Here is a 114304-nt window from a genome sequence, read left to right as displayed (position 1 = left end):
TTGAAGGTCGCTCTCTACCAAAGCAGACCTGTGATCACTTTAAGAACGTGACCTGTGGTCTGTATGTCGTCTGTCTTTGTCCTGGTCCTCGGGTTTGGGGCCATGTTTGAATTTTCGTTTGTATTTTATTGATTTATTTGTAATTAAATTATAAGTTATTCAAATTTGACAGCCAAGTTTAACCGATTCATAATTTTCTTCCATGTTTGTTCCTGTTCATGTTTTTGGAAAGCACTTGGTAACAATGGCTTTGAAAATGTTTTCTGAATAAACTTTTTTATTATTATTTACTTTTTATAGTGTTTTTTGTTTAACCGTTAGATTTGTTTTCCCAGTCGGTGTTTTCCTGGATGTTCCCGTCTCACCTTGTTGTTCATCTCTTTGTCCTCGTCTCTGTTATTATCTTCTTGTCTCTGAATTCATTTTGTTTTGATTTTACTTTTGTTTCCTGTCACTATTCATTAAAATCATAAAGAATGAAATCTACAATAAACTGTTCACTGTGTGATAAAAACAACATGATTTTTAAAAAGGCTTTGAATTTAAAATCTTACAAGTTGTTTACAGTAGATGATTAAGAACTTCAATCTCTGTACGTGCTTTTAATGCTCGCTGCCATCTGCTGCCATCAGTGAGCTAAAGACAAACAAGTGTTGCTGCAGAAAAACTATTGTTATTACTTATTTTGGCCAAACAGCAACTTTTTCTCTCTTGTAGTGGCTTTTGTGGTGGCGCAGTGTTTATTTCATGCAGTGGGGTAAACCCAAATCATGAGATGGTAGCTAAGTAAAATGGTTATGAGTAAAAGAACGCATGTATTGCTAATTAATATCAAACGTAATATAATGAGTTACAGATTTCATTATTTTGTGTGAATTTCAGCGCCCCCTGCAGCCCAGGTAAAACACTGGTAAGCCTTCAAAGTTTGTACCCGGGTTAGAGAGATCCCACACAGTTCTTTTTCCTGAACAACCAGGACAAAGTGACAGCCAAGCTTTAAATAAGTGACAAAACACTTCAGTTAAACGCACAGGAGCTTAAAGTGACTTCATTAGATAAAAAAGTGGAATGAATGAATCAGATTCAGATTAAAAACGAATATGATGCGTTTCAGAGTTACTGTTTAAGTTCATGTAAATGTGTATGGGTGCAATAAGTAAAACAGAAACTCATTACAGCAAGTGACAAGTGTCTGGAGAAGCCTCCATCACAGCCAGTGTTACTGTGTCATACAGTAACAAACTGCTTTCTTTCCACATCTGTCTGCACAGTAACGGGACTTCCTCTGCGGTTAATTTATGCTTTCTATTTCGTTTCGCATTATTTTATTTTTAGAGCACGTTACCTGACTGGTTTTGTCCCTGCACTGTTCTGTGTAGCATCTTCAAATGTCCACTAGATGTCACAAAGACACAGTGAACGTGGAACATGCGTGAACCTGTCGTGTGGATTGTGACATGCTCTGAATCCACAGACACGCACAACAACAGGGAAATTACACAAAATGCACTCAAATGATTGAAGAGTTCGTTTTAACCTATGACATAACAGGACTTAACCATCAAAGACGGCAGCAGTGATTGTAAGGAGCGGTTCTGAATCAGGCCTGCATCAGCTGCGTGAGTCGCTGTGTAAACCACACACAGCAGTGCTCAGTCTGTGACTGTGCTGCAACAAACAAAAGTAAAAGTGTTCTTATGCTGTGGCGTTTGGATGGTTGTACGTGCTGAGAAGCAAAACAAATCCTGTTTGTCGTGTTTTTCCTGGAACACACCAGCAGCTGTCAGTAGTTACAGCTGGAGGAAGGCGGGGCGTTTCCCTCACATACAAAACACAAAGTTCCAGGAACAGCAGTGAGGCGTGTGTGGGAGCTCTGCTTCTTCCAGGCTTACCGGACTTTGTGGCTGCTGTGGTTTATAAAGGAGGATGAAGATGTTGCTGTTTCTCCTCCTGAGCGGTAAGAAACTCTCTGAGCTCCGTTTACCTGTTTAACCTGCACTCAGTCACAGCACAGCGCCACAAATTCACTCATTCCCGGAAAACAGCGAGTGTGTGAACGATGTCTGAGAGGCTGAGGACCAACAGACTGCAGGCTTTCAGGTGAAAGTTTCTAGCAAGAGACACTAACTAACCACAGTAGCTATGTGCTACAGTAGCTCAGTGTGCGTGGGCGACGCTGATATGAGACATGAGTGCAGGGCTGATAAGCGTTAAGTCGCATGTGATTATTAACAATGTTTGGAGAAACCGACATGAGGTCAGTGTGTTGCTGTCGGTCATCAGAAAGCAAACACCTCTTTTCTTCCCTGCTCTGCTGTGTGGTTTTCCTGCGATCTAAAACTATTTTACAAATGCGGACAAACCTGAAAAAATACTAATTACACAATATATTAAAAACCTAAATGCATGTGAGGACGCTGTGAGGAACCGTGGAGTCATTTTTGACTAGCACATGTCCTTCAACGCACATATTAAACAAATATGTAAGACTGCTTTCTTCCATTTGCGCAACATCTCTAAAATTAGAAATATCCTGTCTCAGAGTGACGCTGAAAAACTAGTTCATGCGTTTATTACTTCCAGGCTGGACGACTGTAATTCATTATTATCAGGATGTCCAAAAAACTCCCTGAAAAGCCTTCAGCTGATCCAAAATGCTGCAGCAAGAGTGCTGACAGGGACTAGAAAGAGAGAGCATATTTCTCCTGTTTTGGCTTCCCTTCATTGGCTTCCTGTTAAATCCAGAATTGAATTCAAAATCCTGCTCCTCACATACAAGGTCTTAAATAATCAGGCCCCATCTTATCTTAATGACCTTGTAGTACCATATCACCCTATTAGAGCGCTCCGCTCTCGCTCTGCAGGCCTACTTGTTGTTCCTAGAGTATTTAAAAGTAGAATGGGAGGCAGAGCCTTCAGTTTTCAGGCCCCTCTTCTGTGGAACCAGCTTCCAGTTTGGAACATCTGGTTTCTGACTATAATGTCACTTTTCATTTATCTTAAACTCTGGGTCAAACCCACAACATGTATTTGACTTGAGTTTCTTTGTGTGTCCTCAGTTTCCCAGCATGCTCTGGCTGTGGTGGTGGAGGTGAATGAGGGGGAAAGGTCTGTCCTGCTGCCCTGTCTGTTCTCAGGTATTACACCTGAGGACACCACAGTGATGTGGACTTGCAGTGACCTCGATCCCAAATCTGTTCACCTACAAGGAGAAAAAGGAGGAGACGATGTTAGAGGACAAAACCAGCGTTACAGCAGACGCACATCAATGAATCGTTACGCTTTCATCATTAAAGACTTCAGCCTCACTCTGAGGAAACCCACAAAGACTGACAGCGGCAACTACACCTGCTCCATCAGTGCTGGAGGAGAAGAACGGAGACTCAGAGACATCCAGCTGCAGGTCAAAGGTCAGCAACAAGCCCAACACCTGCTGTAATTACAGGTCAATACTCAGTCAGAGGTCAGAGGTCAAACTGATGCAAATTAATTCCCAAAGTCTTGTAAAAATACAGATGAAACCCGCAGCATTATTTAGCACAGATGTAACCTCAGAGGAAACACGAACAACAAAGCAGGAGATGACTGCAGAGAACTGCTGCAGCCTCTGGAAAATGTGACAGACTCATGTCAGCTCGTGTGCAGAGGGCTGTGTTTACCACATACATTTCTGTAAATATGTAAATAAATGACATTCTATGCATCACCCAGCACAAAACACTCAGAGGAATTTTGCTGCTTCTACGCTTTATGTTGTGGTTTCTTGTCCTCTCAGACCAGCAGGTGGAGGTGACGGTGAGGGAAGGGTCACAGTCTGTCATCCTGCCCTGCAACACAACATCTGACCTGCCTGAGGACAGCACAGTGGAGTGGACTCGCTCTGACCTCGGACTCATCACAGTCCATGAGTATTCTAACAGAAATGATGAGCTCATGACTCAGGATGAAGTTTACAGGGACCGAACGAAGATGAATGAAGACCTGCTGAGAACTGGAGACCTCAGTCTGACCCTGAAACACCCCACAGTGAAAGACACGGGACGATACATCTGCACCATCTACAGGGACAAAGACATCCTGACACAGAAAGTAGTGCTGCAGGTCAAAGGTCAGTGCTGTAAGTTGAGGTCAGAGGTCAGTTTTCTAGATACAGGTCACAGGTCAGAAATCTTTTTTATGCTTCTCCACAGAACCATTTCCATCCTGGTCCAAAGTTTTAGTGGGTCTCCTGGTTCTCCTGGTTGTTCTTGGGGTTTCTGGAGGTCTTTTTTTTTCATTTGCGGCAGTATTTCATGTCAGGTGAGTTTCTTCTACTACACTACCCATAATGCCGAGCGTTAGCAGGTGTCTGCTCATTTTTCAAACCTCTTTTCCCCACTCTGCGACACACCTGCCGGGGATCAAACACTGGTTTGTGGCTCTATAAAAAGGAACTCCGTAAACCTTTGACATCTGACAAAAAGTCAGAGCACTCTTGAGACAACCATTCATTTAGTGTTAATGGTGATAACTTCATCAATTTCTTCACAAATACAATTTTAACCATTAGAGAAAGAATTACCCACAAGATCAAGGTGGCACGGAGGGAGGTTAGCCAAGTATCGGAGCTGCAGAAAGGTGCTACAAGAAGGTGCCTAAGAAGTCCAGCAAGCTGTCGATGTCTGAGGCCTTGCAAACTGCCAACCAAATACGCACAGACTTGACCAACTGCCAAAAAATGTAGTCAGATGATAACAAATAGAGAAGGTCCTACCAGTGGCTGGACAAAGCTGGACAGAGGCACTAATCATGGCAGCACAGGAACAAGCTCTGAGCACAAGATCCATAGAGGCTGGGGTCTATCACACCAGGCAAGACCCCAGGTGCAGGCTGTGTAAAGATGCCCCAGAGACAATCCAGCACATAACAGCAGGGTGCAAGATGCTAGCAGGCAAGGCATACATGGAACGCCATAACCAAGTGGCCGGCATAGTGTACAGGAACATCTGTGCCGAGTATAACCTGGAAGTCCCGAGGTCAAAATGGGAGATGCCCCCAAGGGTGGTGGAGAATGACCGAGCTAAGATCCTGTGGGACTTCCAGATACAGACGGACAAAATGGTGGTGGCTAACCAACCGGACATAGTGGTGGTAGACAAACAGAAGAAGACGGCCGTAGTGATCGATGTAGCGGTTCCGAATGACAGCAATATCAGGAAGAAGGAACACGAGAAGCTGGAGAAATACCAAGGGCTCAGAGAAGAGCTCGAGAGGATGTGGAGGGTGAAGGTAACGGTGGTCCCCGTGGTAATCGGAGCACTAGGTGCGGTGACTCCCAAGCTAGGCGAGTGGCTCCAGCAGATCCCGGGAACAACATCGGAGATCTCTGTCCAGAAGAGCGCAGTCCTGGGAACAGCTAAGATACTGCGCAGGACCCTCAAGCTCCCAGGCCTCTGGTAGAGGACCCGAGCTTGAAGGATAAACCGCCCGCAGGGGCGTGCTGGGTGTTTATATATATATATATATATATATATACACACACACACACACACACACACACACACACACACACACACACACACACACACACACATACACAGAGCGCAGGAAGCCCTGCAGTTACAGAGAAACTGTCTGAGTCGCATTGTTGCTGCAGTTTACCTGCAACTGCTGTGAAGAAAAACAGGCTTTAGATTTTGTTGATCCAGTTAAAACAAAGAAAGTATGGATATGTCGATCTTGTTTCATAGGACACCTCTGTGATAATAAGTGCAGTATCATTGTCTTTCAATAACTGCAAATAAAGCTTTTATTCTAAAATAACCAGCTCTGCTGCTGATTGGACATCAAAGGCAACTTCAGGGGAATCAGTCAAACATGTTTTAATTGCAAATATTTAACTTATTCAGTGCAATGCTTATTGTGCTCAGTGCTCTGTTGTTGTTTCAGTCCCCCAGGTGGAGGTGGTGGATTCAGGTGTACAGTCTGTCCAGCTGCCCTGCAAAGCCACAGTTAATCTGCCTGAAGACGCTAAAGTGGAGTGGACGGACAGTTCACACAGGAAGGTTCACATATGGCAGGACAGACCTGGCAACCTTGAAGAACAGTTTGTGTTTTACAAAGATCGAACACAGATGACTAACAACCCGCTGACAACTGGAGACCTCAGTCTGACCCTGACATACCCCACTGACTGGGATGGAAAGACCTACACCTGCACCGTCTACAACGGACAGGGAAACACCCTGATGAAGAAACAGGTGGAGCTTAAAGTTAGAGGTTAGATAATACTTTGTTTTTCACATGTGATGTACATAATATGGACGTTTCACCTTTTTAACACTTAATTTATCGCCATACTTTGTCCTTCTAACTGCTAGATTTCCTCAGTGAGCTAGGAAAGGTAGAGCTTACTGATCAGCAACAGTTTGGAAATCGATCAGCATGAAGCTGAAGGAGAATCTGTCAGAGCACAATCTTAAAGTGAACTCTGAAGTTGATCTGCAGTCATCCCAGCGAGGTTGTACAACAATAATCGAGACAAGGACGCACAACACAAAGAAAGTCTACTTGGAAATCTTTCTTTAGTGAAAAAAGCAAGAGCAAACCAGATTTACACAAACTAAAAGCATCAAAAGTCAACAAAAGGTTCTTGATTGAAAAATTAGAAAATGTGGAAAAGGGACTTACAATATCATTTCCATTACCTTAGTTTCAACTCTGTTTGTGCTTTGTCTTTATTCAGTTGGAGAAGATTCTCAGCAATCCTGCTTTTAATGGTGTAAGCATCAGTTCCACATCTTTAACTTAGAAACATTTTGGGGCTTCAAAAAAAGAGATGTACAACTGATTGTCATCTGCATTGTGTAACAAATAATGTCAAAGTGCCTGAACTCTGGTGAAGAGGGAATGGATATAACAGAAATAGTAAGGGTAAACTGCTTGTCTTGCCTATGGTGTGTCACAAGGTTCAGTAGAGGACCTGTGAATCCACGTAATCATCAGCTGTGAACAACAGAACAAAAAACTGAGACATGGACAGGCAGTAAAGTCCAAGCTTTATTAATCTCATATGAGAGGGAAGAATTACAGTGTCAACTCAAATAGAAATTTTCCCTCACAGCTTATGTTGTTTGTTGTCCTCTCAGTCTGTCAGGTGGAGGTGGAGGAGGGGGCGGAGTCTGTCCAGCTGCCCTTTCAAACTACAAAAGACCTGCCTGCAGATGCTAAAGTGGTGTGGTGGGACATTCATGACAGGAAGGTCCACGTGTTATCAGACCAGGCTGGAGAACAGGACCAGGTTTACAGGGACCGAACAGAGATGAATAACAACCCGCTGAAAGCTGGAGACCTCAGTCTGACCCTGAAACACCCCACAGAGAGAGACAGTGGGACATACAGATGTAAAGTCTACGGGAGAACCAGCAGATACAAAAAAGTGCAGCTCAGAGTCAAAGGTTTGTTTGTTTGTTTGTTTGTTTGTTTGTTTGTTTGTTTGTTTGTTTGTTTGTTTGTTTGTTTGTTTGTTTGTTAGTTAGTTAGTTAGTTAGTTAGTTCGTTCCTGTCTGACTGTCTTGTGTCTCCTCTGCAGGGAGAGTTCAGGTCCAGGATCAAACAGGGGACATCAGGAACAGAAGCAGCTCCATTGATCCGACTCCTCTGATGGCTGATCAATCAGTTTGATCTGTGTGTTCTTTGATTATTGATCAGTGATGTCAGAGTGGAGTCAGTGTGATGTTGTTGTTGTGTGTTTGAGACTTTTAGTGTCCATGAAGGTCTCTGCTGCCGTAGATCCTCTGAACTGTGACAGAGGTCTCACTCTGGAGGAAACTCTCAGCACTTTCCAGCAGCTCCTCCATCATGGAGGACGTTCCCTCACTGTAACAGGTGGAGGAGAGAGGAGAGGGAGCACAGGTGGATCCTCTGAGGGAGAGGAGCGTTTTCAGGCTATGTCCACATGTGCATGGGTATTTTTTGGACTTTCATCCACATGATTAGCGATCCACATGGATCCCTGACAACCAAGGGTTTTTATTTATTTATTTTTTTTACAACTGCTAAGTGAAGATTCTCAGATTCAGAAGATTTTCTGTATTTACATGAGGACAAAGAAACAGATTTTGTCTCGCACCTTCAGAGGTGTGTGTGTCTTTATCTATTTGTTAGATGTCAGTCTGCATCCTGTTATTGTTTGTGGGCTTTTGATTGGCCAACACTTCCTCACAGTTATGGTTATGTTGCCGCCTGGTGCTTCTGCATGCTCTTGGCAGCAGTTGAGTTTATTTATTATTGAGATTTTAAAAAAAATACTTTGAAAATGTGTTTGAAAAGATATCTTGTATCATGTAATATATTAATTTTACTACATGAAAGAAAAACACAAGCGTGCCTTCACTTCAGTTATAAACCCAATCATAGTGTTAAAGTATTAAAGTTGTTTGTCTCAAACTGACCTGTGACCAGCTCCACTCAGTATGAGCTGTTCACTGTTTCTCTTTGCTTATTGGTTGGATCTGCACACAGAGGTCAAGACTGATATTTTTACATTTTGTATTTTTATAATGATAAACTGTGAAATAAAAACTTTGTAAGGTTTCATTTGATCAGTGTTGTTCTTCTTCTGTGGTGTTTCTGATGCTCCTGATGTGTTTGGGGCTGAATGTGGGCTTCAGGAAAGTTCGATTTAAGACTTTTTTTAAACCTCATAACATCACAGAGAATTAAAATTTGGGCATTTTAAAAAAGTTAGATGGAAACTTTGGTATCTATGTCATTGTGTTGATTCTGTCCTGAGGGCATTAAACACCTCTTTGCCTGCAGAAACAAACTGTCTCACACATATGAAGTTGTTTGCACACAGACAAAAACATCTTCCTCCTCTACACCGATTTAACAGGAGAAATTGGATCAGATTAAAACGGTATGTGCTGCCTATAAAAATAAATAACTCTCATTATATTCAGCAGTTACTCTTTTTACTTATAATAAAGAGAAACTAACTGCTTCTGCTTAATAATCCAGAGTTATATTTGCCTTTAATCAAGGGTGAAATGTACCGTGGTACTCCTTTTCCCACTCCACAGGTTATCAGGTATGTTGGAGTTGTCCACCTCAGTATCAGGCTCAGAGCTGCTGAATCCTGTCATAAAGGCCACCTGGTGAATAATTCCTCATATCCTGTATCTGATTGGTCTGTGGGAATGTGTCAATTTTAAAGTTTAAAGATCAGCAAATATCTGAGCTCTCAGTTTTCTCCCTCTCTTTTCACACACGCAGTGTTTCAGATATTTATAAATACAATCTTCTGAATATTAACTTCTGCTAATTAGGCTAAAAGTAAAGTGTGATGAAACTAAGTCTCTTTCATTTTAGTAAAAGAACATCAACAAACTTATCTGATAAGAGGAGGAGTGCAGTTTCCTCATACTTTCCATCCTGTTCATCCACTTTTCTGTTAGCCACGCCCCCACAGGTAAACCAGCAAATCACTGCCTCCGTTCTCACAAACGTCTGATCTGTGGCCGGCCGGACTTCATTCCACAGATGTGCTTTAACAAAGTGTGAAGCTGAACTCTGAGCTGTGACAGTGTGAGCAGTGTGAGAGTGTCAGTAGATGATCAGCAGAGGAAAGTGAAGCTGCTGTGAGCTGATGTCCTGAAGGGCTTTTAAAGAGTCTCTGAGTTTGACAGGAACATGAAGATGTTTGTGGTGTTTGTGATCCTCCTGCACGGTAAGTACACCTTCCTCTCTCTGCTCTCATCATCAGCTTTTCTTTCATCTCTCTCTCTTTAATGTGTTGAAGTGCAGCAGGAGGAGATTTCCATCAAACACTGGATTCTGATTCAGATCAAACAATATGACTGCTGGAAGTTTCAATAACTACGTACTTTATCAAAATCTTTCATAGTTTACCATGTTTCTGTTTTTCTCTTTGTTCATTAAGTTTAGCTCTTTCACATGTTTGGTTACAGTGTTGTACTGTGCAGTTCAAGAGGATGTATTCTCTTTAATAGAACTTTTTCAGCTGTTTTACTTTAATTCCTCTTTAACTTTTCACACATTAGCTTTAATTAGCTTCGTGAGTCATTTCAAATGAAATATACATATGGAAAATAAAATGTGCCCATTAGAAACAATTAGGCACTGATAAGATTCATCTGGTTCAGAGACATCGTTTCTGTGGACACCGGCAGCTGGAGACCTGATGGTTCAACAGTCGATCCTGTTATAGTTTCTTAAAATGTGAAATGTAAATTGTCAGTGGACATCCGTGTGTACTCCATGTGATGAAGAGAAGAGATTTATGTCAGGTCTGAGTGGACCTGAGAGGCAGGATTAGAGGTTTAGTGAAGTCCTATCCGGTTTAACTGAGTGATATGAAGTGATCCACTTCTTACCAGGATCAGGTAAAAAAACAAACAAAAAAACAGTGAATGTCCATCAACCTGCAAACAGTGAGAGCCTCTATGGTTTTTATATAGATTCCACACTGAAAAAATAAAGATAAGAATATTTTTATACAAAATGTAGATTCTTAATAACATCTCCAGAAGTTGATTCTGTTCATCTGGACGTAGCCTTTTGTGGGAGAAACGTTTCATTACTCATCCAAGTGACTTCTTCAGTCTCAGCTGACTGCAGGTTTCCCCAAATCTTATAAAGAGTATGTTTGCATAATGACTGAAACCAGCCTGCTGAAGGAACAATGGGCTGGGAGGTCAGTTCCTTAATCTTAATTATGCAAATTATCATGACCATTAATCAACAACCACTGATCAATGGCCATGAGTACCTTTCACAGAGAGTTGGGGAATGGCTGCAATCACAGCATTGTAAGATGGTGACAGATGTACCCTTAGGCTCCCTCCTCAATTCAGAGATGGTCTTTCCCTTTTCACGTAAATGGCCTCAGTACTGGAGTACTTACAAGGTTTATTTACAGGAAAAAAGCAAGACTGGACTGGAACACCAAGAGAAAAGAAATAAATCTTGAAATCATGAAGCGTACCTTAACACAAGCAGATGTTTGATAATCAGAGAGTTCATTGTGTTTACCAGTTTCCAAAGGACATTCGTGGTCCTCATTTAAGTTAAAGCAGATATTTGTGTTAGAAAAGTCCCTAAAAGACACAAGTCTCAAGCATAGTTTTTTGGCAGTTTTTTCTGGTGTCACATCTTTTTTGGGTTAAATTTAGCTATGACATCAACAACCAAACTGTTGATGATAATCACTTTCTGGTAAGTTTTATGTTCCGAAATCCTCCATTATGTCTAAGATTTGGAAATACAGCAAAATCAAAATCAGGGCTAAAATGAAGAAATCCATCCTAAAATCATCCAGAATGTCTCATCACTCACAGAACTTTAATACTGTACTTATTTGTGACCTGAGGTAAAGGGTGTTTTGACTGGCCCTTACTGAGGTTAGCAGTGTGTTTTACCCAAAATTGGTGAGTCAGGTGCACTGATGATTACTGATGAATAAATTAAATCTTTTAGTTATGTGAGAAATCTGATAGTTTTACTTCAAAGTCTAAATAGATTCTACAAAAGTAATTAAAATTAAGAGTAATGTTGTGACATGTGCAGCTGGAATAGAGGAAAACCTGTTTTATAGCTTTTGAGCTGCTGGCAGGATGAAAGTCTAACTCTGGAATGAAGCACACCTAGGCTACAGGTAAAACAACATTGTTCTCCTCCCCTCACATCACTTACATGCAACAAAACCAGGAAACAAGATGTTTTTCTTCTTCAGTGCAGAGAGACGCACAGACGATCAGACTGAGCTCAGACCAAACTAGCAGCTTCCTCTGAGTGAGTCCAGCTACAGGAGAGAAAAGTGGAAAACTCCAACACTGCTGCTTCAAGCTGCTGACGCTCCACACACTGAATGTGAGTTTGAGCAAAAACACGACTCAAAGCAAGTTTCAGTGAAGGTGGTAGAGGAGGGAGGGGAGCCAGGACTGACTGTACTTCCTGTCTGCTGTTTTCAGCTTCACTCACAGACTCAATGGCTTCCAGATCAGAGGAGGATCTCTGCTGTCCGGTCTGTCAGGAGGTCTTCAGAGATCCTGTTCTTCTGTCATGTAGCCACAGCTTCTGTAAAGACTGTCTGAAGATATGGTGGAGAGAGAGACCAACACACGAGTGTCCAGTTTGTAAGAGAAGATCTTCAAAGAATGATCCACCTTTAAATCTGGCTTTAAAGAACCTGTGTGAGTCGTTCTTACAGGAGAGAGATCAGAGAGCTTCAGAGGCTCTCTGCAGTCTGCACTCTGAGAAACTCAAACTCTTCTGTCTGGACCATCAGCAGCCAGTGTGTCACATCTGCAGAGACTCAGAAAAACACACCAATCACAGATTCAGACCCATCGATGAAGCTGCACAACAACACAAGAAGGAACTTCAGGAAACTCTGGAGCCCTTAAAGAAGAAGTTAAAGGTTTGTGAAGAAGTTCAAGTGAAGTTTGATCAAACAGCAGAACACATTAAGGTCCAGGCCCGACACACAGAGAGGCAGATTAAGGAGCAGTTTAAGAAGCTTCAGCAGTTTCTAGCAGAGGAAGAGGAGGCCAGGCTGGCTGCACTGAGGGAGGAAGAGGAGCAGAAGAGTGGGATGATGGAGGAGAAGATGGAGGCTCTGAGCAGAGAGATAGCAGCTCTTTCAGACACAGTCAGAGCCACAGAGGAGGAGCTGAGAGCTGAAGACGTCTCATTCCTGCACAACTACAAGGCTGCAGTGGAAAGAGTCCAGCGCTGCCCCCTGCTGGATGATCCACAGCTGCCCTCAGGAGCTCTGATAGACCAGGCCAAACACCTGGGCAACCTGACCTTCAACATCTGGAACAACATGAAGGACATGGTCTCCTACACTCCTCTCATTCTGGACCCAAACACTGCTCATCCAAAACTCATCCTGTCTGAAGATCTGACCAGTGTGAGACGAGGAGGAGAGAGGCAGCAGCTTCCTGATAATCCAGAGAGGTTTGATTATTCCTGCTCTGTCCTGGGCTCTGAGGGCTTTAACTCAGGGACTCACAGCTGGGATGTTGAAGTTGGAGACAGTACAGTGTGGGCACTGGGTGTGTTAGCAGAGTCTGTGCAGAGGAAGGGAAGCATGCGGTCTGGATTATGGAGAATATTGTTATATAAAGATAAATACTCAGCACACTCACCATCAGCTCCTGTCACTGCTCTCTCAGTCCAGAAGAAGCTCCAGAGGATCAGAGTGAATCTGGACTGGAACAGAGGAAAGCTGTCGTTCTCTGATCCTGATACTAACACACACATACACACCTTCACACACACTTTCACTCACAGGATGTTTCCATTCATTAACACTGTTGATAAAGTGAAGGTGTGTCCGTTGAAGGTGTCAGTGTCAGTGCAGCAGATGAGTTGAGGATGATGATGTTTCTAATGTTGTTTCCTGTCAGTGAGTTGAAGCTGTTAAACTGCAGCTGTCCTCCTGCTGCCTCGTTGTTCCAAAGCTCTTTGTTTCTCTTTTAGTTTCACTGTTTCTTTCTGTTTCTGCTGTCCACCTTTTCACATGGAAAATCATTTCACTGTTTCTCACTGAATGACTCCCCAAACTAGATTTGAAATTCTATCAAGTTTCTAATCATTACAAGTGATTCATGTTTCTATTTGATGTGTAAATGGAGATGATTTAGTTTGCTGGGATATGGACTGACATGTGTTGAATGGGAGGAGCAGTTTGTTGTTGTCTTCTTGTCTGTTTATGACAACAATAAATATGTTGTTGAAACAATGATTCATGTTTAACTCCATATATGAAATGTTTCTGATCTTTGAATTCTGTTTGATTAAAGACTTTCTTCATGACACAAATGAGATTTCAGTGTATTAATAGAACTAAATAAGCTCAGAGTTGAAAGGCTGGAGTATTATGTACGTGCTTCACTGTCAGGATCTTCAGGGGGATTCAAAGGGAAACATCAAACTGCTGTAATGAGATAAACTAGTTGGGCTGAACACACTTATCTGTAGTTTGTCTCCATCCAGGATCATCAGAATATAATGAACATGTGTGAAGAGCCACAAAATGCTGCTGCCCTCTCAGCATGATGAGCTCCAGCCTTTGTTAGCAGGACAACAGGAAACATGAGACAACTTTCAGAGACAGTAACCAACTGTGGCCACAAGATGGCAGCAGCTGATCTGAGATCCTTTATTGGACAGAAGGACTCTGCTCTGTGACGTCATCAGAGAGACGGCCTTCACTCTGATAGATCTGACGTCATGTCTGCACTGCGATGATGAAAGCTGATAAACACATTGTTATTGATCCATGAAATCACCTCTGTCCTCTCAAGTGTAGCTGTTTACAGAGCTGAAGAAGTCCTTCATCATCAAAACAGACAAACATGTATTTCCTGTATTAAGTGACGTCATCCTCACTCTGACCTCTTACATACATTCTGTTCAGTTTTCCTGCTGTAAGAAATAAACTGTGTGAAAATAGAAATGCAGGGAAACATCCATTAATCACAGCTGAGCCGTTTGTTTCTGACTCACATTCAATGAGGCTTCAGGTGTAAATACCTCAGAAGTGTTTGTGAGTTCAGTAGAAGCAGACCCAGTCGACCATCATGGCCTCCACAGCACTACACAATGCAACAGAAAGGCCTTCATCATCTGCTGAACCACCTCTGAACCACGACGCTCTCCCTGCATCTAAAAGCTGTTAGTCAGGATGAGATGCTGCTGTGATCGCTCACAATTTACCTGTGAGACCTTTGTAAATATTGTCTTTGTTTCTGGAGGAAACACCTTTAGTCTGTTTGTATTTGGAGTGCAGATCTGGGCGTCCATCACTTTAACCTGCACACGTTTAGTTATTGAGTGTAGTTGATGTTTGGCAGCATTTTATAAGTGACAGTTCATGAACGGTGAAGGAACAGAGGACGCCTGACCATCCTACCTGTGTCAGTAAGAAGACTTTCATCACAACTTCACAACTTAACACAACTGAAACCTGAATTCAGTGTTGCATAGTTTACTAACAGTGTGTGCTGACACTGAAGTTAGCAGTTTGTTTCCTAAGAGCTGCTGGGACAAACCACAGTGAGCGGCTACAGAGTTTAGTTAAGGTGGTTCTAACATGTGACCTGTTGAATTATTTACAGGGATTTATTTTTCATTTAAAGCATCATTTGGGAAATTTTTATGAAGTTTACTTCTTTTATGTTCTTTGTGTAACGTTTAATGTAATTTCCAACAAGCAGACCTGTGATCACTTTGACTCAGTATGATGGATTGTTTGGATTTGTCTTTGTTTCTCTGGCTTTTCTTGTGTGTCTTTGTATGTTGGATAGAGTCATGTGACCTGCCCATGGACGACACATGGAAATGAGCAGTTTAGCTCAAATCTGGCAGGTTTCCATCTTCTACTGTTTCATATTGATTTTATTGAAATGAGCCATCCTGTAAATAAGTGAAAATAAAAACAACTGGCTAACTTTTAGTCTGATCCAGTTTTTTTCTTCTTGAGTGAGTGTTTACATCTCAAAACGCTCGCTCACAGCTTTTCATCATCCTGTTTCAATGAATAAAACAGGGGTGAGGTCACTTCCTTTGGGTGGAGTCAGCTGCTGGTCACCTTGAAACAAACACACAGCTGTTCCACTTGTCAGCTAATCAGCTTGTAGCATATGCACAGTTTACAGAACCCCTTTTCTGTCAATTTAATTAATTAACCTGCTAAGCAGATAGCATATGATATGAATACCACTGTACTTTCAAAATATAGAAAGTGATTTGTAGAGGGACAAGCAAAATTTACTCTTTTAAACTCTGCCAAATTAAAAAAAAAAAGACTAGTTTGTTTGTTTTTTAAAGTACAAGCTTACTGGTCAGAGCTAAAGTCCTACACAAAACTTTTTGCTTTGTCTTAATTTGAGGCTAAAAGCTGATTATCTGAGCACCAAAGATTTGTTTCTAAACCTCAAAGTAGATGTAACATGTCATCAAGGTTAAAGAGTTTTAGGGGGAAGAAAACTATTAGAACCACAACGCAGAGCGACTTTCCTTTTATTGAGTGGTTTTCTTTTTTAAACACTTGTATTAAGAGAAAATGCAGCTTCTGTTGCGACGTGTGAACATCTTTCTGTGTGCAGTTTAACCTCTCCACTACTGCAGACCTGTGCAGTCTTTTTTTGTTTCTCTCATTTTACGGATACAGTTTGTTTTTTTTAAATAGAGCTAATCTCAACATCGCCATCACACATTCAGACTGTTTGACTTTCATTTAGAACTCATCACTTCCTGTTTTTCTAGGATTCTTTGTCCTGGGCTCAGAAAGAACAGCCTTCATTATTTTGACCATTTAGCGAGACCAACAGCAGCATCACAAGTCCTTCATTCCTTTTTTAATGTCTTTATTTGAAGTTTACTGATGTGTTTATTCTTTCTGGCTGTGTTTTTTTCCTTTGTTTAAGAAAAATAGAATTGAATTAATAATCTTCATAACTTCTTTTCAGATGTAGTCTGAAACACTTTCAGTTTGTTGAAAATTGATGGATCCTTAATGAATGGGCCTCAGAGCCGCCCTCAGTGTCTAATGTGGACACAAAGTTTCAGGTTAAATGCACAAATGAGGTAAGTCCTGTATTCATCCTCGTCCTCTGCTTCTGTTATTATTCATCCAGTCTGGCTGCAGACCTTAGGTTTAGTAGTGCAAAGGATAAACATCCTAAAGGTCAAAGTTCGGTTCATTTTATTGATAAAGAGATAAGAGTGTGTTTTACAGGAGAATGTGACATGTCATAAAAGTTGGTGGCAGCAGCTGAACTCACAGTGTTAGTCCTGTAAAACACTCATATACAGTATTATTATTATGAGTATTTATTGTATGGACTCTAACTGTAAACTCAGTGAAGGGAAAATATTTTAGCTCAAACACCAAAATTCATTCAAATTAGATTTTTCCTCCACACGATTCAGATTTTATTGCTGGCTTCTTCATAAAGTTGGATCTGACTTCAGTGTAAATGACCTTTGTCTGATGTCTCTTATTTAATGAGCTTGTTTCTCCTGCTTTTCCTCACTTTCCTCACAGTCTGCCCCGATCTGATCGAGGTTAAAGTTTCTGTTGGAATGATCTGAGCAACAGACGTCCTCCCTCACTGAAGTGTGAAACTTTGTGTGGTTCACAGTGTCAGTGTGAGCAGTGTGAGAGTGTCAGTAGATGATCAGCAGAGGAAAGTGAAGCTGCTGTGAGCTGATGTCCTGAAGGGCTTTTAAAGAGTCTCTGAGTTTGACAGGAACATGAAGATGTTTGTGGTGTTTGTGATCCTCCTGCACGGTAAGTACACCTTCCTCTCTCTGCTCTCATCATCAGCTTTTCTTTCATCTCTCTCTCTTTAATGTGTTGAAGTGCAGCAGGAGGAGATTTCCATCAAACACTGGATTCTGATTCAGATCAAACTAACGATCCAAAGCAGCAACTTTCAAATCTCTGGATTCTTCTTGGTGGCTTTCAGATGAGCTCATGTTACAACTGGTTTTCCAGTCAAAGCACACAGATCAGAATACACAGCACTTGGACTCTCGCACACTCTTGTTGGTAGCTGTTTCATTCAGCCTGATCTGTATATATAAACTTTGTCAAACACCTGTGATATAGTTATTTCTAATCATCCCTGTAAAAAGAACTGTTGGCCCACTCTGCTGTACAACATTGCTTCAGTTCATTGAGGTTTTTGGACATTTGTTTATGCAAAGCTCTCTCTTAGTTCCACCACAGCATTTCAGTTGGGTTATGATCTGGACTTTGACTGACCCATTGCAAAATCTTGATTCTTTTCTCCTTCAGAGATTCAGACATGTAGATTTGCTGGTGCGCTTCCTCCAAAGGACATTGTTCCAGAAGTCATGTGACCTGTACTGCCACGTTTAGAAAAGAAGCTTTGTCCTCGTAGACTTCTGCAAACTGTGTTTATTTGTAATGCAATTTAAGTGGCAGTTGTTTGGTTTGCTTGTGTTTGTATTTGTGCCAGGACCACCTGTACATTTCACTAATAATGTTTTGTGCATGAATTGCACATCAGCTTTAAGGGTTTCTGTGCAGCAGCTGTTACAGCTGAACTGTTTGATCATTACTTTTGACCTTTTCAGCTGTTTTATTACACATTTCTGATTCAACAGGATATTTATTTTTTTATTTTTTCTCCTTGCACAGTGGTCATCTGAGTGGCATCTCAGACTTCAGAGCTCAGAGTGAACGTTGAACGTCGCTTCACTCAGACATTTACATCAAAAACTGTTAAACAAACCAGGAGAGAGAGAAACCGAATCTTTTCACACTAAATTTTTATTCTCTGCTTAACATTTTGTTGATCAGGAGAAGCAGGATTAGGATCTTGGGCAGAGTTTAACCCTCCGTTGTGCGTTATGTGAAGGAGCTCCACTTGTTTCTGTGGTAAATTAAGCTGCAGACCTTCAGATTTTCCAACATTGGCTTCGTAGGTTAGTTTTCATGAACCCTGTTCATTTTTGTGGTTGGTCATATGCTGCCATCATTACACCAACACTGCATCAAAAGTCTGGTCCCTTTCAAAGGTCCCTCAGGTCCCGCTTACATGGATAGACTGAGTGTAGAAGTTGCAGATAAGGTAACCTGCATTCCAGCACGTGGATGCTGACACAAACTCAAAGCATGCTGTTAATTTGTCTTTCTGCTTGTGTGTCCTTACAGTTTCCCAGCATGCCCTGGCTGTGGTGGTGGAGGTGTATGAGGAGGCAAAGTCTGTTCTGCTGCCCTGTCAGTACTCTGGTATTATTCCTGAGAAAAATCCCACAGTGATGTGGACTCGCAGTGATCTCAGTCCCACGTTTGTCCACCTGCGACGAGAAGAAGGTGATGATCTCAAAAAGCAGAACCTCCGCTACAGCGGGCGCACATCAATGAGGCCTGATGCTCTGGAGACTTCAGACTTCAGCCTCACTCTGAGAAAACCAGACCTGATTGACAGCGGCGTCTACACCTGCTCCATCAGTGATGGGAAAGAAGAAACGGGACAGAGAGATGTGCAGCTAAAGGTCAAAGGTCAGCAACTGATTATTTAAAAAACAACTGCTTACCACATTTATGAGAAAATACAGGGATTTAATACAGTTATTATTAAAAAAAGAATTTCACACTGTACTGAATGAATTAGCTTTTCTGGTTTACGTTATTTTCACTCATTAAAAGGTATAAAATATCAACTGCACAAAAATATACTGCTTTAATGCATCATGTTACTTTCTCATATTATTTGTGGTTTGGCCACTGAATTGATTTAGATTTTGCTTTGCTTTGTTTTGGTGGGGTTGTTGTTTTTTGCTTTTTATTTCTTTTCCAAACACCTGATAATAACCTACACTCTTAGAGAGCTAAAAGCATTTACATTGCACATCATGCATCCATCCTTGGAAAGCACAGCTGGTTGGTTATTATCATGTTGTGGTCTGTTTATACTGTAGGTGAACTGCTTTCCATCAAACACCAGGATTTGGTACTGGAAGACCTCCAACTGAATAAAATACATATGCTTTCATTAATTTTGAATACTTATCAGCAGATTTAACCACAAAAACAGGGGGCAAAATATTTTGTGTATGAATTGCCATTTCTTCTTTTCACCTCGAGATGGTCCAGGACACCCAGGCTCAGGCGACCGAGGACCCTCAGGATTGGGTTTAGACAGATCGGTACCCTCATTTGGTCATGCTGTCTCCTCTGACAAGCAGGGCTTGCAAGCAGAGACTTGGGCAGGGCAAGACCAAAAAAAGTTTTTGTGTTGACCAGGGCAAAAGCTGACACCAGGGACCCAGCGTCAGCAGACAAAATCTGTTACTAGCTTGGACCTAGATGCACCTGATTCTCAGGTTACACAAGTTTCTCAGGGATCTCTGATTGCTCCTGCTGGGGCTACACAGGGCTCATATCCTGTTTCTGTTCCTCACCCTGAGCACCTGCTGATGTTAGCACAGGCAGGGCCCACCTGTAGCCTTGGGCTGTCTATGAAAGAAGCTGGTGAATTGGTGCAAGGGTGCGGAAGGAGACAGAGGGCAGCCTGGCTATTGGTCTGGTGATAGGGTGGCTGGCCACAGGTTAAGCCAGCCCACCCTCTTTACCAGAGACTAAAGTGGAGATGGGGCACAGTTGTAAGGATGTGGAGCCAGCGATGACAGGTGAGGTGTGTCTAGATGGTGGGTGGAAGCTGGGATTACAGTCTCTGGAGCTGGGTTTCCATAATAATCCCCTCATGGCAGAAAGTTTCACATATAAAACAATGATGTGCACTTAAAACTTCAGTCCTGAAGTTTTTCAGAAATCTTGAAAAATATTTTTGTGGCCCCCATAAATATTCACCCCTATGGAAAAATTCTGGAGGTTCCCCTGTCCTTAGCGCGTGCCTCTAAGATCTGTTACAAACAAACTGCATATTACAATCGGCTCTCAAACCTGGTCAGCAATTCATTTTGATTTGATCAAAAATAATTTCAAACAACTTCAATACCAATTAAATTAAATGGTACTAGTCTTACAGAGTAAGCTGGTGAGTAACATATTTCCAAGAAGTACAGTAACCTAAGCAGAAAGTTAGCGGCCATCCAGGTCTTTATGTCTTTTAGACATTCCTGCAGTTTTTCTAATTGGTGTGTGTTATCTGGCTTCATAGAGCTGGGTGTCATCTGCATAGCCGTGAAAATGTATGCTATGTCTTCTGATGAAACTGTCTAAGGGAAGCATGTGTTAATAGAACTGGTCCTGGGACTGAACCCTGTGAAACTTTGCATGAACAAATGAGTGACTATTAGATAGATATGATTCAAATATGATTAATAAATGGTAGGACATCCTTGAGCACTCTTGCAGAAATTGTGTCTAAAGACACGTTGATGGTTTTGAGGAAGTAATTAAAGATATATTGGAGGAAAAGAGTCTAAATAAATATCTCCCCCTGACTATAGTTCTTCTGATCTGGAGGAGATTAGTGCCTTGTTCAGCTCCTTCTTCCAAACCATCTTGAAGTGTCGCAGAGCAGAATGGAGGTGGAAAAAGGACACTTGTCTGTTTCAAAACCTCCCCTGATATGTGTAATGCAGTTTCGATTGATGAGGTTGCCACCACAAAGGCTCCCAGTTGATCTTGTGTTTTTCATCCATCTGCCTCAGCCAGTTGTTCAACTGTTTTGAACCAGTTTAAGCAAGTGACTCTGGGATTCATACAGGATGTGGTTCATCACATTAAGCCCTCAGGTTTCCCTCAAGATGCTGCTGCTCCTTGATTTTAATAAACAGGTTTTTCCTAGTATAGGTCAGTTACTGTTGGCCATCATGAATACCAGTTTGTCTTTTGGTGTGGTTCCTGCAAACTTTAAACATTCATCAGTGCAACCTTTATTTAAGAAACCTGATATTGATCAAATTATGTTAGCTAATTTTATGCCTATCACTAAGCTGCCTGTCCTTTGAAAATTTTTAGAAACAATTGTTTGTACTCGTTTGAAGTCTTATTTGGAAAAGCATGATAGCCTGGACGTTTTGCAATTCAGATAGTTTTGTTTTCTTGTCCTCTCAGACCAGCAGGTGGAGATAAAAGTGGAGGAAGGCTCAGAGTCTGTCATCCTGCCCTGCCAAACAAGACCTGGCGTACCTGGTGACACCTCAGTGGAGTGGACTCGCTCTGATCGAGAACTCATGACGGTCCATGTGTATCCAAACAGAAGTGAGAACCTTAAGAAACAGGACGACCTTTACTGTGGTTGCACAAAGATGAGTGAAGACCTGCTGAGAACTGGAGACCTCAGTCTGACCCTGAAATACCCCACAGAGAGAGACAGTGGAGGATACATCTGCACCATCTACAGGGACAAAGACATCCTGAGACAGAAAGTAGTGCTGCAGGTCAAAGGTCAGTGATGCATAAATAAGTCAAAGGCCTTAGGTGTAGATGCAGGTCAGAGATCAAAGGTTATGTTGTTATTTTTTTTCCTTATGTTTCTCAACAGAACCATTTCCATCTTGGGCCATAGCTTCCATGGTTCTCTTGGTTCTCCTGGTTCTTCTTGTTTCTGGAGGTCTTTTATTTAATTTCCGATACTATTTTAAGTCAGGTGAGTGTCTCCTACTACACTACCCATAATGCCGTTGCTTAGCAGGTGTCCTCTGGTGGCTCCTTGACTGTGGCTCACACAAACTTGTTCCAGAAGCTGAAAGAGTTGAGAGTTATATGAGACACATGAGATCTTCATGGTTTATGTGCTGATGTGTGTGAGACATGGCCGACTGTGGAGGCTCAGTCTGTCTGTTCTTCTTCATCCAACATGTCTGCAGCACTTTACAGGACGCTGCAGACTAGTTACCAAAGAACGAGTCAGGAACACATCAGGAACAAACTGAGACACAATCTGACTGAGTCTAGAAGACAAGGAGGGACAGGGAGGTCATGTGACCATCACAGCTGCTGCTGATGTCATCATGTTGTCCTTTGTTGTCCTTTCAGTCCCCCGGGTGGTGGAAGTGGTTTCAGGGCAGGAGTCTGTCCAGTTGCCCTGCAAAGCCAAAGTTCACCTGCTTGAAGACACTAAAGTGGAGTGGATAGACAGTGATAATGACAAGGTCCACGTGTATCAGAACGGCACTGACCACCACAATGAGCAGGACCAGGTTTACAGAGACCGAACGAAGATGAAAGAAGGTCTGCTGAAAACTGGAGACCTCAGTCTGACTCTGAAATACCCCACGGAGAGAGACACAAAGACATACACCTGCACTGTCTACAGCACTAAGGGAAATGTTCTGATGAAAAAACAAGTGGTGCTTCAGGTCAAAGGTCAGTACAGCCTCAATAATAGAAATGTGGTTAGTTCATTTATGGACCCTTCAAGTAGAATGTACATGAACTGCTGAGGTTTTTAGGGCAAAAGTATTCATATACTGTGCTTTGCATACAGTATATCTAGAGGTACCCCTAGTTTCTTTATATTTTGCTGCCAATGAGCCAAAGTTTCTTCTAATTTTATAATTTCATAAAATGGTCTTGAGCAATAGTTCTCCGGGTTTTCTGAAGTTCTTTCAATGTTTTACTTTGGGCACTGGCTGCTTTTTCACCCATTTTCATTCACACAAATACAAATTGAATATTTAAATAGAACTTTGCATTTAAAAGATCAATTTTAGTACTTAGACTGGTCTTTGTACATTATAAACTACAAAACAGAATTAAACACAGTATTTGAGTTTCTGCCAAGGGTGCAATTGCAGTACTACAATTGCTTACAAGAATAGGCACATTCATGTTCTCTACTTGCGCTTTTTTGTGTTTTAAATGATGAACACAAATGCATCAGGGACTTCAGTTCAAACCTGGTCCACAGATAGCTGTCTGTTCACTGTTTTTGTCAGTCATCATTCTTTTAGTTTAATTCAATTCAGTTTTTTTATACAGCATCAAATCACAACAACACTGACCTCAAGGTGATTTACATATAAAGGTAAAGACTAACGATTAAATACCGATTGGTAGATAGACACATAGTGAGTGAAAAAAGGTCAGTGAAGAAGAAAAACTCAATGCATCATGGGAATCTCCGGCAGCCTACGTCTATTGCTGCATAACTAAGGGAGGATTCAGGGTCACCTGGTCCAGCCCTAACTATATGCTTTAGCAAAAAGGAAAGTTTGAAGCCTAATCTTAAAAGTAGAGATAGTGTCTGTCTCCCGAATCCAAACTGGAAGCTGGTTCCACAGAAGAGGGGCCTGAAAACTGAATGCACCTCCCATTCTACTTTTAAATACTCTAGGAACAACAAGTAGGCCTGCAGAGCGAGAGCGAAGTGCTCTAATAGGGTGATATGGTACTACAAGGTCATTAAGATAAGATGGGGCCTGATTATTTAAGACCTTGTATGTGAGGACTACTTCTCAGGCTTTTCAGAGAGTTTTTAGGACAACCTCTGTCTGCATAACAATGAAAATGTGCCCTGTAGTGACACTGTCTAAGGGAAGCATCTACATTGTGTTGGTCCTAGAACGGAACCCTGTGGAACTCCATAATTAACCTAAGTGTGTGAAGAGGACTCTTGTATCTAACAATCAGCTGCAGTTGAAGCAGCAGCATTGTGAGAAACAACGTTTCTGAGGAACTCTTCAGAAATGAAAGCACAATATGGACCCACTTCAACACCTCTCTTTATGTTTGATTGGAGTGTTTGATGTTATATTTGTTCATTAATTTTGCTGGAGACCTCCCTGCTGGGATGTCCAAATACATTAATTTATCTAAAGAAAATGTGATCACTACCTTTGCTGTCTGTACAGCTCATGATGTGCTTTGTTGTTGCTCTTAGTGCCAGAGGTGGAGGTGGATTCAGGTGAGGACTCTGTCCAGCTGCCCTGCCAAACCACAGTTCACTCACTGAAAGAAGCCAGAGTGGAGTGGACGGACAAAGAGAACAGGAATGTCAACGTGTATCACAACACCTCTGACCTGCTTGCATTACAGCATCGTTTTTTTCAGAAACCGAACAAAGATTAATGATGGCCTATTGAAAACTGGAGACCTCAGTCTAACCCTGAAATACCCCACAGACTGGGACAGAGGAATCTACACCTGTACTGTCTACAACAGGTATAGAAAGATCCGGATGAAGAAACAAGTGGAGCTGAAAGTCAGAGGTCAGTGCTGATTGACTGGTTTGAAAAACTCTCCATCTGATCATCAGCAGTTTTGAGTGGGATTAATTTGCATTCATTGAACATCGTTTTCGAGTCAACTGCATCAAACTTTGATTCCAGCCAAAATCAGTGATGCTGAAAGGGAATACATGAGGCTGTACAGCTTCTTTAGAAATGAGAGATGAGCTGAGTCGATCCCAAGGATTCAGTAATGTTGCAGCAGAAACAAAAACATTTTGATTTGATGAAGGTTTCTGTGGCTTCATGTTGCAGATGTGTGTGAAAATCTGATCTGTAAAATACAATTAAGATTCATTGGCAGAGAGGATTGTTCTGGACAGAAACAAGATCATGACAGAGGGCATGTTTGATTTAAACTCCTCTTCAATGATACATTTTAAATCCCCCCAAAAAACAGCAGACAGCAGCTCTACAATGACAGGAGACATTACAGACACTGATCACCTCAAACGTCTTTAAAACCTGCTTTGACTTTCTACATTTCTGTCCTGTTACCTTCTGCTCTGATCTTCTTCTGTCCTCCAGCTTTCTCTGCAACTCTGAAACCTGCTGCTGTCTGTCATGTTGTGTTTGTTGTCCTCTCAGTCTGTCAGGTGGAGGTGGAGGTGGAGGAGGGGGTGGAGTCTGTCCAGCTGCCCTTTATAAATACAGAAAACCTGCCTGAAGATGCTAAAGTAGAGTGGAGACACTATGAACCATTTAGGATCGTTTATGTGTATCAAAACGGCTCTGACCAGCCTGACAAACAGGACCAAGTTTATGTGGATGAATGAAGACCTGCTGAGAACTGGAGACCTCAGTCTGACCCTGAAACACCCCACAGATGGAGACAGTGGAGAGTACAGATGTGAAGTGGACAGCACACAGATCTACAGATACAAAACTGTGCTGCTCAAAGTCAAAGGTTTGTGTGTGTGTGTGTGTGTGTGTGTGTGTGTGTGTGTGTGTGTGTGTGTGTGTGTGTGTGTGTGTGTGTGTGTCTCTGACTGTCTTGTGTCTCCTCTGCAGGGAGAGTTCAGGTCCAGGATCAAACAGGGGACATCAGGAACAGAAGCAGCTCCATTGATCCGACTCCTCTGATGGCTGATCAATCAGTTTGATCTGTGTGTTCTTTGATTATTGATCAGTGATGTCAGAGTGGAGTCAGTGTGATGTTGTTGTTGTGTGTTTGAGACTTTTAGTGTCCATGAAGGTCTCTGCTGCCGTAGATCCTCTGAACTGTGACAGAGGTCTCACTCTGGAGGAAACTCTCAGCACTTTCCAGCAGCTTCTCCATCATGGAGGACGTTCCCTCACTGTAACAGGTGGAGGAGAGAGGAGAGGAAGCACAGGTGGATCCTCTGAGGAAGAGGAGCGTTCCTACAAACCACATGATCACATTCAATTCAATTCAATTTTATTTATATAGCGCCAAATCCCAACAAAAGTCGCCTCAGTGCGCTTTATATTGTACAGTATAACCTGTAATAGATACAGAGAAAAACCCAACAATCATATGACCCCCTATGAGCAAGCACTTTAGTGACAGTGGGAAGGAAAAACTCCCTTTTAACAGGAAGAAACCTCCGGCAGAACCAGGCTCAGGGAGGGGCGGGGCCATCTCCTGCGGCCTGTTGGGGTGAGGGAAGGAAAACAGGATAAAGACATGCTGTGGAAGACAGACAGAGGTTAATAACAGATATGATTCAGTGCGGAGAGGTCTATTAACACATAGTGAGTGAGAAAGGTGACTGGAAAGGAAACACTCAATGCATCATGGGAATCCCGGCAGCCTACGTCTATTGCAGCATAACTAAGGGAGGATTCAGGGTCGCCTGGTCCAGCCCTAACTATATGCTTTAGCAAAAAGGAAAGTTTGAAGCCTAATCTTAAAAGTAGAGATAGTGTCTGTCTCCCGAATCCAAACTGGAAGCTGGTTCCACAGAAGAGGGGCCTGGAAACTGAAGGCTCTGCCTCCCATTCTACTTTTAAATACTCTAGGAACAACAAGTAGGCCTGCAGAGCGAGAGCGAAGTGCTCTAATAGGGTGATATGGTACTACAAGGTCATTAAGATAAGATGGGGCCTGATTATTTAAGACCTTGTATGTGAGGAGCAGGACAATAATGAATTACAGTAGTCCAGCCTGGAAGTAATAAATGCATGAACTAGTTTTTCAGCGTCACTCTGAGACAGGATATTTCTAATTTTAGAGATGTTGCACAAATGGAAGAAAGCAGTCTTACATATTTGTTTAATATGTGCGTTGAAGGACATGTCCTGGTCAAAAATGACTCCAAGGTTCCTCACAGCGTTACTGGAGGCCAAGGTAATGCCATCCAGAGTAAGAATCTGCTTTGATACCATATTTCTAAGATTTTCAGGGCCGAGTACAATAACCTCAGTTTGATCTGAATTAAGAAGCAGAAAGTTGGTGGCCATCCAGGTCTTTATGTCTTTAAGACATTCCTGCAGTTTAACTAATTGGTGTGTGTTATCTGGCTTCATGGACAGATAGAGCTGGGTGTCATCTGCATAGCAGTGAAAATTTATGCTACGTCTTCTAATGATGCTGCCTAAGGGAAGCATGTATAATGTAAACAGAATTGGTCCTAGCACTGAACCCTGTGGAACTCCATAATTAACCTCAGTGTGTGAAGAGGACTCTCCATTTACATGCACAAATTGGAGTCTATTAGATAGATATGATACAAACCACTGCAGTGCAGTACCTGTAATACCTACAGCATGTTCTAATCGCTCTAATAGGATATTATGGTCGACAGTATCGAACGCTGCACTGAGGTCTAGCAGGACAAGCACAGAGATGAGTCCACTGTCAAAGGCCATAAGAAGATCATTTGTAACCTTCACTAAAGCTGTTTCTGTGCTGTGATGAACTCTGAAACCTGACTGAAACTCTTCAAATAAGCCATTCCTCTGCAGATGATCTGTTAGCTGTTTGACAACTACTCTTTCAAGGATTTTTGATATGAAAGGAAGGTTGGAGATTGGCCTATAATTAGCTAAGACTGCTGGGTCTAGAGATGCTTTTTGAGTAAAAGTTTAACTACAGCCAGCTTGAAGGCCTGTGGTACATAGCCGATTATTAGAGATAGGTTGATCATATTTAAGATTGAAGCATTAATTAATGGCAGGACTTCTTTCACCCCTGACCAGAGGGGTTTACTATGAAGTCACATTGATGGATTTTTGTGTCAGGAAGTTGTCTATTTTTCTTTATTTCAAACATGTAAATAATCAGTAAGTCATCATGACGGTATCAAAGGAACATGTTCCAGTTTGAAGGTCGGTCTCTACCAAAGCAGACCTGTGATCATTTTAAGATTGTGACCTGTGGTCTGTATGTCATCTGTCCTTGTCCTGGTCCTCTAATTTACTACATGAACTGAACTACTGAACTGCACTGAAACAGGAAGATCACCCTGTTGGCTGTAATGTTAGGGTTTATAGAGCACATCACATCACATTCTGTACTGAGACTAAACATCTTTTAAACACTTATTTATTAAATCCACACTATGCTTTACAGAGAGCGATAAATCTAAGTTTTTTAGAGCAAGGCTCCATGATGTAAATCAGCCTTAATACATGTAGTGTAGTGTTTCATGCCCACTTTGTGTTGTTTTGAGTTCGTCTATGGACATTTCACAAATCGCTACAGGCAGGACTATGTGAATAAGCACTCAACATGTTTGACATATATTTTTATAAGGATGCTTACAAACATGCACTATTCTTCTTAAATAAATCCCAATAAATGTATCTTGCTAACGTTTAATGTTCTTCTTCTGTGGTGTTTGTGGTCTAAATGACATACATCACCCCTGAACCAGGATTTGAGGCTTATTGAGAAAACTTCAACTTCTCTATTTTATTAAGGTCGTACACATCTTGTTGGAGTATATCGCCATGGTTACTGAAGCTGCAGCGATAATATGATCTAGAGAGGTTAACGTTTGAGATTAGACATCAATGGGTTCAAAACCACAAACTGGACTAATCAGATGTCTGGGAAAGAGTCTCACTCTTCCTGGGGGAGGGTCTGCAGGTTTAAGAGCATCTAAATTCTTTATCTGATGAGGATAAGGAAGAAATACACATTCTCAGAGAGAATTTATTTTTGATTTTTTTTCCCCCGATGGCTACAATTTTAAAGCATTTTTGTTGTTCATGAACATCAGGAAGAATTGCAGAATGTGAAACTGAAATTACTGCGTCCAGATGATCAGAAATCATTTGTGGGATTTCTTTACCTGGGTTATTGAGCATGCATCGAGTTTTCCTGTAATCCAATGTTTTTCATACAGTTTGGTGCATCTGAATCATTTGATGGTAATGAGGTAAATAATGAGCCGACATTTTCCTCATGACACCAGCGATAAGCTCTGAACCCTCATTTTACCTGAACACGCCAACTGCTGATTCAGGAAAAATGTCCACGTTACCTGGTGAAAGTCACACTTTGTAACGTGCGGTGGAGACGACGCCAGCTGCAGATGTGTGCAGGTGGATAGCGAATGAGCAACAACTTCTAACTTTCCACAAGTACTCATTTATTTCAAATATCAAAAATAAAAGCGCCAGCTCTACCACACACGAGAGCACACTAGTCCGCGTACACAACGAAGAAGAATAAAAAAGAGGGTAACCTACCAGTCATGACACAAGAGACGCCACCATGCGGCGATACACTGCATTACAACACGCCACTGCTGAGTAAGTGTATTTGTAATGTTTTATCGTAAGTTTAATCAATAAACAAGTTCAGGGCGCTGAGAGTTTAGTTTGGAGATAAGAGGTATAATACATAATATTATACTTCTGGCATAATACATATGCCAGTGAAAGTAATAACCAGTTAACCTGGAAGACAGGACACTGTTGTTAGAATAGAATAGAATAGAATTCAACTTTATTGTCATTGCACATGCACAGGTACAGGGCAACGAAATGCAGTTTGCATCCATCCAGAAGTGCTTTAGTGATATAGGTATATTACAATATATATTAGCAATAGTATAGATATGTAAGTATATTACAGAAATGGGTCTATTATGGTATGTTATAATGTACACGGTATGAAGTATGTTGAGAATATTCTATAACTAAGTATGTACAGGCTGTAGTGAGTACAAGCTATGTACAGGATATGAACAGGATATAAATATGAAAAACTATACAGAATATGAAATGAAATAAATAACTTTACAGAATCTGGGATATACAGCTATACAGAAATGGGAACTATGCAAGTTGTAAACAGTTGTAGGATTAAAGATTATCGAATGTACAGAATGATTATTTACACAGAGCTATACAGTAGTGCAGTTAAGATAAGTGAGGGTGTAGATAGTTTCTACAGAGGCTATATAAAGAGCTAGTGGTTGTGAGTGGTGGTTCAGTCCATGTTATTATTGTGTGTTTGAGGGTACAGTTGTCCATTGTGGGTGTGTGTATGTCCAGTCCATGAGTTTAACGTGGGTCAGATGTCAGGAGGCAGAGTTCAGGGGTCTGACAGCTGTGGGGAAGAAGCTGTTCCGGTACCTGGTGGTCTTAGTCCGGAGGCTCCTGTGGCGCCTCCCAGAGGGCAGGAGGGTGAAGAGTTGTTCACGTGAAACCGCAAGTAAACAGTATAGCTGGTGTTACTCCCTCCACTGTCTTTTATCGACGGCTCCAAATGAGATATAAATCCCCAAATATTAAGAGCAACAATGAGAAGTATTTGGATTTAACTGGTTGCTGTTTCTTGCAGGAGATTGAAGATGCTGCTGTTGCTCCTGCTCCTCACGAGCGGTAAGAAACTCTTATATACTTTATGTAAACAATGTTTATCTTGCACTCAGACCGAAGTTTTATCGCACAGGTATATACACGCAGTGTGTGAAATTACCGATGTAATGATGGCTTTATTTGTAAGAGAGCGAGGGGTGGTGTGAGAAAGTCTGGACCGACTTTGTGTTGAAAGTTTGAGCCTGGGAGAGGCTAACTAGCCGTGCTAAGCTAGCTCGGTGACACAGGTCATGGCTGCAGATCTGAGATAAAAGGCTTTATTGACAGGTCCGATAATCCTTTATATCACAACATCATTCTCAGACAGGTGACAGGAACATGCAGTGAAGTGGCCATCTATATCTGCTATTGTTACCGAAGTGTGACTGACTGGAATGTTACCATCGAAAGCTTTTCTTTTTTTTTGTTCAGAACTGTGAGGATTGTTTATTTCCTGTTTAATCTCGCAAACTACCACTGATGCGGTAACCGGAACTGATTCCCTCTGAAAAGTTTGATTTCACCGCAGCGTTTCACTAACTTCCCAGAAAATAAAACTAAGTTGTTTAAGTAAAAATCTTTTTCAAAGAAGCACCGTCAACATGCATAGTTTAGCTGGGCAGGAAGTCAGAAACAGTAACAGTCTAAAACAAAGCGACAACAAAAACCCAGTGCAGACTAAACTTCACTTAAAAGTATGTTGGAGAGTCGTGGACACACTTGCAGATTTGTGTCTGGGCTCTGTCAAAAAGTCAGATAATATAATATAGAATACAAATTAATAATTACTGAATTGATTACTGGTGAAAAGAGCAGAAAAGAGAGTTTGATTAACAATTTCATGGGGTTGTTTATGGTCTGCCTCCTGAAGTCAAACATAAACAGACAGTGACAGAAGATACTTGACCACATGAGTTATTTCGGTGTTACATACCAGTGATTTACAGTAAATACTACTTTGACACTGTTCCAAATGACACAGAACAAAAGTAATGCTCATAATAAAGGCTGCTATATAAGAACAGACATAAATAACGAAATCGGGATAAACTTTAAAATCTCTTTAAAGGCATCTTGATGCATTCTTAATCATCCAGGAAAGTAAATCTCCAAAAGTTGATTCTGTTCATCTGGACGTAGCGTTTTGTGGGAGAAACGTTTCGTCACTCATCCAAGTGACTTCTTCAGTCTCAGCCAGAGATGGGCAGTAACGCGTTACTGTAATCCGATTACTTTTTTCAAGTAACGAGTAAAGAAAGGGATTACTATTGCAAAAACGGTAATTAGATTACCTTTACTTTCCCGTAGGAACACTGCGTTACTAAAACCGTGATTTTTTTGCGAGAATGTCTCATGACAGTGACGTAAGCGAGTGCGACGGTCATGACAACAGCTGTGTGCAGATCAACAATGGATCACATATCGAGTACGGGAGAGAGTATGAGCGTGCAGCGTTTAAAGTGTGGAAGTACTGACCTTACTTTGAGTTTGATTCCATAAAAAGTGACAAAAACATTAGTGTCCGTTGTGCGTGGGAAGAAAACATCTTTTTACAGCGAAAAACCCCCTAAACTTCCAAGCAAGCTCCGAGTAGCTACGACGTAATGGGAAATTCACAGAGAAACTGCCGTATCCTTCCACTGACCGCTGCGGCACACCTGCACCAGGGTAAACCTCCGCCTACCCAACTCCTGCTTTACAGGTGAAAATAGAGCAACAGGACCGCTGAGTCTTTGATTTTATTTATTTTCTGCTGTGTTTTACTTGCATCTATTTGAAAGAGTCAGTGTAAACACACACAAAAAAAATATTTTATGTGCTGGAATGTGCAGAAAATAGGTTTAAATATTAAACAAATTTCTTCCAGTCAGAGAATGTTGCATATAATTAAATTTTTGCTTGATGCATAAAGTTAAAAGATTAAAATTAATAAAACTATAAAAGTTTTAAAAAGAGACTTTTCCATTTGATTACATTTTGTATGATGGATTATGCAGAAAAAGTAGAATTGGGCTGAAAGATCTATCGCTTTATCACCTCTTCAGGTTGTAAATCGTGTTTTTAAAAAGTAACTAAGTAACTAAGTAATTAATTACTTTTGAAAATAAGTAATCAGTAAAGTAACGGGATTACTTTTGGGGGGAAGTAATCAGTAATTAGTTACTGATTACTTTTTTCAAGTAACTTGACCAACACTGGTCTCAGCTGACTGCAGGTTTCCTCAACCTTATTTCCCCAACCAGTACATTTGCATAATGACTGAAACCAGCCCACTGAGGAACAATGGGCTGGGAGGTCAGTTCGTTAATCTTAATTATGCAAAATCTCATGACCAACAACCACTGACCAAAACCCACTGATCAAAGGCCATGAGTAGCATTCAGAGTTGGGGAATGGCTGCAATCACAGCATTGTAAGATGGCGAAAGATGTACCCTTAGGCCCCCTCCTTGATTCAGAGATGGTCTTTCCCTTTTCACGTAATTGGCCTCCTTGACTCTGCGCTCAAACCAGCGTTCCTCCCTGTCCAGGATGTGTACATTCTCATCATTGAAAGAGTGTCCACTGGCCTGTAGGTGTAAATAGACTGCAGAGTCCTGGGCTAAACAAACAAACAAACAAACAAATAAGAAAAAACCCATTAATATTTCCAAAAATGTAGTGTTTGTTTTTTAAAATTTCAAATATTGTAGAACAAGACAAAACTGCAAACGTGAACACATTTTTATTTTCTTCTCACTCTTAACTGAAGCTGCGAGTCCTAGTTCTGCCCTGGTCCTCCTCCATTAGGACATGCCTAGAAAAACCTCCGTTTGGAGGCATCCTTGTAAGATGCATGAACCAGCTCAGCTGCCATCTTTTGATACGGTAGTACTCTAAGCCTAAATCATAATATAAAATGAGTAACAGTAGGGTGGACATTAGGTAAGGCTGCACTTTTTGCAGCGATCTTGTTTAGAAAACTATTTCTGTATCAGTAATATGTTTTCTTTTTGTCTGTTAATAATCATGTGAAACTGCACATGATTATTTGCAGCTAACAGGTTGTTAATGCTATCCACCAAGTCTAAAAACAGCATGTTAATACTTGGAGATCCTGAAGACATGCTCATCCAACTGAGCTAAACCTGCGCCCGAACTTGTTACCTGATAACTGATTACCACCTATTTAAACGTTAACTGTAACGGAATAGAGTTTCTCATATTGTGTATTTTAAATGTGCCAAGCCAGTACATGTATTCCATTACTCCCCAACACTGACTACATCTCTGCCTGTTGGAATATTTTTAGTTGATCATTTAAAGCTATTTCTGCTCCTAGTGGTCCGTTTTTGCAGCTGGGACCTAACCCAAATTCTTCCTTAGGAGTGTTTTGGGAGAATGTGTTCATCCATTCAGGACAGAAAAGGACACTTGGATAATCTGTGCTGAGGAGCATTAAACTGTTCTTGATACATCGAGAGGTCCTTCAGACACAGCAGCCTTTTCACTCTATTTAAATATGTAAAGATTAACATTCTTTGTAAAATGTTCCCTAAAGATAATGTTACTTGTCATCTATTATTTCAACACTAAACCAAACCCAAACATTCCTTTGATTTCTGTTTTTGTGTCTTCACAGTTTCCCAGCATGCTCTGGCTGTGGTGGTGGAGGTATATGAGGGGGAGAATTCTGTCCTCTTGCCCTATGTTTACAAAGGTTCTATACCCGAGAACAATCCCACAGTGATGTGGACTTGCAGTGACCTCAATCCCAAATCTGTCCACCTACAAGGAAAAGGAGGAGACGATCTTAAAGGGCAAAACCAGCGCTACACTGGGCGCACATCAATGAGTCGTTATGCACTAAACACAAAAGACTTCAGTCTCACTCTGAGGAAACCCAAACTGACTGACAGCGGTATTTACACCTGTTCCATCAGTGCTGGAGGAGAAGAACATAGACTGAGTGACATCCAGCTGCACGTCAAAGGTCAAACCTGCTGTAATGAAAGAGTAAAAGTCAGTACAGTAGATAAAGCTCAAATAGTCCCAAAAGCAAGGCAAGGCAAGGCAAGTTTATTTGTATAGCACAATTCAACAACAAGGTGATTCAAAGTGCTTTAAGCAAGAAGAAAAGCCAAGTTTTTTCTGAATAGTTCTGAAAGTCTTGATTAACCTAACAGAAAGATTTACAATGGACCTAACCTTAAGATGAAACAACAAAACATGAGCAAGAAAGTGAACTCAAATAAGATCTTATTGATACAGCCTCTGTGGTATATGGCATTACATTCTTTTAGGTCTGCAGAGTTGTCTTCTCTTCTCAGGGAGACAAATCTCAGTAGACTTTTTACATATTGTCCATGAGGAAAAATTCAAGATTTCTTTTAAAACACTGAAACATTCATTATGATCCCTCAATTGTCTGTAGCTGTAGCACCAGTTCATAAATTCCAGTTTAGTTATCACTCAAAGCAAAGAGTAGGGATCCACATTTGTAAAATCAGAGGTCAGAAATGCAGAAACTTGTCATTTGCCATGAGTGTGACTGCTATTGGTCCTATGTTTGATATTGTGGTTTCTTGTCCTTTCAGATCACCCCATGGAGGTGAAGGTGGAGGAAGGCTCAGCGTCTGTCATCCTGCCCTGCAAAACTGAACCTGACCTGCCTGAGGACACCAGAGTGGAGTGGACTCGCTCTGACCCAGAACTCGTGATAGTTCAGGAGTATTCAAACAAAGGTGGCAAACCTATGAAACAGGACAAGTTTTACAGAGACCGAACGGAAATGAATGAAGACCTGCTGAAAACTGGAGACTTCAGTCTGACCCTGAAACAGCCCACAGAGAGAGACAGTGGGAGATACATCTGCACCATCTACAGGGACAAAGACATCCTGAGACAGAAAGTAGAGCTGCACTATGTCAGAGGTCAGAGCTGGTGGACAGTGGCTCAGATTAACTTCAGAATTCAAAGGTCATAATTTATTTATGCATTTATTTTTTGTTTCTCCACAGAAAAACTTCCACTTTGGGCCACAGCTGTCGTAGTTCTTCCTGTTCTGGTGGTTTTTGGGGGTCTCAGTCTCATATATAGTTTTCAACACTATTTCATGTCAGGTGAGTCTCTCGTGCCAGACACACTAATGGTTAACAAGTGTCCCCTGGTGGCTCCTTAACGGTCACTCAAAAGTCCAGAGGCTGAAACAATTCCTGTCCTTCAGCTTTCTTTAAAACTCTGAAAACTTGCTGCTGCTGTTTGTACAGTTCTTGTTGTTTGTTGTCCTGTCAGACTGTCAGGTGGAGGTGAAGTCAGGGGTGGAGTCTGTAAAGCTGCCTTTCAAAACCAACACAAAAAAACTACCTGAAGATGCTAAAGTGGAATGGAAGGACAGATACAACAACAAAGTCCATGTGCACCAGAATGGTTGTGATAGGACTGAAGACCAAAGCCCAGCATACAGGGAGCGAACAGAGATGAAGCGCAACCCGCTAAGAACTGGAGACCTCAGTCTCATCCTGAAATACCCCACAAACAAGGACAGAGGCACCTACACCTGCACCGTCTACAACAAGGAGGAAGAAAAAATTCTGAATGACACACAAGTGGAGCTTAAAGTCAGAGGTCAGTGTGTACTTAGTTTTCACTTGTATTTCATATAATATTAACTTGTGACCATTCACTGATGGGAAAATGGGGAATGGGAAAAATGTTGTGCTTCTGCAGGAATCTTTATATTGAGACCAAGTCGTGCCATCAAACTGCCTTTGTTCACTTTGACTCTCAGTTAAATGAGGCACTTTGTGTCTGTGCCAGATCTTTTTCGCTGAATGAATATACTGAGGCTATACACGTTAATTAATTACCTAGATTAGATTACTTTGTCTTCATTTGGCTGCTCATTTTAAAGGTTGCCACAGCAGGTTATCTTCCTACATCTCCCCCTCTTCCAGCATCCACCCCTAACAGTCTTGCTGTTCTCCTTCTGTCACAAATCACCTTTGATATTGATCTCCACCCAATCCACCCCGCCTGCATTCTCCTTTATCACCTCCCTTTGCACTGTCCATTCCTTTCAAGGGCTGACTCCAGGTAGTTAAACTCATCTACTTGCACTACTTCTGCTACTTCCATGTTCACCTTTCCACCTGTCTGCCTCTCATGCATGCACTTGTATTCTGCTATGCTTCTACTGACAGTGCACATCACCCTTGTTTGTGAAAATCATCTCTCTCTAAAGTTAGAGGATACTTGTTAAACAACAGGAAGTGTTAGAAAGACTGGTGTGAGCCTGCTTGTTGCTGCAGATCTTCTGAAACCTGGGGGTGGAGTTTTAAGACTGTCACTCTGATTTTCAATGTCCAACTTTGTTCTATATTTTTTTTATTGATTGAAGCCACAGCAGAAAAGACATAAGTAGGATGTGATAAAAGAAGTATCACCAGCCTCACTTGCCCAGGAGTGTGTAATCTTTCTCCACTCCAATCCAAAATGTAGAAAGCTTCTGCTGTAATCTACCTGCAACTGGTGAGGAAGAAAAACCTGCTGCTGCCTGTACAGCTCATGTTGTGCTTTGTTGTCCTCTCAGTCCCCCAGGTGGAGGTGGATTCAGGGGTGGAGTCTGTCCAGCTGATCTGCAAAATCAGAGTTCGTCTGATAAAAAAAGACCCTAAAGTGGAGTGGACGGAGAACAACAAGAAGGTCCATGTGTATCAGAACGGCTCTGAACAGCCTGAAGAACAGCACCAGGATTACAGAGACCGGACAGAGATGAATAAAGACCTGCTGAAAACTGGAGACCTCAGTCTGACCCTGAAATACCCCACAGAGTGGGACACAAACACCTACACCTGCACCGTCTACAGCTGGGGGGAAAACATCTTAATGAAGAAACAAGTGGAGCTTAAAGTCAGAGGTCAGAGCGTACATAGTTTTGCCTTGGATTTGAAATCATACTCATTTTTGACCTTTGTAAACAATCTTTTTTAATTTTTTAACTAGAAATGCAGCAATGAGAGTTATTGCAATACAACAACTAAAAATAATGGGTCAGTTACTGATGATACTAAAAACATTTTATCCGACCGTTTTGGAAAGCCATATAAAGCCATATAAAGCCATATAAAGCCATATAAAGCCATATTAAAGCCATATAAAGCGATGGCTGTTGAATAACCTTTTGCTTCGGTGCACCCAGATTTTTCAACCACATCAATTAACACCGCATTTTCACATTTGCACTTTTTCAGGGGGAAATTGCCATCCATACAGACAATATTGATTTGTAAATGATTAACTAACAATCTTGTCAACACAAAGTTCTTTATTTGAAGCACATTTCTACAAGAAAGATAAGTTACTGAAAAAGTGGTTGTGCTTAAAGTGCTTTGGCAATATTGTAGACAATGATAAACTTAATCATCGTCTGAGGCAGTGGGAAGAGGGGACACTTGGGCAGTGCCTTTATCACAGCATTCTGGATACACTGTGTATTGTATTAGCAGCAGTCACACATGCAGTATTGCCGGCCATGGTCTTTCCACACTCACCATAGTAAATGCAGTGCATCATGTTGCCAGCTTTATAACAGATAACCGCCTTAAAAATATTCTGCAGAAGAACAAAGACTGAAGAAAAACATGAATCAACATATGAACATTACCTGATGCTGCTGAAGTGAAGCAGAGTAATGTTACAGAGGTTTGAGCTAAGAGTTTTGCAATTTGGCATAATTTTGAAAAGTTTTAATTTCGTTATTATTAAACATTTTTGGGGAAAAGAAGAAAAACAGTGCTGTATCCAATGGTAGACTGGTGCGTAATAAGAAGAAAAATTGTGCAGAAAACAGAGATTTGAGATGGGGAACTGTTCTTGAAGTACATTTTGGTCGGAGAGGGACAAAACCTGCAGCTCAGAATCAGTGAGATGTCGACTTTTAGCCCCGATGGCACAAACATGCCAGAAAGCTCTGTGTTTGTCTTTGTGTAGAATCTGTTTACCTGCTCTCATTTACTGTTTTAGCTATTTTGGTGGTTGTTGAAATAGTTTTGTGAGCTCCCAGAGCTTCTGGCAAAATTAATTTACATTGAAAAATGAATTCAGGATTTAATGAATTAATATTGCTTTATTCAAGCTAAAATAATTTTAAATCAATTATTGAAACCCAGCCTACTACTCACCTCTGTCTATCCGCCTGCACTTTCAAACATACACACATGTAGGCTGACAGGACTGTCTGGACCACGACCAATCAGAGAGGTCCCACCCCTGACTACCTTTGATTGGTTTAGACCACGATAGGGGCATAATGTGTGTTTGTTGTTGACCACATTTAGATTTTCAGAGTTGCTGAGACTCTAAAAAAAACTTTTTTTCTTTTCCTTTTTTTTTTTTACTCGAAAGGCTGGTCGACCTACGATTTTCTTTTAGTTGCACCACTGAGAAATAAGTCGCATATGCGAACAAATTGATCACACTCTAGAGCCCTGAAAGGGAATGGGTTTTTTGTGTGTAGCTCAGTCTATTTCAGATTTCCATTACACCAGCTTAGTCTTCATGCTTCAGGTGAGTTTGGGAGAGGTCAGTTCTTGGCAGTCTGAGGCCTGCTTTAGTCCCTGATCTGAAGACTGCATCCCTAATTCTTAGATGTTTTTAAAACCTGATATATTGTGATTCATATATTCAAATGTTTTAAGTTGGAGTTGATTATATTCAGCAATCGTCTGAGTGATGCAGCTATTTTGTCCAGATCACTTATTTTAATTGTGTGCTTTAAGTGTGGATGCGTGTCACCTTGTTTATAGTCCAGTTCATGTTGCTCACTGGTATTTTTCCACATCTTCCAGTGTTACATTTAGCTTAGTTTTAGTTTGCAGTGCTTTGAATTTTACCCAATTTCTTGAGGCTTTCTGTCACGGCGGGGTGCACCGGTGTGAAGAATGAGGTAGACCCAAGAGCAGACACGGTGGAGACAGAACTAGGTTTCCAAAATAAGGCAAGCCTTTATTGTCTAATAGAATAGAATAGAATAGCCTTTATTGTCATTGTACAGAGTACAACAAAATTGGAGTGCCACTCCCTTGGTGCAAGATTCAATAATAAATATAAATGTAAAATATAAAAAGTACAAAAAAACAATCGTAAGTACTCAAACAATAGTAAGTACGATATATACAGGATAGCAGCATTAATATAATGACAGTATGAATAGCAGCATAATATAATGACAGTGACGGTATGGTGTAGCTAAGCAGGTTCAATTGTTTTTGTGCTTATTTACTACGGTGATAGCTCTGGGAAAGAAGCTATCCCTGAATCTGTTTGTCCTGGTTTTATGTGACCTGTACCGTCGGCCTGACGGTAATAGTTCAAACAGTTGGTTGCTGGGGTGAGAGTGGTCCTTGATGATATTGCCAGCTCTGCTGAGGTACCGAGAGTTTGCAGTGACCTCCAGGCTGGGCAGAGAGCAGCCAGTGATCTTCTGGGCTGTGTTGATGACCCTCTGCAGTACTTTCCTGTCCGCAGCTGAGCACCCTGCATACCATGTTGTAGGGCTGCTCGATTATGGCAAAAATGATAATCACGATTATTTTCACTGAAATTGAGATCACGATTATTTGACGATATTTATTTAACCCTTTAAGATCTACCATAGAACCAAGTCCACCAGAGCTTATATTTTTTTTTTTTACATGCTGTAGTGCCATTTGTGGGAGCATTTCAAGTTGCTATACATCAATACAACTGTTATAGCCCATATTTTAAAAATATGTATGTATTAAGTCCATAGTAACTACATTAATTGCAAAAAAGTGCAATAAACTACAAAAAAATTGAAAATCGTTTTTGTTTTGTTTTTTTACATATATTTCTACTTGGAGAAATTTAAGAGGTTTATCCCTCAAAACTTTAAATACAAAAAAGTTGCAAAAAATAGTTTACAACAACAGGAAATTTATTTTGAGTGTCTTCATAGTTTTATTTTTGGAGATACAGCAATTTTTATATACTGCAGGAAAAACAAAAAACAATCCTATGATGCAAATTTGCAAAGAATGTGCATGTGCATCAAAATAAACTATTTCCAGCAGTGCAATTCGAGTTCTAAGGCCTACAAGTAAAAAACTAAATTTTCCGCGAAAATGACGTCACTTGCGATAGTTCGTGTTGACGTCTTTTTCAATGTGGGAAGTGTTAAGAACAGCTGATCGGATCGGCAAAGCCTGTTTCTGGAATATTATGTTTTTGTTCCTGCAAGAGCTTTTTATGCAATTTTTGCAAAGCTATATGTGGAAGGAAACCGTGACCGAGGACAAGCTGATGGCATAAGATGTAAGTACAACTCCTCTGGTTTCATATGGAAAAAAATTTATTGTGCTAGCTTAGCGGTTCAGGTTCTACAGGGATTTAAAAATAGTTATACAAAACGAGCATGCTGCGATGACCGGCTTTAAAGGTTTAACAATAACAATGTACCGAATAATGACTTTAAAAAATAATATAAAATAGTGTGCAAATACTGATAACAGTGTTGCTCTGTGGTGCAGCTACGACACGGTAGCAAAGTTTACACACTGTGTCTACTTGATCCACGTCTGACTCCGCGAACCCATAATGTTTCCACACCACTGAAGTTTTTTTTTTTTTTTTTTTACCTCTCTTTTCAACCAACGGCAGTCCACTCCTCTCCAAATAACTTCTGCTTAGCTTTCCGAGCTTCCCTCGGGTCCTCTTAATTGTTGTGACGCGTGTTCGAAATGCAGAGCAGTGCGCTTGATTTGCCACACGGAGCAGCGCGAGAGTAAAGCATGAGGGAGGGGCTAATAATCGGCTCAATCATTTTTAATGATCGTTGAAAGCCCAGATCGTAATCGTGATTAAAATTCGATTAATTGAGCAGCCCTACCATGTTGTTATGCCGTACGTTAGGATGCTCTCTATGGTGGCTCTGTAAAATGTCACCAGCAGCCTCACCTGCAGGTTGTTCCTCCTGAGCACTCTCAGAAAGTGGAGACGCTGCTGGGCCTTTTTTACCACCGCCGTGGTATTTGCAGTCCAGGAGAGGTCATCAGAGATGTGCACGCCCAGAAACCTCATGGAGTGTACCCTCTCCACACAGCTCCCGTGAATGTAAAGTGGGGCCGGGTCTGCTCTGCCCTTCCTGAAGTCGAAGATAAGTTCTTTAGTTTTCGTGGTGTTCAGTTGGAGGTTGTTAACTGAACACCACTCAGTCAGGCTGTTGACCTCATCTCTGTAGTCTGACTCATCCCCCCTTGAGATGAGTCCAACCACTGTGGTGTCATCCGCGAACTTTATGATGGTGTTTGAGAGATGGGTAGGGGAGCAGTCGGATGTGTAGAGCGTAAACAGGAGGGGACTCAAAACACATCCTTGTGGAGACCCGGTGCTGAGTGTGATGGTGCTGGACAGATGGGGGCCAAGTCTGACAGACTGTGGTCTGTTTGTCAGGAAGTCCTTGATCCAGAGGCAGATGGGGGTGGAGAGTCCCAGGTGAGACAGTTTCTGGACCAGGATCTCCGGGATGATATGATTGAATGCTGAGCTGAAGTCCAGAAAGAGCATTCTCACATAGCTTCCTCGGTGCTCCAGGTGACTCAGCGCAGTGTGGAGCGCTATGGTGATAGCGTCCTCGGTGGAACGATTTGTCCTGTAGGCAAATTGGTGGGGGTCCAGAGTGGGAGGCAGACCGGCCCTGATGTGCTGACAGACCAGTCTCTCAAAGCACTTCATCACTACAGGCGTAAGTGCAACAGGCCTGTAGTCATTTGGGCTGGCCACAGCTGTCTTCTTGGCGATGGGGATGATGGTGGAGGTTTTGAGGCAGGGCGGGACGGTGTTTGATGACAAGGAAAGGTTGAAGATTTTAGTGAAGACTCCGGTCAGTTCGTCAGCACATGCTCTGAGAACCTTTCCATGTATTCCATCAGGACCCGCCTTCCTGGGATTCACTGACCTTAGAACACACCTCACTTGGTGCTCCCTGAGTGTTAGTGTGCCAGTGCTGGGGGCGGGTGGAAGTGGTGTGACAGCTGAGGGCCTGGTTGTCTCAAAGCGGGCGAAGAAACGGTTTAGATCCTCAGCCAGCGAGGCATCAGTCCTAGATGTCGCCTGGTTATTGCTTCTGTAGTTGGTAATGTGATTGATCCCCTGCCACATTTTTCTGGGGTCGTTGTCAGCAAAGTATCTTCAATCCTCCTCCTATAGGCAGCCTTAGCTTTCCTGATGCCTCTACTCAGGTCTGCCCTGGCCGCCCTATAAGACACTCTGTGAAGGAACTATGGAACAACTATAAACACAGAGTAACTAAGCAGGCTATGAAACTCAGTGTCACAATAAGGGAAACTACGAAAATACGAGGTGAGGATAACAGACGATCTGACACTGACTCAAAGACACACTGGGCTTAAATACACTGAGGAAGTCATCAAGGAATTAGAGACAGAAGGGGAACACAGCTAGAAACACTGACATAAGACAGGAACATGAACCTTCAGAGTAAAACAGGAAACAAGACACCACTAAACAAAAACGCAGACACGACACAGAGAGACAGACTAGACACTGAACTAAACCTGCAATAAACATGAGAACACAAAAACCTACGAACTAATCCCTAAACAAGAATAACTGAAACATAGAGTCATAATCATCATTATAAGAAAAGATTCCAAAACATAACAACTCAAAATACTGGGTCAAACTGACCCAGAACCGTGACACTTTCTTGGCTATGCCAACATTGCATTTGTTACATATATATTCATGAAGACATGAGATCCATTTAGCTTCCTGTTTACAAACCTTAAGATCACTGCTGGTTTCTTGTTGGTGTTGGTGAAACAATGACATTGTTTGTCCTGGTGCATTGTTCCAAGTCTGCAATCCTGCTCTCCAGGTACGCTATCTGCTTCTTCTTCCTCACATTTTTAATACAGAGCAACTTTAACTTAACAAAGTCCAATATACTTTTCTATTACATCCCAACAGCAGATATTTCTGCTGTTGGGATGTAAAAAGACTTTTTACTGAAAGACTATTGTCAGCTTCCTCATCTGTATCCTCGTAGGCCCAACGTTATCTGGTGAACAAGCTCAGTTAGCTGTGAACTTGTCAGCTTAAAATTGATTTTAGTTTGAATATCACAATATCGATTCAGTAAAATCCAGGATTGATTTTTAAATATGAATGTATTTTACCAGAAACGCCAGAATCTCAGCTTAAAGCTCACACTGCTGTTTTAGCTGTTTGGTGGTTTCACGAACCACCAAACAGCTAAAACAGCAAATGAGAGCAGGTAAGCGGATTTCATACAAACAAGTAAACACAAAGTGCAGACGGCACATACATGGACACACTGTCTGTGCTTAAAGATGACAAATTATAATATTTCTGACTGTTTGAGTCAAAATTGAATTGAAACGAACCAGAATCAAATCGATTATAGAAATCAGTGATGATACCCAGCCCTACTGCCGACTAGCCAGCTTCTTGGCTAGTCGGCAGCTAGTTCTGCTACTCTGAGTCCAATATCCAGTATCAGAGTCATAATCCAGACAGGGTCATACCAGAGGTTTTGGACACTTGATTATTTTTCAGATTGAAAATCAATCTCCAAAAAATTGCTTGCATTTTATCACCTTGCATTGTCTATTGTTTTGTTATATTGAGTGGTTTTCACTTTGACAATTTTGCACTTACTTGGGCTAAGAGAAACATTTCATCCCATGAAGTGAAATTGAACTTGAAAGTCTAAATATGTTTAACTTCTTTCATAGGACACCCTTCATGGAACAAGTTCTTGATTCTCTTTCGAAGACAGCAAGTAAAGCTTTGAGTCTGGAAATGTGACAATACCACTTCTTTTAGCAAATGGTCATCTCTGCCACTGACTGGACAGAGAAGAAATGCAGCACTGTCTTTGTTCAGTGGAGAAGTCGGATATATTTCAGACTGAAACTAGTCAAACAACTCATGTTGTTCTTTGTTGTCCTCTCAGTCCCCCAGGTGGTGGTTGATTCAGATGTGGAGTTTGTCCAGCTGCCCTGCAAAACTACAATAAACCTCCCTAAAGATGCTAAAGTGGAGTGGAAGGATAGAAAAATCAGGAAGGTCCATGTATATCCAGAAGTGTCTGACCAGCCTGAAGAACAGGACCAGCGTTACAGAGACCGAACACAGATGAATGAAGACCTGCTGAAAACTGGAGACCTCAGTCTGAAACTGAAATACCCCACAGACTGGGACACAAACATCTACACCTGCACCGTCTACAGCAATTCCTGCATCCTAAAGGAGAAACAAGAAGTGGAACTTAAAGTCAGAGGTCAGTGCTGCAGTGTGCGTGTGTGTGTGTGCGTGTGTTAAGGACTGTGGGGAATCTTTGTGCATTAGAGTTATTTGATACGATGTCTTGCACTATCCTACTGTATATTACTGTATACTACTATTCTTATTGTATATATTGTATATCTTATTCATCTATTCCTCTGTCTCTCTTGCTGCTTTGAGCATGTACATGACAAAAGAATTTCCCTCAGGATACATAAAGTTATTCTTTCTTGTAGAACTGCAGTTTTAGTGATTGTGCTGTGAGAAAGCTTAATCTGCCAGTGATTGTCATGGCCTTAAAGCTATATGGGCAAATAAACACTTCTTGCTTACACCATACTGTGTCTCAGTCTTCCTCACTGTAAATCCAGCCAAAAAAGGCAACCCTTGGCTGTGAGCCAAGACCAGCTGTGACAGGAGAGTTTACTCTGATGCACATAGACCAAAGATATAAGGTAAAAGAAATCACAGCACCATCAGACTCTGATCATCTCCAATTGCTCTAAAAACTCATTTGACTTTAAAGATTTCTGTCCTTTGCTCCGATCTGCTTCTATCCTAACTCTGAAAACCTGCTGCTGTCTGTACAGCTCATGTTGTGTTTGTTGTCCTCTCAGTCTGTGAGGTGGAGCTGAAGATGGGGGAGTCTGTCCAGCTGCCCTTCAAAACCACAGAAAAACTGCCTGAAGATGCTAAAGTGGAGTGGAAGGACAGATACAACAGGAAGGTTCATGTGTATCCAGAAGTGTCTGACCAGCCTAAAGAACAGGATAAGGATTATAGAGATCAAACAGAGATGGATGACTGCCCGCTGAAAACTGGAGAGCTCAGTCTGACTCTGAAAAACCCCACAGAGGGAAACATTGGGAGATACACATGTTGCGTCTGGAGAAAGGGAGACAAAATCAGATCGAAAACAGTGATGTTAAAAGTTCCTCGGGTGCCATTGTCTAGATATTGAACTATGGTTTTATTATATTAATTTCCTCTTTATGATAAGATAGAATGAACTTTAATGTCCCCATGTTTAAATTTGGTGTGGACTCTAGGATTGTCACAGAATCTGCCTTTACAAAGTCAATAGACATTAAAAGAAAAGAGAAATAGATAACAGATAAATAAAAAATATATATATATATGTATAAATTTAAATAAAACCCAGAAGCTGTGCCTTGATCATCACAGAAACCTGGCTTCACCCAGGAGTACCTGAAGCTAGCGTGCAGCTAGCAGGCTGCACTGTGCTCCGCTGGGACAGGACAAAGGCAAGAGTGGGTGGGGGGATTGTATGCTCCCTCTAGGTGCGATCTTTCAGAAATACAATATCGCTTTTCACTGTTATGCCGATGATATATAGATCTACTTTGAACTAACTGATGATCTGTCTCTGCACTGTTTGTGTGAGGTCAAAGAATGGCTCTTAGGAAACTCTCTTATCTTAAATGATAAGAAAACGGAAGTCGTGGTATTTGATAGTAATATCCCTCGCGGCCAACTTCGTAATGCCTTTGGTTCCCTTGCCAGTTCCATCTCTGACACTGTTAGCAATTTGGGCGTGTTGCTGGATAGCTCTTAAATTTGATAAACAAGTGTCCACTGTATATAGATCTAGCTTCTACCAACTGCATTTCATTTCTAAGGCTAGGCATGCCCTCTGACTGGAACTGGGAGGTTTGCCTCTATTATCCCTGTTCTTGCTGATCTGCACTGCACCCATTAAATACCGTATCCAATTTAAAATATTGTTGCTTACTTTTAAAATTATCAACAACACAGCGCCGAGCTACCTTATCGAATTCCTTAGATTGTCCTTGTTAGAGCACTAAGATCATCTACTCAGGTAATCTTGGTGCAGCCAAGATTGTAGCATCCAGTCGAACTGAGAAGGCCAGAACTGATGGTTGTTGAATGACCTTTATTATTCCTTGCCGTGTATCAGACAACGAACCAACGTAAGAGCTAGACAAACAAATAAAACAATTACCATATTATTCATGTAACACTATTTTAACCGCTCATTACGCTGGTCTAACAGTTTTCTATTAAACTATATAATACATATTATGCATTTCAGATTGCTCAAATTAAATCATATACATTACAAACCTTGTTCCCCTGTCGACTGTAGCTAGAACCATTCGTTTTTGTACAATTTAACCATATTCTTCCCCTTTCTCAGTTAGCATTAGTTTTCCGTTTTCTTCCGTCTTTTTGTACATCAAGTTGTTTACTGTTACATCATTCACTTCCGGTCACACAGGAAGTTACCAAAATAAAAGCACAAACGTTATATTACGTGAATATGAACTAGCTTTACATATCCGCCGTTACAAAGATCTTGGCTGAAATCTAGAGGTGACCGTGCACCTGATGTGTAGACTTATTGTGTTTCTCTTTTATACGTTTCTTTTATGGCTTTGTGTTTTTACCATGTTTTTATTTGATATGCATTTCATTGCTACTTAGGTAACTGTTTGTACAGTCATTTGTATAAAGAGTAAACAGGACTGGTGAACTAGCGCAGCAGTTTTTCTGGACCTTTGCTGCCCTATTATGGGTTTTTTTTTCTGAATCTTTGGTTTTTATTTAGCCTTTTCTCTATTTTTTTTCCCAATGAGTCTTAGCTTTACACAGCCTTTGAAACACATTTAACAAGAAACCACCGAAGACTTACATTAAAGTCTCTGTTTCTGTACCTATTTTCGTGTATTCTCATTTGTTTGGCTCCCTGAGTGTCAATTCCTCCTTCTGTCTCATCTTCCTCTGTTCCCTTGTCTTTCAGAGTACTGTTAGGGTGATATTCTGCCAAGTGTGAAGTTGATGAGCTTCACAGTTACAACAGGTTAACATGTCTGAATAACATGATGAAAGTACAAGCATCAGTCTCAGACTAAAGTCTGTGCTAATCGACACCATTGCAAAATGTTCATTTTCAGAGGTGGGCTTTCTGCATCATTATCCTGTTGCATAACCTGAGTGAGCTAAAGTGAATGAACTTCATATTCTCCCTCAGGATTGTCAGATAGGGAGCAGAATTCATGTTCATCAAGTGAGACAAATTATCCATAAGCAGCAAAGCAGCCCAGACCATCACACTACAACCGCCATGTTTGACTGTTGGTATGATGTTCTTTTTATGAAATGCTGTGTTATTTTCAGTCCAGATGTAATGGGACCGAGACTTTCCAGAAAGTTGATGTCATGGTTGGCTGTGTGGCAGGCAGGCAAGCAGGAGTGGTGGACCCAAAATGCAGGACTCAGACTCGAGGGATGAACTCAAAATACTCAGCTTTATTTGCTGGCACGGGAAAACAAGCATACAAAGCAAGCTAAACTAAACTGGGAAACACAGGGAGATCCACACAGCATGAGGGTGAACTGACGTTAACGACACGACCACAAGAACTAACTGACAGGGACTAAAATACACTGGCAGGCAATGAGGAAACGAGGAACAGGAGGGCACACAGCTGGGACTCATTAGGCTAGTAAGGACAAGGAAGTAAAACAGAATACGCTAATGTAGCACTTACGTGGAGTTACATAAAGTACCGATGGATAATTACCAAAGTAATAAGCAATTTGGGCTAGTGTCAGAAGACTGAGAACGACTCTTAGAGCTCTGGTACACGAATGGCAGAGAAACCAGACAAACACAGTTATGTGGCTTTAAAAGTACTTTAGTGATGTTAAGCCTTGTAAAAGAAATTTGTAAACAACACAGTATTACAACAGGTTTTAACAGAATGTCAAGTATAAAAATTTCCCCCAAAGTAGCAAAAAAAAAATAGAATTAAATAAAATTGTGCACAAGTAAAAGAATTAGTCTTTTTTAAGTCCAAATGGTACCGGTGGGGCCCATAGAATTCATCTGACAAGGAGTGTGTGTGTGATTGTCTGTCCTACCGTACTACTTGTACAGTAGAGGATTGTAGTCCATCAATGTGCAAATGAGTGTGCGTGTACATGTATATCGTCTCCTAGGATCTTGGGTTGGCTCGCCATCCAGTGAACACTGGAACACTCTGGGTTCTGGAATCGCTGACCTGGTCTTTGGATTCGTCCCATATAAAAACCTGACCTATAAACAATGGCCAAATATATGTCACGTGCCCTTTAAGGATAACTCTCACAAATTAAACTAAAGTAGTGTCACAGTGCAGTAACTACTATTCAGATCAGCTATCATCAATTCAATCATCATCAGTTCAGTCATGTTGTACAACATTAAAATATCAAGTTTCAAAGGTCAAAGTATCAATATCCAAAATTTCACAGTATCAAGGTTCAATTATTTGTAACCTGCAGTAACATTAAAGATTATCTACAAGGTTTTAAACATTCAGGAATTATAGTCACCATATAATTCACTTTCATTGTAAACATTAATTACATCGATCAAAATAACTCACTGTACATATATATCTAATCACAAATAAATAAGTATATTACCCCTTTTAAGAAATGGAATAATATGCAAATGCTTATCAGAAATTGAACAAAGTGCAAACAATCAATTTCAATAACACGTAAACACAAGGACTCAGTCCACAAATAGGAGTATTAAAATAGACGTGCTTAATCCCGCTTGTACCATAGGCCTACCAGTACAAGTGGAAATACACTAAAAATTACCTCCAAGTGTTCAATACTGAGTATTGTAAAACAACTGATTGACATCAAAATTTAAACAGGAAGCAGGATAAAGTCTGATTACAATTATCTCTCATAAAGTTATTTTTAGCTGCTTTAACCATTTACAGCTTTTCACATGTTAATGACTTAGTTAACGATCTAACTAGCATAACAACAGCGTTTCAGAGACATCGAACAACTGTACCCACACTCCGCACATCACGTGTCTGATTAGCCACATTTAGCTTACCGCCGTCGAGTGGATGCTCAGCATTTACATGGAGCCACAGCTCAGTAAACCCTCCGGTTTCGCTCTGCCCTTGACAACAAAAGTGCAAATACATAATTTGTGAAAAATATCAGTTTAGATGGTATTTCTTTTAACTCGTTAGAGGTTAATTTCTCCAGCTTACCGATAACAAAAGTTTTAGTCCGTCTGCTCTGTTCGGCTGTAGAAGCAAGAGACTGAAAACTTGGGAGCTGGTACTAAGGAGGGACAACAGCTGCCTAGAGCTTCACCGATTGGCTGACATGTGAGGAGTGGAGTAAAACAATAGGCTCTCATCAGAGCTCATCAACCCTCTGAGAAACTTAACCCTTGTTTGACCAGAGCATATCATATATAATCTGCATCCCTTCTATGTTTAAATAATTATTTTGATCTCATTTCACTTTCATTAACAGGGACAGTAAGAACAGAACAATGAACATTAAATGTTTTAATTTTTCTTCTCTTTCTGTTTGAGATGATTTTAGGAACTGGGTTACACCCTCCCCTCTTGAATTCATGCAAGTCCCTTTGCATGTCTACTGTGAACTGCATCATCTAAGAACAATAATTCAGCTTTAGAATTTAAAGAGTCAATGAAAGCTGTGGTTAAACCCTGAAATAATGATTTGACCACAGTGACAAGGGGATTTCCCAATTCAGCATAGTCTAGCCTTTTTGGTGGCTGGCGACTTCTTTCTGATCTTCGAACAGGAATTTCTTTGCTTGTTTGTTCATCTCTCTCTTTGTTTACTGTTTCCCTGTCAAATATCAAGTCCTCTCCTTCCTCATCACTCCCTAACATGTCCGAAAGAAGTAGGATTTGTTCATCCCTCATGTCAGGGCGATCCGTAGAAGGTAAGTCTCTTTCCTTTTCAGGTTCGTCATTTCCGGGTAAGTCTCTTTCCTTTTCAGGTTCGTCATTTCCGGGTAAGTCTCTTTCCTTTTCAGGTTCGTCATTTCCGGCTAAGTCTTCCCCATACAAGGCTTCTCCATAACTCGCAATCTGATTGTCATAAGGTTGGTTATGGTCAGCATGACTGGCTGGAACAACATCGGAGATGGTGTCTGCACAAGCTGGAGCATTACCAGCCAACTTGTCTTGATCTGCAGTCACATCATCTTGACCAAGACTTGATTTATGGGTCAGCAGAAGATCTCGCTTGACAATGTACGCCGAGTCATTTGGCACTGATCTATCTGCAAACCAGTGGACTGAAACAATATCATCCTCGTCCGAGGGGTGATCTGCTCTTTCATTGTCTTTCTGAGTGGTCCGTCGCGTTCTGGGCCTTTTCTTGGGTTCTGGTTGTTCAGGTTTCACTTCCTTGGCTGCAGAGAGGAACCCACAAGGGAGTAAGAGGTCTCTGTGTAGGGTGCGTATGGGGCCATCCCCGCCCTCTGGTTTAACGGTGTAGACAGGGAGGTCTCCAGCTCGTTTCACTACCACATGGACGGTCTGCTCCCATTTATCGGCGAGTTTGTGTTTTCCTCGAATGCGTATGTTCCTGACCAGCACTCGGTCCCCGATTTCCAAGGTAGATGTGGTCACATGTTTGTCAAATCTGGTTTTGTTCCTTTCGGCTACCTTTGCAGCACTCCATGTAGCTATTCTATAGCTCTCCTCAAGATGGGATTTGAGGTCCTTAACATATTGGGAGTGTGACTTGTTTTGTTGTTCTCTCACAGGTAAACCGAAAGCCAAATCGACAGGCAACCGTGGCTGACGCCCAAACATCAGCTCATACGGTGTGAATCCAGTTACCTCGTTCTTGGTACAGTTGTACGCATGAACTAAAGGCTTTACAAAATCCTTCCAATGTGACTTGTCTTTGTTCTCCAGAGTTCCAAGCATACTTAAGAGTGTTCGGTTAAAACGCTCCACCGGGTTGCCCCTGGGGTGGTACGGCGTAGTCCGAATCTTCTGTATGCCTGCTACTTCACACAGCCCCTTGATCAACTGAGACTCAAAATCAGGCCCTTGATCGCTGTGTAATTTTTCAGGAATGCCATAGTGTACTATGAAATGGTCCCACAGACACTTTGCGACAGTCCGAGCTTTTTGGTTCGATGTTGGGATAGCGACTGCATATTTAGTAAAATGATCTGTGATGACAAGAACATCTTTCACATTACTGCTGTCTGGTTCAATGGATAGGAAATCCATGCAGACTAGCTCGAGGGGTCTTGTCGTCATGATATTCACCAAAGGTGCAGCCTTCTCAGGTAACGTTTTCCTGCGCACACACCTGTGGCAGGTCTTTATCTTTTTCTCCACATCTGAGGACATTCTTGGCCAATAGAACCTGGCTCTGACCAGATCGAGTGTGCGCTCTATTCCCATATGACCCATATTGTCATGTAGGCTTGTCAACACAGACTCTCGCAGGTCTTCAGGTAAGACCAACTGGTAATGTTTATTACCGCCTTCTCTTCGTGTTCTGTAGAGAATGTCATTGCACAGCTCGAACCTGTTCAACTCTCTCAGCAACAGGACTACGTCTGGAAGTTCTTTCCTCAATGTGGGAGGGGGTTTCTCCCCACTCTCCATCTGGGTAATAACATGTCTGATGCACCGATCAGATCTCTGGCTGTCTCTGAGATCTGCCGGTGACAGGTGGGGAATGATGTGTAAGCCTCCCAATGTTTCTTCCTGCTCAAAGCTGTCAGGTATAGCATCTCCAGAAATGGCAAGACTTTCGACAAGGGTTATACCTGCATCATCACCCAAAGCTTCAGAGGTGGTTGAATGATAAACAAACTGTCTCTCACAGATAGCATGAACAACGTCCTGATCGACTGAGTCAATATTGTCTGGATCTGACAGATGTTGTTTTGCGAACTGGCATATCCGGTCTCTCTCTTTTTGAGATGTAAGGTCATCAGGTAGCCTGCCATGAGGACGACGCGAGAGTCCATCGGCATCTCCATTTTGTTTTCCAGAACGATACTGGAGTCTGAAATTGAAGGTAGAGAGGGACGCCAACCACCTGTAACTGGTTGCATCGAGTTTTGCTGAGGTGAGGATGTAGGTCAGAGGGTTTGAGTCTGTGACAACGGTGAACTGATTGCCATAGAGGTAGTCACTCAGCTTCTCTGTTACAGCCCACTTTAAAGCCAAAAACTCGAGCTTATGTGCTGGATAGCGGGACTCACTACTTGACAAACCTCTACTCGCATAGGCGATAACCCGCAGCTGTCCCTCCTGCTCCTGGTATAAGGCTGCTCCAAGGCCCGTAGTGCTCGCATCCGTATGAAGGATGTAAGGCAGCTTTGGGTCAGCAAAGGCCAGGACTGGAGGCGACGTTAGCTTGTCAATGATAGTCTCAAATGCTTTCTGGCATGCAGGGGTCCACCGTCCATAAAACGGCTCCTTTGGATCATGATACCGATTACTCCTCCCTTTTGATTTACAATGCTTCCTCAGTGGTGGATAACCGGACGTTAGATCGTTCAGTGGTTTCACAATACTTGAGTAGCCTTTAACAAACCGTCTGTAATATCCACAGAACCCAAGGAAGGATCTCAGCTCCTTAAGGTTCTGAGGGACTGGCCAAGTTTTAAGTGTGGCTGTCTTTTCTGGGTCAGTTTCTACTCCGTGTTGAGAAACAACATGCCCCAAGTACCGAACTGAGGACTGGAAGAACTTGCACTTCTCGGGGGACAGCTTTAAGCCATACTCCTTTAAGTGTTCCAGGACTTTCATGAGTCTGGCTTCATGCTCCTCAAGGGTTTTCGAGAAAACTATGAGATCATCCAGGAAAACAACAACTTCCTTCAGATTTATGTCTCCCATGCATCTCTCCATAAGCCTCTGAAAAGTACTTGGCGCGTTTGTCACCATGTGTTGACAATGTATATCTAGAAAGAGTAAATGAAATAAAATTTCTTGGGGTGATCATTGACCACAAGCTCTGTTGGAAGCCACACATTACTTATGTTCGGGGGAAATTGGCACGGGGCATTGCCGTCCTGGGAAAAGCAAAGCATATGTTGGATCAGAAAGCACTGCACATTTTATACTGTGCTTTACTACTGCCATATATGAGCTACTGTGTAGAGGTCTGGGGAAACACATACAAAAGTAACACACAAACAATAACTATAATACAGAAAAGGGCCATTAGATTAATAAATAATGTAGGGTACAGGGACCATACAAATGCACTCTTTGTCAAAATGCAAGCTATTAAATTCCAAGACTTGGTGAAGCTTAAAACAGCGCAAATAATGTATAAAGTCAGAAATAAATTGCTTCCCAAAGAAATCTGTAAATTGTTCATAGAAAGAGAAGGTGGGTATAACTTAAGAGGGAAATGGAATTTAAAAATACAAAGTGCTAGAACAACTTTAAGAACTATGTCAATCTCAATTGCAGGAGTTAAATTATGGAACAGTCTAACAGAAGAAATAAAAGACAGTCAAAACATAAAACAGTTTAAAGTAAAATATAAAAACCAAATTTTAAAAAAGTATAAGAATGAAGAAAACGGGGTTAACCCAGGACGGTAATGTTGCTGGTAATGGTGTTGCGGTTCTTTTTTGGTTGTTTTTTTGTTTTTTTGTTTTGTTTTGGTTTGTTGTTTTTCCATAACTTGTGTATCTGCAAATATACACATTCTGTATTTTTCATATGAAAGAAACTATACTGTGGTGGGGCTTGCTAATTTCTTGTTTTTGATTTATGTATGTTATGTTTTGTTTTACTTCATATGTTTATATGTTTCATATGTTGTTTGTTTAATTTAAGACAAAAAAAAATTAAATGAATGAGAGGTAAAACTTGAGGGGGTAGGGACAAATAAGTAAATAATTCAGCCTACTCCTTTTCAAACAAATAATGGAATGATATTTTGTAATGATTGTGAAGGCACATGTTTGAAATGTTTGAAATAAAAATGAACTGAACTGAACTGAACTCCCTGTGGCATACGGTTGAACTCCCAGAAGCCTAGTGGACAGACAAAGGCAGTCTTGGGCTTGTCACTCTCTGCAACTTCGATCTGATAATAGCCGGATTTAAGATCGAGTGTACTGAACCACTTGGAACCTGAGAGTGCGGTGAAGGTGTCATCCAGTCTTGGGAGGGCGTATGCATCTTTCACTGTTTGTAAGTTTAACTTACGGTAGTCAACACACAGACGTACCTGACCGTTCTTCTTCCTGACCACAACAATTGGCGAAGAGAATGGGGACTCGCTCTCGCGGATTACTCCAGTTGCGAGAAGCTCTTGCAAATGCTTTCGAACAGCCTCTATGTCGTGCGGGTGAATCGGTCGGGCTCTGTGTTTGAATGGTGTCTCATCTGATAGCTTAATGTGGTGTTTGACCTTGTCCGTCCTTCCAAAATCCAGATCAGTCTGGGCGAAGACCTCTGGCATACTGCTCAGCTTTTGAGTAATGCGGTCTTTCCAGTCAGAAGGGATGGGAGAGTCGGCAAAGTCAAATGTCACACTAGAGGTCCTGGATGGTTCACACTCTGATGGCTCACTCACAATTTGGTTGTGAGATAGGACAGTCTGTATTGCACTGAGTTCTGCAATCACACTCTTTGCTGGGATGGTAATGTCATGCTCTGACTCATTGGAAACTACTACAGGTAGCTTGCACAACTGGTTATTTGGCAAGTCAAGGAGACAGGTTTGCACCAAAAGCCCCCCAGGCAGGGAAGATACTGAAGGATATTCCAACAGGGCAGATCTCTCAGTGTAAAATTCCTTGATTGATACTGTCCCCTCAAGGACGACTGTTTTCCCAGCTGGGACGTTCACTTCATCCTTGCCACGCATCCTCACTAATCCAACGTTTTCATCTGAACCTTGCTTTTGCCGCAACTCCAGTACTTTGAGTACGGTTCTGTACCCATGAGGAATGGGATGGTAGCCCTCTGGGTTTGCCTCTCTGTACATTTCATACACTACATCAAGAGTGTTTGTTCCTATCAATACACAAGACTTCGTTAATGTCCCGGTGTCTGGGACTACTAGAGCTAGCGTTTTGACTTCTAGTTCAGCACCAAGAAAGTCTTTAGGAAAGGTGATTCCAATCTCAACATAACCCAGGTAAGGTACAAGCTGCCCATTGGCCCCTTCAACCTCCAGAAGGTCATGTAGTGGCTCTATCTGTTGCTCAGACAAATACTGGTCATAGTAGGACTTGGTGACAGTGGTCACTTGAGAACCTGTGTCAAGGAGACAACTGCACACCCTACCTTTGATCGTGACTTGACCTGTACTCTTTGTGCCTATGAGCCTCTTAGGTAGTCTGAAAGGTTGTTCTCCAACATGGGATTGCCTCAAAGTGGCCTGTGCTCTTGGTTTAGCTTGACTTCCAGATTTAGCGGGACGATGTTGACCTGCTTCAGTCCCAGTTTGCCCCACAACTGAGACTGCGTCTAAAAATCCTGGTCAGCAGATGGAGTGTTTTGCATCTCCCAAATGCGACGCTTCTCTCTCAATTGCTTCCTCTTATCAGCGACAAGAGTGGGGTCTGGGTCATTACTGCAACTTGCTGAGATGTGGCCATCCTGACCACACTTGAAGCAGTACCATGGTTTTGGCTGGGTGCTCTGCCGCAAGTTGGCAGGCTTCGCACTTGTGACCTTGATGCTAGGTGTTGCCATAGCCATCTCACGTAAATCACACTCGGCCTTGTCCTTAGGCTTCGAGCTTTTCTTCTGTTTCTTTGCCATCAAATTAGTAAGCTGACTCTGTAGGGATGCAACTTGCTTCCTCAGATCTGTCAACGGGTCAGAATCAGATTGAGTCACTGCCTGTAGCTCACTACAAGTGCAAGTCTTTTGACAGTGCGCCACAACCCGCTGCCGGGTTGAGCCAAGGTGTTTCTTCATCCGTGTAGCTTTAGCTGCCAGTCTATCTTCTTCTGTCCAGAGCATTAATAGAAGTTCTGAGAATGTTGGGGGTTGGCTTTTCTTGTTTTCAAGATTAAGATCTGAGAGCAAGGTGTGGTCCCAACATCCACGACAAAACTGCTTGAGAATGTGTTTATCGGCATCCCCAGCAGAGACTCCTCCCCTCTTCAGAGTAAGGTTCAATGCGCCCTGAAGACGGCAGAGGTACGCAGAGGCCTTTTCACCAGGATCCTGAAGAGTGTTCATGAATTGGGCGAAAAGCTCCTCTCCATCTTCCACTGTTCCAAAAGCTGCATCCAACAACTGAAGGTAAGTCTCAGGTGTAGCTTCTGGGCTCAGTCTGTTGACAATGTCAGCTGCAGGGGACAACAAACTCTCAAAGATCTTTCTAGATTTTTGAAGTTCAGACATGGCAGGGTCTTTCCTGAGAAGTTCGACATGTGAACGCCATGTGTCATAATCTGTCTCACCGCTGGGTCTGGGGATCCTGCCAGAGAATGACCGGAGTCTCATTGGAGAATATGAATGTGCAATCAAGTCATCTTTCTTCACGATGTGTTCCACAATGACTTTCTGAATTTCAGGTGGGTTGAAACTGTTTGCCGCACTAAATGGGCTCTTTTTGAAATCAACAGGTAGGTGTGGCTCCACACCACCTTGAATCAATCCTACCTGGGGTGGATCTTCAGAAAACTGCTGGCGTGCAATCTCAGAAGTTTCAAGAGAGGGGTGAAGCTGGTTCTCCCTGTCTGGATCATCAACTTGCATGGAGGAGAGCGTACATTCATCATCGGTCTCTGAACTCCCAATGATTTCACTGATCTCTGTCATCATCGACTTCAGTACCTCTTCAAAACTTTTGCCACTCAGTTTTGCCACCTGCTTTATTTCATCTAAGTAGGACTTAGTAGCACTGCCACCCACCTTGGCAGTGTAAACGCTGGAGAGAGCTCTTACATGGTATTTTACACCGGGCTTCCCTTCAACTTCATATGTGTATGGCAAAAGATCAGTTAAGGCATCAATGGCGTTACCACTTCGGTACTCGACGATCAGGTTTTTGAAAAATTCTGAGTTTGGATCTACAACTGGGACGGCTCTAAAGGTACCATACTGCTTCAAAAAGTCAAGAACCCCTTCATCATCCAATGAATTGAGTGTACCACTAACAATTACTGCATTAGGGACTTTGATACCTGAGCTCAATACAAAATCCATCTTGTGGCAATAGCAAAAGATGTTTCAGTGACAATACACACTTTAAGGAGGTTTCACTGCTGATATTCATGCACCAAAGAGCTCCTGGCTGGCTCGCCACTTTTGTAGCACTTACGTGGAGTTACATAAAGTACCGATGGATAATTACCAAAGTAATAAGCAATTTGGGCTAGTGTCAGAAGACTGAGAACGACTCTTAGAGCTCTGGTACACGAATGGCAGAGAAACCAGACAAACACAGTTATGTGGCTTTAAAAGTACTTTAGTGATGTTAAGCCTTGTAAAAGAAATTTGTAAACAACACAGTATTACAACAGGTTTTAACAGAATGTCAAGTATAAAAATTTCCCCCAAAGTAGCAAAAAAAAAATAGAATTAAATAAAATTGTGCACAAGTAAAAGAATTAGTCTTTTTTAAGTCCAAATGGTACCGGTGGGGCCCATAGAATTCATCTGACAAGGAGTGTGTGTGTGATTGTCTGTCCTACCGTACTACTTGTACAGTAGAGGATTGTAGTCCATCAATGTGCAAATGAGTGTGCGTGTACATGTATATCGTCTCCTAGGATCTTGGGTTGGCTCGCCATCCAGTGAACACTGGAACACTCTGGGTTCTGGAATCGCTGACCTGGTCTTTGGATTCGTCCCATATAAAAACCTGACCTATAAACAATGGCCAAATATATGTCACGTGCCCTTTAAGGATAACTCTCACAAATTAAACTAAAGTAGTGTCACAGTGCAGTAACTACTATTCAGATCAGCTATCATCAATTCAATCATCATCAGTTCAGTCATGTTGTACAACATTAAAATATCAAGTTTCAAAGGTCAAAGTATCAATATCCAAAATTTCACAGTATCAAGGTTCAATTATTTGTAACCTGCAGTAACATTAAAGATTATCTACAAGGTTTTAAACATTCAGGAATTATAGTCACCATATAATTCACTTTCATTGTAAACATTAATTACATCGATCAAAATAACTCACTGTACATATATATCTAATCACAAATAAATAAGTATATTACCCCTTTTAAGAAATGGAATAATATGCAAATGCTTATCAGAAATTGAACAAAGTGCAAACAATCAATTTCAATAACACGTAAACACAAGGACTCAGTCCACAAATAGGAGTATTAAAATAGACGTGCTTAATCCCGCTTGTACCATAGGCCTACCAGTACAAGTGGAAATACACTAAAAATTACCTCCAAGTGTTCAATACTGAGTATTGTAAAACAACTGATTGACATCAAAATTTAAACAGGAAGCAGGATAAAGTCTGATTACAATTATCTCTCATAAAGTTATTTTTAGCTGCTTTAACCATTTACAGCTTTTCACATGTTAATGACTTAGTTAACGATCTAACTAGCATAACAACAGCGTTTCAGAGACATCGAACAACTGTACCCACACTCCGCACATCACGTGTCTGATTAGCCACATTTAGCTTACCGCCGTCGAGTGGATGCTCAGCATTTACATGGAGCCACAGCTCAGTAAACCCTCCGGTTTCGCTCTGCCCTTGACAACAAAAGTGCAAATACATAATTTGTGAAAAATATCAGTTTAGATGGTATTTCTTTTAACTCGTTAGAGGTTAATTTCTCCAGCTTACCGATAACAAAAGTTTTAGTCCGTCTGCTCTGTTCGGCTGTAGAAGCAAGAGACTGAAAACTTGGGAGCTGGTACTAAGGAGGGACAACAGCTGCCTAGAGCTTCACCGATTGGCTGACATGTGAGGAGTGGAGTAAAACAATAGGCTCTCATCAGAGCTCATCAACCCTCTGAGAAACTTAACCCTTGTTTGACCAGAGCATATCATATATAATCTGCATCCCTTCTATGTTTAAATAATTATTTTGATCTCATTTCACTTTCATTAACAGGGACAGTAAGAACAGAACAATGAACATTAAATGTTTTAATTTTTCTTCTCTTTCTGTTTGAGATGATTTTAGGAACTGGGTTACACCAACATGAGACAAGACCTTCAAAGTAAAAACAGGAACTCCACAGGCAGGATTCAGAGACTATACTAACACAGTACAGAGGAAACAGGAGGAACATGAGGGCAGAACTAAACCTAAGAGTTAGAAATCACAACCCAGAAGGACAAGAAATCTAGAAAAGCAAAACAGAACCCAATAAACAATAATATAGACTCAAAACACTGGGCCACAGGCCCAGGACCGTGACAGTTGAGCCTTTTGTCTCGCCAGTGCACAGATTATTTTCCCAGAAGACTTGGGGATCATTGAGATCATTTTGGCAAATGTGAGATGAGCCTTGGTGATCATTTTGGTCAGCAGCAGTTTTCGTCTTGGGAATCTCCCAGGTGTTTGAGGATGGAACCAGGGTTCCTACAGCTTCAGGAAAGTTGGATTTAAGACTTTTGTTGTCACTCACAATTTAACAATAACAAAAAAAAACTTAAATTCATTAAGAGTTATAGACTAAACAGGGGTTAGAGGTCAACATGTTGAAATTTGCGTGTGATCAGTGATCAAGGGTTTCTGTATTACCCCTGACATGCTATTTATTTTACAGTCAGCAGACTTCACCAAGTCTGAAAGACTTTCTTCAAAACATACAACATACCTCATACAGACTTACACTGCCGCTTTTATCCATGATAATTCTAGCTCACAGACAGGAAAAAGAGAGAAAAATCATGTTTTTGAAGGTTTAAGACATTTTAATAACAATTAGTCTTATTCTTAATTTTTATGGATCTGATCTGAAGTCCGAGAGGTGATTTCTTTGGATGATGTTAAAGACGGAGTACTGTCTCCTTGGTAACCTGGACCCCTGAAGGTTTGGGGTTTTCTTACTAACATTAAAAACTGAAGAAAACCGCAGTTTTAATTTAACGATTCAGATTCCGTATTTTGAAATCTTAAAATGTAAATTATGAACCTGCAAATCACCAAAATCGGTTCACTCCTATTACATCATCTCTGGTTAGGTCCTGTCAGGTTACAGCTAAAAATCTAATACAAGACCTGGTCTGAATCAAAATCAGTACCTTCCTCCTGATCCGCTCAATTTTTGCTTCTTTTGTTTGTTTTTGTATTTTTGTTGTTTCCAGTTACATGTCCTCGAAGTACACTGGGGTGAACCAAAATGAAAGTGGACTAGTGTAAGGTCTATGGCTTAGGAACAGAAAGAACAGTGGTACACTGGATGTTTGATCTGTTTTCTCATAATTCACAAGAGAAATTTTAAAAAAGTGAACATGAGTGAGAACTCTGATCAGCTGTTCTGGAGCCAAAAACAGAGTTTCCTATCTCTGAGATCAGGGTCAGGCTTAGAGTTTAAACCTGCTTTCTGAAACAAACTGCTGCTTGTTTCTGTGTGCATGAGTGATGGGTGTTCCAGGTTTTAGTTTATATATATATGTATGTATTTATGTATTCTAGTGTTTGCCTCCTGTCCTCTGCCCTTCTGCCCTCTCCTCCAGGCTGTCCTCAGGCCTGTAAGATGCTGCTGTCATGTTGTCAGTCAGGTTCTGTCTGGAAGCAAACATGAAGTTCATCAGTGAAGAAGAGTGACAGTTTTTACATTTGTGTGTCCCTCTCTGTTTCTCTGTGGGGTTTTTTTTGTTTTTTTTTTTGTTTTGTTTGTTTTTTTTTTTTACCTCTGATCATGTTTAAATGGGAGCAGTAGGAGAGGGCTGTGCATCCATGGCGGGCATGGCATGGCATCCAGGTTGTGTCTGAAAGAAGCAAACATGAAGATCAGAACTGTCCTAAACACACAGACAACACACTGGTGAAACTGGAGCTAAATAAAGACCAAAAATTCAAAATAATGAAACATTAAAAACTCACAGCAAACAGAACTTGGAGTAATCCAGTAAGACTAGAACTCTACATGCTGAGATAGCAAACAAATCAAGAACTAAATCACAGATCACAAAGTAGAGATTTAAAAAAAATCAACATTATCAATAAAGACAGAAATCAGAGATTCAACTATATCATGAGGCTTCAGATGCACTTTTAGAATATTGTTGAAGAAAAAAATGCTTACAATTATTTGAAGTATAACTATACTTGTGCCGTTTTCTTCATCCTGCAAAGCTGTTCGTGTTCAACACGACTGATGGAACAGATCCACACAGTCATTCAGTTTGTTTGGAGGAAGCAGCTCATCTGAGGTCATGTGATTATCAGCAGGCTTCAGTGGAGCTGATTTAACTCTTTGGTCCAATAGAGCAGCTCAGACTGAACTGTAGAGATGAGTTGTGTTGATCCTAAGGACTTAGTGATGTGTAGAAATAATGAAACCTTGGTGTGTAGTTTCTGAGGCTCCAGGTTGAAGATGTGTTTTAAATCTGGTGCTTTGTTGCGAGTCATATTGTCCCAGAAAGACAGATCCTGACAGAAGACAGGATCTGTGATTAGAACTCTTTGAACTCTCTAATGTTTCATTTTAGGTCCACAAACACTTTCAGCAGTAAGTAGATCCACACTGACAGGAGACATGACTGTGAAGCAGCACCATCAGACTCTGGTCGTCTCCAACATCTTTAAAAACTGCTTTGACTTTTTAGATCTCTGTCCTGTTACCTCCTGCTGTGATGTGCTCCTGTTCTTCAGCTTTTTCTATAACTCTGCTGCAACCTGCAATTTTGGATCCCCACAACAACAAGTTCATCAGTCAAGTAAAACTGAGATGGGAAGAATTCTGCTCCAGGGTAGAGTTCTACGGTGTGTCAAAGAAGGCAATGAATCCACCAATGACCATGGACAAAAGTAAGTTTTACCATTTGAATACAAAGTTCTCATCCTTTAAAATTTATGTTTATGAAGGTTTGTTTCTGCTTTGTCCAGCTGAAGCCCACCTTGCACTGATGAAGGCTCTTCCAACCCTCTTTCCCACACCTGCCCATCCACCAAAAAAGATGGGGAATGCTTCTGAAGCATTTCTACATGTCCTGAAGGTAAGTTTTATAAAATTTGCTTATAAAGATCTACAGAAAATTTGGCAAACAAAATATTTCGGTCAAACATGACTCAAAAATGCTTTTTCAGTTTCAGCCGAAAGACTTAAATCTATAATTTATTGTTTTCATTAATTTATAACGTATTTAATGTACACGAGTGTGGTCACATAAGGAGTCGCTTGATAAACCATAAGTCAAAAGTACTATAAAATGTGTGTAACCAACAAAGAACAAGATAATGACATCTCCAACGTTATGACCAAATCCCAGCAAAAAAACATACAATTAACATCAGCTGTTGACTGTCATGTCTTTTGTGTCTTGCAGCCTACAGAAGATCCAGATGCTGTCCTCCAGAAATGAAGCTTGTCATGTCCAGTAGTTGATGTTCGATGGCTGCAAGTGTGTCATTGCTGTTGGTAATTTACCAGTTACAACATTTGGCAAAGAAAAAATTGGTGAGGCTATGATATATGTGATGGCATACTTTTATGCACTCCATCTGACTTACCCCAAATGCGTGGCAACCCTGCTGTCTGTCATTCAGACAGAAGTTCTCCAGGATGCCATTCATGAGCATGACACTACATCATCTTACAGAAAAGCCCTGGCAGAATGGCATGCATTTATTGGAAAGTAGTGTGTAAATTTCAGATAAGATTAGGAGAGGGCACTTCTGTTTTGTTTTTGTTTGTTTTTTTTCAATCTGGGTCTTATTTCTAAAATGGAAAATGTTCATTTACTCACCCAGACAAGTTTTGTGGTATTTGGTGTCATTCGGAAGAAATTTGAATCTTTGTGGTCTTCCTATGTCACTCGTCAATTTTAATGGGGCAATGGCGAAACCTCTAAGGCTGTTGAAATGTTGAAACCACTTAAACAAACTCAAAATGTTGGACCTGTACTGTTCAATTGTATCTTTATTATCTGCAGGTTATTGTTAAAGTGGACAAATAAAGATGGACACTTTTACTCTGTTTCAGTTTTGTTTTGTCCTTAATCAGCAATATAATCTTAAAGTAGTGTTTAGCTAAATTTAAAAAGAAGAAATATCTTTAAAATGATTTAATGTACTAGTTTTTAGATTGTTTGCCTTGATTTGTTTGTTAGAATAAGTGTTTTATGCCTATTTTCAGATTTAATTTCTTCAACATTTTACTTAGAACAAGTGGTTAAAGCTTATTTTAGGTTTCAAGCCATGATTGGTTGCCTGGAATAAGTGTAAAAGACTTATTTTTAGCTTTATTATCTTTATTTGTGGCCTACAATCAGTGGTTAAAGCTTATTTTAAGTTTCAATTGTTCTAATTTGTTCCCTGGAATGAGTGTAAAATACTTATTTTTAGCTTTATTTAAATCTAGATATTGTTCTTATTTCAAGAAATCTTATTAAGAAAAAAACAACAAAAAACAAAAAACACTTACCCCATGGGCAGATAATTTCACTTGTTTTAAGCAAATCTTCACCAAAAATAAGTGTATTTTTCTAGTATTAAGGAGGTGGGTTTTTGCAGTGTGCTGCTGCCATCTGTTTAGCTCAGGGTGTGTTTGTTGTCCTCTCAGTCTGTCAGGTGGAGGTGGAGGAGGGGGCGGAGTGGAGTGGACAGATAAGGACAACAGGAAGGTCCAGGTGTATCACAACACCTCTGACCTTAATGAATTACAGCATCGTTTTTACAGACACCGAACAGAGATGAATGAAGGTCTCATCAAAGCTGGAGATCTTACTTTAACACTAAAATACCCCACAGACTGGGACAGTGGCATCTACACCTGTACTGTCTACAACTGGTATAGAAAGATCCTGATGAAGAAACAAGTGGAGCTGAAAGTCAAAGGTCAGTGTCGTACATACAAATCAAAAAAGTCAAACATGACTTATGTCCTGTCTTCCTCCACTCACCCAAACTGGTCACGGCAGATGACCCTCGCCCCCACCCAATCACTCAATCAGCTCTAAAGCTGCTTTATCTTTTAGATTTCTGTCCTCTGTTATGTTCTACTGTGCTTCTGTACTCCAGCTTTCTCTACAACTGTGAAATCCCGCTGCTGCTGTCTCTGTCAGCTCATGTTGGGTTCGTTGTCCTCTCAGTCTGTCAGGTAGAGGTGGAGCAGGGGGCGGAGTCTGTCCAGCTGCCATTCAAAACCACAGAAAACCTGCCTGAAGATGCTAAAGTAGAGTGGAGACACTATGAACCATTCAGGACCGTTTATGTGTATCAAAACGGCTCTGACCAGCCTGACAAACAGGACCAAGTTTATGTGGACCGAATACAGATGAATGAAGACCTGCTGAAAACTGGAGACCTCAGTCTGACCCTGAAACAGCCCACAGTGAGAGACAGTGGGAGATACAACTGTGTAGTCGACAGCAGGAATATCTACAGATACAAAACGGTGCTGCTTAAAGTCAAAGGTTTGTTTATTTGTTTGTTTCTATCTGACTGTCTTGTGATTTGAGTTTGACTTGTTAGAATGATTATGTTGGATTATGTTTCAACAGCAAAAACAAGCAAACTAAATCTAATTTCAACCAGTCTGGGCATCAACAAGTGGGAAAATTAGATTTATGAAACTGACTTAGTAGCCTTGATACTGTTTTATTGGTGATACTTTAACGTGCCGTTTCCATAAATTTAATTTGCGACTACTCTCACTTCTAAACTCATCATCATACACAGACACTAATAACTGGAGCTCCAGGTACCACAACCTGTGGCTCAGGTGGTAGAGCAAATGAGCTACTGATTGGAAGGTTGGTGGTCTGATTCTTGGCTCCCCCAGTCTGCATGTCAAATATCCTTGGGCAAGATATTAACCTCTTAAGCCCCAAGCCTACCTGATCTCCTGCCTTTTGCCCCCGTATCAGGGGGCGTTGGGGCTTAAGAGGTTAACCCCAAATTACCCTCCGATGCATTCATCAGAGTGTGAATGTGTCTGAATGCTTATTAGCTGCACTTGAGTTTAGAAATGCTTGTATGAGTGGGTGTGATTGGGCGAATGAGGCATGTTGTATAGAGCGCTTTGAGTACTCCGGGAGAGTAGAAAAGCGCTATATAAGAATCAGTCCATTTACATTAGCAACAGCTTAATCTTTAAGTACCTTCTATCCATTTCTTCCTCTTAACCGGGGCAGCAGCCTAAGCAAAGAAGCCCAGTCCTCCCTCTCCCTCCCCAGCCACCTCTTCCAGCTTGACTGGGGAGCACCAAGATGTTCCCCGGGGCCTCCTCCCGGTGGGACAAGCCCAAAACACCTCACCCAGGTTAAAGCTCATTTCCGCCACTTGTATCTGCAGTCTCATTCTTTCAGTCACTACCAAAGCTCACGACCATACTGTATGTGAGTGTAGGGACATAAATTGACCGGTTATTTGAGAGCTTCACTTACATTCAGCTACATTCCAGTGCGAGTCAGTGATGCTGTTTGATTCTGACAGTCTGGAAAAATGAAGTTGTAAATTTTCTTCTCACATGTAATTCTGATGTGAATAAAATACCACTTCAGTGATTCCGTTTTTAGAGGTGCTTTGACTTGAAATGATCGACCTCATTGTCTGACTGTCTTGTGTCTACTCTGCAGGGAGAGTTCAGGTCCAGGATTAAACAGGGGACATCTGATCAATCAGTTTGATCTGTGTGTTCTTTGATTATTGATCAGTGATGTCAGAGTGGAGTCAGTGTGATGTTGTTGTTGTGTGTTTGAGACTTTTAGTGTCCATGAAGGTCTCTGCTGCCGTAGATCCTCTGAACTGTGACAGAGGTCTCACTCTGGAGGAAACTCTCAGCACTTTCCAGCAGCTCCTCCATCATGGAGGACGTTCCCTCACTGTAACAGGTGGAGGAGAGAGGAGAGGAAGCACAGGTGGATCCTCTGAGGAAGAGGAGCATTCCTACAACCACATGATCACATCAACACAGTCGTTATCTATAAAGTCAAATTGTTGGGTTTTCAGAATCAGAAAGTTGCCTTTTACCTCTTATGTCACCATAGTAACTGACTGAAAACATCAATTTCTGTTATTATTATTATTTATATTTTTTGTTATTTTCAAACATGTAAATAATTATGATCCAGAGAAGTCTGAAGTGAACTAAACACAAACATGTGTGTTACGAAAAACAAAGAGAAAAGTTTATGTCTCTTATTTATTATTTATTTTGGTCAAACTTGCTTCGGAGGCTGACAGCAGCAGCAACTACTTTTTCTCTCGTGGCTTTTATGGTGGTGCTGTTGTTTATTTCATGCAGTTTGGTACATCCAAATCGTGGGATGTGGATAAAAGAATGAATGTATTTCATCAGTTTCATGGTGTTATAGTGTGATGATATCTGTGCTTCTTTATGTGCTATGGAGCTTTTGTTTTCTCCTCATACTGACTCCCTTTTGGGGGATCATTATGAGTCGAAATTCAAGATTTGTCAAGATTATAAAAGTCTCTGTATCCAGGTCCTACAAATGCATACACGCATCAATATTACCTTCAGACACAATGAAATTATTTTCATTAAAACTCCTGTTTTGCGGATTCATTTGCAGTGTTTTGTTTTTGTATAAATTAAAAGTTATATTAAAATGTTAAACAGAAATAAGAATGCCTGCATTTGTAACAGAACAAATACACAGCATTAGGCAATTATAAGGCTTCTCATAAAAAAACACAATGCAAAAGGGTTTATCAACACACAAAGCACTCGTATTTGCCAGGTAAGACTAAAATATGAGGCCACGAATGATAATAAAGAGCCGGTGTTCCAGATTTGCTCGTCTTTGGGAGCAAACAGGCGAGCTTCTCATCACTAACACATATGCCGGCAAACGTAATAACCAGTTGATCTGGGGGACAGGACACCGGGAGTTTCCGTGAAACCGAAAGTAAACAGTTGATATGTTAATAACGAGTGTTACACCCTCCATTGTCTTTTATCGACGGTTCCCAATATTTGTATGAGACACAAATCGCAAATATTAAGAGCAACAGTGAGAAGTGTTTGGATTTGTGCAGGTTGCTGTTTCTTGCAGGAGGTTGAAGATGCTGCTGTTTTTCCTGCTCCTTATTAGCGGTAAGAAACTCTGTAAACAATGTTTATCTTGCACTCAGACCGAAGTTTGCTCATTATCGCAAAGGTAGATACGCGCAGTGCGTGAGATTACCGATTTAATGATGTGTGGCTTTATTTACAAAAGAGTAAGGGATGGTGTGAGAAAGTCTGGACCGACAGACTCAGTGCTTTGTGTTGGAAGTTTGAGCCTGGGGGAAGCTAGCCCGGTGACGCAGGTCATGGCTGCAGGTCTCAGATAACCCTCTACATAACAAAACCACCATCATTCTCAGACAGGAGAAGGAACAGGCACTGGAGTGGTCACCTATATCTGTTACTGTTCACAAAGTGTGACTCACTGGGATATCACCAGTTAAACTTGAAAGTTGTTTTCGTTCTAAAAACTGTGCGGATGGCGGATTGTTTATTTCCTGGTTAATCTCGCATACTCTGATCCGGTCACCGGAACTTTTCCCCTCTAAAAGCTGGTTTTGATTTCACCAGGAATAAGTCTGTTTATTTCTTATCTTTTTTTAATTCCCGTGTTACATACCAGTGTTTTACAGTAAATGTTACTTTCTATTCCAAATGAAAGTAAAAGTAATGCTTATCATAAAGACTGCTACATAAGAATAGTGTTATGGCCCGTCTAGGCGCGGCCAGACCACGTCTGCAACATAAAGGGTGATCCATCCCCGTCCAACCACAAGCAGCACGTCACACACTTAATACTTTGTGACAGTGATTTATTTACAATAAGTGCAGTTAAACAAAGGAAGGGAGCATATCATAACTTCAGGGTGAACCCAAGGCCAAAACAACAAACAAAAGGTAACCTATCTCAGGAATAAACACAACTTACCTACTCAAAAGAGCTAAACCAAACGACAATCACTTTCCTCCCTGCCTAACAAAAACAGGAGAAAACTGATCAAACAAAAAGGCGGTCCACCCCTACATGCTCTTACATTAACATAATATAGTGACACAGTGAACGGTCTGCCGGTTGGGTTGGGCCGAGGATGAATGAATTGGCAGTCCCTGGCGCTCTCTTCTTATCCGCTGCCTCCCAGTCCTCAGCCAATCGGTGTGAGCCATCCACCCTGGATGCACCAATCCCGGAGGAGCACCTGGACACTCAAATTTACATATGATTACGATCAGTTGTAACAATAGACATAAATAATGAAATCGGGTTAAACTTTAAAATCCCTTTAAAAGCAGCAGTGTGACGTTTAGGGTTCAGCTGCAGGTTTAACAACTGTTCAAACCTATCAGGTTTTGGCAGGAACTGGGAAACACACTGTTTATGATGGTCATTGCAATGATTTGTGTCTCAGTCAGGTTTGTTCTCATGAATGATGGTGTGTGAATTGTGGTACGACATTATCTCCTCTTTCATAAAGGATGCACCAGTGTCTGCTATACTGAATTAAGTAATAAAAGAAACGTTTTAGTATTTAGAGGACTGTCATCTTATGTGAGGGGCACTTTAATGTTCAAGTGCAAGCAAACAAGCAAACACCCAGAAATATTTCTGAAAATTTAGTTTCTTTAGTTTCGTTTAGTTTTTAAAAAATGTAAAATACTGCATAACAAGACAAAACTGCAAATGTAAATGCATTATTTTTCACTCTTAACGTACTGAAGCATTTTAATTAACAAACTACCAAATAAACAAATTGGTACTCTCTTTCTGCCATTGTCTGGCCAGAAAGAGATCTATTTATTATAAAATACATTTATTCATATATTCACATATATATAATGCAGATATATTTTTTAATATATCTTTATTTTAGAAAGCACTTTAAAACAACCACAGCTTACGCAAAGTGTTTTACATTGGAAGTAAATAATAAAATTACATAATGTGTAAATAATAGCCAAATGAAAGTAAATTAATTAATTAGTGTCACTTGTTATTAAACCAGCTATTAAGTCTCACTGAGGTCAAAAGCCAAAGAATAAAGTTGGGTTTTAAGACGTGTTTTAAAAGTGGACAGTGAAGGGGCCGCTTTAACGTGCAAGGGCAAGTTATTCCATAATTTAGGAGCGACGATAGAAACGGCACTGTCCCCTCTGAGCTTCCTCCTGGATCTCGGTACTTCCAAGAGCAGGTGGTCAGCTGACCTAAGAGACTGATTCACAGATCAAATTTCCTTTGAAAATGTCATTTCTTGGTGTAGATATCACAACAGGACATCTGAAAACACAATAACATGGGAAGTTTTAAATGAATTATGAAAACTATGTAGTGGTGTGGAGTGAGCACACGTTAACAATCCATTAAAATTGGTTCTTTAAGGTCAACTTAATCATTCATTGCTCTAAAATTGACAAAAAAAATAGTATGACTTAAAATCTATGATTTCTACAATAACATGTCAAAGTTTACCTTTGAATTCTCTTTTAAAGGTCAATATATTGATCTGAAGGCAACAGTGATAATAATGTTGTATAGAGCTCTTTACAGTTGCAGCGTTTGGTTGTATGCATATGGGAAATTATATATTGGAATTCTAAATATCACATTACTTTGAACTTCAGACCTCTTCTTCAAGGTCAGATTTTCATAAAATGTATTTTTTTTCATTAAATCCCTGCTTAAAATTCTGCTGTCTTTGTTTTGTTTTGGCAACATAAAGGAAATGAGACTGGCATATAGGGATTATAAATATCACAAAAGTGTCGGTAAACATGTGACAATCAGTCCTTGTACAGGATGGACCTTTTATTACTAACAACTGACTGAAGCCTTTGAATGTTTCATGTTAGCTGCTCATGATTGAAGGCGTGGTATATTTCTGACTTTAAAGTGTCTGGCAGAACTGTAAAAAAAAGTAAAACATAGGTGTGCATTCAAATGTACAGATTAAATTAATTACCACTGTCTTTTGCCTCACCAAACTTACTTTTAAGTTGTTTGAGGTCAAATAACAAAATCATCTAAGTTTATACAAACAAATTACACAAAAGTCTAACTGACCATTTACATTTACTAGATCTTACAATAAATACATATGTTCAGTCATTATTTATTCACTGATTACATTACCTTTACAGTAACTTTACCAAGCACAGGTACCCATTTCACTCTGTTAAACAAGCTTATTAAAGATTTTTTCAGTCTTACTGAGTAAATTTAGATTTCATAGACAGATTAACTGTAAATAGTTCTCTCTCTGGTCCCTGAAATTTACCATTTGGACACAGACACAAACCCAAAGCACGCAGTTAACCGTGGTTTCTGTTTGTGTGTCCTCACAGGTTCCCAGCATGCCCTGGCTGAGGTGGTGGAAGTGTATAAGGAGGCAATGTCCGTCTTGGTGCCCTGCCAGTACTCGGGTATTCTTCCTGAGAAGAATCCCACAGTGATGTGGACTCGTAACGATCTTGATCCCAAATGTGTTCATCTGCGACTAGAAGAAGGAGATGATCTCAAAATGCAAAACCAGCGTTACAGGGGGCGCACATCAATGACGTCTGATGCTCTGGAAACTGCAGACTTCAGCCTCACCATCAGAAGACCAGAACTGAGCGACAGCGGCATCTACACCTGCTCCGTCAGTGATGGAAGAGAAGAACTGGGACAGAGAAACATAGAGCTGAAGGTCAAAGGTCAGAAAGTAACTGCAACTGATTAGTAAAAAACCCTATACTGGGTAAATGATACAATCTGATTTAGTTCATTTATATTTATTTTTATTTTCTTAAAAAAGGGTATCAAGTGTTTGTGGCCGGTCTGGCCTGACACTCAGATTGCTGTGTTCTCTGTGTTGTGTTATGTGTAGGATGAGAGGAGTCAACTCTTGCTTTCTCAGCTGTTCACATAAAAACAAATTCAGCAGAGCAACTTCATATGACTGGGCTTCTGCATGCACACCTTTAAGAAAGGGAGAAGAATAGCGGACCACATGAGAAACCACCTGCATGCTCCTATGACCAAACCTTAGTTCGGCAAATTAGCATGTTACAGTAAAGTGCTGTACGCGACAGGGAAACAACAACACACTAAGAACATCCAACAACACTGTGAGACAAAATGCATAAGCAGAACAATGTCTAAGGAGCTTGGAAAGAAAAGCGTCTGGGCTTCTTTAAGTTTCTTGAAGACATTTCACCTCTCATCTGAGAAGCTTCTTCAGTTCTAAGGTCAAATGGTGGCGAGTCAAGATCTCCTGGGTCTAGGGATGGATTGCCCCTCCTGGTACCAGGACCTGGGGCATAGAGTATGTTTGGGGAGTGTGATTGTGTGTACAGTGTTCATTTCTGTTTGTCCCCACTTTGGGTGAATGCTAAGAATTTGTATGTGTGTGCATGAGGGTGGGAATAGATGTTTGTGTCTGTGTGTGCCTCTTTGTCTATGTTTATATGTCTGGATGGTTCTTAGACTCAACTTCTCTGAGTATATCAAAGGCCCCCCTGGATGGGGGCCTATCTCCCGCCATCACACTCCCTGCCATTGGCTGATGTCATCAACTGTTTGTGCATTGGTGGTCTCAGCATCATGCTGGGCTCTCAGGTATGTACTAGCTCACTGGCTTGGCGGGGCCTGGTTGGTGCACTTGGCTCGGTCAGGCCTCTTCCGGGGAGCCCTTGGACCTTGGCCTATGGGCCGGAGGCTCGGTCCGGTCTGGCACAGCTGGCTGCTGGCAAAGACTATGGGCTTCTGCACCATGACTGCTGGGTGACCCCCCATCTGGAGCTCTCCTCAGCTGCTTCCAGTATGGTGGCATAGCTGCGCCTCTGGTGGTCCTCCTTGGGCTCTTGTCCTCTGGGGGACCTCTACATGTCTGGAGCCTCGATCTCCTCCATGCCTGCTTCATGGGCTGGGGGGCAGGGCTATGGCTCCTGACCCCTACCATTAGACACTGACATGGTTGTTGCTGTAGTTTCTCTACTGTCATTTTTGTTTTTGTTTGTGTCCCAGAGTCATGTCCAGTCTAATTGTAATAACTTAAAAAAATAAAGATTGAATAAACTATGACAATTAAGTGGACCAGTATAGCAAAAAGGTCTACTGCGGAAAGTAAATCTGTTGGGCATTTTTCTTGACATTCAGACAATAATTTTGATTGCTACAATGCCAGACAGGACAGGGAATGTTTTATATATGTGTGTGTGTTTGTGTATGTATATATATAGACACACATACTGGGCTCTAGAGTGCAACCAATTTGGTCAGAGCCATCGACCTCTGAATGATGAAAAAGCACAGTGTATCCAGAAAACATATTATATACGGTGATAAATGCACTGTCCAAGTGTCCCCTGTCCCCAATGCCTTTCAGCGGCAGGCAGCAGCAAACAGGTCATCAGAGAAGGCTGATGTGATGATTAAGTTTAATATTATCTACAATATTGCCAAAGAGTGCCAAAGCACTTTAAGCACAAGCACAAGATTGTTAATGAATGCAAATCATTAGGTAACGGCCAAGCAGAAAAAAGGTCATTGTTTATTTTGCTGATTATTTTCACTGTTGATTGGATAGTCCGTCACACTGAATTACCGGTGGGATTTTCCACTCTGCTTTCATTAAGGATGTTCCACCATGCAGATACTTTTGGGTTGCTTCTTTCAGTTAGAAATGGACAACTGGAATACGCCCTTTGTCACAGGTCAATGATTAAAATATTTATATAAATGCTTCTACAGCTACTATTTTGCTGTATTGCCCTCTCAGACCAAGAGGTGGAGATAAAAGTGGAGGAAGGGTCACACTCAGTCATCCTGCCCTGCAAAACAACACCTGACCTGCCTGATGACACGAGAGTGGAATGGACTCATTTGGATGTAGAACTCATGACGGTCCATGTGTATCCAAACAGAAGTGAGAACCTTAAGAAACAGGACGACCTTTACTGTGGTCGCACAAAGATGAACAAAGACCTGCTGAAAACTGGGGATGTCAGTCTGACCCTGAAACACCCCACAGAGAGAGACAGTGGAGGATACATCTGCACCGTCTACAGGGACAAAGACATCCTGAGGCAGAAAGTAGTGCTGCAGGTCAAAGGTCAGTGATACAAAAGGTCAGAGTATAGATGCAAATGAGAAAGTAGAGGTGATTTTCTTTTCCTCTCCACAGAACCATTTCCATCCTGGGCCATAGCTCTGATGATTCTTCTGGTTCTTCTTGTTTCTGGAGGTCTTCTATTTCATTTGCGACACTATTTCATGTCAGGTGAGTGTCTCCTACTACACTACCCATAATGCCGATGGTCAGCAGGTGTCCTCTGGTGGCTCCTTGACTGCGGCTCACACAAACTTGTTCCAGAAGCTGAAAGAGTTGAGAGTTACAAACAGCTGATACAGAGAGCTGAAGAGAAACTTCCAGGTTTGTTCCAGAAGTCAGAAAACCTCCTCAGTCCTGACTCAGTCATTGATCAGTGAAACAGCTCCACAACATGACTTTACTAAACAGTGTGTGTGCTTCACTGCATTGATCTGACACAGAGGCTGCATGTGTACAAGCTGTTCTTCTTCTGTGGTGGTAAACAGCAGGCTGACATGGAAACATGTGCTGACAGTAAATGTTCCTCCTTGAGTTGTGCTCAGTCATGTGGTGGAGAGCTTCAGATGTTCAGACACATGAGATCTTCATGGTTTCTGTGCTGATGTGTGTGAGACATGGCCGACTGTGGAGGCTCAGTCTGTCTGTTCTTCTTCATCCAACATGTCTGCAGCACTTTACAGGACGCTGCAGACGAGTTACCAAAGAACGAGTCAGGAACACATCAGCAACAAACTGAGACACAATCTGACTGAGACTAGAAGAGAAGGAGGGGACAGGGAGGTCATGTGACCATCACAGCTGCTGCTGACGTCATTATGTTGTGCTTTGTCTTCTCAGTTTACCAGGTGGTGGTAGATTCAGGGGTGGAGTCTGTCCAGCTGCCCTGCAAAATCATTCTTCCCCCAACTAACAATGCTAAAGTGGAGTGGCAGAACAGAAACAACAGGAAGGTCCACGTCTATGAGAACGGCTCTGATCAGCCTGGAGAACAGGACGAGGTTTATAGAGACCGAACAAAGATGAAGAGAAACTTACTGGAACCTGGAGACTTCAGTCTGATCCTGAAATACCCCACAGACAGAGACACAAACACCTACACCTGCACCGTCTACAACAGGTTACGAAGAAGCCCAGTGAGGAAAGATGTCGAGCTGATAGTCAGAGGTCAGTGATGTTGATACAGATCAAAGGTCAGAGCACTACTTTGTTTTTATTTTGCATTTCATATGATACCCAGTTGTGAACTTTTTCAGATAGATTTCTATCCATAATTCATGGCGACTGCTGGGGAACTTCCCATCATGCACTGAGCATATCTTTTTCTCTCTTCACTCTCCATGTTTTCCAACACCACTTGCATTAATTATTAATAATCACAAAACTATTTTACTTTCACACAGTGGGTCTTCAGTGCTGTCTTCCTGCACTCACTGCCAACCTGTCATAACTGCACCTCTGTGAGACTGGTTCTGTTGGAAGAACGTCCTGTTAAAAGGAAGTTTCTCCTTGCCAATGTCACCAACTGGTTGCTCATAGGGAACCTGATTTGGTGGTCCCTCTCCAGGGCATCTGGACTCTATTGATGATCAATGAAAATTAATACTGAGTTAAGTCAGTTATTGAACTGACATCAGTTTCAGTTATTACTGGGAGGAACTCTGTTATATATCTTGGAGTCCAAATTACTAAAGAGACTTTCTTTACATGCTGATAATTAATTTGCAATCATGGGATGCTGAATCATTTCTGATGGAAATACATTTAAGCATATGTGGATCTAAATGGCTATGACAGTGATGGGTTAATTTTCATAGATTTCAGCTCTCCTAACTACACCTATTTGTAATTTCATCTCATCACATTTTTTTCACATATTTGGCCTGAAGGGAGAAGAAAAAGGCCTGACAGAGCAAAATGGTTAAATAACAAACTTTAATTTAAAAGGTCTCCACACAAGGAGAGGGCAACACACAACCCTGCACTACTGACTACCAGCAGCAAACTCCAAACTGCTCCCAATATGAGAAACTGTCTAAACACATCACCGAGGTGCTCCATTCTTTGGGCTGGGTCTCCAACAACCCTTGAAAGTAGATCTCAGCTAGCCTTTAAAATGTTTGAAGACTAATTGGTGAGAGAGAGCCAGGTCCAGAGTCGAGGAAAGGAGTGCCAGATGGGGGAAAAATGCAAGAGAGAGAGAGTAGGAGCACCACACAGATACACCCACCTAGCCCCATAGTATGTAACAGAGCCAAATCAGGAACGTTCAGACTAATCAGGAGATAAAGGTTTGGATCTTAAACATTGCTATCCTTACAGCTGAATATATTTATTAGTGAAACTGGTGCATTGTTTGGTTTGATCAGTTTAAAGTCTTTCAAGAAGATTCAGTGAGTTAAAAATCAGGGTTACCATATTAGCCATCTAGCCGTGTTATGCCATGTTGTTACTGCTTCTGATGTCATCATGTTGTGCTTTGCTGTCCTCTCAGTCCCCGAGGTTGTCAAAGTGGATTCAGGGGCGCATATTGTTGAGCTGCCCTGCAAAGCCAAAGTTCCCCTGCCTGAAGATGCAAAAGTGGAGTGGAAAGACAGTGATAATGACAAGGTTCACGTTTATCAGAACGGCTCTGACCAGCCTGATGAGCAGGACCTGATTTATGGAGACCGAACTAAGATGAATGAAGACCTGCTGAAAACTGGGGACGTCAGCCTGACCCTGAAGTACCCCACAGACAATGACATAACAACCTACACCTGCACCGTCTATAACAGAAAGGGAACTGTCCTAATGAAGAAACAAGTGATGCTCAAGGTCAAAGGTCAGTGCACACTTAATAACAGAAGTTTGGTAAAAGTACATTTGTTGGACCTACATCTAGAAGCTACATTTACCTTGAAGGGTGTTGATCACGTACTTTGATTTAAAAATAAACAAAAACAAACAAACAAAAAAACAGAATGTCATATTAGCCCTGGAGGCCTAGAATTTACCACCCACACCCATTGCAGCAGCTCCCCTCTTGTTCAGTGCTTTTGGAATTATGACTGGGTTTAGTTTAGAGGCCTGGAGAGTAGTTTGTTAGTTTTAAAAGGCTAAAATAATCTGCAACAGCTATTTACTACGGAAGAGGATTAGGGACAGTGGGAAAAAAAACAAATTGGTGCATTTTTGTTCCCTTTTCCAGAATTCCGGAAAAGGGGGGGAAAAAAGACATGCCTGCTTCTTCCCCCAGTAGCTCTAATCTCTTCCGTAATTTATATTAATGTGGGTTGATACTCAAGTTTTTACCTTTACTGTTTCACAAAGGGTTAAAAAGGGAATGTCCATGTTTTAGACTCTTTGAATGAAGGATTTCATTAAAGAAGTTTAGCAGGAGCAAATCAAAAGCAGAATCAAACAACAATAATTCCAAAACCAAGTCACTTAATCACACTTATCTATTTAACCTACTCTGAGCTAATGTTGATTTTGTTATGATCTTTATTCTGTGCTAAGTTCTTTAAAGTTATATTCCAGTAGGAAACAATGCAGATGCAAATCCTCTTGAATTTATAATCCAACACGGTAAAAATGAGTAGAGAAAAAGTAAAAAATGCAAAGTGTTCTGTCTGTGGTTGTTCCTCCTGCTGTACTTGGTATATTTTATCATTGTGAACTCCTACAATCCAGTCACATGATTTCTTCTGCTCATTGCAAGAACTAGCCCCAAATTTTCCTCATGTGTTCATTTGCATCACTCCTCTCTCTCTCATCCTGTTTTTCTCTGAAAATCCAATCATTGTTGACATCATCACCTGATGTCTAGCCATACCTTATCATTCGTAATAACTTATAAACCAAACACTAGGCATTTTGTGCAGTGTGACCTTTAAACAGTTGAGGAAACAGGACATGTGGAAGTTAAGGTACTGTACATGGCAGGTCTACAAAATGAACACTATCCGGAAGTAAAATCCTGAAGAACAGAAAATCCAGCAGGAATCTGGCAAAACACCTGAGAGATCCATGTGGACTTTCAGTTAATCCATCTACTGTTTGCCTGTAAGTCTGAAATGGCCCCACTGAACACTCGGTGGAGGCTCTGTTAAGGTTTTGGGCTGAAGTAGGCTGTATTACCTAACAATACATAAAGAGGCAACTACTTAAAGAGGTCTTGAAGCGACTGTTCTTGTAGTTTGGTGCAATAAATATAAATGAAACTGAATTGAATTTAATATTTGGTATGACCACTTTTAAAATCGAAAATAAGCTCGATTTACTTCATTGTAATTTCAAGTGACGTTTTAACTGTGTCAGAATTTTTAAAACTCAAAATCCTGGCAATCCTCCTGGCACTTAACAGCGTACACTATGTTACTCTGTGTCGGAGGACCTGATCCTTGGGGTGAATCAATTTTGGGCACAGTCTGTTTTGGAGTTTAAAAGCCACAGAGATGCAGTGTTTAGAAAAAATGTGTCTCAACTGCTCCGATACTCCTGACACGGGATCACGACAGGTTTTCGCTTGGGCAGCGGTTGTCCTTCTCGCCTGGAGCTTTCTTTAGGTGTCTTCCCATCTTTGACAAATGTCCAGCTGGAATAACCACATTTACTCAGGGCCTTCTTGATGTGCTGTTCTTCTGCTTCCCTGTACCACAGTTCAAGTGATCCGTGAATTTTGGTATGTCCAGAAATTTCAGTTTTCAGGCCCCTCTTCTGTGGAACCAGCTTCCAGTTTGGATTCAGGAGACAGACACTATCTCTACTTTTAAGATTAGGCTTCAAACTTTCCTTTTTGCTAAAGCATATAGTTAGGGCTGGACCAGGTGACCCTGAATCCTCCCTTAGTTATGCTGCAATAGACGTAGGCTGCCGGGGGATTCCCATGATGCACTGAGTGTTTCTTCTTCACTCACTATGTGTTAATAGAACTCTCTGCATTTAAACATACCTGTTATTAACAGTGTTGGTCAAGTTACTTGAAAAAAGTAATCAGTAACTAATTACTGATTACTTCCCCAAAAAAGTAATCCCGTTACTTTACTGATTACTTATTTTCAAAAGTAATCAATTACTTAGTTACATAGTTACTTTTTAAAAACACAATTTACAACCTGAATAGGTGATAAAGCGATAGGTCTTTCAGCCCAATTCTACTTTTTCTACATAATCCATCATACAAAATGTAATCAAATGGAAAAGTCTCTTTTTAAAACTTGTTTTATTAGTTTTAATCTTTTAACTTTATGCATCAAGCAAAAATTTAATTATATGAAACATTCTCTGACTTGAATAAATTAGTTTAACATTTAAACCTATTTTCTGCACATTCCAGCACATAAAATAAAATATTTTTTGTGTTTACACTCACTCTTTCAAATAGATGCAAGTAAAACACAGCAGAAAATAAATAAAGTCAAAGACTAGCGGTCCTGTTGCTCTATTTTCACCTGTAAAGCAGGAGTAGAGTAGGCAGAGGTTTACCCTGGTGCAGGTGTGCCGCGGTCAGTTGAAGAATCCGCGAGTTTCTCTGTGAGTTTCCCATTACGTCGTTGCGCACTCGGTGCTTGCTTGAAAACTTAGGGGTTTTTTTTCGCTGTAAAAAGAAGTTTTCTTCCCACGCACGATGGACGCTAATGTTTTTGTCACTTTTTATGGAAGCAAACTCAAAGTAAGGTCAGTACTTCCACGCTTTAAACGCTGCACGCTCATACTCTCTCCCGTACTCGATATATGATCCATTGTTGATCTGCACACAGCTGTTGTCACTAACGGCGCACTTGCTTACGTCACTGTCGTGAAACATTCTCACAAAAAATCACGGTTTTAGTAACACAGTAACGCAGCGTTCCTACGGGAAAGTAACAGTAATCTAATTACCGTTTTTGCATTAGTAATCCCTTACTTTACTCGTTACTTGAAAAAAGTAATCCGATTACAGTAATGTGTTACAAGTAACGCGTTACTCTGGTTATTAATGTCTTTCTTTCTTCCACAGCATGTCTTTATCCTGTTTCCGCCCCTCCCTGAGCCTGGTTCTGCCAGAGGTTTCTTCCTGTTAAAAGGGAGTTTTTCCTTCCCGCTGTTGCCAATGTGCTTGCTCATAGGGGGTCATATGATTGTTGGGTTTTTCTCTGTATGTATTATTGTAGGGTCTACCTTACAATATAAAGCACCTTGAGGCAACAGTTGTTGTTAAAATTTAATTGAATTCTTTCTATGATGAGAATGTACACATCCTGGACAGGGAGGAACGCTGGTTTGAGCGCAGAGTCAAGGAGGCTATTTATGTGAAAAGGGAAAGACCATCTCTGAATCGAGGAGGGGCCTAAGGGTACATCTTTCGCCATCTTACAATGCTGTGATTGCAGCCATTCCCCAAATCTCTGTGAATGGTACTCATAGTCTTTGCCAATCGTCATGATTATGCATATCAGGGATCATAAACTGACCTCCAGCCCATTGTTCCTTCAGTGATCTGGTTTCAGTCATTATGCAAATGTACTGTTTATAAGATTGGGGAAACCTGCAGTCAGCTGACACTTGGATTAGTTACAAAACATTTCTCCCACTGAAAATTCTACATCCAGATGAACAGAATCAACTTTTTGGGATATCCATAATATTTCACTTCATCCAGGAAAAAACTGTGTTCAGTGCTGTTGCTGTCTAACCAGCTCATGTTGTTCTTTGATGTCCCCTCAGTTCACCAGAAAGAGGTGCATTCAGGAGAGGATTCTGTCGAGCTTCCCTTTAGTATCGAACCTGATCTGCCTGACGGAGCTAAAGTGGAGTGGACAGATAAGGACAACAGGAAGGTCCAGGTGTATCACAACACCTCTGACCTTAATGAATTACAGCATCGTTTTTACAGACACCGAACAGAGATGAATGAAGGTCTCATCAAAGCTGGAGATCTTACTTTAACACTAAAATACCCCACAGACTGGGACAGTGGCATCTACACCTGTACTGTCTACAACTGGTATAGAAAGATCCTGATGAAGAAACAAGTGGAGCTGAAAGTCAAAGGTCAGTGTCGTACATACAAATCAAAAAAGTCAAACATGACTTATGTCCTGTCTTCCTCCACTCACCCAAACTGGTCACGGCAGATGACCCTCGCCCCCACCCAATCACTCAATCAGCTCTAAAGCTGCTTTATCTTTTAGATTTCTGTCCTCTGTTATGTTCTACTGTGCTTCTGTACTCCAGCTTTCTCTACAACTGTGAAATCCTGCTGCTGCTGTCTCTGTCAGCTCATGTTGGGTTCGTTGTCCTCTCAGTCTGTCAGGTAGAGGTGGAGCAGGGGGCGGAGTCTGTCCAGCTGCCATTCAAAACCACAGAAAACCTGCCTGAAGATGCTAAAGTAGAGTGGAGACACTATGAACCATTCAGGACCGTTTATGTGTATCAAAACGGCTCTGACCAGCCTGACAAACAGGACCAAGTTTATGTGGACCAAATACAGATGAATGAAGACCTGCTGAGAACTGGAGACCTCAGTCTGACCCTGAAACAGCCCACAGATGGAGACAGTGGAGAATATGGATGTGAAGTCATCAGGACAGCACACAGATCATCAGACAGAAAACTGTGCAGCTCAAAGTCAAAGGTTTGTGTGTGTGTGTGTGTGTGTGTGTGTGTGTGTGTGTGTGTGTGTGTGTGTGTGTGTGTGTCTGACTGTCTTGTGTCTCCTCTGCAGGGAGAGTTCAGGTCCAGGATCAAACAGGGGACATCAGGAACAGAAGCAGCTCCATTGATCCGACTCCTCTGATGGCTGATCAATCAGTTTGATCTGTGTGTTCTTTGATTATTGATCAGTGATGTCAGAGTGGAGTCAGTGTGATGTTGTTGTTGTGTGTTTGAGACTTTTAGTGTCCATGAAGGTCTCTGCTGCCGTAGATCCTCTGAACTGTGACAGAGGTCTCTCTCTGGAGGAAACTCTCAGCACTTTCCAGCAGCTCCTCCATCATGGAGGACGTTCCCTCACTGTAACAGGTGGAGGAGAGAGGAGAGGAAGCACAGGTGGATCCTCTGAGGAAGAGGAGCGTTCCTACAAACCACATGATCACATGACCAGAATGGTATAAGTACAAAGTCAGATTAATGGGTTTGCAGGTGTCCTTAAAGTCAGAGTTCTCAGATACAGAAAACTGTCACTCTTTTTACCTGTTATGTCACCGTGGTAACTGAATGAAACACTGCATTTGTCAGTTTTTTTTAATTGTTTATTTTTCATTTTATTTACATGTTTGAAGTAAAGCAATCTGTCAATCAATAACACTGTACATTTTAGACAGCTGATTTATAAAAAACAAAAGATAAAAACACAGTTCAAGGTTTCAAAGTTAATCGTGTCAGAGATCAGGGCAGTAGAGTTTGATCTCTGGTACAGACAGCTGGCTGTTCCTGTGTGTGAGTGTATTTGTATTTATTTATTCTGTTTTATTTGTCCTAATTTATTTCCTGACATCCTTCCTACCCCTTTGCTTGCTTGCTTCCTCTCCATTGGCTGTCCCCAGGTCTGTGTGTGTTTTCATAGTAAACACGAAGATGTTTGTATTGTGCCACGCTGGTTTGAAGAAAAGAATGGAAAAAAAAAAAATGCAAACAACTGCACTTACTGTGAATTTCATCCGGTTATGTGTTCGCTATTCTTAACAGTTAATCTGCAATAAATCTGTTATGTATAACATGTAAAGTCTGATAATTATAAATGAGGGATATAAAGTTTCCACAGTCACTGAATCTAAGCAAATGAACAAATCAGGAATCCAACAGTGCACATGGATAATAAAAGACACAAGGAAACCTTAGAAGATAGAGACAAATTGTTAGGTTTTGTATTGTTGATTGCTATTTATGCTTAGAAATATCTACTTATGTATGCTTAGAGTTTTATAATTAGTTTTAGATTGGTAGAGGTTTGATCCTTGATAGTCTGCAAACTTTGTGTGCATTAGAGAGCACTCTGGGAGCATGGGAGAGGTCGTACCTTCTCTTATTGTTTTATGGTAGGATTAACGTAGCTATATCTGTCTTAGTCTAAGTGCCTTTTGGTTAGATGAACTGTTGGACTTCCAGACCAGCAGGTTTAGGGAAGTCTCTATGGGGTCACACTCTGACCCCACACACACACACACACACACAACACACAAAAAGGCAAGGTACTCTTTGTGTGTATGTAGACGTCATATGTTAACGAACCTATGCATATTCATGTAACCTCAATAAAAGAGCAGTGTTACGGGGGGAGCGGACGAGAGTCTGACGGGGGTCAAGTGGTGGAACGACACTTGGCTTCAGGCAGGTCTCCCTCATGCATGAGTAACAAGAAGAACTTTGCCTACTTCGTGTCTTGCTTGCTGTGTAATTATATTATCTTCAACGTTCCAGCGAATAGGTTCAAGCTACAAACCTATCACAAATGATCAAAGACAAAGGCTAACTTCAGACACAAAAAACAGCTAAAAACACCTCTAATAAGGTTAGCTTGAATAGCAATACTAAGCACAGGGTTGTGAAGTTCCTCTTACTCCTGCTCATTCTGGTTTTCCTGCCATGTTATCTGATTATTGTGAAAATATTTGTAATTCTTTTGCCGGTGGCATCAGCAGATCAGAGTTCAAGCCTGGAACTATCACCTTTCAAGTCTCTCAGCCAACCCTCTTATCTGATTTTGATTTGGTTTCCATCTCCAGGACATAGTTTCTCATTTGCACACTTCCTTCTGCCCAAAGCATACTGTTCCTCCAAATTTCTTTTTGAGATCTCTCACAGATGTCTCACTCCTCTATTATCAATCGGTCTCTATCATTTGAGTGCACGCCGTATTACTTTACAACAGCCATCGCTAACTTTAAAATATTTCCCTATAGATTTTGTCTTGGATGGAGAAGAAAATTAGATTTTAGTTCTACTTGATTTAACAACTGCCTTTGACACCACTCATGATACTATTCTCATTGACAGCTTACAGAATTGGGCCGGTATCTTGATAGACATATAAGAATACATTTTAGTAGCTCCATGTCCTCATCATCGTCCCTCATATGTGGACTCCCTCAGGGCTCAATTCATGGATCAGTTCTCTTTTCATTGTATATGCTACCCCTGGGTCGTATACAATGACCCAGGGGTAGCATAAATAGATTTATTAAATAGATTCAGAGACATTTCCCATCTCTGTCACTACAATAATCCTAAGCTGTTTAAAAATAATTCATATCTGTTTATTCGTACAATCCTGAGAGACTCCCCTCTGCAGACAGATGTGCACAGAGGTCCAACAAGGCACAGACCTGAATGATTCAATGGACCAGCAACACTCCCTTTAGTTTCACTTCAGCTGTTTTTTCTATAGGTGTAAGTCTCCAACATGAAATTACATATTTTAAAACTGAATGTAGTAACATATCTAATATAACATATCTATAACATATCTAACTATTCTAAATGGGCTTTGGTCAATCTCAGGAGATTTTATTACATTTTTATGAGTTTTTTTTAAGCCAAACATTCCTGTGACATCTAAAAAGCATGTAAGTATCAACCTAATTTCATTGTTTTTCCCACAAAAAAAGTCTTTATTTTGATGGAATGGTTGATTATATGTTAAAATAAGTGATATCCCGATATGTACTGTCAAGGTACTGGGTCTGAGGACCCAGGGTTTGTATTTTCTGTTTTTGAATTCTTTCAGATTTTGTGTTATTCATTTTATACTCCTTGTCTTTCTTGTTTCTTACTTGTTTTCTGTAGTTTCAAGAATTTATATTTTGTCTCTGTGCCTCTCTGTGTTCCACATTTCATGTCTAGTGTCCCCAATCTCTATGTTCATCCATGTGCTGTGTCTGTCTTATGTTTCCTGTTTTACTTTGACAGTCTTGTGTCCTGGGTTCAGAGTTTTCAGTTTTGCTTCCGCCCTGCCTCATTTTGTCAGATTGGTCCCAGCTGTGTTTCCCGCCTGTGTCCCATTGCCTCATCACTCTCTGGTGTGTTAAAACCCTGTGTATTCCTCTGTCCATTGTCTCATCATTATCCTTCGTTGCTGTTTGTTTCTGCAGAGCGCCACATAATACCAAGTTCTCAGTCTTAGTTTTCCAGTTTCCTAGCTTTAGTTCCACGTTTCTAGTTCCTAGTTTCCTGAGTTTTGGTTATTGGTGCTTTTATATTTGAATGGCTTGCTACACTAATACAGCTGCCTCTCTATCCCTCTGTGTCTTGTGAGTCCTGCCTTTGGGTCCTCATCTTGCTCTCCACAGCACTAACCTTGACATATAAGCAGAAATCATATCGATCCAAAGGCACATTTATCAATTCAAGTAGACACAAACCTCAAGCTTATCAAATTTATTATCATGTAATTTATTAACCAACTGGATGAAAGATCAACCAAAGATATTTGCAGAAAGTAACAAGGAATGAATATTGGGTAACAGTACTGAACACGTCCTGAGTGTGTTTGAATGTTAGTGTGTGTGGATTTTTCTGTGAAAACAAACTTGTGTGACTTTTTGCCACAATTCCTGTGGCTGTGGGTGCTGTCTGTTGATCGGATGTGAAATGCTTTGCATTAAAGCACTCACAGGTCAGAATTTGTTTTGCTGTGCACTGGCAGCTGACGTCCCTGTAGGTCAGGTCTCCTTGGGAAAGGTTCACTGCCTGATGTATCCTCAGTGGATGGAACTGATGGCCCAGCTTTAGCCATCTCCTGAACTGCTTTCTCAACTGCTTCAAACAACTTGATTGCCATTTCTGCCTTTTCAGAGTCAAAGAGACTTTATTAATCCCAGAGTGAAACTGAATTGTCATAGCAGCCAATATACAACAAACATCAAGCACTCATATAAAATTGTGCCTCTGTGTAAGGCCCAGGTGGACGATAGATGATAACAAGTAAGACTGGTTTCTGAGTTTTACAGCTGGGGTGGACAAGGCTAAGCATCAGGCTTTCAAATGTATTAAAAGTCTGTCTTGGTCTTTCGTTAATTAATAGGCTGGTGTGAAAAATTGCTGCCACACCGCCCCCTCGGATGGCATTATTCAGTCTTTTAATAACATTTCTTATCATTTCTATGCCATTGACATTCAGCCTCATCAGCTCAATAGGCTATCCACCCTAGTCCACTGCTTAAATCAGGGGACTGACTGACTCTCTAGCAAACACTTTGTCTTAAACAGCAACAAGACTGAGACCGTGATCACAGCTCCTCATGAACTACAAATATAAAATTGTTTCTTGCTTCTTTGTGTTCAACTGTTAAGTCCAAATTCAAAATCTTGGTGGAGTATTTGATTCTTCTCTGGGCTTCAACTCACATATAAAATCTCTGTCTCGTTCCTGTTTCTTTCATTTAAGGAATATTTCTAAACTGTGACATATGGTCTCCTCGGCTGAACTGGAAAAAACTGTTCATACATTTGTGTCATCGTGTTTAGATTATTGTAATGTCCTGTTTACCAGCCTGAAAAATCATGTCGTTCTCGCCTCCAAGCTATACAAAATGCTGCAGCCAGACTACTAACATTTTCTAGCAAGCAAGCTCATGTAACCCAGATCACTGTTTGAGTATGGGATTTCTGATTATTTGGTAGTCACTGAACGCACCACTGTGCCGTGCATATAGCCACTCTCTAGTCCAGCTACAGAATTTTTTTTCCTTCCGTTGGTCCGATGAGGCGCATGCTGCTCTCGTGCCCTCTGCGAGCTGGAAATTCGGAAAAAGGAGTCTTGAAGCGGTTACGAACGTGAAGCTGTGTCATGGTCCTGGGTCGTTGACCCAGTGTTTTTGAGTGTTTTGGGCACTCCACCCTTTTCCGGCTGAGAACCATGGCCTCAGATTTGGAGGTGCTGATCCTCATTCCCACTGCTTCACACTCGGCTGCTCCAGTGCGAGCTGGAGGCCCCCACCCAATGAAGCCAACAGAACCACATCATCCGCAAAAAGCAGAGATGAGATTCTGAGGCCACCAAAGCGAAAGCCCTCCGCCACTTGGCTGTGCCTAGAAATCCTGTCCAGAAAAATTATGAACAGAACCGGTGACAAAGGGCAGCCCTGGCGGAGCCCATCACCCACCGGGAACGAGTCCGACTCATTGCCGGCAATGCGAACCAACCTCTTGCAACGGTTGTATAGGGATCGAATGACCCGTAGCAATGGGCCAGACACCCCATACACCCGCAACACCTCCCACAGGGCACCCCGAGGGACACGGTCGAATGCCTTCTCCAAGTCCACAAAACACATGTAGACTGGTTGGGCAAACTCCCATGCACCCTCAAGTATCCTTGAGGGGATAAAGAGCTGGTCCAGTGTTCCGCCACCAGGACGAAAACCGCATTGTTCCTCCTGTATCCGAGGTTCAACTAGCGGACGAACTCTCCTTTCCAGCACCCTGGCATAGACTTTCCCAGGGAGGCTGAGAAGTGTGACCCCCCTGTAGTTGGCACACACCCTCCGGTCTCCCTTCTTAAAGATGGGGACCACCACCCCGGTCTGCCAGTCCAGGGGTACTGCCCCTGATCTTCACGCAACATTGTAGAGGTGTGTCAACCAGGACAGCCCCACAACGTCCAGAGCCTTCAGGAACTCGGGGTGGACCTCATCAACACCAGGGGCTCTGCCACCAAGGAGTTGTTTAACTGCCTCAGTGACCTCGCCCCGGGAAATTGGCGGGTCATTCCCCTCATCTCCAGACTCTGCTTCCTCCTCGGAAGACGTGTCAGTGGGATTAAGGAGGTCCTTGAAGTATTCCTTCCACCGCCTGACAATTTTCTCAGTCGACGTCAGCAGCGCTCCGCCAGCACTATACACAGTGCAGGTAGAGCACCGCTTTCCCCTCCTGAGACGCCTGACGGTTTGCCAGAATCTCTTCGAGGCAGTCCGAAAGTCTTTTTCCATGGCCTCTCCAAACTCCTCCCACACCCGAGTTTTTGCTTCAGCCACTGCCCGAGCTGCATTCCGCTTGGCCTGTCGATACCTGTCGGCTGCCTCCGGAGTCCCACAGGCTAACCAAGCCCGATAGGACTCCTTCTTCAGCCTGGTGGCTCCCTTGGCCTCTGGTGTCCACCATTTGGTTCGGGGATTACCACCACGGCAGGCACTAACCACCTTGCGGCCGCAGCTCAATGCAGCAGCTTCGGCAATGGAGACGCTGAACATGGTCTATTCGGACTCAATGTCCCCAGTCTCCCTCGAAATGCTGTTGAAGCTCTGCCGGAGGTGTGCTTTGAAGATCTCGCAGACTGGGGCATCTGCTAGACGTTCCCAGCACACCCTCACTATGCGTTTAGGTGCACCGGGTCTGTCCAGCGTCCTCCCCCGCCACCTGATCCAACTCACCACCAGGTGGTGATCAGTTGACAGCTCAGCCCCTCTCTTTACCCGAGTGTCCAGAACATATGGTCGCAGGTCTGGTGATACGATTACAAAATCGATCATCAACCTACGGCCTAGAGCGTCCTGGTGCCACGTGCCCTTATGGACACTCTTATGTTCGAACAAGGTGTTCTTTATGGGCACACAATGCACCCGACCCATATGGCGCCTCCTGCGGGTGGTGGGCCTGCGGGAGGATGGGCCCATGTCTCCTCTTTGGGCTGTGCCCGGCCGGGCCCCATGGACTAAGGCCCGGCCACCAGACGCTCACCCTCGGGCACCCTCCCCGGGCCTGGCTCCAGGGCGGGGCCCCGGTAACCCTATCCCGGGCAGGGTAAACTGTTCCCTCGATGTTCTCTTCATAAGGGTCTTCTGAATCGCTCTTTGTCTGGTCCCTCACCCAGGACCAATTTGCCATGGGAGACCCTACCAGGGGGCAAAAGCCCCCAGACAACATGATCCCTGGGACACACAAACCCCTCCACCACGATAAGGTAGCGATTCACGGAGAGGAGCTTAATAAATAAACTTTGATTGATTTTCAGAGATAAATAATTAATCAATCAATAATCAAACAGTGAGTTTGTGTGTTTCAAAGATGGAGGCCACGCTGCTCTCAGAGGACTGTGTGAGGTTGTGGTAAACGTGTGAGCTGCTGCTGCTTCTTCCTCACATGTTTGATATGTTTCATATTTCCAGCTGATGCTGATCACACTAACCTTAATATCACAGACCATCCTTTGGTTCTTCTTCTGTTCTTCTGAAACTTCCTGTGTGGTGCCTTTCAAATTAAAAGCCCTCCCTGACTGTAAGGGACTGGACTGTGCTGCAGCTGGTGGAAACAGTGTGTAGCTGTGTTGTGTTTGATGGAGGACTGAAGTGTGTGTCCAGCTGAGCTCTCTGCGTGCTCATCAGTGTTGGGTAAGTTACTTTAAAATAGTAACTTAGTTACATTACTAGTTACTTCTCTCAAAAGTAACTCAGTTACTTCAACTTACTCGTTACTTTCAAAGTAACTAGTTACTAGGGAAAGTAACTTTGGTTTTACTCAGAATTCTCTTGTTAATGTGTTGCTTCCATAACTTTGCCAGTCTTCTAGCTTGTTTACTTGCCACAAGTGCACTGTGCCACCTACCAATAGACAGGAAAAGATAATGTGCATATTTCCACGAGAGAAATCCCACGCCTGGACCGTCATTGACTGCTGCCATGATTCTAGCCTACGTCACAGCGTCATGTGCGCCTTTTACATCCAACACAAAAACGGCAGTCGTGGTGCTTTCGATTGTACTCAGAACTCGGAAATTCTGCCTTCTGAATAGGAAGATGTAGGTAACACCAGACTGCAGATGAGCTGCATACAGAGCTGGACTGCGACAAAAAAAAATTGGCCCGGACATTTTGACTAGAGACCGGCCCACCATTATAGGAAAAATTATAAAGCCTTTGAATGAAAACAAACGCTGTTGTGACAGTGATGTACACTGTTTTGATGGTATATATGCATTAATCTATCAATCGTTTGTTGTAAGATTCAGATAATTATTTTTTAAAAGCTAGACATTTTAAATGAGAATAAGATAGAAAAGTATTTCTTTGTGCCCACCTCTCCCTGTTAATGCCCTACCTGGCCCCGCTGGCAAAACTTTGCTAGATCCGCACCTGCACAGTTACCAGCTGTCAGCTACATAAAAAAGGATCCTGGGGTTATTTGTCTCTCAGCAACAGTTCATAACTTCAACTCATTCATGTCACCTAAAAGGTAAACCTGTTTCTCCATCACAGCTCTGATGATTCAGTAAGGACATCTCCTGGTTTCATCTTCATGTTTCCCTCTCACCAGATAACCAAACCGACATCATGACCAGCAGCTTTTTTGCAGCTGTGGCTCCAGCAAACATCAGCTGATACTAGAAATTAATATTAAATAAATTCTAACAACAGCTGATCAAGCTTAAACGTGCTGCTGTTTTTTAGCGCGACATCCACTGGTTTCCTCTTTCGGCGCAAAGTGGGCGATAAATAAACAAGAGAGCCGATCAGCTGATCATTGATCAGTTTTCATGATTGAAGTAGAAACGGGAGAGGGAGGGGGGAGAATGAGAGAAGAAGAGGCAGCTGTGCAGCGTAAAGACACAGAATAACTCCAGCTTTGTGTCTTTTTCATTGTAGCTGAATTACGGGACAAACTGTTCCTTTTCACCTCAATAAGAAACGCGTAATATTTTCTCTGAATACCAGACGGGACGGTTGGCAACTCTAATAACTTATGAACAAAATAAAGTTCAACATCATTAACTTCATAGCACCCACCCAGCTGTATAGAAACTCCGTCATGCTAGCTAGTACGCAGTACGGAAAAAGTCAGCATAACGAAAATAAACTCCACCTAAACTTGGTTTATATCTGACCCGGAGAGACTGCAGGTCATAACTTCTTACCTGAAGTTCAGTTCACACTTGGACCGGCGGCCGCCTCGGGTCTCTTTTCCTTCTGCGTCCCCTTTCTCCAGCCCGAGAACGTGTTGCTTTCTCTCATCCACCTGCTGGCCTCCACCACTTGCTAATGTTACTGAATCTGTGGAAGCTCCGCGATAGCCACCACACGAAGTAACGAGTAACGACCCTATCTAAATCCCAGTAACGAGTAACGCGTTCCTGATTTTGGCATAATAACTAGTTACTGTGCTCATTACCACAATAATAACGTAGTTACTGTAACGCGTTAGTCCAAACACTGGTGCTCATATATACAGATGCTGATAAACAAATGTTTGTCTTTGGACCCTGTTACTGATCAGGACCTGCTGTGTGTTTCCTGTCCACAGGTCTACAAAGAATCGCACTTCCTGCTGTGGTTCAGATGTTCAGCGTGTTGCTTTGTTTCTCACATGTTGACTCCATGGTCTCTGCTGCTGTGGGCTGGGCTTGGGATGAGTGTCAGTAACACAAAAGTAACACTCAGTGTCATGCAGTGACTTTTACACAACCAGATCAGATGAACCAACTCACACTAAAACATGCATTTTGCTGCACTCTTTACACTTATTTCTTTTCTTTCTGCTCTTTTATATATTTTGTAAAACCACAAAAAATATTTTATATCAGCAGCAATTTTTCTCAAACTGCTGCATCACAGCTTTCATGCTCTGACCTGCATGTGAAATGAGATAAAAGCTCTTTATTAGTAACTTTTACAACTTCTGGCAGGTTAATGTCTGAACTTTGGAGTGAAACACACCCTTAGTTACAGGAAATAACACCACTGTCTGTAACAAAGTGAATCCACCTTAACACCACCTGTGTGTGTGTGACTGCATTACACTCCCACTGCTGGGAACCTGAACAAGAACCAGAACAAAGTCTAAAATAGAAGCTGACAAACAGCTGCACCACCGAGTGACACTTTATTTTATAAACTTCACAACAGGTTTCATGTTGTGACCTGTGGAGGTGAAAAGACACAAAACCTGTTTTACAGCTTTTGAGCTGCAGGCAGGATTGAAACACACCTTAGTTAAAAGTCAAACAGCAACATTTGTCTCCTCCCCTCACGTCACTCAAATGTGACAAACCAGGAAACAGGAAGTTCTTCGCCCTCAGTAAAGAGAGACGCACAGACGATCAGACTGAGCTCAGACCAAACTAGCAGCTTCCTCTGAGTGAGTCCAGCTACAGGAGAGAAAAGTGGAAAACTCCAACACTGCTGCTTCAAGCTGCTGACGCTCCACACACTGAATGTGAGTTTGAGCAAAAACACGACTCAAAGGAAGTTTCAGTGAAGGTGGTAGAGGAGGGAGGGGAGCCAGGACTGACTGTACTTCCTGTCTGCTGTTTTCAGCTTCACTCACAGACTCAATGGCTTCCAGATCAGAGGAGGATCTCTGCTGTCCGGTCTGTCAGGAGGTCTTCAGAGATCCTGTTCTTCTGTCATGTAGCCACAGCTTCTGTGAACACTGTTTGAAGAGATGGTGGAGAGAGAGACCAACACACGAGTGTCCAGTTTGTAAGGAAATATCAGTTTATGATCCACCTTTAAACCGAGCTTTAAAGAACCTGTGTGAGTCGTTCTTACAGGAGAGAGATCAGAGAGCTTCAGAGGCTCTCTGCAGTCTGCACTCTGAGAAACACAAACTCTTCTGTCTGGACCATCAGCAGCCAGTGTGTGTCGTCTGCAGAGACTCAGAAAAACACACCAATCACAGATTCAGACCCATCGATGAAGCTGCACAACAATACAAGAAGGAACTTCAGGAAACTCTGGAGCCCTTAAAGAAGAAGTTAAAGGTTTGCAAACGAGTTCAAGTGAAGTTTGATCAAACAGCAGAACACATTAAGGTCCAGGCCCGACACACAGAGAGGCAGATTAAGGAGCAGTTTAAGAAGCTTCACCAGTTTCTAGCAAAGGAAGAGGAGGCCAGGCTGGCTGCACTGAGGGAGGAAGAGGAGCAGAAGAGTGGGATGATGAAGGAGAAGATGGAGGCTCTGAGCAGAGAGATAGCAGCTCTTTCAGACACAGTCAGAGCCACAGAGGAGGAGCTGAGAGCTGAAGACGTCTCATTCCTGCACAACTTAAAGGCTGCAGTGGAAAGAGTCCAGCGCTGCCCCCTGCTGGATGATCCACAGCTGCCCTCAGGAGCTCTGATAGACCAGGCCAAACACCTGGGCAACCTGACCTTCAACATCTGGAACAACATGAAGGACATGGTCTCCTACACTCCTCTCATTCTGGACCCAAACACTGCAAATCCAAACCTCATCCTGTCTGAAGATCTGACCAGTGTGAGATATGGAGAAGAGACGCAGCAGCTTCCTGACAATCCAGAAAGATTTCATTATTCCTACTCTGTCCTGGGTTCTGAGGGCTTTAACTCAGGGACTCACAGCTGGGATATTGAAGTTGGAGACAGTACAGGGTGGGCACTGGGTGTATTTTTAGAGTCTGTGAAGAGGAAGGGGAACATACGGTCTGGATTATGGGAAATCAGATTTAATGGAAGTAAATACTCAGCATGCTCACCTTCAGCTCCTCACACTGCTCTCTCAGTCCAGAAGAAGCTCCAGAGGATCAGAGTGAATCTGGACTGGAACAGAGGAAAGCTGTCGTTCTCTGATCCTGATACTAACACACACATACACACCTTCACACACACTTTCACTCACAGGATGTTTCCATATATTCGCACTGTTGATGGTGGTAAAGTGAAGGTGTGTCCGTTGAAGGTGTCAGTGTCAGTGCAGCAGATGAGTTGAGGATGATGATGTTTCTAATGTTGTTTCCTGTCAGTGAGTTGAAGCTGTTAAACTGCAGCTGTCCTCCTGCTGCCTCGTTGTTCCAAAGCTCTTTGTTTCTCTTTTAGTTTCACTGTTTCTTTCTGTTTCTGCTGTCCACCTTTTCACATGGAAAATCATTTCACTGTTTCTCACTGAATGACTCCCCAAACTAGATTTGAAATTCTATCAAGTTTCTAATCATTACAAGTGATTCATGTTTCTATTTGATGTAGAGATGGACCGATCCAATATTACGTATCGGTATCGGTCCGATACTGACGTAAATTACTGGATCGGATATCTGAGAGAAATAAAAAATGTGATCCGATCCATTAAATATCAAAAAAGCACCTCACAAAACTTGTGACACGCTGTAACTCGGCTCATAACCGTAGCACGTCAGAGCAGTGTGCATCACGTGATAGAGCGGCTGTGTGTATTTGTAGCCTCAAACCAGCATTTGATCTCCGAGGAAATGATCCCAGAGAGAAGTAAAGTAAGTCTGTAAGTTCATCTCTGAATGTCTGTAAAGCATTCCCACGTTAAGCTTAACAACCGATATATGGAGCGACTGCCTCTTCTTGCTGCTACTTCACTCGTGAAACTGATTAATGATCAGCTGTTCGGCTTTTCTGTCGCGAGTCCGTCTCCCTTTTTTGTTTTTGGCCCACTTTGCACCAGAAAGAGGAAACCAGCGGGTGAACAACAGCAGCACGTTTAACCTTGATAAGCTGTTGTTACAATTTATTTAATATTACTTTCTACACCAGGATCTTTTTCTACGTAGCTGACGGCTGGTAACTGTGCAGGGGCGGATCTAGCAAAGTTTAGCCAAGGGGGCCGATAGGGCATTAACAGGGAAAAGGGGGCACAAAGACATACTTTTCTTTCTTATTCTCATTTAAAATGTCTAGCTTTTAATAAATAATTATCTGAATCTTACACCCAAAGTTTTAATCTGATGTAAAATGTTTAGAAGTCCATTACTGTATATAGTAACTGTTAAGTCTAATATACCCTAGTAAGCTATAGTACTTTTTCCTTTGGGAAGACTGTGCAGTCTGCAATTCTGTTGAAGAAAGATGTTGAATCTATTTAATTATTCTTGAAAAATAATTTATTTCTGTGCATTTTTTTTCCACACTGCATCAAATTAAAGTTGATTACGTCGATTAAGCATCATGAGGTGGCGCGTGAGGGGTGGTTCCTTATTTTTTATTTATTTATGTTTGTTGTTGCTGGGAGTTGGAACCCTATTAGTTAGGTTGCTTACTCTTTAAAATACCAGAATAGGGAGGATGGAGCAGGTTTAAGTTTATTAGATTGATCAGTTTTGCTGATATGGACTGACATGTGTTGAATGGGAGGAGCAGTTTGTTGTTGTCTTCTTGTCTGTTTATGACAACAATAAATATGTTGTTGAAACAATGATTCATGTTTAACTCCATATATGAAATGTTTCTGATCTTTGAATTCTGTTTGATTAAAGACTTTCTTCATGACACAAATGAGATTTCAGTGTATTAATAGAACTAAATAAGCTCAGAGTTGAAAGGCTGGAGTATTATGTACGTGCTTCACTGTCAGGATCTTCAGGGGGATTCAAAGGGAAACATCAAACTGCTGTAATGAGATAAACTAGTTGGGCTGAACACACTTATCTGTAGTTTGTCTCCATCCAGGATCATCAGAATATAATGAACATGTGTGAAGAGCCACAAAATGCTGCTGCCCTCTCAGCATGATGAGCTCCAGCCTTTGTTAGCAGGACAACAGGAAACATGAGACAACTTTCAGAGACAGTAACCAACTGTGGCCACAAGATGGCAGCAGCTGATCTGAGATCCTTTATTGGACAGAAGGACTCTGCTCTGTGACGTCATCAGAGAGACGGCCTTCACTCTGATAGATCTGACGTCATGTCTGCACTGCGATGATGAAAGCTGATAAACACATTGTTATTGATCCATGAAATCACCTCTGTCCTCTCAAGTGTAGCTGTTTACAGAGCTGAAGAAGTCCTTCATCATCAAAACAGACAAACATGTATTTCCTGTATTAAGTGACGTCATCCTCACTCTGACCTCTTACATACATTCTGTTCAGTTTTCCTGCTGTAAGAAATAAACTGTGTGAAAATAGAAATGCAGGGAAACATCCATTAATCACAGCTGAGCCGTTTGTTTCTGACTCACATTCAATGAGGCTTCAGGTGTAAATACCTCAGAAGTGTTTGTGAGTTCAGTAGAAGCAGACCCAGTCGACCATCATGGCCTCCACAGCACTACACAATGCAACAGAAAGGCCTTCATCATCTGCTGAACCACCTCTGAACCACGACGCTCTCCCTGCATCTAAAAGCTGTTAGTCAGGATGAGATGCTGCTGTGATCGCTCACAATTTACCTGTGAGACCTTTGTAAATATTGTCTTTGTTTCTGGAGGAAACACCTTTAGTCTGTTTGTATTTGGAGTGCAGATCTGGGCGTCCATCACTTTAACCTGCACACGTTTAGTTATTGAGTGTAGTTGATGTTTGGCAGCATTTTATAAGTGACAGTTCATGAACGGTGAAGGAACAGAGGACGCCTGACCATCCTACCTGTGTCAGTAAGAAGACTTTCATCACAACTTCACAACTTAACACAACTGAAAGCTGAATTCAGTGTTGCATAGTTTACTAACAGTGTGTGCTGACACTGAAGTTAGCAGTTTGTTTCCTAAGAGCTGCTGGGACAAACCACAGTGAGCGGCTACAGAGTTTAGTTAAGGTGGTTCTAACATGTGACCTGTTGAATTATTTACAGGGATTTATTTTTCATTTAAAGCATCATTTGTGAAGTTTTTATGAAGTTTACTTCTTTTATGTTCTTTGTGTAACGTTTAGATTTTCTTCTCTGGTGTTTTAACTCTTCAGGTTTCCTGTAACAGAGATGTAAACCACCGTTTTCTGATGCTGCTGCACTGGGACATAAACACGGCCACTTTATTAGGCACACCTTGCTGGCTGCAGGTTATAACCCCTGCTGGAAACATCCCACAGATTTGGATCCTTATTGCCATCACAGCACCACACAGCTGCTCCAGATGCTGCAGGATGCTGGTCAGGGCTCTAACAGTGAAACTTTACTGAAAGTAACAAACCTGAGAGGAAATAAACTTCTGATCTAGCGGCTACAAGGAAAGAAGAAACAGGAAAACATGGCAGAGGCAACTGTTTCTGTTAGTTTCTGTTAGTTGGACACTGCTAGCACCACAGCACCCATGCTATCTTGCATAGATGGAGCGCTTTAGGTTGAAGTTGCAAAATGTTGCTTTTTTTTTGTTTCTTTCTTTGTTTTTTGTTTTGTGCAAAGCAGGAGATGAAGCATCACTGAATATGTTTCCAAACCAACTTCATTCTAAGCCAAAGACTAGAAAATATGGTGAAGCAAATCTTCCCTTTGGCTTCACCTGCACAAGTGCCGAGGTAGGTCTCCCTGCAGGGTTGGTTTTCCCTTCATCAGAGCGCGCTGGGCTGTTTAAATCACGGACAAACAGGATCCCACAGCTGTTTATGTTTTTAAACCCATTTTGCACAGAGGCATTTTTTGAAAAATGTATTGCTAACAATGTTGAATATTATTACACAGGAAAAAAAACAACTACAGTAAAATAATCACATCATGACGCCTCTGCCTTTGTAAATGGAGGGACAGTAACTGCCTGTAAAACCTGCAGACAGTCAGATTAACAGTATTTTGTCTCTATCTATCATTCTGCAATTCATCTCATGTAAACAATAACGTGGCGCACAGCGTGACGTGAAAATAGCCACATACCTTTGACGTTGTGTGACAAACTCTGTATTCCTCGTCCACACGTAAACGTAAAAAAATACTTTTAAAAATCTCAGTTTTCGGTGATTTGAAACGCCGTTTACGTGGACGAAACAGCTGCGTTTTCAAATATACCCGTGTAGGTGCGGACGCAGCGTAAAAGAGTTAGTAGTTTATTTTCTTACTACCTGTAATTTATTGCAGATTACTTGTATTTGCTTAATTGTTTACTAAATGTTTGCGGTGTGAAATAAACCGCAATGGAGCAAAATATGGGTGTGTGTGGTTGGAGGATGTGTTCGTGCGTGCGTGAGCGCGCAAGGGGGGCGGGCAAACATTTTTCTTGTACAACAAAGGGGGGCCCAGCAAAAAAAGTTTGGGAACCACTGGTTTAAACGATGTTAGCACAGAAATATTAGCTTCTGTCATGACTGATGAAGTTACTGGTTAATAAAGTTTCCAGTAAAGTGTTTAATCGCAGCCACAGATTGACTCTAAATATCCAGTTTTTCTTCAGTGCATCTGTAATAAATATGTGCAAGTTTCAGTGCTTCGTTTAAACTGTATGATACTTATACTGACCCAGGGTCAGTGTAAAATACAATCCCAGCTGTGTGAACAAAGCCTGGCTCCTTTAATCCTGCATAACAAACCTCAGGATGCAGGTTATTATTACTCTTTCCTGCTGGCACACCTGTCACACCTGAGAGTCAGCTAGAAACTTACAGTGACGTGGACATCATGCAAAGACTGCCAGACTCTGTAATACTGCAAATGATCAGTGACTCAGGTTAACACTAAACTTTAAACGGCACCTCTGTGTCTCTGTATGCTGAACATCTAGGATTGAGTCAGGCTGCGTCAGCTGAAGCTGTTATTTGTATACAGGGGTGGGTTTTTATATATATTTATATGGTTTCTTGTGTTCTGGGGGCCTCTGGATGTCTGGAGTTTTGATCTCCTCCATACCTGCTTCACACCCTGGAGGACAGGGCTGTGGCCCCCCCCACACTCCCTAGCAGATCGTTACATGGAGAAACCTTTGGAATGCAAGCGTGTAACTCCCTCCAAGTTGAAAAACGAACACAAGGCGTTCTTGATTTACTGGCATTTATTGCACACGGGCGCCACCAACGATGCCACCAGAGATGCTGTAACGATGCCGTGAGAACTGTACAACAACATAAAATAATCAATTTCCACCGTACATTGTTCTCATAGAGAATAAACAATAAAGTACATTATTAAACAACATAAATGCTCACAATTTGACCTTTACAAAATGCTAACATATACACGTGGTTACCATAAATTCGCTCGCTCTATCACAAACAAACATCTTATTTTCTATCACAACATATACAAATTGCATACCTCATTGGCCGCATTAACTTGCAGGGGTTAATGAAAACGCTTCTTGTAGTGTCACTCTTTCCCATAGTCGGACACTCCGTTGCATGCGTCTACATGTCTCTACCACCACCAGAGAGAGACGAAAGCATGCTGCGCTCTACCGAGTGTAGCGTGTACCAGAATATACCGTCGACCTCAAACAACAGACTAAACATTGGTTCCACCCTGGAAACATTCTGTAAACCCTTTTTAAATGTATTTCCAACCAACAACATACATTACATCACACACATATATTAACAATAAAGTATTTCACTTATTCATTGTAACTTGAACCATAAAATTGTCTCAAATTGCATAACTGCTGCTGACGGCAGCCACAAAGCGCGCTGATCCACACAGGTATGCACACGAGTGTTCACTGCTCGTAGACCCAAATTACACCTTTCTTGGCTGCTACTTCGAAGCACATCTGTCCTGCGTGCTGCACAACAACATTGAATATTTAGTATTTACTGCTGTTTACACTTAGCTAGATTAATGCGATGGTGTTGTGTTTAGTATGTTGCTTTGTTTTTTGTTTTTTTTTGTCTTTTTTTGCTTGTTTTCTATTCCTCTCTCAACAGGTGATCCAGGAGATTTTTTTTCTCCCCCCCTTTCTCACTGTCCCTCTCCCCTTCTGTTTTTCCTTTCCTTCCTCTTTCTTTCTCCCTTTCCTATCTCTCACTCATGTCTGTCCCGTCTGTAACATCTGAAAATAAAATATAATAAATAATAAAAACAAAGGTCGATCAAATGGACCAATACGGCAATGCCACGATGATCCATTTGGCAAAGTAAATCCATTGGGTATCCTTGTTGGTCTTCAGACAACAATTCTGATGGCTAAAGAACCAAATGGGACAGGCAAAAAATAAATAAATAAATAAAATAAATAAATAAACTGTGTCTCTGTGTGCTGAACATCTAGGATTGAGTCAGGCTGCGTCAGCTGAAGCTGTTATTTGTATATAGGGCTGGGTTTTTATAATCGATTTCTCGATTAATATCGTTTCTGGCTTGGATAACGTAAAATCGATTCATTAAAATCCTGAATCAATTTTTTAATATAAATTTATTTTGCCCGAAATGCCAGAATCTCAGGTGAAATCTCACAAAATTTCAACAACCACCAAACAGCTAAGACAGTAAATGAGAGCAGGAACATGGACTCTGCACATAGACTTAAACACACAGCGTGACCCGCGGATCAGAATCAGTTACATGTCGCCTTTCTCACGGTCGGGGCTGAAAGCCGACAGCTGGCTGATTCTGATCTGTCGGCAGGTCCGCGCTTTGTGTTCACGCCCTTTATGTGCTGATTCTAAAGCAGATTCGGGACCTTGTGAATCGGAATTGAATCGATTCTAGAAATCAGTGACGATACCCAGCCCTACTATATAGAAAGGCCCGAGGATCACTGGAGAGACCCAAAACTTCCTCAGTTGTCAAAGATTATATTTTTGCTTGTGTGTCTGACTGTCTTGTGTCTCCTCTGCAGGGAGAGTTCAGGTCCAGGATCAAACAGGGGACATCAGGAACAGAAGCAGCTCCATTGATCCGACTCCTCTGATGGCTGATCAATCAGTTTGATCTGTGTGTTCTTTGATTATTGATCAGTGATGTCAGAGTGGAGTCAGTGTGATGTTGTTGTTGTGTGTTTGAGACTTTTAGTGTCCATGAAGGTCTCTGCTGCCGTAGATCCTCTGAACTGTGACAGAGGTCTCACTCTGGAGGAAACTCTCAGCACTTTCCAGCAGCTCCTCCATCATGGAGGACGTTCCCTCACTGTAACAGGTGGAGGAGAGAGGAGAGGAAGCACAGGTGGATCCTCTGAGGAAGAGGAGCGTCCTACAACCACATGATCACATGACAAGAATGGTATAAGTACAAAGTCAGATTAATGGGTTTGCAGGTGTCCTTAAAGTCAGATTCCTGACATCATGTTCACCAGGGAGGACAAAGGATAACTGTTTGCTGAGCTGAGCACTATATGCAGTCCGCCTTTGTTTCCGCGTCTTCATTCACTTTGAATTAGTTCCACACGGCTCACTTGTTTCTCCTTCTCCCAGCTCTGAGCTGCAGCCGGGGCCTGGGGGCGGGCACTCGGCGCCTGTGATTAACCCCTTACATGCCGCTCAAACATAGACAGGTCTCAGACCGTGGTATCGATCCCCGGTATCGGGGGACTTTTAACGAGTACGAGTACTTTAGAAAATGTGGTATCGAGGCCGATACCTGATACCGGTATCGGTATCGGTGCATCCCTAGTGGTGACGGCAATAAAAAACACATTTCCTGTTTGTATACATTTTTTACAAATAAGACATTATGGGAGAAGGAGGGAGGAGTGTGCACAACACAGGATGAATGGACTCAAATGTGGAAAGCACAATGGAAATGCACTACCTCACAAAGATGGAGGGAATTTGGATGGAAAATTTTGATTAGGTTCTTTATCACCTCTTACCAAAAGATTTATTATGATAGGAATCCCCCGTATGCTGGAGAAAATATGGACACAGATGACTACACGTCTGATATGTGCAGGCAGAATTTTAAAGCTTGTGTGAAATGGGGTCAATGCAGTTCTTAAGCATGCATGCAAATGTTCATTAGTCAGCTGTGAGCGAGTCTTTTCCATTCATCTTTAAATGCCAGATTTTCACTTGGTAAAATGGACTGATTCTTATATAGCTCTTTTATACTCCCCCAGAGTTGTAAGTGCTCTATACAACACATTCACCCAGTCACACCCATTCTCACAAGCAATACCTCTATACTGAGGGCTTTCTAACTACACTCACACACATTCATACTCCGATGGATGCATCGGAGAGCAACTTGGCGTTAGTATCTTGCCCAAGGATACTTGGCAGACTGGAGGAGCCTGGAATCGAACCTCCAACCTTTCAATCAATAGGTGACCTGCTCTACCTCCTGAGCTACAGCCACCCCATCCTTGCACATTCCCCACTCCCGCCACAACAAAGCAATTAATGCTATGAAAGACTTCACCCACAGGAGCCCCCTCCTCACTTCACACCTATGAGGGTTTCACACCACCTTCTCCCACTACAACCCTTCATATTCATGAAGCAGATGTGAGGAAGCAGTTTAACCCTTTAGAAATACTAAAGAACCAATTCAATTCAATTGTATCTATATAGCGCCAAGTCACAAGAAAAGTAGCCTCAAGGCGCTTTATATTGTAGTAGATACAGAGAAAATGTTTGTTTAGGTCAGTTATATTTCTTTGTGCAGTCATTTGGTTTGTTAAGTTTGCAGTTCTTTGCCTGAGTTCAGTTTTGTTTCTTTGACATTTTTTTGAGCTTAACATTAATTACTTTTGTAAATGTAATATTTGGGTTAAATGAATGAAAACTGTTTTTCTAATAATTCTTGTGACTCCTTCTGCTTTTTCAACTTGGTTCATCACACAGCCCTAAATATTTGTTTAATGTCCTGGTCAAATATTACTCCAAGGTGTTACTGGAGGCCAAGGTAATGCCATCCAGAGCAAGTATCTGGTTGGATACCATATTTCTAGGTATTTTAGGGCCAAGTATAATCACCAGCATAACGTTAGTTGTCACCCAGGCTTTTATATCAAGCTCTGCTCTGTTCAAGCTATTAATTACTGCACGCAGGAGAGCCAAAACACATCAAACATTAAAGTTCAGTTATGCCAGCTTTAACCTTGGGATGCCTCAGCTTCTCTTTTATATCCCCCCACACTCAACTCTCTGCATCAGGAAGCTCCTGCCACTGGTCACCCTGGGAGTTTCGTCCTTCTACACCCGAACAGTTAGCAGATAACATAGTGAAGCATCGCCAAGAAGTTTTTACAAGGTCATGCTGACACAAAATTTGACTCTGACTTTAAACACTGGTCACTTCAGGTGTTGCTCTGATATACAGAAAATGACATCACGGCTCAAACTCTTTGTCAGTAAACCATTTCTTTATTTAACATATAAAATTTTGGTTTAATTGTTGCAGGATTTCATTACACAAACAAGCTGAAAAAAAAACTGCAGAACACATGGATCAATGCATTCTTTAAAAATATAACAGGAAACAGATTTCTTAATCAAACTGCTGGAACAAAGCGAACCACTCAACACAAACACTACAGTGGAACAGTTTAGAAAGCTTAAAATGTAACAAGAGGCACATTTTCATTCATAGGGGCCTAATCAGATCTTTACAGAAGACTCCACCTGAAGTCTGTGGAGCTTGATCTCAAGGGTTTAAGTCTGACCCTGAAACCAGAAGAGGATCTTTCTGTCTCTGCAGATTCACTGCGATCCAGAGATGGCAATGATTTCAGTCCTGCATCACGCTGATGTTTGCACAGAGAAGATAATTTAGTAAATGTTTTTGAACATTGGTAAGAGTAAACTTCATAATCATTATGCAAATTTTTACTCTGTGAATGTACTCGTGGCCATTGACCAGTGGTTGTTGATCAATGCTCATAAGAATTTGCATATTAATGATGAAGAAATTGACCTCACAGCCCATTGTTCATTCATCGGGCCGATTTCAGTCGTTATGCAAATGTACTGTTTACAAGATTAACGTAAAAGCGGGAATCAAGACGTAACAGTTTATTTGTAACATGGAATCGTTTGTGAGTGGAGTATGAACTGAGATTACTCAAACTCTTTCACAGATGAAGTTCTCTTTAATGGGTCTGCGCTCATGCTTAGTATGATCACATGATTGTGAAAAGGTTTTGTCACAGTGTCTGCACTTGTATGGTTTTTCTCATGTGTGGACTCGTTTATGCTTTTCAAGCTGACGTGCACGGATGAAAGATGACCCACACTGATCGCAGACATGCTTTTTAACGCCACTGTGAAGGAGTTCATATTGTTTGAAGTCCTTTGAAGTGGTGAAGCCTCTCCCGCATTCTTTACAGTACCGTATTTTCGCAACTATAAGGCGCACATAAAAGCCTTAAATTTTCTTTAAAAAGTGCGGCGCGCCCTATAGTGCAGTGCGCCCTGTGTGTGTTGTAAGGAGGACGTAGTAGAGAACACCATGAGAACACTAAAGGGTGAAGTGTGGGCGTTGATTGTATATACCGGGACAATCGCACATACCTGTATAAAAGGTCAGGTATGTGCGTTATGCAGAACATCATTGTTTTAACAACCCTGAAAACGGCAAAGAGACACGCTTATGAAGCGCAGTTTAAACTGAAGGCCATCAGCTACGCGGAGGAACATGGAAATCGAGCAGCCGGGAGAGAATTTAAGATTAATGAATCGATGGTTCGCAAGTGGAGGAAGCTGGAAAACAAGCTCTGAAAGGTCAAGAAAACGCAGCTGAGTTTCCGCGGACATAAGGCGAGGTGGCCCGAGTTGGAGGAAAGACTCGAGCAGTGGATCATCGAGCAAAGAACAAGTGGGAGAAGCGTTTCGACGGTCACCATTCGACTAAAAGCGGTTTCGCTAGCAGAAGAAATGAAAATTGAACATTTCCAAGGAGGTCCGTCTTGGTGCTTTCGTTTCATGAAACTGTGCCATTTTTCCATCCGGACCAGGACTACGGTAGCGCAGCAACTTCCAGCGGATTATAAGGAAAAGCTGGCCATCTTCCGCTCCTACTGCAGCAAACACATCGGCGACAAACACATCCAGCCCAGCCACATCACTAACATGGACGAGGTGCCGCTCACTTTCGACATCCCGGTGAGTCACACTGTGGAGAAGAAGGGGACCAGCACGGTAGCGATACGCACAACGGGGCACGAAAAGTCTTCTTTCACTGTTGTGCTTGGCTGCCATGCTAATGGACAGAAACTGCCGCCTATGATGATTTTTAAGAGAAAGACTTTGCCTAAAGAGAAGTTTCCAGCAGGAATCATCATTAAGGCAAATGAAAAGGGCTGGATGGATGAGGAAATGATGAAAGAGTGGCTGAGGGAGGTGTATGTAAGGAGACCAGGTGGTTTTTTCCACGCATCACCATCGCTGTTGATCTGTGACTCTATGCGTGCCCATCTCACAGCCGATGTGAAAAAACTAGTGAAACAAATGAACTGTGAGCTTGCTATCATTCCCGGAGGCCTGACAAAGGAACTCCAACCGCTGGACATCGGTGTGAACCGGCCGTTCAAAGTAAGGCTGCGAGTGGCGTGGGAGCGATGGATGACCGATGGAGACCACAGTTTCACTAAGAGTGGAAGGCAGCGCCGGGCGAGTTACGCCACAATTTGCGAATGGATTGTAGATGCTTGGACTAACATATCTGCTGGTACTGTTGTTCGAGCTTTCGCAAAAGCCGGCATCATTTCCGAGGAGCCGCACGGCACTGAAAGTGACTCTGACGGTGAAGACCGTGAACCTGGAATGTTTGATGGAGATTTAGCGCAGCTGTTCAATTCAGACACAGAGGATGAGGACTTCGATGGGTTTGATTGATGACAATTACCGGTATTAAAAATGTGAGTACTAAACTCAGTTTTGCTTCCGCTTAATTGTTAAATACGCATACTTGTATGCGCCCTATAACCTGGTGCGCCTTATGTGTGTGTTAAATACAGTAATGGCACACACAACTGAGACTGCGCCTTTTAGTATGGTGCGTCTTATGGTCGTGAAAATACGGTAGTTCATTTTGTCTCCAGTGTGTCTACGTTGATGTATTTTCAGAGTCCTTCAATGACTTAAAGTTTTTCTACAAAGGTCACAACAAAAGTCTTTCCCACAGCGATTACAGGGTTGAGAAATTGATCCATTTGTGTCGCTCTGCTTCTAAACAAAAACACAAAGACAGTAAGTCAGTCCTTCAACATTTTTCTCCTGAACGTCACCTGAAATAAAGAGCATCTCTGCCAAAGTCCAATTACATTTTACTGTTTACATTATCACACTCAGATCAATTTAATGTGCTATAAAAATGATAAGAGTAAAAACATTAAATTAAAACTAGTTTAATGCTACAATAACAATAACGATTCTCAAACACTATCCCTAAAAACCTGTGATTAGAGTCTGAATAATCATTCAGAGCTGCCTTTCCATGCAGTAGAATTGCTAACATGCTAACACAATTTGATGAGCAGAGTTGTTTCAAACAGTCGGGCTGACAAGATAAAAATATAAATACATACCTCACAGTAACCGCACTTGTAGAGTCTTTCTGGTGTGGATCTGTTGGTGTGCTTTCAGGTAATGTGGAGATTTAAAAGTTTTCTCACACAGGTCACATTTATAAGGTCTCTCCTCGGTGTGGGTAAACATGTGACGTTGTAACTCTGCGTTTGTTGTAAACTGTTTACCACACTGATCACAGCTGTACACGTCATGTCTGGTGTGAATGCGTAGGTGTGTATTTCGGCTCCCTATCCGGCTGAAAGTTTTTCCACAAATGTCACAGCTGTACGCCTTAATTTCAGAGTGGGTAACTAGATGACTCTGTAAGTTGCTGCTGTGAGTAAAAGCTCTGCCACACTGATCACAGGTGTACGGTTTAACTCCATTGTGGATGAGTTGATGTGATTTTAAGTTTGAAATGTGCGTAAAAGACTTTCCACACTCGTCACAGCTGAATGGTCTCTCTCCAGTGTGGATCAGTTGGTGTGTTTTTAATGTTTGAGACTGGGTAAAAGACTTTCCACAGTCTCCACAGCTGAACGGTCTCTCTCCACTGTGGATGAGTTTGTGTGTTTTTAAGTGTCCAGACTGCGTATAAGATTTTCCACACTCGTCACAGCTGAATGGTCTCTCTCCAGTGTGGATCAGTTGGTGTGTTTTTAATGTTTGAGACTGGGTAAAAGACTTTCCACAGTCTCCACAGCTGAACGGTCTCTCTCCAGTGTGGATGAATTGGTGTGTTTCTAAGCTTCCAGACTCGGTAAAAGACTTTCCACAGTCTCCACAGCTGAATGGTCTCTCTCCACTGTGGATGAGTTTGTGTGTTTTTAAGTGTCCAGACTGCGTATAAGATTTTCCACACTCGTTACAGCTGAACGGTCTCTCTCCAGTGTGGATGAGTTTGTGTGTTTTTAAGTTTCCAGAATCGGTAAAAGACTTTCCACAGTCTCCACAGCTGAATGGTCTCTCTCCACTGTGGATGAGTTTGTGTGTTTTTAAGTGTCCAGACTGCGTATAAGATTTTCCACACTCGTTACAGCTGAATGGTCTCTCTCCAGTGTGGATGAGTTTGTGTCTTTTTAAGTTTCCAGAATTGGTAAAAGACTCTCCACAGTCTCCACAGCTGAATGGTCTCTCTCTGGTGTGCATGACCTGATGCATTTTTAGGGAAGCTTTCACAGTAAAATCTTTCCCAAACTCGTCACGGTTGTATTTTTTTCTTCCGCCTCTTTCTTCAACGAAATTGTCGGCCTCCTGAGAGCGTTGACTTCTCGATCCACGTTGGTCCTGCAGTGACAGAGATACAAACAGAGGCAGTGATTTGTGGGAAATGCATTATTCTAACCGGCCTTTTAGTAGTGGTATTTTGTGAGCTTATATATATATATATATATATATATATAACACCCAGCACGCCCCTGCGGGCGGTTTATCCTTCAAGCTCGGGTCCTCTACCAGAGGCCTGGGAGCTTGAGGGTCCTGCGCAGTATCTTAGCTGTTCCCAGGACTGCGCTCTTCTGGACAGAGATCTCCGATGTTGTTCCTGGGATCTGCTGGAGCCACTCGCCTAGCTTGGGAGTCACCGCTTGGGATAGCCAAGCTATATATATATATATATATATATATATATATATATATATATATATATGTATATATGAACACCTCTTCTTATGCGGCAGACGCACTTTGCTCCCCCCCTTCTTCCTGCCCTGCTGGGATTTGTTACTGTGCCGTCACGTGACTCAGATGCGCTCAGAGACGCATTTGGACTGCAGAGAGAGAGAAAGAGGAGCAACATGTGGAGATATTTTCTGACTGTAAATGAAAATGCTGGAGAACAGCTGGAAGGCGTGTCAAGCCACAGGGGACCACAACAAGCTGCAGAGTTCAGCTTATTTTTTCACACCTTCAGCTGTGACTGAAGTCTCACTGCACACACTCAAACTTAGTGTTTGTGTACACCTTGGTCATTATAACCTGACACTGATCAGCGCTGCTCTGACGACCACACTCACATCCATGTAAGCATTTAACTGGGATGATCTGGATTTACTGCACAATGCTGAACGTGTCCTTACAGTACAGGGAATAACTCTGTGTGTTCCTGTAGAGAAACTCTGGGTTTGTGTGCTGACGAGCATCTCTCACAGTATGATACAAAGGCTCACTCATACCTTTCCACACATGTGACAAATTCAAAAAGATGCTGAAACCTTTAGAACATCATAAACTACACATTGTTGTACTCTTTTAGGATGGAACAGCTTTCAGATTTATTTACTCTTGAAAGGATAAAAGATGTTTTTAAGAATTTTGCATTCAAGAGGAGAATGTTTAAATAAGTCATGTAAATGAGAATGTCAAAGTTGGTGGCTGCAGTATATACGAATTGGTGTATCTCAAAAATAAAATTATGAAGACACTCAAAATTAATTTGGAAACTGTTTTATGCAACTTTTTTACATTTACAATTTTCAGGGATGAACCTCTGAAATTACTTTAACTAGAAATGCGTGTAAAAATACCACTATTGCAATTTATGTAGTTACTGATGACTTAATGCATACATATGATTAAAATTTGGGATATAATGGTTGTATTGATGTATAGCAACTTCAAATACTCCCAGAAATGGCACTGCAACATGTAAAAATATAAAGATAAGCTCAGGCGGACTGGGTTCTTTAGTAGGTCTAAAGGGTCAAACTGCGTCCTCACATCTGCTTCATGAATATGAAGGGTTGTAGTGGGAGAAGGTGGTGTGAAATCCTCATAGCTGTGGAGTGAGGAGGGGGCTCCTGTGGGTGAAGTCTTTGATGGTGGTGATGGCTCTGTGCTGGTGGGAGTGGGGAGGTGGGGGGATGATGGACCAAAGTGTCTCTATTGTTGGGGAAGGTGGAGGTGTCGAGGCTGCTTGATGTCTCATCAAACCAGCAGTAAAAGTCGTTGAGGGTGTTGGCCAACAGCAGGTCGTCAGTGGAGTGGGGCTGTGTGCTTATATCCTTACTCTCATTTCCCTTAGCGCATCTGTAACATGCAACTTCTGTCGGTGCTACTGGAAACTGCATTTCCATCACACTATATGTTGTGATGATCTCAGTTCAGTCATGGTGTGTTCTGCAATCCTGCTGAATTGTGTTCCAGTCCCATCGACTGTGTATGAGCGTACAAACAAGCGTATGGCGGGGATGAATCAGAATGTCGTGAGCCTCGGCATCACATCATCATAGTGGGTGTCACAGTAATACTCGGGCAATTCGGAGTCTGGCGAGTCTGAGAGGTCCCATGCTTGTATGTCTCCCTCTGAAAAATGAGAGCAATAACAAGATGTTATATTTTGTTTCATAGATACTCACACACACACACCCACACACATTTAACCTACCATTTGGTTTATTTAGTTGTCAGACGCCTTATGATTTTAGGTTTGCACAGGGTAGAATGCATGCCAGTCTTCAGACAAGTCGCAAAATCATCAAAAACAAGGCGTTTTCTAAGATCCTCGTACGCAGTGTTGAGCCTATCCCTCTTGATGGTGTCGTCAATCTGGCTAAAGAGACGCAGCATAGCTCTCCAGTCGCACCACTGTATAAAAACATGTCCTTAAACCATGTAGTGCGCTCTTCTATGTTATTCTATGAATGTTATTTGTGACCATCTGTTGTGTTAAAACTAGTAACCCCTGTCTCACTCTTAGTTCAACATCCCGAAATCCCGATTTTTAAATAAAATGATCTCATCAACCCGTAAAAGAAACCCCAGTAGATGCGTAAAAACGAGTTAAATTAAAACTAGTGGTTTGATTAAATGAAACGCTTGTGAACAAGCTGACTTTACCCATTCAGAAGAAATTCCCACTTGTGCCGTTTTTAAAATGAAATGCATGCATCGCTGCAAGCTGAGATATTGTCAGGATTATAAAATTAGTGTGATTAAAACACTATTACCAACACGTTTGACTAGATGTAAATAAAAAGCATCCCCTCTTTGTTAAGGTGCACTGTGAAGCAACGCGGCTTCCAAAACAAAGAATTGCTTTTAAGAACACACACGTCTGTATAACTGAATGTTGAGATACACCAAAGTGATGAAAATAGTTTCATTAAAAACCCTATGGTTTGTTTAAATTAAAACCCAGTTAAAAACACATAAACTCATACAACCCCTCTGACGCCCTGTGTGTTTCCACACATGAACTCGCATGCCCCCGAGCGCACCTGAACGCGCATGCGCACACGCACGAAACCGGTCAAACCGCTTTGGTTGGCCGCCAACTTGGACTAATGCCCCCTTATTACCACTGTGGGGAAAACACGTAAGACTGCAGTGAAGCGATGCAGCAGATGAATCCCTGGCCAAAGGTATCGTACTTAAATCAGACTACTGATCCAGCCACATCAGCCTTTTGTGAGGTCTGTTTAAAGTAGACTAAAGATGAACTGCAGCTTCCTGACTGTGAGCACAGAAACACATGTTCATACATACAGCTGCAGCAAACTTACATTAATTTTAAATAGATTTGTTACTCTGATGTCTGTCTCTGTGTTAGTCCTCTGACAGACTGGTGACCTGTCCAGGTGTGCTCTACCTATGACTACTGGGACAGGCTCTAGCCTCTGTAATAGAAACTTTCTGTTATTCTCATTTAAAGTATTTAAGTGCTTATGCATATGCTTAGTTGTGACACTGTTATAGACTGTTCAGTGAAAACTAGATGAACTTACTTCAGCAGTTTGAGAAAACAACTCCCTTTACAGGTGCTGATAAGGCCAAGCGCACAAAACAGCACAACCATTGATCCGTTTTTGTGGATGGATTGATCCGATCCACAAAAAAACATTTGTGTCATCGTGTTTAGATTATTGTAATGTCCTGTTTGCCAGCCTGGACAAATCACGTCGTTCTCACCTCCAAGCAAGCTCACATTACTGCTATTTAATTTTCTTTATATTGGCTCCTAATAAATTTCAGGATTTGTTTCAAAATTCTTGTTTTAACACACAGAACACTAAATGATCACGTCCTAGATTATTTATCTCAGCTTCTTACAAAATAAACTGCTGCTCGTTGTCTCCGTTCAGACTCATGATGTGTCAGTTGTTCCCTGTACACGACTAAAGACTAAGTGTGACAGAGCCTTTCAGTCTGTGGCACCAAGGCTGTGGAATAGTCTGCCTCCACAACTATGTTTAGTCGACTCTGTGGATTCTTTAAAAAGCAGTTCAAATGTTTCTGTTACAGGCTTTCTAATGCGAAACATTTAATTCAATTATTATTAATTTATTTTAAAACTACCTGTTTATTTTACTGTCTTATTGAATCTTTATTTTCACTTAATGTTCATGTTTATTTGAGCCTTTTGTGTGAAGCGCTTTGTGACCGCTGTGAAAAGAGCTTAATAAATAAACTTCAATTACTTACCTCTGAAAATCAATCAATCAATAATCAAACAGTGAGTTTGTGCGTTTGAGTTTGTGTGTTGATGGAGGCCACGCTGCTCTCAGAGGACTGTGTGTGGTTGTGGTAAACGTGTGAGCTGCTGCTGCTTCTTCCTCACATGTTTGATATGTTTCATATTTCCAGCTGATGCTGATCACCCTAACCTTAAAATCACAGACCATCCTTTGGTTCTTCTTCTGGTCCTGTGAAACTTCCTGTGTGGTGCCTTTCAAATTAAAAGCCCTCCCTGACTGTAAAGACTGGACTGTGCTGCAGCTGGTGGAGCAGCACAGTCCAGCTGTGCAGGTGTGTTGTGTTTGATGGAGGACTGAAGTGTGTCCAGCTGAGCTCTCTGTGTGCTCATATATACAGATGCTGATAAACAAATGTTTGTCATTGGACCCTGTTACTAATCAGGACCTGCTGTGTGTTTCCTGTCCACAGGTCTACAAAGAGTCACACTTCCTGCTGTGGTTCAGATGTTCAGCGTGTTGCTTTGTTTCTCACATGTTGGCTCCACGGTCTCTGCTGCTGTGGGCTGATGTCATGCAGCAATACAGCTGCTCAACATCTGGCCTTGTTTTGCTCCATCAGCAGATATTTGACTTTTAGATCACATGATATTTGCATGAAACCTTCAAACACGTGTGGAGAATTCATTATTTCTTTTTAGTAAATAACAGAAAAAAGAAAGTAAGAGAAAATTTATTCTATAAAACGTGAAAAATTCCACAAACATGTAACTCACCACTGTGTGAACATCACAGGGGAGAAATCGTTTCTCTGAGTCAGAGATGAGTGTCAGTAACACAAAAGTAGCACTCAGTGTCATGCAGTGACTTTTACACAACCAGATCAGATGAACCAACTCACACTAAAACATGCATTCTGCTGCACTCTTTATACTTTTTTCTTTTCTTTCTGCTCTTTTATATATTTTGTAAAAGAACAAAAAAATTTTTATATCAGCAGCAATTTTCCTCAAACTGCTGCATCACAGCTTTCATGCTGTGACCTGCAAGTGAAATGAGATAAAAGCTCTTTATCAGTAACTTTTACAACTTCTGGCAGGTTAATGTCTGAACTTTGGAGTGAAACACACCCTTAGTTACAGGAAATAACACCACTGTCTGTAACTAAGTGAATCCACCTTAACACCACCTGTGTGTGTGTGACTGCATTACACTCCCACTGCTGGGAACCTGAACAAGAACCAGAACAAAGTCTAAAATAGAAGCTGACAAACAGCTGCACCACCGAGTGACACTTTATTTTATAAACTTCACAACAGGTTTCATGTTGTGACCTGTGGAGGTGAAAAGACACAAAACCTGTTTTACAGCTTTTGAGCTGCAGGCAGGATTGAAACACACCTTAGTTAAAAGTCAAACAGCAACATTTTCTCCTCCCCTCACGTCACTCAAATGTGACAAACCAGGAAACAGGAAGTTCTTCGTCCTCAGTAAAGAGAGACGCACAGACGATCAGACTGAGCTCAGACCAAACTAGCAGCTTCCTCTGAGTGAGTCCAGCTACAGGAGAGAAAAGTGGAAAACTCCAACACTGCTGCTTCAAGCTGCTGACGCTCCACACACTGAATGTGAGTTTGAGCAAAAACACGACTCAAAGGAAGTTTCAGTGAAGGTGGTAGAGGAGGGAGGGGAGCCAGGACTGACTGTACTTCCTGTCTGCTGTTTTCAGCTTCACTCACAGACTCAATGGCTTCCAGATCAGAGGAGGCTCTCTGCTGTCCGGTCTGTCAGGAGGTCTTCAGAGATCCTGTTCTTCTGTCATGTAGCCACAGCTTCTGTAAAGACTGTCTGAATAGATGGTGGAGAGAGAGACCAACACACGAGTGTCCAGTTTGTAACAGAAGATCTTCAAAGGAGGATCCACCTTTAAATCTGGCTTTAAAGAACCTGTGTGAGTCGTTCTTACAGGAGAGAGATCAGAGAGCTTCAGAGGATCTCTGCAGTCTGCACTCTGAGAAACTCAAACTCTTCTGTCTGGACCATCAGCAGCCAGTGTGTCTCGTCTGCAGAGACTCAGAAAAACACACCAATCACAGATTCAGACCCATCGATGAAGCTGCACAACAACACAAGAAGGAACTTCAGGAAATTCTGGAGCCCTTAAAGAAGAAGTTAAAGGTTTGTGAAGAAGTTCAAGTGGAGTTTGATCAAACAGCAGAACACATTAAGGTCCAGGCCCGACACACAGAGAGGCAGATTAAGGAGCAGTTTAAGAAGCTTCACCAGTTTCTAGCAGAGGAAGAGGAGGCCAGGCTGGCTGCACTGAGGGAGGAAGAGGAGCAGAAGAGTGGGATGATGAAGGAGAAGATGGAGGCTCAGAGCAGAGAGATAGCAGCTCTTTCAGACACAGTCAGAGCCACAGAGGAGGAGCTGAGAGCTGAAGACATCTCATTCCTGCACAACTACAAGGCTGCAGTGGAAAGAGTCCAGCGCTGCCCCCTGCTGGATGATCCACAGCTGCCCTCAGGAGCTCTGATAGACCAGGCCAAACACCTGGGCAACCTGACCTTCAACATCTGGAACAACATGAAGGACGTGGTCTCCTACACTCCTCTCATTCTGGACCCAAACACTGCAAATCCAAACCTCATCCTGTCTGAAGATCTGACCAGTGTGACTGAAGGAGGAGAGAAGCAGCAGCTTCCTGATAATCCAGAGAGGTTTGATCATTCCTGCTCTGTCCTGGGCTCTGAGGGCTTTAACTCAGGGACTCACAGCTGGGATGTTGAAGTTGGAGAAAGTACAATGTGGAGACTGGGTGTGTTAGCAGAGTCTGTGCAGAGGAAGGGAGTCATGCTGTCTGTATTATGGTCAATAGGGTTCAATAAAGGTAAATACTCAGCACACTCACCATCAGCTCCTCACACTGATCTCTCAGTAGAGAAGACGTTCCAGAGGATCAGAGTGAATCTGGACTGGAACAGAGGAAAGCTGTCGTTCTCTGATCCTGATACTAACACACACATACACACCTTCACACACACTTTCACTCACAGGATGTTTCCATACATTGGCACCTACGAAGAAGTGAAGGTGTGTCCGTTGAAGGTGTCAGTGTCAGTGCAGCAGA

At 41.8% G+C, this 114304-nt stretch overlaps 7 protein-coding genes across 12 annotated transcripts in view; 6 read left to right on the top strand and 1 right to left on the bottom strand.

Annotated features, from left to right (window-relative positions):
- The first annotated feature begins 1717 nt into the window (after positions 1-1717).
- On the top strand, positions 1718-8523 carry LOC113019760 (uncharacterized). The gene is made up of 6 exons (XM_026163579.1): positions 1718-1957; positions 3060-3410; positions 3776-4108; positions 4191-4279; positions 7103-7436; positions 7571-8523. The coding sequence occupies exons 1-6, from the start codon at positions 1927-1929 to the stop codon at positions 7660-7662; spliced, it is 1230 nt and encodes a 409-aa protein (XP_026019364.1). The 5' UTR covers positions 1718-1926; the 3' UTR covers positions 7663-8523.
- Positions 8524-11974: 3451 nt separating this feature from the next.
- On the top strand, positions 11975-13672 carry LOC113019691 (nuclear factor 7, ovary-like). Of its 3 annotated transcripts, none has more exons than XM_026163501.1 (2): positions 11975-13359; positions 13489-13558. In XM_026163501.1, exons 1-2 carry the CDS (start codon positions 11990-11992, stop codon positions 13556-13558), a joined length of 1440 nt encoding a protein of 479 aa, XP_026019286.1. In that variant the 5' UTR covers positions 11975-11989. The 3 variants fall into 3 exon arrangements, with proteins under 3 accessions (XP_026019286.1, XP_026019288.1, XP_026019285.1); XM_026163500.1 differs by lacking the exon at positions 13489-13558 and adding an exon at positions 13644-13672 and having other exon boundaries at positions 11990-13340; XM_026163503.1 differs by lacking the exon at positions 13489-13558 and having other exon boundaries at positions 11975-13401.
- Positions 13673-17171: 3499 nt separating this feature from the next.
- LOC113019664 (uncharacterized) lies at positions 17172-47487 on the top strand. 3 transcript variants are annotated; one of them, XM_026163451.1, is made up of 9 exons: positions 30267-30316; positions 30446-30486; positions 34084-34434; positions 35039-35374; positions 35462-35563; positions 35736-36068; positions 37033-37359; positions 44461-44787; positions 45410-47487. In XM_026163451.1, the coding sequence occupies exons 2-9, from the start codon at positions 30456-30458 to the stop codon at positions 45751-45753; spliced, it is 2151 nt and encodes a 716-aa protein (XP_026019236.1). In that variant the 5' UTR covers positions 30267-30316; positions 30446-30455; the 3' UTR covers positions 45754-47487. The 3 variants fall into 3 exon arrangements, with proteins under 3 accessions (XP_026019235.1, XP_026019237.1, XP_026019236.1); XM_026163450.1 differs by lacking the exons at positions 30267-30316; positions 30446-30486 and adding an exon at positions 17172-17305; XM_026163452.1 differs by lacking the exons at positions 30267-30316; positions 30446-30486; positions 37033-37359 and adding an exon at positions 17172-17305.
- Positions 47488-67744: 20257 nt separating this feature from the next.
- LOC113015660 (uncharacterized) lies at positions 67745-81675 on the top strand. The gene is made up of 9 exons (XM_026157756.1): positions 67745-67807; positions 71057-71407; positions 73474-73806; positions 73879-73974; positions 74644-74970; positions 76298-76627; positions 80494-80820; positions 81075-81403; positions 81667-81675. The coding sequence occupies exons 1-9, from the start codon at positions 67777-67779 to the stop codon at positions 81673-81675; spliced, it is 2133 nt and encodes a 710-aa protein (XP_026013541.1). The 5' UTR covers positions 67745-67776.
- Positions 81676-92014: 10339 nt separating this feature from the next.
- LOC113019731 (nuclear factor 7, ovary-like) lies at positions 92015-93444 on the top strand. Its single transcript, XM_026163549.1, has one exon. The coding sequence runs from the start codon at positions 92030-92032 to the stop codon at positions 93422-93424; it is 1395 nt and encodes a 464-aa protein (XP_026019334.1). The 5' UTR covers positions 92015-92029; the 3' UTR covers positions 93425-93444.
- A 12337-nt stretch (positions 93445-105781) lies between these two features.
- On the bottom strand, positions 105782-108831 carry LOC113015653 (gastrula zinc finger protein XlCGF8.2DB-like). Its single transcript, XM_026157744.1, has 3 exons — positions 108634-108831; positions 106523-106603; positions 105782-106354 (listed from the first exon to the last, which is right to left on the bottom strand). The coding sequence occupies exons 1-3, from the start codon at positions 108829-108831 to the stop codon at positions 105782-105784; spliced, it is 852 nt and encodes a 283-aa protein (XP_026013529.1).
- A 4089-nt stretch (positions 108832-112920) lies between these two features.
- LOC113019675 (nuclear factor 7, brain-like) overlaps positions 112921-114304 on the top strand; it is a 1569-nt gene continuing 185 nt past the window's right edge. The window contains exon 1 of one of the 2 annotated variants that reach the window (XM_026163469.1): positions 112921-114290. In XM_026163469.1, the coding sequence (XP_026019254.1) occupies positions 112921-114290 (1370 nt within the window). The other variant, XM_026163470.1, reaches the window with a different exon arrangement.

The sequence above is a fragment of the Astatotilapia calliptera genome, chromosome 3 (assembly GCF_900246225.1).
Source record: "Astatotilapia calliptera chromosome 3, fAstCal1.2, whole genome shotgun sequence".
NCBI classification, from domain to species: domain Eukaryota; kingdom Metazoa; phylum Chordata; class Actinopteri; order Cichliformes; family Cichlidae; genus Astatotilapia; species Astatotilapia calliptera.
The sequence above is the reverse complement of the archived record's forward strand: the minus strand, read 5'-3'. Positions and strand labels throughout refer to the sequence as shown.

Bases quoted from the DNA above. Each gene is read 5' to 3' on its own strand.
- LOC113019760 (XM_026163579.1), top strand. From the start codon at position 1,927: ATGAAGATGTTGCTGTTTCTCCTCCTGAGCG. The intron at 4,109-4,190 runs GTCAGTGCTGTA...GCTTCTCCACAG, and splicing joins AGTAGTGCTGCAGGTCAAAG to AACCATTTCCATCCTGGTCC. The intron at 4,280-7,102 runs GCGGCAGTATTT...TTTCCCTCACAG, and splicing joins GAGGTCTTTTTTTTTCATTT to CTTATGTTGTTTGTTGTCCT.
- LOC113019691 (XM_026163501.1), top strand. From the start codon at position 11,990: ATGGCTTCCAGATCAGAGGAGGATCTCTGCTGTCCGGTCTGTCAGGAG. The intron at 13,360-13,488 runs GTCAGTGCAGCA...TTTCTCTTTTAG, and splicing joins TGTCCGTTGAAGGTGTCAGT to TTTCACTGTTTCTTTCTGTT.
- LOC113019664 (XM_026163450.1), top strand. From the start codon at position 17,269: ATGAAGATGTTTGTGGTGTTTGTGATCCTCCTGCACG. The intron at 17,306-34,083 runs GTAAGTACACCT...GTGTCTTCACAG, and splicing joins GTTTGTGATCCTCCTGCACG to TTTCCCAGCATGCTCTGGCT. The intron at 44,788-45,409 runs GTCAGTGCTGCA...TTGTCCTCTCAG, and splicing joins AGTGGAACTTAAAGTCAGAG to TCTGTGAGGTGGAGCTGAAG.
- LOC113015660 (XM_026157756.1), top strand. From the start codon at position 67,777: ATGCTGCTGTTTTTCCTGCTCCTTATTAGCG. The intron at 73,807-73,878 runs GTCAGTGATACA...TCCTCTCCACAG, and splicing joins AGTAGTGCTGCAGGTCAAAG to AACCATTTCCATCCTGGGCC. The intron at 76,628-80,493 runs GTCAGTGCACAC...ATGTCCCCTCAG, and splicing joins AGTGATGCTCAAGGTCAAAG to TTCACCAGAAAGAGGTGCAT.
- LOC113019731 (XM_026163549.1), top strand. From the start codon at position 92,030: ATGGCTTCCAGATCAGAGGAGGATCTCTGCTGTCCGGTCTGTCAGGAG.
- LOC113015653 (XM_026157744.1), bottom strand. From the start codon at position 108,831: ATGCAGTTTCCAGTAGCACCGACAGAAGTTGCATGTTACAGATGCGCT. The intron at 106,604-108,633 runs GTCCATCATCCC...TCTTATACGCAG, and splicing joins CCAACAATAGAGACACTTTG to TCTGGACACTTAAAAACACA. The intron at 106,355-106,522 runs GAGTCTGGAAGC...AAATCTTATACG, and splicing joins ACTGTGGAAAGTCTTTTACC to CAGTCTGGACACTTAAAAAC.